The 121,896-nt window shown below is 36.9% G+C and overlaps 10 protein-coding genes and 1 non-coding gene across 18 annotated transcripts; 4 read left to right on the top strand and 7 right to left on the bottom strand.

Moving 5' to 3' along the window:
- Positions 1–264: 264 nt before the first annotated feature.
- Positions 265–4,496, bottom strand: LOC115954238 (protein QUIRKY). Its single transcript, XM_031072146.1, has 3 exons — positions 2,384–4,496; positions 996–2,117; positions 265–819 (listed from the first exon to the last, which is right to left on the bottom strand). The coding sequence occupies exons 1-3, from the start codon at positions 4,069–4,071 to the stop codon at positions 528–530; spliced, it is 3,102 nt and encodes a 1,033-aa protein (XP_030928006.1). The 5' UTR covers positions 4,072–4,496; the 3' UTR covers positions 265–527.
- A 4,670-nt stretch (positions 4,497–9,166) lies between these two features.
- On the bottom strand, positions 9,167–15,346 carry LOC115953884 (pentatricopeptide repeat-containing protein At1g80150, mitochondrial). Of its 2 annotated transcripts, none has more exons than XM_031071706.1 (4): positions 13,222–15,346; positions 11,623–11,668; positions 11,251–11,355; positions 9,167–9,458 (listed from the first exon to the last, which is right to left on the bottom strand). In XM_031071706.1, the coding sequence occupies exon 1, from the start codon at positions 14,667–14,669 to the stop codon at positions 13,470–13,472; it is 1,200 nt and encodes a 399-aa protein (XP_030927566.1). In that variant the 5' UTR covers positions 14,670–15,346; the 3' UTR covers positions 9,167–9,458; positions 11,251–11,355; positions 11,623–11,668; positions 13,222–13,469. The 2 variants fall into 2 exon arrangements, with proteins under 2 accessions (XP_030927566.1, XP_030927565.1); XM_031071705.1 differs by having other exon boundaries at positions 11,251–11,338.
- Positions 15,347–17,836: 2,490 nt separating this feature from the next.
- LOC115954143 (signal peptidase complex catalytic subunit SEC11A-like) lies at positions 17,837–27,679 on the bottom strand. 2 transcript variants are annotated; one of them, XM_031072045.1, is made up of 8 exons: positions 27,513–27,679; positions 26,038–26,150; positions 25,566–25,637; positions 23,875–23,910; positions 22,467–22,512; positions 22,112–22,199; positions 21,300–21,357; positions 17,837–18,185 (listed from the first exon to the last, which is right to left on the bottom strand). In XM_031072045.1, exons 1-8 carry the CDS (start codon positions 27,589–27,591, stop codon positions 18,135–18,137), a joined length of 543 nt encoding a protein of 180 aa, XP_030927905.1. In that variant the 5' UTR covers positions 27,592–27,679; the 3' UTR covers positions 17,837–18,134. The 2 variants fall into 2 exon arrangements, with proteins under 2 accessions (XP_030927905.1, XP_030927904.1); XM_031072044.1 differs by lacking the exons at positions 21,300–21,357; positions 22,112–22,199; positions 22,467–22,512; positions 23,875–23,910 and adding exons at positions 18,639–18,696; positions 19,184–19,271; positions 19,548–19,593; positions 20,946–20,981 and having other exon boundaries at positions 27,513–27,677.
- Positions 27,680–30,780: 3,101 nt separating this feature from the next.
- LOC115951268 (guanine nucleotide-binding protein-like NSN1) lies at positions 30,781–31,862 on the bottom strand. Its single transcript, XM_031068453.1, has 2 exons — positions 31,591–31,862; positions 30,781–31,104 (listed from the first exon to the last, which is right to left on the bottom strand). Exons 1-2 carry the CDS (start codon positions 31,778–31,780, stop codon positions 30,914–30,916), a joined length of 381 nt encoding a protein of 126 aa, XP_030924313.1. The 5' UTR covers positions 31,781–31,862; the 3' UTR covers positions 30,781–30,913.
- A 335-nt stretch (positions 31,863–32,197) lies between these two features.
- Positions 32,198–33,537, bottom strand: LOC115953965 (NAC domain-containing protein 53-like). Its single transcript, XM_031071803.1, has one exon. The coding sequence runs from the start codon at positions 33,472–33,474 to the stop codon at positions 32,455–32,457; it is 1,020 nt and encodes a 339-aa protein (XP_030927663.1). The 5' UTR covers positions 33,475–33,537; the 3' UTR covers positions 32,198–32,454.
- A 1,454-nt stretch (positions 33,538–34,991) lies between these two features.
- Positions 34,992–44,113, bottom strand: LOC115952916 (phosphatidylinositol N-acetylglucosaminyltransferase subunit Q). 3 transcript variants are annotated; one of them, XM_031070264.1, is made up of 10 exons: positions 43,865–44,113; positions 42,768–42,984; positions 40,963–41,355; positions 40,684–40,824; positions 40,465–40,568; positions 40,148–40,369; positions 39,109–39,603; positions 35,851–36,275; positions 35,495–35,588; positions 34,992–35,388 (listed from the first exon to the last, which is right to left on the bottom strand). In XM_031070264.1, the coding sequence occupies exons 2-10, from the start codon at positions 42,933–42,935 to the stop codon at positions 35,274–35,276; spliced, it is 2,157 nt and encodes a 718-aa protein (XP_030926124.1). In that variant the 5' UTR covers positions 42,936–42,984; positions 43,865–44,113; the 3' UTR covers positions 34,992–35,273. The 3 variants fall into 3 exon arrangements, with proteins under 3 accessions (XP_030926124.1, XP_030926125.1, XP_030926126.1); XM_031070265.1 differs by lacking the exons at positions 42,768–42,984; positions 43,865–44,113 and having other exon boundaries at positions 40,920–41,056; XM_031070266.1 differs by lacking the exons at positions 42,768–42,984; positions 43,865–44,113 and having other exon boundaries at positions 40,959–41,056.
- A 112-nt stretch (positions 44,114–44,225) lies between these two features.
- On the top strand, positions 44,226–44,299 carry TRNAI-AAU. The gene has a single exon. It is a non-coding gene; the product is annotated as a tRNA-Ile (tRNA).
- A 5,035-nt stretch (positions 44,300–49,334) lies between these two features.
- On the top strand, positions 49,335–60,679 carry LOC115953860 (V-type proton ATPase subunit c''2-like). Its single transcript, XM_031071683.1, has 4 exons — positions 49,335–49,897; positions 50,000–50,077; positions 59,958–60,128; positions 60,244–60,679. Exons 1-4 carry the CDS (start codon positions 49,776–49,778, stop codon positions 60,410–60,412), a joined length of 540 nt encoding a protein of 179 aa, XP_030927543.1. The 5' UTR covers positions 49,335–49,775; the 3' UTR covers positions 60,413–60,679.
- A 5,094-nt stretch (positions 60,680–65,773) lies between these two features.
- Positions 65,774–66,700, top strand: LOC115951425 (uncharacterized protein K02A2.6-like). The gene is made up of 2 exons (XM_031068638.1): positions 65,774–66,022; positions 66,254–66,700. The coding sequence occupies exons 1-2, from the start codon at positions 65,774–65,776 to the stop codon at positions 66,698–66,700; spliced, it is 696 nt and encodes a 231-aa protein (XP_030924498.1).
- A 21,967-nt stretch (positions 66,701–88,667) lies between these two features.
- Positions 88,668–90,699, top strand: LOC115953981 (protein EARLY RESPONSIVE TO DEHYDRATION 15). Its single transcript, XM_031071819.1, has 3 exons — positions 88,668–88,748; positions 89,848–90,193; positions 90,310–90,699. Exons 2-3 carry the CDS (start codon positions 89,884–89,886, stop codon positions 90,465–90,467), a joined length of 468 nt encoding a protein of 155 aa, XP_030927679.1. The 5' UTR covers positions 88,668–88,748; positions 89,848–89,883; the 3' UTR covers positions 90,468–90,699.
- Positions 90,700–94,803: 4,104 nt separating this feature from the next.
- On the bottom strand, positions 94,804–99,250 carry LOC115953543 (probable tRNA N6-adenosine threonylcarbamoyltransferase). Of its 4 annotated transcripts, none has more exons than XM_031071264.1 (5): positions 99,109–99,250; positions 98,606–99,002; positions 96,774–97,352; positions 95,797–95,952; positions 94,804–95,521 (listed from the first exon to the last, which is right to left on the bottom strand). In XM_031071264.1, the coding sequence occupies exons 3-5, from the start codon at positions 97,326–97,328 to the stop codon at positions 95,171–95,173; spliced, it is 1,062 nt and encodes a 353-aa protein (XP_030927124.1). In that variant the 5' UTR covers positions 97,329–97,352; positions 98,606–99,002; positions 99,109–99,250; the 3' UTR covers positions 94,804–95,170. The 4 variants fall into 4 exon arrangements, with proteins under 4 accessions (XP_030927124.1, XP_030927126.1, XP_030927127.1 ...); XM_031071266.1 differs by having other exon boundaries at positions 98,606–98,961; XM_031071267.1 differs by having other exon boundaries at positions 98,606–98,931.
- Between the last annotated feature and the right edge of the window lie 22,646 nt (positions 99,251–121,896).

The following is a 121,896-nucleotide window of genomic DNA, read 5'->3' as shown; positions in this document are numbered from 1 at the left end:
AATTCAGAAAAACGAAGAAGAAATTAAAGAGCTCAATTAATTTTTTTTTTACAAAACTACAACAAGATAATTTAGTATAGGGAAAGCCTTGCCTTTCCATTATTATCAAAGAGTAATGATAGTTTACACACTCACCATATACATACTACCACATGAATTGAAATCGTGTTTTAAAACACGATTTCAATTAAAATTGTGAAATTAAAGAGCTCAATTAATTATTTTTTTGACAAAACTACAACTAGATAATTTAGTATAGGGAAATGTGAAAACATGCATGCCTTGCCTTTCCATTATTATCAAAGAGTAATGATAGTTACACACTCACCGTACACATACTACCACATGAATTGAAATCGTGTTTTAAACTCAATTTCAGTTAAAATTATGAAATCATGAAAATACAATTTCGCAATTTTAATTGAAATATTGTTTTAAAAACATGATTTCAAAATGGAGTGTGTACGGAGGTGTAATAGCAAACGTGCAATAAGATTTTTCTGATTATCAAATAAATATCAACTTAGCTACATAATTCGATCAGAAAGCGAAGGAAGCCTCCTGAAAAAATTCAAAGCTGGTGATGGCATCCGATCACGAAATATGGGATGGCGCAAATAATAGAACCCAAACGCCATTGCCACCATCTTCGACGGCACCATATACATTATCATGGCCACCACAAAACACAACCCAACAAATATCCCAGTTGCACGAGGGTCCCTCCATGTCACCAACGCTTGCACACGTTCACCTTGCGAAGCTATATCTCCCAATATCCTCTGTACACGTGCCCCAACCGTGCGTAGCTTATCATACCTGCCACCAATAAGTCTAAGAGTTACAATTTTTTTTTTCCACAAAAATGAGGTAGCTTGAGTTGTAAATGATAGATAATTAAATTTAGAAATGAATCCAAATAAGAATCATTAACGACTCAAAAAATATAGTTATAAATTTGTTATGAAAATATTGTACATGTAGAATTGTTGTACCTCATGCGCACAACCTCATTTGGCCTATTACTTGGCACCATATCGAACTCCTCATCTAGCTCATCACGGTCCACACCATCAACCAGTGAAATCTTAGGATCAAAATGTGGAAGTGGCTCCCTTGACTTAAACCTATAGTTCCAAGCCCCAATTACAAACACATAAAATGCTAATGTGGGCACAATTAGATCAGGGAACCACACCAACATCACAAACAATGCATGTACAAGAATTGTGGCCATCGGACTCCTCCATGTACGAATCTCCTCCACCCATTTGATGATATCCATGAAACCAACAATCACATTGATGATCCTAAAATAGTTTACACGTACTTTTCTCATGCTGAAACCTTGTGAGTCTGCATCCAACATGTAAAGCACAACCTCGCGTTTAACCGGCGGTTCTGATCTTGACAAGTGTACTGCTATGGTCTTAGCTGCAATGTTCCTCAACATCTCTTGCTGAACCATCCCAAGTGGCTTTATATGATGCATCAATGGCAACAAAGGCTGAGAGTACACGTGAAGAATATCCAAATTTGAAGCTGCACGCGTGAACCGAATTGCAATCTCCAACTCTCCCATTTTCTTCATTCCAGAATTGGACAAAACCAGCAATGGATACAAGTTTCTGTACACTTTACCAGTCTGCAATGTAGAAATACGCACTCGAACTTTTCCAATACGAGAATCAGGTTTAGAAGTACTGTCTGTTTCGAATAATATTCCTGAGCTATCATCAAAAACTCCAACACTCAACACAGTGCATGGATCATATACCTTCCATGTGTACTGCTCATTCCACTTGGGTTCCAAGCTGTCGGAAATGGTACGCGTACGTATCCATTTTGATCCGTATTTAGCAACACAATATGCATCTGTAAAGCCTTTACCTTTTCCCATCGTCTTCATCGGTATCAAACTCTTGCATCCAATGATACCAAGCTCGATTGTACCTACAGGGGGCTTCCATAGTTGCCTTGCAGTAGGACGGTAATCGCTGCATAGGTGCGCAGCCTCATCCATCACATGATAGCCACCATCGAAGCACAAGCGGAGATGGATTCTACCTTTGTACATCGCCCTCTTCTCATCGTTGTTTGGGGCCTCTAAGTTGAACCTAATAGTTTGCATAAGCAATATCAGCATCAACATGTTTTTTCTACATAGGTAACACTACATGCAACATTTCAATAATGAAAATAGAAATTTTTTGTCACACACTTATATAGTGTACATCATATCCAAAATTGAATGCTTGATAAGACAATAAACATTAATAAGTGTGTGATAATCACTTGTCGATGAAAATATCCATAACAATAATGTATGTGAAAATAAAAATTCATAAAACTAGTTTATGAGAGCACATAATTCTAACAATACCAGTGGGACGCCACCTTTCGATCGTCCACACGCCTTTCGATGGCCGCATTTGGAATCCTCACAATGCCAATGGTTACCGGTGGTGCTTTACTAGATTGCCGCATTTCAAGGAAAAAGATTAAGTAATCGCTGAATGGCTCGGCAGCTATAAATAGCAAGTCTTCGTTCCACAACGGTGAGCCATCGCGTGTGACAGAGACTTTGGTTTTCAACACTTGGAAAATTCCCAACTGTGCTTTGATTTGGAATGACAAATCTTTCAATGGCAGATCAAGAATGTCTCGAGCTTCTACAACAGTAGCTCTGAGGTACCACAACTTTGGAGATTGGTACACTTTTGCTCTTGAGTTCACATTGTTACGGCAGTCAGTACTCTTTGTTGCATCAGGGAATGCCTCATCAGCTTGCGTGCCAATCCAAGTGGCAAGCATGAGCTCACCTGGATAGTGGGTCTCATTCCCATCCAACCTGTACCACTGTGGAGCCAATGGACTATCCGGTGGGTCCCGCAATGGGATTTCCGTCACATCAAAGCAAATCCCACCTAAGAAAGTGTTGTGTACTGAGTCCCACACGGAGACTTCTAAGGTGGAGGAAGAATCCGGGGAGTTGCGGCCGAAAGCAAATGTGTGATCCCACTCAAAGAAGAAATTAGGACTTTTTCGAGCAGGGTTGGACTGAGCATTGTGTCCTCCCGAGACCCCAATTCTGACAATTGGGTTCACGATGCTGGGGAGTTTCCTTGCCTTCACCACTTGAACGAATAAGTAGTGCATCTTCTCGACGAGATCGAATGAGGACTTCTCTATTGTCATACTTTCTGTTGGATCCAATGGAGTAAAGTTGCTTCCATGTCCTGTAAATGGCCTCTTAATTGGTTGTGGACCTGCGATTCTCACTTCGGGCATTGATTTAGAAACAGATGCTGGCATCATTTCGATGACGGGATCATCTGGAGGCGTGGGCTCTTCCACGCCTCCAACAGTGGAAGAGTCCACCTCTGGAGGCGTGGACTCTTCCACTGTTGGTTGAGGAGGAGGCTGAGATGATTCTGTTGGCTTCTCAGGTTCAGCTTCCGCATTCTCTGGTGGTGGCGCCGCTGCAGCTTCAGCTTCAGCTTCAGCAGCAGCAGCAGGTGGCTCTTCATTAGGCTTCTCTCCATCAGCACCAGGTGGCGCAGGAGCTGGTTCAGGTGGTGGTGGGGCTGCCACAGCTGGCGGTTCTTCTTGCTTTTTTTCAGGCTCTGGAGGTGGCGGTGGTGGGACGACCTCGTTCTCATCATGATCGACATAATAAATCTTGAGACCAATGTCACCTTGAATCCAAGAAAACAAGCTCTTCTTCTGTAAAGGGAAATATATCAAGGCCTCCTCGCCTTTCTTAACGAAAAGCTGTGTGGAATCCAAGCGTATCCAACCGAGAAAGTTGTTCCTCGTTGTTGGTCCATGGTTCTTGTCATGGTAAATGACAACCTCCAACAGGTCTCCCAACACTTGGGCGTCGGAGGGCTTGGCCACGTTAAACTCCAGAACCTCATTCCATGTTGGGTTCAGTTCGCAAATTGCTGTTTTTGTTCGCTTTCGCTGCCCGTAGTAGTCGACCTGGACGTAAGGACTAGACGTGCCGTGACCGTCTTTTGGCATCAGATTCCGGGCATCCACCACTTCAACTATCAGCTTCCGAACCATCTTGATTGAGAGATGTAGTAATATGTGGGAGCTTCAAAGCAAGCCCTGTTGTTGTGTTCTTCTTTGTGTTATTGTGCTACCATTACTCTCGCATGGCATGATCTGGTATGTGAGTTTTGAGAGACTATGAAAAAGAAAAACACAGGGGGTGTGTCCTGGTAGTGTTCAATATTGGAATTCTTTTCTTGGTTTTGGGGTAAGAAATAGTGCAAAAGGTGTGTATAGAATAGATGAGAAAAGAAACAATTAAAGGTGCTAAACTTGGTGTGGAAACAGCTTTAGTCTTTGCTTATTGATTAGGATATTACTTCCTTTTGACACTGAAGATTCTCTCTCGCCTCTCAATTTTTACCTTTTTCTTTTGGCCATCTCTTATAGATATAACCGGTTGGCATCAATTGGTAACTTCAATTCCAACGAGAGATGGACAAATCTGCAAAGCTTTTTTCCAAAGAATGACTAGATTTTGTGTCACCGACTATGGTTTTTGTTATCCAAGACAACATTGCTTTTTAATTTGACAAAAGTTGTCAAGACCCTAGTCAGTAGCCACTAGCTATTTACCACTCTTTTCTCATACTTTAAGAAGAAGAATGCCACCAGAGATGGACAATGTATGAACATGCAAGCTTTTTCCAAAGATAACTTAAGTGTGTCACCGACTATGAGTGCTTTTTAATTTGACAAAAGATCACCCCTTGGTCAGTAGGCACTAGCTACCTGCTTTCACATACTTCAAGAAATCTTGGCCTGATAAGAACAGTAGTGTGTATGCATGTGGGGTTGGCTGCATAAACACTATTTTATTACCAAGTAAGATGGTTGGACTCACGAATAAAACAGAGCATTTTTGCAATCATATTAAGTTTGTTTTGAATTTTATTTTTAATTTTTCAGAAGACATCTTGCTCTATTATGCAAGTGTATTGATGTATTGATTTTTTTTTTTTTTTTTTTGTAGTGGTAAATGATAAAACCCATGCAGGTTTTGTCGTAAAATATAAATATTAGGATGAGTGTATAAATTTCTTAGTAATAAATTGTTAATATTAATCACATGTGTACACATTAAAAGATTGTTTATTGTGTTTGTTTTTTCACTTTAGGCCCTCATCATAATAAAATACCAATAAAGACTTGTGTCTAACCCTGTCCTCTCCACAATTTGCATTTTCTAGTATGCAAATTTGGGTGTTAGGCTGAAAGCAATAATGGTTGTGTATATATATATGCCATGCCAGTTATTGATGCAGATGGCCAAAATTAGTAGTGATCTAAATCATACTCGGTTCCAAAGCCTCCTTCAATTCGGTTATAATTAGTTGACTACCTACTTAAATAATCTCACAGATGTTGTAGAGATGATCCTTTATAAAATTCATTTGCTAGCCTATCATAAAATAATTCTATACATATACCTACACATAAGTATTCAAAATTATCAATATAATATGACCTAAAGGAAAGAAAAGGAGATGTTTTTTTTCTTCTTAAAGCTGCACTTTAGGACACTGTCATGCTTGACTTAATGTATTTGAACTAATAAATTAGCATGGAGTTTGATGCATCAACAATGTCATCCTTCATGGACCTTTGAGAAAAACAAATACAAACCAGATGCATCAGAGGCAATAACAGTTTCTAAGAAACTGGGGGTTTCCTCAACCCATACCTCATAACTAGAAACAAATTTAGCATGCTGTGCCAATAGATGGGCAGGCTTGTTACCTGCCCTTTTTACATGTGAAAAAACATAACTGCGAAAGAATTGAAGATGGAAACGAATGCCTTCCAGAACATTAGCCACAGCAGGTGGTACTACTGTGCTCCCAGCCAAGAAGTTGCAGACTTGCAGCGAGTCCCCCTCAAATGTAATGTCCTGAACACCTAAGTCCCTTGCAAACAGTACAGCAGCCTCCATGGCCTTTGCTTCGGCTTCCAGAGGTCCAAGTGGAGCATGAAAATTCTGGCTCAGAGCTCCAACCACTCGGCCCTTGTCATCCCGAATTAGCACTCCCATGCCAGCGGTAGAAAGAGCATTGAAGACAGCTCCATCTACATCTACATTTGCTCTATTCATCCAAAAATGCATGCAGACCAGCAAGTAATCAAGATAAATAGATAATGGAAGTCCAAAGATATAGATCATGCCCTACTTCCTCACAAAAGAAAGAAACAGCAACCTACTAACTAGACCACGAACTACATTTGGATACATGAAACGTAGTGAAACAGAGAAGGAACCTAGTGTGCAGCTATGCACATACAAACATATAAAAGTCCTTATGCCTACATACACATAGGACAATTAGGTTGGTCAGACTGGGTCTAGATTTTACCTCGAATGACCCCATTTTCGACTGGATTGATTGATTACTAATACCAAATCAAATGGGCAGATTGGAATTTCTTGATAATCAACCAGGCCAGGCTTTCCCATGTCTTAATATGTATGACTTAGCTTTTATGACCCAGACTGGCCAATTTTCCTGTTATTGCTCCATTTAATTAACAATAATTACATAATAAAAGAATAAAATTTGCAATCTTCTGGAATGTTTGCTGATATGGGCAGAATATTTACAGCTGCTGCACTTAGAAAAGGTTCAGGAGAACCCCATTCTCCATGATCAAATGAGCCGCAGTTAAACTATCTTGGCAAAGTGAAAGCAGCTTCAACCATTCTGCCCATTAATTAAGTGCCTATCTAAAGAAACAAGATCACTAAGTTCAACTCTGGCATCAATTGATTAACATAGCCATGAAGGCAATCACCATCAAATTCTCAACCCAATAGAGATGGAAGGTTTAACAATTAGCCAGGAGCATAGTGATCCACAAAAACACTTATTAAAACACAGGAAGAAATCAAGGCATTGCAGATTAACTTGGAAAATTTAAGGCGGTCCAGAACACAAGAACTCAACTCATTAGCTACTCCTCTAAAACAACCACTTCCTTGTAGGTCCTGATCTGTTCATCCTACATCAATTAATCATGTAGAATTAGAAAATAAGATAAGAAAACCAGAGGAAATAAATTAAATGTTCCATAAGAAAAATTGTAAAATAGCACAAAAAATTAGGGGAGAAAAAGTGAAAACAGATTATTTTTGGGATTGTTATAAGTGCATGTATGATACAGAAATGGCATAAATTTTGAAAACTCCAACTAATTTGAAAGAAATTTCATAAACTAAATTCTATCTACCATCTAACTTGTCATCATCTTGTGATAGGCCATTATTCACTAACACTTAAGGTGGAATGTCTTCGGTTCCATAGGTCATTCCATATAAGTTTCTTTGGAGTATGATAACCCTCTCTAGAAACTCCATGTTGTTGAACTCCAATAGCAGCAGATGATGGCGACTTTTCATGAGGTTTCCTGAGTTCCATACGGGAGTTCTAAGGGAAAAATACAAGTTAAGACTCTTCTCACTTCTTTCTCTTGTTCTTCCTACAATTTTTTTGGATCCCTCTCTTGTTGTCCTCCTTTGCCTTTTATAGCCATCTTCCTCCTCCTCCAGCTGTCTTGCTCTTAGTTGGATTTAGTAGGATACTTGTCTCATCAGTACCTTCTCTTGCCATTTCTTAATTATGAAGATAGGCTTTTGGAGGTGCTTCTACTATTCAGGCCAATCATCTAGCATTTAATGTGGTCGACATTAGGTAGGGAGAGTTCATTAAGGTGACTGTTACGTTGGGCTCTGCATTTTCTTCTACGTGTTTCTTGAGAAAGGTAGGCAAAAGGATATCATCATCAGCTAAGCACACGACCACTTCTCGATTGAGTTATGTTTTAAGGCGGATTTCTCGAATTACCTTAGTAGTGGGCCTAGATGGTCTCTTCTCGACGAGGGGCTCGGTCATCTCACACTAGCACATGGGCCGAGCCTATTCTGCAGATAGGGTTTCTTGGACCATTCTCTTCAGGTTTAGGTCTTTGAGGCAGATTCAATCCACTCCCCCACAGTTGTTTTAGAATTATTTGCATTTTTCTTTTGAAATGAAAATATTGTAGCTATATTTTCCAATCAAATATAAGTCATATTTTATAATCTAATTATATGTGAAATATTATTGAACTAAAAAACTAATTAACATTGCCAAGGAAATTAAAAAATTAAAAAAAAAAAAAAAAAAAAAATGAACCACACTTCTAACTTTAAGTCTTAGACAACAAATAACCAAAGGCAACTTAACAACTCAAGCCATTTGCATAAAAAAAAGGCTAAACAATCAATAAATATGTTTTGAAGTTTACCAAAAAAAAAAAAAAAAAATACACACTAGTACACAATCCATGTGGATACACTCGATCACATAGTGCAGGTCACAAGGAATGAAATGCCTATAGTGTTTATTGGCTTTTGTGACCAATTTTAATTTTTAGGGAGGCTAAGTATAAATATTTTTTATTTTAAATTTTCATTCTTATATATATATATATATATATATATATATTTATTTATTTACTAAAATTAAAATTTCAGGGAGTCCAGCATAGTTCCATCCTTGTAAATTTACATAATTATACACTTGTGAGTCATTTTTAGGCAAAAATGTGTAAATTTTACACATTTTTTTATTATTCAAACATTTGAGTGCTCTTGTCTTGTGGCTTCTAAAGAAGGAGAGCCATCCAAGCTGAATCACGCTAAGACCAAATGGAGCTTATCCAGTTGCTCTGTAAATGCGACCTTGTTGAAACTTCTCAAGCATAGTGTTGAGATCTTAGAATATTACAATTGATCTCTCTCTCTTCACAAAGGCACAAACACTTGGCAAAGAACTGGTCAAACACTAGATTATATGATGACATGATATTGCAATCTGCTCTGAAGATTTCCACGTTAATATCATCGGTTTATTTCCCATCAACAACACTTCTGTTATCAACAATTGAATAGTTGATGTAAAGGTTTTCATTTCATCCAAATAGTGAAGCTTCAATGAGTCTAAGAAAGAGTTTTGAACAGAATCATACCGATAATGGGTTGTCCATTTCCCCTCGTATATGACAAAGAACAATGGAAACAAGACCAATATTTTACACGTTTTTTCACTAAACTGTAACACATTGCATCCATGCCTGGCCCCCAAGAAAATGTTATTAAATTAGACAGGAAAAAAAATACAATAAACAAGTGCTACATCTTTGGTAGAGAGTTATATAAAGATAACAAAATTTTTATCAATTATTCTGATTTCATTTATCATTAAAATTTAACTTGTCCAATGTACAAGGGATGGGAGAAATGGCACATGAGATATGGCAGCTGCAAAACCGTACATATTGGAGATCAACCACAGCATGAATTCACTTTGTTCTTCAATCTTTTCTGAAGTTATAACGAGCAACCCCAACGCACCAATAAGAATATACTGCAAGAGAGGAATGGCACATGTTACTTTCTGTATAAATTTAATAGCTTTGCATTTTTGGGATTCTTAAGTTCAACCAATTATTACATGTTATTTGAAAAAAATTCAATACTTCAAACAGATTTTGAATTTTGGGATTCCAAACTTGAACTCGTAGATACCACAATAAGCATTTACAAACAAACTTCAATCAGATGCTGACCAAAGAGAGGACAATTTGTATACATGTAACAAAATCTAAGTGCTAATATTATTAAGAATTTGATGTTGAAAGTAGCAATAAAATGGTTACTTCAGGAATTATCAAATAAAATTTTAAAGAAAACAATTTTTTTTTTTCAAGTTCTTTCGGTCAAACACAAACCTTGTTAATTGGTTATTCAGTCATATGAAAATTGTCACCCAGCCAACATAAGATAGGAATCTGCCAGTGACAGAAATGCAAGCAATATGAATGGTTATTTTTCAAATTCAAGAAGTGACCCATTGTGCATGCTATGTTTATCAGAAAAATAAGAACATGGACGAAGAAAACTGGTGGTGACCTCTTGTGCTTGTCATACTCTAAATTTGGTTTCAAGTCTTTTCAGGATCTTGTACACCATCTTCACAAATCCTACTCATCATTAACCAATAAGGTACCATACTAAGCCAGCATTGCAAAATAGTTGGTGATGATAGGAATATCACCAGAAGGTTTACAATATGGTCCATTGGGTTCCCAACCCTATATAAAACTCTGTAAGTGTTGTTCATAGCATTTAACTAAGGCCAAATTGCAAAAAGACCCCTTACGGTTTGGGTCAATTTCAAACAGACCCCCTCTACTTTCAATTTTGTGCAGGTTTTTTTTTCTTTTTTCAATTTTGTGTTATTGACCCATGAACTATGAAAATGACAAAATTGACCCCTTCATCTCATTCAATCATGCGCACTGCACGTGACACTTCGTTATAAATTTTTTTTAGTAGAACTTAATTAAAAAACACAATTTTAATATCATTCTAAAACAAAAATGTAATGAAATACTCATGAGAATTATAATTTAATAAAACTTCTCTTGAAAATAAATTTTAAAATAAAATATAAAAAAAGGAGCTTGGTTAATAAGAAAATGAAATAAAATTAAAGGAATATAATTTTGAATCAAATTACAATCTTTTTTGCTAAGATCTACCATTGAATCATGATAAAAATGTTGATTACAAAAGCTAAAACTGCCACCTCAATCCCCCTCCTCCCCCCCCCCTCTCTCTCTCTCTCTCTCTCTCTCTCTCTCTCTCTCTCTCTCTCTCTCTCTCTCTCTTTGATCTGCTTGAAATTGACCCAAAACTAAGGGGGTCTTTTAGCACTTTGGCCTTCAATAAATTCCTTTCAATTGCACTGATATGATCAATTATGGTTAATCAAACAATGATATCTCATATATTTACCATCGGATTTGGTATCAAATCTATTTTTTGTTATCTATTTCAAAGGAAGGGATCATGGCTTAACTAATATAGATAACGATATAAAGCAAAGCAAAACAAACAAACAATCAATTAATCTAAGTGACGACTCCAGAACCATGGGATATGAAACTGCACTTGAAATTTACCACTCATGTGCATGTGTGTTTGCACATGTCTCTGCGTAAATCATGCCAAAAACAATGCATATGCATACGGTGTTGACAATGAAGCTGCACAAAACGATGACTCCTCCATGCCAACATGGCGCACGTAAAACCAAAAAATTTACAAATAAAATTATAAAATCAAAGAGGAAGGCTATTTGCTAGAGTTTTTACCCTATGGCTCTGCCCATTATGTGGTGCCGCAGAAGCAAGAGCTGACCAAGAGCATACAGAAGTCTGTCATCCACATAATTATTATCTCCTGGCAGAGAAAACAATCTATAGAAAGGGAGAATATTAGGTTAACAAGATGACCCACCCAAAAAATAAATACAGCATTAATATCATCAACTAACATTTAAACTGCAGCAGATGTAGTAAGGGGAAAGCAAGAACATGAACTATGATGCTAACACCAGCCCAATGTATAATGCTACCAAACCACCTCCAGAAAAAACTTTCATTTAGGAAACTGGGGAGTGGGGATTACATAACTAACTCAATTAATTCCAAACTAAATGTTTAATTTTCCAAAAAAGTTGGTACCTTTACTGAGGGCATCAACCTCTCTAGTATCTTGTCGTTCATGGACCTGCAAACACATTAAACTATTAAAACTCACTAAACAACACAGAATGAAAGCTAACACTTTCTAATGAAAAAGCCATAGGTTCAGTGATAAGTGAAGTATGCAAAAGGTAAACACTTTAAAGTATTCTGTCAGTTCTTCATACTGTTTTTTCTGGCTTTTGGCATTGAATGATAAAATGCCTCAATTTAACTCTCAAAAACCAAAATGCAGTCCCAATTACTCCCTTCATGTGACACAACTTATTTCACAAGCCAAGAAAAGTTCTGGCAAAGGCAACTTTCTGCTTGCTTTATCTCAAGGCATCTATTTCTATAACCATTCTTGTGTATAAACATTTTTTATATATATATATATATATATATGTATGTATGTATATATATATATAGGTAATAGAAGTTTTATTGAAAAGAAAAGTACAATGTGTTTACGATAATAAAATTATTGTGTATGAACTTACTGTATTAATCTAGAACATCTTTCATGACCATCATATGCAAAAATACTATCACAGAGTAGGTGCCCTCTGTTTGATGCATGGAGTTACAGTAAGTGTATCTTTCCATTTAATAATGCTTTCAGTAATCTTAATGACATCTACAGAAAACAGGTATTAGTCACGATAAATTTAAAGATGACAGCCACACAGCAGCATAAAGATTAAAGAGAAGACTAGCTCTTCAGGCCATTCTTCTAAGTGCCAGCCCTGCATAAGGACAGGATCGGTACTAACCATGTATTCACAAACCAAAGATTAGAATCCATGAAGTAGACAAAGTCATATATATATATATATATATATATATAATCAGAACAAAGTCAACCAGAATTAAGGCTATATTTTCACTTGAACCAAGGGCTAGAGATGGTAACAAGGTTTTTTTGATTAATCTACAGTTGGATTACATTGCATCTTTATATTCTACATGTTTATAAAATATCAAGATGATAAGAGATCAATAACTATCCAATCAATAAAATATTTAAATTTCAAGTTCAATGAATTTTAATTACAGACAACATGAATTATTTATCAAAAAATGAAAAAAAAAATAAAATAAATCAGATTGACACAGAATTTGGCATGTATTAAGAACAAAAAGAATGTGTAATTGACCGGTGGCATTTTCAAAAAATTAACCCAATAAAATTTATTAAGTGATGTAGCATTAACCAAGAGTTAGATCAAATGTATGGAAGGCTTAGCTTTCCTTAAATTGAAAAAAAATAGTTTCAACCAAAAGAATGGAATTCTGGTTTCAACCAAGATAAATTGTAACATTTATGAATTTATGGCTTTTTGAAATAGAAATTAAGAGTAGTTCACTATGGTCAATGTAGACACACATGAACTCAAGTAAACTTGCTGCTTATAATACAAAGAATGGCATTGCATTTGCAGAAAAGGGAAAAGTGAAAAGAAGAGACTAAAATTGAAAAAGGAATGGCATTGCACAATCAACTATAAGAACTGAGTGGAAACATTCAATGTATGCCCATGACACATTTACACATGCACGAGAGAGAGAAAGAGAGTCATTGCACAAAGAACTTACAAGAATTTTGGGTGAACTCCATCCATTTAGAACTCTCAATTCATCACGATCTTTATTCAAGTGTTACAACGAATTAACTGAAGTAAAGTGGATCTGCCTTTGGTATGAAGTAAAGCCATGAAAAAGCCGTATCCAATTAGTTTCCCAAATTTACAAATGAATTGAGTAAAAAGAATACCAGCTTCTGCTGAGTTGTGTCATGTTACATTAATCAAACAATTACTGGTTCACCAGTTCATCATTTTATACTAACTCCTGGACAATATGGACCTCAAAGCACCCAATTGGCTTGAAGAAAAAGGAGGTACTCTACTCTGAGCCAATGTCAGGATCAGCTTGGCCTTACCAAACTGCCCATTCTTCTTAAGGCCTTCAAGCAACGTATGAATGGTATCCACATTTGGAAACCAATTTTTTCTCATGCAATCTTTACACATTGTATATGCTAAATCAAAATCCCTTCCCTTACAGAGATAATGAATCATGGTCTGGTAAATCTTAACATTGGGTTTGTGCCCCTTGGCATGAAAAGCAGAATAGACCCTTTTGGCCATTTCAAGATACCCAGCCTGGCAGAACCCTTTGATTACCAGATTATAGGTAACCTCATCAGGTGCAATACCAAGCTTCTGCATCATATCCATCAAACTATTAGCTTGCCATGCTCGTCTCCTATTAACCAAATATTGAATCCTAACATTAAAAGTCGCCAGATTCGGTATACACCCCTTTAGCACCATTAGATTCCACAACCCATTGCCAATCTCACACCTGTTTTCCTTATAAAATGCTGAAATAAGTGTTGTGTATGTAACCACATCTGGCTTTATTCCTAACTTTTCCATCCCTACCATGATTAAATATGCTTTATCCAAAACACCCATTTCACAGAAAGCCTTAATAACAATATTAACTGAAAATACGTCCAGTTCAACACCAAACATCACAGGTACATCATTAAGAAATTCCTCAACTGCATGTAAATCACGTGTCTGTGTCAAAACCTTAAGTGCAGCATTGAAAGATTTAACAGTCCTTCGACACCCATACAGATGCATATTAGAAAAAGTATCAAGAGCATGTTTAGTCATCCCAGCCTTACCATACAACATTATAATCCTCAAAATAAACCCTTCACGCCGACCCTGGGGAAGCGTCTTCTGATGCTCAAGCAAATGCTCGATGTAATCAAAGCGCCCTGCACCAGCTAGCCTAGACACCGTGTCTTCAAATGCAAAACGGTTTTCAATGACAAGCCGATTGTGTGCATTGGCCTTAAATAAATGGAACAACTTCTCAGGGTCCCGCTCGTTCTTAAGTTTCACAAGAGCAGGTTCTTCTAATGGCTTTGGATTCCGAATGTAATTGGATACAGCTGCAGGGCTTTCAGTTGATGAAACGGCAGCAACAACATGATAGAATCTGCGAACATATCGCAGAGAGAGCATGTTCTAGAAACCGCCTCAGATTGAAAGATACACATCCATCAAAATCTAGACTTCATTCAATATTCTCAGGAAATATCCAATACCCTCAAAACAAATTGGAAATCCCAAAAATATTTAACACTCAAAATCAAGATTCTAATGCAATATCCAATACCAACATTAGAACTTGCAGCCTCCAGAAACACTAACACCCAAAAAAATAAATCAACTTCTCTGATTTTGCTCAAAACGAAACACACCCAGATGCTGAAATCAACATTCAAGACACTAACTTGAGAAAATACTCAATACCCATGTAAGAAATTGAAGAACCCAGAAGCATAAACACTCAAATACGAAAGAATATGAAGCCAAAATAGGATTTTGCTCAAATTGAAACACACCCAGATGGTGAAATCAACATTCTAGGCAAAGCCTAGTTGGTAGAGAGAGCAAGGTGTGATCGAATCCTCACCTGGAATGGGGCGGCCGCCTCTTTAGCTGGATGGAGGAGTAAGAGAGATAGAGAGATAGAGAGGGCGGCTTGTGGGTTTAGTTGCCCGTGAAATTATTTATTGGTGCATTCGTTTTTTGAGTAGGAGCTGTGAACCGAGAAGGTGGAGCTCATGCTCCGAGTAATGGGGTTTTGGGGGGTTTAGGTTTTTGGGTTTTGGTATTCACTATTCTGGGAAAATAAAATTAAAAATAATAATAATTAAAAAAAAAAAAAACGATGTGTTAAAATGTTGTTGAAAGTCTTGAACTTGATTGGTGGATGAAGGGTTTTGGGTTCACTCCAGGGCTTTTGTGCATTGCGGCATCATGGACCCAAGTACAACAAGTTCCGCTACAAAATCTACCAGTTTTGTTATAACTTGCTAACGTTATCAGTTGTAACTTCTTCTTCTTCTTCTTCTTTTTCTTTTTCTTTTTCTTTCTTTTTTTTTTTTTTTTTTTTTTTTTTTTTTTTTTTTTTTTTTTTTTTTTGAGAATCTTATGAGTTGTAACTTACCATATGAAAATATCATAAAAATGCTAGTATCACAACAAAATCCACAATTTTTGTCACAACTTGCTTACTTGGTAAATTGTGAGTAATGCAATAAAAGTTGTAAGTTCACAATTCCATAACTCACAGCTTGCCACATGGACAAATTGTGGGAAAATTTGTGGATTTTGTTATGGTAATAGCACGTGCAATGCACATGACTCATTTGGCTGGTTCCATTAAGTGAGTAATGACACTACATATAACAAGTACAAATGTCATCTTTCTATTGATGGTTGGAATCAAACTCTGTCATATTTTAAAATGATTTCGTGTAGGTCATATATCATGCCAGGGAAGAGTCCTGTATCCTTTAGAATGGTCTCAAGATGTGGGTTACAAGTTTTGAATTCAAAATCTCATAAATTTCATGAGGTTGAGGAAACTATAAAGTTATCCCCTTAAAATAAATGATTTGTTCTTATGTCTAAAGGATATGCAAAGTAACTAGTCATATTTTTGTGACAACAATACACCTTGAAAAGGAAAAAGCTTCACCAAAATAAAATAATTTTGATCTTTTAATTACTTTGTAGAGTTATTTAATTTGTTCAAATTTTTCATTAAAAAAAAAAAAAAAAAAACATAAATCAAGTTATTTAGCTGGAACTTGAGTCTGAATAGAAAATGGGAACAAGAAACCATTGCTGTCAAATTGGACGTTTTGTGATAATAATTTAAACCCAACAATGTGTTAGGCTGCTAACATTAGAATAAGTAGCCACCCAATTAATCTTACCTCAATCAGTCGACTTCACGCTATTTTCAAAAATGGGTTAGTAACATAGGTTAATGCGACATTCTAAAAAGGAGGGTTTTTTTTTTTTTTTTTTTTGGGAGAGGGGGGGGGGGGGGGTGGTGGAAATGGATAGAATTGTTGTACACTACTGTTCGACTAACCACCCCCACCAACAGATTGGACTAACCGGTAAAAGAGAGCCCATTTATCGTTAGGGAGCTGCACATCAATAAATCATCAAATGCTAACATCCTTAACATTGAAAATAGGGCTCTACCACCGAACACCTTAGCATGATGTGACTACTTGTGAGGTAGAAGTGTTTGTGAGGTATTTTTTGGAAGTGTGGCTTAAGTTTTTAAGAGAGAACTTCAAACACATACACTTAGATTAAGACTGAAGTAGAATTTTATCTCAAATTTTTTTTTAAAAAAAAAAAAAAAAAAGGTTCTAAACAAGCCAAGCTTTGTCGATTATTAAATGTTCAAGCTCAGCTCAATAACAAATATAAAGTGTTCAAGCTTGACTTGAGATATAACCAACCTTACAAACTATGTTTGAGCTTAAACTTGTCAGATAGTCCAAAAGCTTGAACTCGACTTAATCCAAACTTATGAAATAAATCAAGTCGAGCTCAAGTTCAAGCTCAAGCTTAATGTCAAGCTTTTGTACTCAATACAATACAAGAACATATTATGCCCATATTTAACATATTTTCAAGCTCATTTGATTTACACATGTAGTTCCAAATCTGAATTAATTGACGGCTTAATAAGATATTAGTTTATTTTTTAAGTCCATATCAATCTTATTACCTGGCTCATAAACCAACCTAAGCTCAGCTTGTTTTTCATTGAGCACTATTGTTCACAAAGTTTTTTTTTTTTTTTTTTTTTTCATCCTCCCTCCTCTAAAAAAAAAAAAAAAAAAAAAAGTCAATCTTCCCTCTCCGAGTGTGCTAATCTCACATGGTGTTTTTTTGCTAATCTCACGTGACTTTTTTTAAAAATGGAAATCTGAAATCTCACATGGTTATTGGACCTACATATGAGTGACAATGCATTTATCAGATGTATAAGATAATAAATGCATCCAAAATTCACCCTTTAGTCTCTCATGTAGAGACCAGAAAATCTCTAACTTCACAAGTACTTGCAAAGAACTTATCAAATGCTACAGATTTTAAGATGACATGATATTGCAATCTGTCCTGAAGGTTTCCACATCAACACTCAAAACCCGTGCAATCTGCAAAGGTTCTCTTTCTATCAAAATCTGCAAAGGTTCAGTCCATATATACAGTTACGCTTAAATGATTCAATGAGATAACGCTTGGTATGGATAGCCAATTAAGGGTTTCCATTCTCCCTGTTGTGTATGTATGACAGAGCAGTGGTAACAAGCTCAATACTTCACACATGATATTTTCCTTAATTGTCACAAAACGCATCCTTGCCTGGCCCCCAAGAAAAGGGTTATCAAATTTGACAAAAAGCATTAATCAACTGAACGAGTGCAACATTAGTTAAAAGATCTAGATAAAGGTGACAAAATTTTAACCAACTATTCTGATTTAATTTATCATTAAAATTTAACTTATCCAATGTACAAAGGATGGGAGAAATGAGACATCTAAGAGATGGCGGTTGCTAACATGTTTGTATCGGAGATCAAACACAACTTGAATTCGCTTCATTCTTCAATCTTTTGATGTTATAACCAGCAACCCCAATGCACCAATAAGAATATACTGCAAGAGAGAAATGACCAATGTTACTTTCTGTGTAAATTTAATAGCTTTGCAGTTTTTGGAATTCTAAAGTTAAATTGATTATTACATCTCATGAAAAAAATTCTAGTACTTCAAACAGAGTTCCAATTTAAGATTCTAAAGTGGAACTCATAGATGCCACAAAGACATTTATGAACAAACTTCGATCAGATGCTGACCAAAGAGAGGAAAAAATTTCAACATGTAATGAAATCTAAGCAATAATATTATTAAGAATCAGAAATAGACTAGCAAAAAAACATTTAATTTCAGAAATTACCAAATAAAATTCTAGAGAACAATTTTTTTTTTCTTTGTTCTTCTCAATAACTTCTTTTTTTATATATATAACAAAAAATTTATTAGAAAAGGAAAAGAGAATGACACATAATAAGATGTGCACAAGAAGTTCTTTTGGTCAGAGACACAAACCTTGATAATTGGCTTTTCAGTCATGATAATTGTTACCCAGCCAACATAAGGTAGGAACCTGCCAGCAACAGAAATTTAAGCAACATGAAGATTTATTTTCAAATTCAAGAAATAAAGGTGCAGTTACCCTTGGATATGCTATTTTTAAAAGAAGAATATGAAAATCAATGAAGGAAACTGGTGGCAATCTATTGTGCTTGTCAAACACAAAACTTGGTTAAAAGTATTTTCAAGATCATCTACACCATCTTCACAAAACCACTCATCACTAACTTGTAAGGCACCCTACTCGTCCAGCATTGCAAAATAGTTGGTGATTTGTCAGAAGGTTCAGAACATACAGGGCATTGGACATGCATGTGTGTGGGTGTCTTTATGTATGTAAATTGCTAATAAAATGCGTCCATGCAAAACACATTGTCCTCACCAAGGCTGCACCAAATGATGACTCCTCCATGCTAACATGGTGCAATTAACCCAAAAAATAATAATAATGAAAATAAATGAATAATATCAAGTAAGAAGACTATTGCTAGAATTTTTACCCAACAGCTCTGCCCATTATGTGGTGCCGTTGCAGCCAGAGCTGACCGTGAGCATACAGAAGTCTGTCATCCCCATAATTATTATCTCCTGAGATAGACAGCAACATATGGAAAGGGAGAATGTCAGGATAACAGCAGATGACCCACCGATTTTTTTTTTTTAAATACAATATTAATATCATTAAGTAACATATTAAAACTGACATATTAAAACTGCAGCAGGTATAGTAAGGAGAAAGCAAGAAGATGAATTATGATGCTAAGACCCGCCCATGTATAATGATAACGACCTCCAAAAATAACAATCATGGATTACATCTAAATAAATTCCAATCAAAAAGTTCAATTTTCCAAAAGCCAGAACCTTTTGTGAGTACATCAACCTCTCCAGTATCTTGCCGTTCATGGACCTGCAAAAAGAATTAACTATTAAGACTCACTAAACAACACAGTATTAATGTTTTCTAATGAAAAGGCATAAGCTCTGACATATACGCAAAAGGTAAACACTTCAAAGTATTCTGTCAGTTCTTCAAACAATTCTTTCTGGCTTTTGGCATCAAAAGTTAAAAATGCCACAACTCAACTCTCAGAAATCAAAATGCTGTCACATGTTCACCTGTCATGTGACAACTTATTTCACAAGCCAAGAAATTTCTGGCAAATGAAGCTCTTTGCTTGCTCTATCTTAAGGCATCTTTTTTTTTATAACCATTATAGATTATGAACTTTTTGTATTAATCTAGAACTTCTCTCATAACCATTGTATGCAAACATACTATCACATAATAGGTGCCATCTGTTTGATGCATTAGAGTTACAACAATTATATCTTTCAATTTTAACAATGTGGTCAATAATCTTAATGACATCTACAGAAAACAGGTATCAGTTACAATACATCTACAGATGCCAACCATACAGCATTCTCATCATAGCCTGCCCTGTATAAGGACATATTCAGTACCCACTGTTTGGCAACATAGTATTTGTTCAAAGCACTGCAACTTTACTCTACTCAACTAAGCCTTAGTCCTATCTAAATAAGTCAGCTTTCTTCCCAGCAACTCAACCCCAATTAATTTGGAAAAGAATCCATGTAGCCAACAAAGTCATTTTGAATTAAGGCTTAATTGAGTTGAGTTGAGCATCTGCCATGCAAGCAAAGGGGGTTAGGGTGGGGAGAGTCTTCAGATAATTGAGAGAACTTCCCAGGTTACTCAAAATTAACATGACCAAAAAGTTAATCTATTATCACTTGAAACAAGGGCAAGAGATGGTAACAAGGCAGACATTACATGGCACCTGACCTATGGGCAAACGAACTGAAAATTCTGGGGTTTGATCTAATGCCTAAAATGGTAATAAAAACATTTGCAATTTACCTTCATTGGTCAAGTAAAAATATCCTTAATAAAACTTAGCACAACATACCATGTCCTCCTTAAGCATCAACATCTATGAGGTCAGGTGTAGACATATCAATGCAAGCATCCAATTGAGCGCCTCTATTGCCCAGTGTCTAATCTAATCTTATACTCTTAAAAGTGAATAGGATGAATTATGCTGCATGTTAGAACCCAACTTTATGTGAGTCCAGTCATTTACTCGAATGGGGGAAAACTCAGATAAAAACATAAGAGCTTTAGCAGCATAATCATAGTGCATTACTGCATATTGATATAGCTTCCACCAAGGTAACAAAAGCACCAGTATTCTATGGAAATCAACGTGTAGTATAAGGTCAGTATGATGTGTTTACCTTAATGACACGATGGACAATAGGAATCTCGCGACCCTGAACAAATACATACATGAAAAAGAAAAATATTAGCATTGGGGAAAAAAAAAAAAAAAAAAACTGACCAAAGAGAGGAAAAAATTTCAACATGTAATGAAATCTAAGCAAAAATATTATTAAGAATCAGAAATTGACTAGCAAAAAAACATTTAATTTCAGAAATTACCAAACAAAATTCTAGAGAACTTTTTTTTTTCTTTGTTCTTTTCAATAACTTCTTTTTTATATATATAATAAAAATTTTATTAGAAAAGGAAAAGAGAATGACACATAATAAGATGTGCACAAGAAGTTCTTTTGGTCAGAGACACAAACCTTGATAATTGGCTTTTCAGTCATGATAATTGTCACCCAGCCAACATAAGGTAGGAACCTACCAGCAACAGAAATGTAAGCAACATGAAGATCTATTTTTCAAATTCAAGAAATAAAGGTGCAGTTACCCTTGGATATGCTATTTTTAAAAGATGAATATGAAAATGGATGAAGAAAACTGGTGGCAATCTATTGTGCTTGTCAAACACAAAACTTGGTTAAAAGTATTTTCAAGATCATCTACACCATCTTCACAAAATCACTCATCACTAACTTGTAAGGCACCCTACTCATCCAGCATTGCAAAATAGTTGGTGATTTGTCAGAAGGTTCAGAACATACAGGGCTTTGGACTTCCCAATATATTATCCATTAGTCCATTTCGCCTAGAATTTAATAAATTTCCTTTCAATTGCATTGATAGGATCACTGTTAATCAAACAATGACGTTTCTAATACCAGCTTTAAAAAAATGAAGTTTCTATTATTGATCATCAGATTTGGTGAGAAATCTATTTTCAAAAGATGGGATCATGCCTTAATTGCTATAGATGATGATATGCGCAAAACAAAACAAAACAAACAAGAAAACAACTAGTCTCAATGATGATTCCATAACCATGAGACATCAAACTGCCACAGAAATGCACCCCTATTGTGTGTAAGTGCACATGCAAGGCGTGGTCTCTTTATGTATGAAAATTGCTAATAAAATGCGTCCATGCAAAACACATTGTTCTCAGCAAGGCTGCACCAAATGATGAAAATAAATGAATAAGATCAAGTAAGAAGACTATTGCTAGAATTTTTACCCAACGGCTCTGCCCATTATGTGGTGCCGTTGAAGCCAGAGCTGACCATGAGCATACAGAAGTCTGTCATCCCCATAATTATTATCTCCTGAGATAGACAGCAACATATGGAAAGGGAGAATGTCAGGATAACAGCAGATGACCCACCAATTTTTTTTTTTTTTTTTAAATACAGTATTAATATCATTAAGTAACATATTAAAACTGTAGCAGGTATAGTAAGGAGAAAGCAAGAAGATGAATTATGATGCTAAGACCCGCCCATGTATAATGATAACCACCTCCAGAAATAACAATCATGGATTACATCTCAATAAATTCCAATCAAAAAGTTCATTTTTCCAAAAGCCAGCACCTTTTGTGAGTACATCAACCTCTCCAGTATCTTGCCGTTCATGGACCTGCAAAAAGAACTAACTATTAAGACTCACTAAACAACACAGTATTAATGTTTACTAATAAAAAAGCATAAGCTCTGACATATATGCAAAAGGTAAACACTTCAAAGTATTCTGTCAGTTCTTCAAACAATTCTTTCTGGCCTTTGGCATCAAAAGCTAAAATGCCACAACTCAACTCTCAGAAATCAAAATGCTGTCACATGTTCACCTGTCATGTGACAACTGATTTCAGAAGCCAAGAAATTTCTGGCAAAGGAAGCTCTTTGCTTGATCTATCTTAAGGCATCTTTTTTTTTATAACCATTATAGATTATGAACTTTTTGTATAAATCTAGAACATCTCTCATAACCATTGTATGCAAACATACTATCACAGAATAGGTGCCATCTGTTTGATGCATTAGAGTTACAACAATTATATCTTTCAATTTTAACAATGTGGCCAATAATCTTAATGACATCTACAGAAAACAGGTATCAGTTACAATACATCTACATAAAGAGATGACTAGCTCTTCAGACCAAACAGCATTCTCATCATAGCCTGCCCTGTATACGGACATATTTGGTACCCACTGTTTGGCAACATAGTATTTGTTCAAAGCACTGCAACTTAACTCTACTCAACTAATTAAGCCTTAGTCCTATCTAATTAAGTCAGCTTTCTTCCAAGCAACTCAACCCCAATTAATTTGGAAAAGACTCCATGTAGCCAATAAAGTCATTTTGAATTAAGGCTTAATTGAGTTGAGTTGAGTTGAGCATCTGCCATGCAAGCAAAGGGGGTTGGGGTGGGGAGAGTTTCAGATAATTGAGAGAACTTCCCAGGTTACTCAAAATTAACATGACCAAAAAGTTAATCTATTATCACTTGAACCAAGGGCAAGAGATGGTAACAAGGCAGACTTTACAGGGCACCTGACCTATGGGCAAACGAACTGAACATTCTGGGTTTTAATCTAATGCCTAAAATGGTAATAAAACATTTGAAATTTACCTTCATTGGTCAAGTCAAAATATCCTTAATAAAACTAAGCACAACATACCATGTCCTCCTTAAGCATCAACAAACTATGGGGTCAGGTGTAGACATATCAATACAAGCATCCAATTGAGCACCTCTATTGCCCAGTGTCTAATCTAATCTAATACTCTTAAAAGTGAATAGGACGAATTATGCTGCATGTTAGGAACCCAACTTTATGTGAGTCCAGTCATTTACTCAAATAGGGGCAAACTCAGATAAAAACATAAGAGCTTTAGCAGCATAATCATAGTGCATATAGCTTCCACCAAGGTAACAAAGGCACCAGTATTCTATGGAAATCAATGTGAAGTATAAGGTCAGGATGATGTGTTTACCTTGATGACACGATGGACAATAGGAATCTCGCGACCCTGAACAAATACATACATGAAAAAGAAAAATATTAGCATTGAAAAAAAAAAAAAAAAAAAAAGAGGGCGGGAGGTGGAGAAGTTGAAGAATAAGAGAGCAGCAGATCTCAAGAGAGAGAACAAGAACTCTTTTTTAAGTTAAACGAGCATACATGCACGACAACACAATGCAGAATAGTACAAAAATATAAATAGCATTAGTTATCTGAACCTCAACACATTACATAAAACAAAAGGTTTCTAAAAAATTGTGTTAATATTATGAAAATTCATAGTCACTAGTCAAGTTTTCTTGTCCAGTTTCCTTTTCATGTAAATTGTATTCATTATTTAATATTTGCTTATCCTAATGCAGTTGCTCACTATTTTTTTTTTAGAAGTTCAAACTACACCTGGTCAAACTTTTTTCAATTTCACATCACTTAATAACTTTATACTAGATGTAATTTTTGATAAATTATCTATTGGATTACATTGTATCTTAAATCCTACACAATTATGAAATACCAAGATGATCAAAAGAAAAAAAATTATCTCATCTATAAAATATATAAATTTCTAGTTTCTTGAATTTTTAAATTATACACAAAACAAGAACTATGGATCAAAATTCAAATAGTCAATTAAATCTGACTGACACAATTTGGTGTGCATTAAGAACAAATAGAACCTATAATCCAATGGTGAAAGACACAAGTTGCCATGTGTTAAGAACAAAGAGAACCTATAATCCAATGGTAGGATTTTCAAAATATCAATATGATAGAGAGTTATTACGTGGTGTAAATTACATCATATATAACTTGATCATGACCCTATATAAAGAAGGTTTACCTTTCTCTAAACTAAAAAAATATAGTTACAGCCAAAAGTTCCTTTTTTTTTTTTTTTTTGCCATTAACAAGTAACTAATAAAATTGCTACAGTGGTGATAGGATCAATTTCAAAGTCTCAGCATAAAAATTCATCTATCTACATATTTACAAATTATTTGATCCCTTGAATAATTTCTATGGCTCATTAATTGAAAGGATATGTGGATTAGAAAATGAAGGGTGCTAGTCCTGTTGACATTAAGTATTACTAGGTTGGAATGGAAAACTGATCAAAGAAATCCTCCCCCATCTTCTGATCAAACAAAAAAAATTATTAAAAAAATCCCCCTTCTTCCCTTTTTTTTTTGTTTTGGGGGGGGGGGGGGGGGCTTTTGTGAATTAATTCAAAAATTAATTAAACCTCTTCTTTATTTTTTTTCACAAAATTTTCATAAGATACATCAATTACTTCTTTCTAACTACTGTCCATCTCAAGCCAAATGCTTTTCTTTTCTTTTTTTTCCTTTTTTTTGTATTCTAAAAATAAAAATTTATTTTGATAAGAACTTTATTTTTTAGGCTAATTTGTGTTCATTGCTGTGTGCATGTAGTCTATTCACTTAATTTTTTTTTTACTTATAAAATAAAATTTTAAAAAAGCACTGTCAAATTGATATACACAAAAACAATGCGTTTAAGGACAGATACAAAAAGTATTCTAAAGACATTTTAAAAACCCAGTGAGTTTACTAGAAAAATCTTATCAGAAATGATAAATACAACATCAACATCATAATGAACACAAGCAGAATAAAAAATAACACTTTAGAAGAAACTTACATCGACATTAAAGACAACAATTTCCCCAGCACGAATAGGTTCTTTGCTCATGTGTAAGAACAAGATGTCCCCCTGCATTATGATATGAAAGGTTATCATTTGTTAAGCAGCATGAGAACAAGATTGACATGGTGAAATCAAACATGTGCAGCAGAAATATTTAAAATAAAATTTCTTGGAGGCACAATTGCACTTTCTCCATGGAAAAAACATCCTGAGAAGACACTTTGCAGAAAAAAGAACCAGTCATTGCTCCCTAAAGATAGAAACAAGGATAGAAGAGATATATCTTCTCTTCTTTACTTATGAATATGAAAGGGTGTGCAGTTTTCCTCTATGCTAACCGAGGTGGTTTCATAAATGAAATAATAGTTTCAAACTTGAAATTCCAAGTCACACTGAAAACAACTCCATGATGAACCAATTTTGATTAAAAAACATGTTGAAGCATTCACAAATTAGGTTGACTTACCCTCTTGAAACCTGGTTCCATGCTACCAGAAAGCACAACAACAACAGGAGACTCACTGCCAGTAATGCACATCAATGCCTTCCATATTATTAGTGCAGATGTAACAATCATCCCTGGGATAAAATCATAACATTTAAGTGAACAAATGTGGTGCAAAAAGGTTAGTAAACCACAACATGATAACAGTAATTTACAAACAGATTTCAACTTCAAAGTGAAACATCTGTAACAAAATATTCAAATTTGTTTTCATTTCAACAAAACAGTTTTTTGCACTATTGTTATAGCAGAGGCAAGATAGCAAATGGTCAAAATTTCAAAAGAGAACCCCCTCCATTTCAAAAGCAACCACCCTTTCAGTATCAAAAACTTACAATCTCAGAGGTTCTGAAAATTAGCAAACTATCTTATAATGGGATAATAAAAATGAATAACCTTGCAGCCATATCTGCTCGTACAGAGTGTGAGTTTGAATTAGCTTTTTTGCATCAGCAAGTTTGCTTAAGCCTCACTTTTTCAACGTACAATTGTACTTTGGGCAATTTTCAGCAAAAAGCTCATCCAAAAATAACACATTAACCATGAAAAAAAAGACGTCAGACCATAATTTATGCCTTTTGCAAATCATTTATCAAAAAAAAATCATGTTTTATTGCAAATCAACCACTTTTTGGAGGGTTTATAAGATTTCAAACTCCACAAAATCTGAAACATTCTGACTTAAAATAATGCTCGATTTTTAATATGTTGGATTGTGATGCTTCTTCTTATGAACACAATTTCGAAAAATCTAAATTTGAGTAATTACCATATGTTGACCTACAATTGTAAAAATGTCAAAAATCAAGATCCAGGAGTAAACAGTAGCCAAGAAGAAGGGGAAGGGGAGATTCGAGCTAGTAACTTCCATGGCCCCTAACCCATTGTGCTATGCTACCCCTTGAGGTTAACAACATACAATTAAAAATTATTACTAAGACAATCCAAAGTTAAAACTTATATCACAAATTTATTTATTAAAAAAAAAATACAAGATTCCTATCTTTTTTATAAAAAAGAAAAAGAAAAAAAAATCACCCTTTTTATGTATTTATTCGCATTGTCTTAGCATTCAAAAATAAAAAAGCAAACTCATAACTTTATTTTGTGGGCATGAATTATCACCTAACCCTCCATATAAACCATGATTATGAATGTGAAATTTGATTTTGCTTCTGTTTCCTAGAAAATAAAACTTGGAAATCCCAATTCAAATGAGCCAAATAGAATCTCATCAGCCTCAACAAACAATTGGGTTTTGTTCTCTTAAGTCTCAAAAGAAAACCCCCAAAAAAAAAAATCGATAAAGATTCAATTTTTAATGCATACCCACAATTTATTATCACCCCAAGACAGCAAAAAACACATAGAATTCCAATTCCAAACACGAATCAATGAAATGAAACAAAAAAAAGATTGAAAAATTGGAAGCGAACCAAGACTGACGGCCTGTGTGAGGACCTGTCGGATCTGAAGGGATTTGATGGAGTCCATTGTCTCACCGATCCAACCCATTCTCACAGTCTCTCTCTCTCTCTCTCTCTCTCTCTGAGTCTCAGTTACAAAAATCAAAGCAAACCCACGTTTTATTTTATTGCTTATGTTTGTGTGTGCTACTGTAAAGGGCCGTTTTATTTATTTTTATTTTTATATCTTCTATTTTTCAAGTTTTTATTTTTTTAATTTTAATTTTAGAATTATATTTTTTGGGCTAAAATATATTTTATTTCTTTTAATGTTAGTGATAGTGTCATTTTGATCAATCAAAAGTTCCAAAACTTGTAACTCATCCCCTCAACTTTCAAATTGATGTCTTTTTTTTTTTTTTTTTGGATGTGAAATTGATGTCATTTTGATATTTGAAGTTTCAAAATTTTCTTCTATAAGTGACCCCTTCTCGATTATTTTCTAAAGTTTTTTATGGAAACTTTTTAAAAAAAAGTATTGGCAGGTTGTAGACAAAATTTTCCAAACAGTATAATATTGGGAAAATTTTAGGCGGATGGCATGCGTTCAAAGTTTATTAGTTAGTCGGACTGTTTTTTGGAAATCGAGTACAGCAAAATCGACTTCCAGCCAAAATCCCAGCCAAAATCGAGTTTGCTATACTCGACTTCCTTTTTTATTCATGTTACAGCTAATTTTCGGTAGGAAGTCGAGTAAATTAAACTCGATTTTGGCTGAAAGTCAATTTTGCTGTACTCGACTTCCAAAAAAGAGTCCAACTAATTAATAAACTTTGAATGTGTGCCATCCGCCTAAAATTTTTTCAGAATTATACTGTTTGGCAAATTTTGCCCAGGTTGTATGGTTATAATAAGAAATAAGTAATAAGTAATAACTAGAATTGTGTCATTTGTGTTGAGATCAGGCCACATGTTGCCCACTATTTTCTATTTTCTATTTTCTATTTTATTATAATTCCATAGTTATAGTGATATACAAGCAAAGGAGAAGTAATTTAAATCCTAGATGTTTTGAAAATACTAAGATATGCCAAGTTGCCAACTATTAACCTTACACATATTTCCCTTATCCACAAATATTTCACTTATACTAACTTTGAAGGTGTTAGTTAATAGATTGAAAATTGTGTTGGTTATATTGGTGTTTTTAATGAAAACATTCAGTATTTTAATTCCTCATTGCATTGTAATTATAGAATTATTTAAATAATAATAATAAATAATACTTTAAAAAATAAAAACTTTGATAATGTTTTACTTGCCCTTTAGATGCTACATTCGATCAGTAGAAAGAAAAATGGAAAGGTTGGTCGGCACTAAATAATTTAGATATGAATAAGCCTACAATATTATTGAATGGAAAGTTTTGGAAGCTCTCATAGCTAGGTTTAGGTTTTTTCAAAATACTGTTAAATAAAAGTTTTAGAGTTCAATCCTCGCCTATACCAAAAATCAATTAGTGTCTTGGATAAGACTAAATGCAAAATAGGCCTAAAGTTTACATCAGTCTTAAAAAGCACTTGCATTAGTGCATGTCTGTTCAAGTGTAAAGACATATTTTATTCATTCTCAATTCACTTTTTCAGGTGGTGTGTGTCTGTGTGTGAGTGATGTGAGTGTTTAAAAAAAATGGTATGTGAACGAAGAACAAATATTTTATTGAAATAGCATTTAGAATAGATATTCTCAATTAGAGATTTTTGAAAAATAGTTGTGTAAGATAGAAAAAATAAGTATTTATGTTAAAATAAACAAGAATTTTTACGCATGATAAAATAAATGCTCTCTAATCATGATGCGTTTGTCTTCTACCTCCCACTCAGTGTGGTTGAACAGTGGAACTTGTGGATTATTTTCGAGTAATCCAAGGCATACGTCAAGGTGATCCTTGCCACCTTATTTGTTTATCCTTTATGTTGAATGTCTTCCATGTTAAGAGTTAAGACAGGCTGAGATGGAAGGAGATGTAAGAGGGATTGCTACTAGCAGGGAGTCCAAGCCCATCCAAGTTTTTCTTGCTGATAATTCACTGTCATTTTGTCAAGCAACAGCCCAAAATTGTGAGAAGTTGGTGGAGACATTGAGTAAATAATATGAAAGAGCGCTAAGACAACCATTTTCCTCTCTCAAAATACGATTGTCCAACAAATTTGGGGGGTTCTTGAGATTAAGATCATGAGAAATATGTTTGGCTACTGTCTTTTGCAGAGAGCTTAAAAAGTTACTCTTCTAATTTGATAAAAGGAACATGTTTGGACACAAAAAACCATTGGCTACATTGGTCTACCCTGTGTCAACCAAAACATGCAGGCAAGCTAGGTCTTAGGGACATAGAATTGTTTAATAGGACTATTCTAGCCAAGTAGGGGTGGCATCTCCTCCAAAAATTCTCACTCTTTATTTAATAGCAAACATTGCTCAAATAATAACATTTCTTTGTATAATGAAATTATTTGGAATTAGCAACAAGTATAATGTCAAATGACCACAATTCATATGGATATAGGTTAATGTTCAAATTACATGTATTGATCTTGTTTCAATTATTCTTCAGCATTTGTTATTGAGAGAAAATTAGAAAGAACACTCATTATTTTCATTGTTTGGTTTGCTATAGAAAAAGGGTGGTGCAAGTGTTTTTCACCTGAGCTTATCAAAATTTAATCTCCCCAAACCGAGGAGAAAATAGGGATAAAACCCGGGCTTAAAATGAAAAGGCAATTCTCATCCTTCATTATAAGATTCACTTACCAAGTTACCACTACCAGCCACCAACTCATCGTTTTTGTCCAATCCAAATTTCTTCTTTTTTTTCTTTTTCTTTTTTCAAATTTTCCTCCTATCTAAATTGTAGGTAGCTACCAACACTTTTTTCTTCCTTCTCTTTTATATATTTCATTATCTAAAATCTGATTTTTTTTCCCATTTTTTTATATTTCATTTTAACCATAATCACAACATTATTATTATTATTATATATGGATAGAAAAAGATCTTGGCCTCTGAAGGCTCTCCTTGATTCCTAATTGGGGGCATAGTGTTATATGGAATCTTACATACAGAAAGATCAAATTATTAACTTACTTTTTTTTATAAGTATAGAAAAAGATCTTGGCCTCTGAAGGCTCTCCTTGATTCCTAATTGGGGGCATAGTGTTATATGGAATCTTACCAACAGAAAGATCAAATTATTAACTTACTTTTTTTTATAAGTAAAACAATAGATAATTAAGGGCATTCTGAGAATCAAACTCAACACCTCTAACACCCAAATTATTAACATCACTTTGCATCTTTATATATTACAATTTGCTTTTCTTGTTATCCCTTTGTTTGTTTGCATATTCTCAGGGCACATAAACCATAAATGCCTAACACATACCCTGATTCCAGTCATGCAGAACAATTCTTTCAGCAGCTTCCACATCCACAACACCACCCTTTTTCAGCTTACCCCTAACAATAGCCACTTCTTGAAGGAAGTCATCGACCGAGTCAAAGCTAGGGAGCTTGTACAAAGTTACCAACATGCTGGGTGGGCAACGCCTTAGAATCTCCTTCACTGCACAGATGGGGCAGGGACAGTATAATATCAAAGTCTGCTGATATGACTTAATATAATAACACAGAATTCACAAAAATTTTACTATCCAAAGGACTTCTTTCTAAAGAAATATGCACCAGAATTTCTAAATAGATAATTTTTTTATTTATTTGTAAATAATTTTGTTTGATAATTCAATAGTTGGGGGTGAGTGTATTTGAACCTGGGTGTCTCTGTTAGAAACACCAGGAGAAGCCAATTGAGCTTAATAGATGGTGGAGAACACATATTATTATTAATAGAATTTGATGTCACTGTAGCTTCTTTAATTAACATTTATTGTCCTTGATTCTATATATGCAATCTCCTTACATACAAAGGCAGTTGGAGGGAGAATGTGAATTAATAAAGGAATAGAATGCTGTATTTCTTTTGCCACATGAAAAGGTACCCAAGCAGAATAGAAAATAAACTAGCACAAGGACAAAGGATGAGTTCACTCACCTGGACCAGTCGGGTCATCCAACTTCTCGATTCTTTTGCAATTACGAAGAGTTATAGATGCATCATTTGCTCCAAATCTAATCATCACAACACCAGGGCAGTCTAACAATTTTACATTCTTGTATAACTGAACCTCTTGCATAGATCTTGTTAAGCGAGGAGTAGAACCAACATTGACAAGTGACAACATGGGATCTCTTTAAGCTATTAATGAGACTACTCTTACCAACATTAGGCAGGCCAATAACACCAACTGTAATTGATTCCTTGATCTGCCATAAATAACAGAGCACAATTGTTAATATGGCTAGCACTATTATTCAAACTCTAAAACCCAAATTCAAAAATACAGCATAACAAGTACCATTCAGTAGTAAAAAAAAATGGTAAAATAATCTTCACCACGGTTCCTAATTGAGAAGCTTTAATATGTGGAATAAAAACACCATTAACACAGGTTTTTAAGGCCATACTTTGAGACCCACTTTGAGAACAAAACTTCCCTAAAAAGAACATTAGGTTTTGGTCAACTAAGCATATATTTGCCTGATGTCCACTAGAACAAAAGAAATAAGTATTGCATAAACAATGATCTAACTGACTCATATCAACTGAATAATCATCAACAGTGTAGTGTTACAAACTAAGAATCAAAGTAGTTGCACAATGTATTTGTTTTTCTGTTGAAACTCAAATCATAACATACACAGAGTAACAGTAAACAGTAACTTTGTTTCAAAATAAAAGAAATAAAGAGAATTGAATTAAAATGAACAAACAAAATTGGTACAAGATACTATCCTATTCTAATGCTTGGACTTGGAGTTGGCAGGAGTTCTGCTCTCCAGTACAAGTAAATCAAAATTATACAATATCAGAAAAGTCACAGCGCATCTTCTTGCTCGGCCGGGCATCCTCTTCTGAATCCAGAAGATTTAGAAAACTCATTGGGTCAAAATCGGGCTCTGTATCATCTGCAAGGTCGAGTAAAAGACCCTCCACCTCAGCTTCATCAAATCCATCAAATCCTTCAACTTCAGAACCCATCTTCTTGGTTAACCCATCTTCTCGTGAATCCAATACTTGGAATTGTGAATGACCATCAATGGCAGCAAATCTGGGACTTCCATCAAATGGGTCTTGATCATCATACGGGTCTTGACCCCCCATGCCCGTGTCATCAAAGAAATCCACCTGATCAAAAACACTCTTTGGAGAACCCAAAATACCAAAATCAAAAACTGGGTCTTGATCATCATATGGGTCTTGACCCCCCATGTCCGTGTCATCAATTCCGTCAAAGAAATCCACCTGATCAAAAACACTCTTTGGAGAACCCAAAATCCCAGAATCGACAACAACAGAGGGTGGTCTTTCCAAAGCCAAAGCCCAAGCCCTCTCCTCCTTCTTCTTATTCTTTTTGTAAATTACACAGAGAACCAAGTCGGAGCCCTTTTCAGCAACACTAAACTCATGCATCAACCAATCAGTGGTCTTCATCTCCTTACCCTCACCCTTCACCCTGAAATTCAACAATTTGTTGAACCCAATAATTGTCTTCCCAGACCCAGAATCATAGATTTTCTTGGTGGAACTTTCATGCCAAGTCCCATATGAACCAACAGAACGAAGCACGCGATTCTTCCCCCTCTTTAACAGAGTGAAGAAATAATGCTTCTCATCATCCAACACCACCGTCGAGTCCGTACAGAAATCCCATGGGGGTTTATCATATACTTCATCAGAAAATCCGATGACGTCCCAAGCCAAAACCTCGTTTCGAATCTTCGGAGAAAGGTAACTCGAAATAAGCACTGCATCGGAGGGCTCAAACCTCGCCCCCATTGGCAGAGGCAGAGGAAGCCTCCGCCGGAGAAAACTCATCGCTTCTGGGTATCTCAGAGAGAGAGAAAGAGTGAATACAGAGAGAGTGAGTTTAGAGAGAGAGAGAGAATGAGAATTTTGATGGAAAGAATGACGATGATGCCTTATATAATAGTCGGCGCAAGGGGGTGAGCCCAACGGCTATTTTTTTATAATTATTTTGAAAATTAATTTTTATATTTTTTTTTTTGAGAATTAATTTTTATATTAAATTCTCATAAAAAAAATTATATTAAATCAGCAAGGAAATTCAGGTCTACGTGGATAAGTATTCGAATCCTCTGCTCTCAGATCTTGTAATATGATAATATGATTTGAACAATTTTATTTAATAAATTATAATTATTAAAATATTATTAATTAAAAAAAAAATAACCGTTAGGCTCACAGCCTTGCACCTAAAGCACCATCGTTGATCAAAATTCTCACTCTTTCTCTAAACTCACTCTCTCTGAGATTATTAGGCAAATTAATTAAAGCGTCCTGACGTCACTGTTTAGAAATTTATAAGCAGGGTAAGGCATAAGATAAAATTAATAAAAAAAAAATTAAATATTTCCACAGTTTTGCTGGTATTGTTTTTTTTTTTTTTTTTTTCCATCTGATATATGAATTTGTAGATGCAGAGGAAAATCTGACATATGGAGCGTCCGGAGGATGGTCAAGTGGAGGCCTTGCAAGTGGTGGCTACAAGGACACCTGAGTGGTAAGTGGAGCTTCAAGTTTGAATTTCTCTGTCTTTGACAAAAATTTGTGGATCTATGGGATACATATAGGATTTAGGAGATAGCCTACAGATGAATTTTTCGGTATATAATAATTGTTTGCCAAATATGGAGCATAGTCATTTAAAATTGAAGAGGAAGGAAAGCAATTTACATGGAGAGAAAAATTATTATATTCTGAGTCACTGCAAAATCAAAGAATTTGAAATCTGTAATCATGTTTGGGAAGGAGAGAAAAATTATGGTTGGTATAGGGTTTCCATTTGGTTTGTGATATTCTGAGTCAGTCTTAATTGAAAGTGTTCTTCCATCCTTGCTGGAACATCATTGTATTTCAATTACACCAGCAATGAGCCAAAGAAGAGATAGGTATTGCCTTGTAGTTCTATATTTCTTGCTTAGTGATGACACTGGAACCATATTGTCGTGACTGAGAAATTCATCCCACTCGGAGAAGGTTGATTAATGAGATGTATAATGGCCAGCAGTTTTATGATATAGAGTTGTACTGTCAAATGCAATTTGTGGTTTGGTTTCAACATGTTAATTTGAGGCGCTGGCCACATATCTTAGATTGGGTCTTGTGGATATACCCGTTTCATATTTTATGAAACTTTCATTTAGTGCTGAGAAAGATAAGGTGATTTGAGGGAGGGACACTATTGTTATTCAATCACCAGAGGCACTTGAACACTATTGTTATTCAATCAGTTATAAATCATTTGCAGTTGCTTGGTTATGAAGTCATGATCAGTTGTGAAGAAGCAGTACATGTTGTCTGTAAGTACAAAATTTGATCAATAAATTTCAAATTAAGGAACCAGTGCATACAAAAAAACCATGCATAGATCCTAAATAAACCAGAAGGCTTCAATAAACACAAAACCAACCTAGAAAGGAACCAATATACTTAAATCAACTCATTCCTACAACAATCCAAGAATTGAATCCGGATGGACAATCATGTGATGAATAGCCCGCAAAATTCTAAATGCAACTGATGAGCAGCATGAAATGGTTGCAGGGGAGAATATGTCAGTCAAAAAGTGGAAGAATCATTGAATATGAAGACAGTCACGATCTGCAGCAGGCAAGAATTGAATCATAGCAGAGATACCAATACTCTTTGTAGGGGATGGACATCCATGGCAATGGTGAAGGAAGAGCAGTACCCAATGTAGAAGCTACCCTGAACATATAAAAATGTGATAGATAAGAGGAACTAAGTTTGAATTTCAGTAACTACGAAACAATAGAGCAGCAAGAAGAAAACTAAATAGGCAAAGAAGACACACCTTTTCCCCGTGAGGACACCATGAGTAAATTTAGCAAAAAAAGAACTAAAAACCCCAGAAAAGACATTTCTATAATGAGGCACAACTAGCTCTCCTGAAATATAATTTCTAGAGTTGGTTAGCAAAAAAAACACCACATACATTGAAAGTCAAAGATAGATGTGACATGGTAAAATATAAACATAGATATATGTGTGTGTGTGTGTGTGTGTGTGTGTGTGTGTGTGTGTGAGAGAGAGAGAGAGAGAGAGAGAGCTAGTTGAGTCCTGAAATGAGAGGCTTTGTTAAGACTCATCCCTACAGAAACATCACTAAATAATATCACAAATGATAATATAGCTAGAGGCCTCCCTCACCTATACTCAAGAAGTTGCTGTGTAGAAATGAAACCAGAATACCAGATTTCCCTCCATTTTGAGTACAATGCAAATTATCTGATGAAGAATCAAATTTATCAGGACTACAAATCGCAGTATCATCAATCAGATTACTCCGACAAGATACAATTTCAAACCATATCCCAGAAGGAAATCTTCTTTGTCTTGCCAACCAAAGGAATATTTTGATATAAGGTGTCGCATGAATAACAGAGATAGCGACTTCAATCAGTATACATATAAGGCTGATGGTTGTGTTCACAATGCTAAAGAAGGTATAGAAAATAGAAGTAGTCGGTAAGAGAAGTAAGAGTGGTGTAAACAGAAGAGATCCAACGACATGTTGCTTCACAGTGTAGTCGTAGCTATCTAATCTCTGACGAAGAGGATTCCATTTTCGACCACTGCCAAAGAAGTAACAGAGAAAGAAAAGATATGAACTCTGAAATAAGACATGATATTATCAAGAAGTAAGGAAAAAGATATTTTACAACTTGAAGTTCTGTCTTGCAAAGAATATTGAATCTAGCAAAGTGCACAAGCTGATCTCTTTTAGAGAATAGAATTTCTCATCAACCAAATAAAGAGGAATCCTTCTTAAATGTCAACAAAAATTTAACCTATTTTGCATAGGAAGCCTCCCAAAATTTAAAATTAGTTCCTTCAAAAGTAACACTTCTAACTTTCTAAGATATAAGAATATCATTCTTCCATTAAATGTTCACAGTAAAAGCATCTCTCTAGGAATATGGCAAAGAAGGGCCCTAGCCACAAGAGCAACTAGAGCCACATATCTCTAAAGAGCACCTGGACATCCACAATCTATCAACCGCTCAAGTGATATGGGGACCAAAAATTACATCATTTGGGAGGATATTACCAATTCAAATTAGCACTCATGTTAAAATGTGAACAATCAAAGGTGTCCAAGGTATTTGAGAATATATGAATGAGTAACAAGCATTATTGAATCATGGAAGAAAGACAGGCAAGTTTGGCCAATGTACAAGCTCACAGGTAAAATGGAAATCAATTTCTTATCCCCATTTTTTCCTCTTCTTTAGCATCCTTACACATTTAACATGTCTTTTAGCTCAGGGAATGATACCCTTCAGAAGAAAAAAGCACTCAGAATAGCATCAACCATATAAGAACCAACATCAATTTTTTTTTATCAGTAGAACCAACATCAATTAAGGCAATCAAATATCACCATGACCTCTCATATCTTGATTGAAACAGATAAAGAACAACAAGGTGAGTATAAGTTTACAAAGTCCATAAGCAATGAATTTAAAGTTAAGAATTCTAAGTTTTACATTTAAGATTCATTTCAACATTACCCTGGAAAGAAACTATGAATGAGAACTCAATTGAAACAGATAGATAAAAATAGCAACAGATGTTCAAGAACACATAAAAGATGAAGTTTTCAGCTGATCCAAAGACCATTATCTAGCAATCCAAAAGGCTACATAAAGAGTTAAACATACCAAGGACAAATCATATCTACCAAAAAATCATATATAAACACACACAGAGTTCTGTATAAACTGCTGCAATGGCAATAAATCAGCATGCATGGCACATGCAATTCCCCCATCTCTTATTTTCTCCTCCTCTTTATTATGGTTTTCTTTCTTTTTTTTTTTTTTGATTGGCAAGAATTCAATTTTATTGATAAAGAAACAAAACCTTGTGCTCAAGATAATGAACACAAAGGATCATAAGAACACAAATAAACCAAATTCTAGATCTAAGAGAATCTAAAAACTCATAAATAACAGAACATTGTGAAGAACCCCAAGCCCTGGACCAATCAAAAAGAGTACCCCAAGCCCTTCTTATTATGTATTTTAGCTCCCATCTCTCATTATTCTTTGTATTGCTTCTTTTTCAATCCTTTTCTTTGTTCTTTTTCTTTTTATATTATCTTTTCCCCCTTTTCCCCACTCTAAGGAAGGTCCCATATACTGATTTTGTGTTTTCCTTGACCTCCTGGGATGCCTACGAAGTTACTTATCACAGGGATGAGAAAAAAGGCAATATAGAACTTATAGGATTTCGGACAAGTCAGCTCAGATATTTAAGAAACTATAACGATTCTTGCACTATCAGCAACACCAGGAAGAATCACTCAATGAACCAATATCGCTAATTGTTTCTTAATGATTTTTTTTTTTTTTTTTTGGGTTGATAAGTAATAAGAGTAGTTATATAGATTAAAAATATTAAAAACATTGAGTTCACAATGATGAACACAAAGGAACAAAGAAAGCAAAAGGACAAAAATCAAAAGGTTAGTCTAAGAGAAACAAGGATGTTTCTTAAGGAATTTTCAAAATTAATTATCTCTTTACTCACCTCAAAACTCATAAAAACCACAATTTCTCATAAGATTCTGCCATTTTGCAATGAACTTTCACTCATCTAAATTTCTCATTAGGTTTTTCTCTTTCCTCTTTTTCTTTTGATTGATACATTGCCCTAATGTATGGAGCACGAAGACAGTTATATTTTAATCTAATTTATTTAATTTTAGAAGTCACTTTTATATATTTGGATAAGTAGAAGTCAATTATAATATTAAATTTCCTAGAGTCAAGGTTATTTTCATAATTCAATAATTGGGCTTTGGCCCCAGGTCAATTTGGATTAGAGTTTAACTGCATTATTGTATTCCAACAAAGATAAGTTTACAATTGATGAATACATTTTCTATTGGAATTTTTCCAATGATTTGGTGCTAATTCCTAGGTTTTCTATCCCATTTGGTACAAACTCAAAGCAACCCTAGGTGTTGATTCCTAATTTTGTTTTAATTTTCTAATTGTTTCCCACAAAATCCTTCTTAAAGTTATACGTTCTTAGGGTCTTACCACATCTGGACCCGAGGGTCTTGATGTTATTTGTGCTACATCATACCCAGCACCCAATGAATTTTGAATCCACAACATACGGCTCCTCTCTATTCTTATAAGAGCAGCTTCCCTTATTTTTGTGGAGCTGAAAATGACAAGATTTTAATAATTCATTGCACATGTTAAGCTCCTTATATCAATCACTAGTGCATTGCATGAACTGCATGATATCTTGATTTAAATGGTAGAGTTTTTTTTTACATTTTAATGCTTATGATTGTTTTGATAAAAGTGACTACCATGACAGCCAGGTGGAATTTTGACCGTTTTAAAAGTTGTAAAAACTAAACCAAGAAATGGAATCACAAAGTGTTACCTGAAAAGGCGCCACAAATCTGCTAATGCCTGTGTCTGTGTTGAATATACAAGTGAGACCAGCCAATGAAGAGTTGAGATATGCAGAGTTGCTAGTAAAAAAAAGTCTATGATCAAAGCAGCTGGTATTGTCATCCCAAATAGAATCCCTGATATTGCAAGCCCTTTAATAATATAGATGGAAAGGAAACCAAGAAAGACTGAGAGGGTAGACCATATTTGGATCGCATTAAGAGAAACCATGCCAAGAACGCCTGCCAATTCCGTGTTTAACTTGAAACCTGCAGGGGCTCCCATCAACCAAGCACAACTTGACCGCATCGATTTGTATGTAATTTCACCAGTAAAGTTCATAACCCACCAGCAAGCAGATTCTGCATTGTATAACAGTGCCCAACCAATCAAGTTTCCCAAGAGAACATCAAGAGCCAAGCTTGACCACATGGAATGCCTGCGTAATGCAGCTTTCTCCGCATATTCAACGCATGATAGAGACCTTCAAAAAAGAATAAAAAATGCAGTTGATGAGTTGAGAAAAATAGGAACCTACTGCAAACGATGAATTCAGCCAATAAATAATAAAAACGGTAGCCAATTTAAGTGATTCATTCTAGGTATTGTAGACCTACAATAACACCCTGATTAGATGTGATTGGGCCATCATCCCCACACCCCCCCCCCCCAGAAACCCAACTTTTTTTGTTCCTCCCTTCCCTGCAGATAGACTACAGATGTTTATTTATTGAGTTTATACTCAAATTGAATATCAACTTCAACCCTAGAATTACATGAAATGAGCTTCTTCTTCTTCTTTTTTGGTAAGGGGGGATTCAGTAGGATAGAAAATCTAATTAAAATGCTTAGATCTAAAAAAAGGAAAAGGCAGAAAACAATTGAAAATCATAGTGGCTTTAAACCTAACTTGAGGCACAAATCTGATGTAAAACCTGATGTATAAATTAAAGACTGAAGCCTCGTATTAATTAGCATTTAAAACCTGATGTATAAATAAAAAGTATTCTTCAGAAACCTCATCTTACCTCAGGCCATTATCTTGAAGGAAGATTGGCCAATACAAGATCTGACAGCAGCGGATTCGAATACTTATCCATGTAGACCTGAATATCCTTGCTGATTTAATATATATCCACGATTGTGATCCAAAACTCAAAAGGATATGGAGAAGCTGAAGAATGAAGTAGAATAAAGTTGATAATGAAGCCATGGACATTGCAAATAGTTGCCAGATGAAGGTAAGAAACCTGAAAGCCAAAACATAGGCCATCAAATATTGCAGACCAAGGTGTGAGGGAAGAAGGAAGGTGGGATGCAAGACTAGAGTCTTCAAGAGAGATACCTGCAAACAATAAAAAACTGAACAATGGGCCTCCTAGGAGCCACATGTCTCTCGAAAAATATTTTAGCAGAAGCAGCACTGTTAATTGCCAAAATTACTGTATCCTGTACTTTTAAAAAAAAAAATTGAAAAGGCATTTTAATAAGCAGCCAAAATGTCTAAATGCACCAAAAAAATATAAAATAGACAACAAATCAAAAAACTTGCAAACTCTGGTACCAAGTCAACTAGTGGCTGCTTTTGGTGAAGTTCATCAACCCACTTGGGTTTCTTGAAATCAGCTTTCACTTGCTCAGATGAATTCCACAAGTGCAACGAGAAATGGTGACCACCATATGAGGGAGTATCATAAAGTATTACCTTCATTGTTCAAATAAACAAGAGGAGATTAATTACAACTAACAAATATAGCTTCAAGGAGCCACAAGCATGGAGTAGAAGCCATCATGACTTACGATTATCAAAAAAGAAAAAAAGTAGCCATCATGTCTTACATACGTGGACATCACACTGAAACACTATTTGCCCATTCCAATGAAAGTGATGCAATTTAGGAATCCGATAAATTTCTCCACCACACTGTTCAGGAAAATCATTTAGCAGCAGGATCCAATTACTGCTTCCAATAGAAGCTTGTGTACATTGTCCTAATAATCCATCATATTTGCGGCACCCGCAAGTCCAATGTCCATGGTTTTCTCTAAATGTATCTCTATTTTTCTGCACGCAAGCATTGCCACAAATTGAGGAATTTCTTTGATCTTCTTTTGTTCCAGAGCTTAACAACAGGCCATTACTGTTAAGATCTACACCATGCTGTCCCAGTATAGAGAGCTTTGATTTATCCTGAAGAAATTTGGGCATGTTCCCATTTGCATCATGAAGTGTCCCCTGATAAAAAGCAGTAGTTCAGACAGAAATTTACTTACCATATCAAAACACCTTCAGGTAGCCAACCAAGAAAAAAATATTCTAAAGGTCATTATGGTTCCCATAACAAGAGCAAACTTCATTCTGGAGTTGTTGCATAGCTTAACATTTACCCAACCAAATATTTTCCTAATTACCCAGGTGCTCCTTAGGAAATCTCAGTATAAAATTCTCTCTCTTAGCTTCTTGTAGAGACGTCAAAAATTAAAAATGACCAAGTTAAGGGCTACCATAATAAAATAAAAGTGACCACTAGCATACTGCCCCTATACAACAAATTCTTAATTGGTAAGTTACAGGTGCACCCAATGGGTCTTGAACCCACGACCTCACCCTCCATCTAGAACTTAAGTGCTAGAGCTCAAATGGTGCTAGAGCTCCTATACAACAAAACCATAACAGATAATTGGATAGAAGAACAATAGAGGTACATTTAGAGAAATGCACATTAGCCAAGAATCAATAATTCGATACACTAATCCAACTTGAGCCTATATGACATGACCAATCAATCAATATGCTTCAACACTTGACCTTCGTCATGTATTCCATACATCACATTAGATATATATTACATAAAGAATTGCACTTTAGTTAGACAGTGGGAAATGACACCAGAAAACAAAGCAAAAAAGAAGTTCAGTTTTGATCCATTCAGGGTGGAAAGCGAAAACTAGCAAGTGGTCATTGATGAAAAAAATAAATAAAATAAAATAAAAAATTGTGGATATAATATTCTAATATGCTACTGTTATGCCTAATGTGGAGTTGTGGACCATACAGTGTGAATGTAATCGGAGGAAATATGACAAAATAAAGCTTCCTCTAATAGGCTTATCTTAAGTATAGGTATCAGGGGATGTCTACTGAAGGCAGTTGGTTATCACTTTTTCGGTAAACTTGCATACTTTTTATGTGCATTTGTAACTCTTGGGGTTCCATAGTAAACTACTTGTATTGTGTACTTTAGTTTCCTCTTTTCTAGTAAATTTTTTTTTATGACTTATCAAAAAATAAAAATTCCAATGTATACCTGTTAAGTTATGAATTAAAAAGAGGGAACATGAATTCTACAGTTAAGCCAAACCCCAAATACTAAAGCAAGCATAAACGTGTATTAGAATAAAAACAACAAGCATGACACTGAGAACACCTCTCTACCTCACCCAGATGGTGGAAAAATGAGAAATCGCTCTTAACATAATCTGGTATTTTACGACCAACATTTAACATATTAGTGTTTCTTTAAGTCATACTTTTACAATATTAGAAATTAAAAAAGGAGGGTGCAACCAATTACTAATGCTAAGAGTATTTGGCCCCATTTTCCATAAGTGTATACAGGCATTCTTCAAAAATTACAGGTGCTATACCTCAAGGCCAGACTGGTTATGCAAAAGAGAGCCTTCACAACACCCAAAAGCTACCACTATGTCAAGAGAAACTGAGGAAGACACAAACCACCCAAATAAAAAATTGGAGGATAATGGTTCACTCAATGCCAGCTCCTTCGGCCACCAGATCCTACACTTTCTTCTCATTTTCACCTCATGATTGTGCCTCTTTATCCATTTAATGGTCCCCTAAATCCTGTAACGGAGTAAAGCAGCCATTTATATAATCTTATACATTGAGCATAGTAACTCAAAAAATTGCGAATATTATTGAATTTGCATAGAACACTTAAAATAATTTTCAAACAATGAACTATAACTCAATTGGCCCTACCTCCTTCCACAATAATGGTTCAAGAGTGACGTTGTGGATTCAAAACCTACTAAGCACGTGTGTGTTACTTACTAATAAAAATAAAATAAGAAACAACAACAACATCCAAGCTTAATCCCAATTTTTTTAGGGTTGGCTATGAATTCTTAACATATTAGTTAGATTCGGCCACATGTATTCTTTTGTGCCATTCTATTATATCCAAAGTCATAATCTATGTTATTTCCTTAATTGACATGTCATATTTTACTACTTCTACTAATGTTAATTTTGGTCTTCATCTACCTTTTTTATTCCATCAATTTGAATCAACTCACTTTTTCTCTCACTGGTGCATTTTAATCACTCTGCGCTAAACATGACCAAACCATTTCAAACAACAACAACTACTCTCTCTCTCTCTCTCTCTCTCTCTCTCTCTCTCTCTCTCTCCTCTTTTCATTTTCCCCATTTCAAATACTATCTTTTGGGTATTTCCACTTAACCATCTTTAACAATTATGAAAATTTTACACATTATTTAAAAAAAAAAATAGAAAATTCAAACTTTATCATAACACTCATAAAATAAAATCAAAAAAAAAAAAAAGAACAAAAATTAAACCAACTATAAAATGAAAATCTTACACAGTATATAACACTGAAAAAAAAAATTAGAAAAATTAAAAACTCTATAATAACACTAAATTAACATAAATGAAATCAAATGCATTCATATTTGATGTCAACTAAAAAACAAAAACCTCGATTTTAGTGGAGTTTTGAGTCTGTCTGCGGCTTCTTTTCCTGCAAATTCTCGGCATCCAAACAGTGATTTAGCTGAGAAATCTATGGCCTTGAAGCAACTCTGATTGTAACAGTGAAGCTAATTCCTCAAACCCGAATCAGGCGCTGCTGCGAAGGGGAAGCGAATATTGAGAGAGAGAGAGAGAGAAGCAAATGGGAAGAGAAGGCTGCAATTACGAGAAATCTGGGAAATTACTACTTTTGGAATTTGGAGCAGTGAAAAAAAAAAAAAAAAAGCAGCGAAGGTTTGATTGTAAAGGTGCGCTTTTGGACTTACAGTAACGTTATATAAAGAGTTCTAGTATTTCAGCATCAAATGGCCTATTAGCTCAGTTGGTTAGAGCGTCGTGCTAATAACGCGAAGGTCGCAGGTTCGAAACCTGCATGGGCCATTAATAAGCTTTTTTATTATTATCAATTTTCCAGTTTTTATCAAACATTTTTTTAACAATTTTGAATTTTCCCATTTTTTAACAAACCAATAACTACTAATTTTTTACCATTTTTTGGTTTTTTCCATTTTTCAACAAACATTTTCTTATAGTTTTTCCCATTTTTAACAAACATTTTTTATTTTTAGTTTTTCCCATTTTTTAACAAACATTTTTCGTTTTTTGTTTTGTTTTTGACAATTTTCCCATTTTTTAACAAACTTTTTTTAACAATTTTCCCATTTTTTAACAAACAAATAACTACTAATTTTTTACCATTTTTTGGTTTTTTCCATTTTTAACAAACATTTTTTTTATATAGTTTTTCCCATTTTTAACAAACAATTTTTTTTTTATTTTATAGTTTTTCCCCTTTGTCAACAAACATTTTTGTTTTTTGTTTTGTTTTTGATTACTTATTTTATATACTCGCTTTCAATTAAGAGAACATGTTAATGTCAATAGCTTTATAACTCAACCAAAATCTCTTGGTATTTCCAATGGAAACGTAAAAAAATCCACAATTTTTATTGAGGAGGATGGTTCAAAGATAAAGATGAACAAATTTTATCGGTGATTTCTAGCGTGAAGTGACAGAAGGCATGCCATGTGAGGCGGTGTGTGGTGGTCGGGATCCCCTCTCCTCTAGTAGCGTGAAATGAACTGAATTGCCCTTTTTAAGTACAAACGGTGTTAAAATGAATAATTTAGCTAGGGCTTAGGGGTTTAATTATTATTTCAATAAGTTCAGGGCTTAGGATTTATAATGATAAGTAAGACATGCAATCCGCTGTAGCACATTGGCAATTCTATTGTTCAAAGTGATTGAATATTGAATCTGGGTTTGAATCCCGGCAGCGGAAAATTCTTTTTGGCTATTTTTTTATTGGGTATGTGCATGAGAATTAAGATCTTCTCATTAGGATCACACTTCTTACAGAACCCAATACGAATGGCCCACTTTATTTTGTATTTTTATTCTTTTAAAAAAATATGTTCATAAATAAAATATCATTTGCTAATCAGAGTTATCAAACACACCCAATATGCTCACTCTCAGCGTTTGTTTGTTTGATTCTTTTTTTATTATTATTTATTTTATATACTCACTTTCAATTAAGAGAACATGTCAGTGTTAATAGTTATATAACTCAACCAATATCTCTAGGTATTTTCAATGGAGACATATAAAAAAAAATCCCACAATTTTTATTGAGGAGAATGGTTCAAACACAAAGATGAACAAATTTTACCAATGGTTTCCGGTATGAAGTGACAGAAGGCGTGCCATGTGAGACAATGTGTGATGAACAAATTTTAACAAACATTTTTTTTAACAATTTTCCCATTTTTTAACAAACCAATAACTACTAATTTTTTTACCATTTTTTGGTTTTTCCCATTTTTTAACAATTTTTTTTTCTTTTTAATAGTTTTTCCCATATTTTTAACAATTTTTCCATTTTTTAACAAATTTTTTTTTAATAGTTTTTCCCATTTTTTAACAAACATTTTTTAATTTTAGTTTTTCCCATTTTTAAACAATTTTTTTTTTAACAATTTTCAAAATATGCAGCATAGATTGACAAATAAGATTGCACGACGTGGCTTGAGAGGAAAATAAAATTGAACAAGAAGAACCAGGGGCTAACGAGTAACGACAACTATCTTTTTTATAGTTTTTTAATTGATCTTTTGATCACCCATGTTTTAACAAATTTCTAAAACATGCAGTAGAGATAGTTTTTCTAATAACATTTTTTTTTTTTTACTTTTTTAACAAATTCACATAGTGATTCGATCTTTTGATGGCCCAATTTTGGAAAACCATTTGTGGGGGCAACTATTTTAACAAATTTCTAAAATATGCAATTGAAATAGTTTTTCTAATAACTTTTTTTTAATACTTTTTTTAACAAATTTTTAAATATGTAGCATAGACAAATAAGATTGCACCACATGGCTTGAGAGTTAAAAGAATAATTTTTTATTTTTTAAAATGGGATGAAAAAAAAGAAGATTTGAACAAAAATAACCAAGAGATTCAAGGCTCGGATTTCATTTCTTCTTCTTCCTTTTTAATGGAAGCAAAAAGAATATTTGAACAATAACCAAGAAATACAAGACTCCAAATAGAAGTGCAAAAAGAAGAAGGCTCCAAATAGGACCTCCAGTTTTATGTTTTTTTTTTTTTTTTTTTTTTTGAGAATGCAGTTTTATGTAATTATTTATGGGCAAAACTTAGATACAGTATTTAGATAATATTTCTTAGGTTTCTTTTTTAAGATTCTGTAATGTAGATTTTTTTCTCATGGGATAGAAGTGTTTTATTTTTTATTTTTAATTAAGTAGCCACATTACTGAATCTTAAAATGAAAACTTTAAAAATAACACCTAAGATACTGTACATAAATTTTGTCTATTATTTATTAATTTTGATTCATAGACAATATCTGCATCCAATTAGGTTGATACAATAATGCCAACACTGAGTTTAATAAAAAATCATTTGTGTAAATTAATCATTTTCAACCCTCCTAATTTTACTATTGAATAGTTGAAGAGTACAACATTTTTTTTTTTTGGGATACTAGTACAACATTTATTTTAATCTATACAGTATGATATATATTATTTTTTTTAATGAGGACAGTATAATATATACATTAAAATAAAATAAATTATTGAGTAAGTGTCGAAAATGGTGCCACTTGGATTCCACAATTTGGTTTTAAACTTTATAATATATGATTATGATAACAAGTTATGATTAAGAATGTGGGTCTTTTGCTAGGTAGGATAAAGTGGTATCATTCTCATTACCAAAATTTTAATCAGAACTACCAACAAGCCATGTGAAAATACTTAAGTTATGTTTAGTAACAGTTTTTGTTTTCTATTTTCAAAAACTCGTATTTAGGAATATAATGAAAAAACAATTTTCTTGTATTTTTGAAATCAAAAACATGTTTGGTTAGTTGAAATTAAAAAGACAGTTTTTTGAAAAAAATAGAAAATACTAAAATATGTTGTTACTAGGATTTGAACTCCAATGCTAACTCATTAAATTAGATAAATTTATTAAATTAAATTTTTATTTTCATTGACTTTTAAAAATTAGAAATTGAAAATAGCATTTTGCATGTTTTGGTAACAGTTTTTGTTTTTTATCCAGTTTGGGTTGCCAAATAAGTTTTTTAGTCTCAAAAATAGAAAATTGTTTTTGAAAATAGAAACTAAGAAGAAAAAACAGTTACCAAACATACTCGTATTTTCCAAAAAAAAAAAAAACGCGCATAATCGGGTATTGATTGTTTCTCAAAAAAAAAAAAAAAAAAAAAATCAGGTATTGATTACCTAAATTGGTCCCACCATACAAAAATTGTAAAAAATCTATTTGGCAAAATCGCATTGGCCTTTGATAAGATAAATCTTTTTTTTTTGGTTCACATCAGTGGATTAGGTACTCTTCAGTTTTCTCTTTGCAGAAAGTCAATATTAGTTCACATGCATGAGGCCCACACGATTTTGAGTTTTAACTAGTTAATCATGGATAGGGATGGCAATTTTTTCCCGCCCCGTTTAATCCGCCCCTCCCTGCTTCACCCTGTGCAGGTTTTTCCCGCCCCGCAAAAGTGGTGGGGTGGGGATAGGATAAGATTTTAGCCCCACATCACGGGACGGGGGAGGGATGGATTTAGACCTTTTTAGACCCATCAGCCCTGCCCCTTCCCGTCCCTACCCCGTCCTGCATTGCTAAAGGTTATAATTGTAAATTTTTTATACTCTAAAACCCTACTAAATATATCAATATTAGCTTATTTTATTTTACCTAATGTGGTTCTTTACTTTTATTTTGTTATGTATTATACTATGAGTTTTTATTTTTATTTTTTATGATTGTCTTGTTAAACACTTGGATACATTATTCAATTTCTTCTAAAAATTGATTTGATTTGATGGGATAGATTTAGTTGTAATTTCAAGTTTATTTTGATCAATGAAATAAGTTTCATTGAAAAAAATTGTACTGTAGGGAAAATTAACAAAAAGTAGAGTTTTACGGGGTGGGGGGGGCTTCGCGAGGCCCTAAGGGGCAGGGATGGGGTGAGAAAGTTTTTCCCGTCATGCGGAGAAGGGTGGGGTAAGACAAAACCATACAGGACGGAGACGAAGACCCAATACTTCGACGTCACCCCGCCCCATTGCCATCCCTAATCATAGACTTATAGGTTTCCCAAAAAAAAAAAAAAAAAAAAAAAAGTTTCGAAAGACAGACAACTATCAATTTTATTGAGTAATTTTTAGTATAAAATATTTATAAATTGATGTAATAATAATTGTGACCGGTCTCATTTTAATAATATAATATTTTTTTTATTATTAGACTTTTGTATTTAAAATTTGATATATTAGTTTGTAAAGTTTATATTATAAAATTGGTGGAACTCTTAACTTTATTCTTTGTTCGATTACTTTACCACATCAACTTTAACCGAAGGTTTTTTGAGTTTTTAATTGGTAAGTAAAAGTAATATGATATACGCTTACGTTTTAATTGGACGCACTCCTTAAACAATGCAATTTTGGATAATAATAAAATTTTACAAGAGTGACACATTCTTTGTTCTTTTTTTAAAGAAAGATTAATTATTGTACAATTTTTTTACTAATATATTGATTTAATAATTTATACTCAAATTCTATATGTACTAATATTATGAGTGGTTAACTTGTAGGTCAAACTCACTCATTCAACTCGACTCAACCAACCAAAAACAGAGTGATGGGGAGGGAGGTTCGAGAAAGAATGGAGGATTCTGTAGTATGTAAAAGGACAGTGGTCTAACATGAAAACGGTAAAAAAAAAAAAAAAAAAAAAAAATTCCAATGTTAAAGAAAAGTTTAGCAACATGAGCTTGTCTCAATGAGGACCTCGACAAAGATGATGAATCATGGCCATGGAAGACCAAATTGAGCTTTCATCTGCCTTGATGACGACAATGCTTGGCTCCTTGGCTTAGGCATGCATCTATAGCTATTTTTAAATACTAAAAAATATATTTAAAAAAGATTTTTCAAAAATATAAGAAAAACATAGTAAAATTTAGTTGAAATCCTGATTTTTTGTCTCCTTTGTACACATTTCCATTTCATTTCTCTCTCTTTTTAATAAGCTCAACCCCAAAACATAAAGCGGATCTCTCAGAAGAAAAAAAAAAGCCCAAAGCAAAGGACCAAAGGTCCACCAAATCTAATCGCACATTCGCACACACTGCGTAGCGTAACTATCAAGCGAGCCACTGTGAGCGAAAGAGAGAGAAGGAGCGAGCACCGAACGGTTTTCACAGAAAAAAGAAAAGAAGAAATCAGCAGAAGAGCATTGAGAGATTCAGAAATCAAAATCACATTTGCGAGCAGATTGGACCGGATCGGAATGTCAAGCACAGGAGCATATCCGGGCACGTGGGCCCACGCCCTCGTAAAGGTGTCCCCCTACACCTTCTCCGCCATCGGTATCGCCATCGCCATCGGCGTCTCCGTCCTCGGCGCTGCCTGGTCTCTCTCAATTCTCTACTCTCTAATATCTTTCTTTTTTTTTTTTTTTAATGAAAATTTGTGAAAATCCTAATGTTGTAATTATGTGGTTGTTGGTGATAGGGGTATTTACATAACCGGAAGCAGTTTGATCGGCGCTGCGATCAAAGCTCCCCGTATTACTTCCAAAAATCTTATTAGGTATTCATTCTATCATTTCTTCATGTTTTAGTCGAAACAAACAAAATCAGTCTTATTTCTTGATATGAATTTTAAATCTAATTAGCCATTGATTGATTCAACTTCACGGTTTGTTGGTTTACGTATCTTTTGAGTTTCAGTTAAATTTGAATTGAACTTGATAACAAACTCACACTTGCTTGGTGTTTTCTATAATTGAAATGCTGCAATAAGCCCTATGATCAATTCAGTAAGCTTTTTCGTTCTCGTTTTATATAATTATTATTAAGAGATCCTTCCCTTCCCTTCCCTATGTTACATCGCTCTGTCAGTAGGTTTTAGTATATAATAGTATAATACATAACTATGCAGTTGATAAACTATGCACTGCACAAGTCACTGAAGAAGTTGTGATTATCACATAGAAAATATGATATGATTTTCCTCAAGTCTTTTAAAGTTCAGGATACAATATGACATGAATACTTTAATTAATTTATATATATAATTCAATATCTTTAAGTGCATATTATGTAAATTTTATTTTTAATAGATAACTAAGAAATGTTAGGAAGCCTAAAATGCATGTGCGTTTGAGAGTGAGGGAGAGAAAAATAAAATTAAAGAAGTATGCCACTGTGTCCATGAGTATCCGGATTGGATACAGATACGACTTCTACTGTGTAGTATATACATGCTTCCTAGACTACAATGGTGGAATTGAAATCTGTAAGTAAATGTGCATTGCATTTGTGTATTATGCAGAACATGAACTCACTCCTTAGCCTAGTATTCAGTGGTTTGGTGACGTAGGACAAATTGTGGAAACCTATCTAGCTTGCTTGTGGTGGGTTTAGAGTTATGAAAAATTGTGGACTTGGGATTCGTGGTTTAAGAAGAAGGGGTTTGGGCGATAAGATGCGAAAAAAGGACAATATACTATTTCTTGAAACAAACAAGTTGTTAGAAAATAATGGTTACAGTTTTGTTTAGAAATCAAAGGTTGGTTTGATGATTATTTGATAGAAATAGTATGTGGGGTCTTAGAGTTCTAATAGGTAACAGGAAGGCTAGATTGGAAGTTTTAACGAAGAGGGAAAACAGAGAAATTAGTGGTTTCAGGTGCTGTTTGAGCTAGATATCATTGTTGTATTTAGGGGAATCATATTTTGTGGAGATAGGTGTTTGTTTCACTAAATTCCTTATTCTGTGAATTTACTTTCCCAATTCAGCATCCTCATTAATAGGATTAACTTAAAAATCGACAAAACCTCATGGGAAACAGGAGGAAAGGTTAAAGATGATATGGAAGATTACTTAAGAAAGAGGAACATGTGTAAGAATAGTTAGGAGTCACTGGATCGCCTGCTCCTGCACTGTTCTTATGCATATAATTTATGGACATTTGTGTTTAGCTTGTTTGGTGTTTCATGGGTGATGCCTAAGCAAGTGGTGAACTTGCCAGCTTGTTGGAATAGGGCTGTTTGTCGGTGTCAAATAGCAGTTGTTTGGGGGGTGATTCTGTTGTGTCTCATGGGGACTATTTGGAGAGAATAGAACCATCCTTGAGTTGAAACAATTCTTTTTACTTTCTTTGTTTGATTGGATTATTCTTTCACTTTTGGATTTTTTAGATTTGTGTACTTTTGCTTAGTTTTTTGTATTCCCTCAATACACAACTTGTGTACCCATGGGAGCATTTTGTACTTTTTCTATTTTCTTTTAATAAAGTTCTCTTTACCTATAAACAACAAATAAAGCCTTAGTCCCAAAATTTTGGGGTCGGCTATGGATTCTCAATAGGATAGTATCCTCCGTTCTACTCTATCTATAGTCATACTCTCTGTTACTCCCTTAATTGTCATATCATTTTTTTTTTTTTTTTTTTACTTCTACTAATGTGATTTTTGGTCTTCCTGTCCTTTTTTCCATTCCTCCAACTTTGATCAACTTGTTCTTTCTCATTGTTGCCTAAGTCGACTCTCCCTCATCTTTTCATCAATAGGGGCTACCCTTATCTTTAAGAAAATTTCTTCATTTCGAACTCTATCTTTCTATGTATTTCCACTTATCTATTTTAACACTCATTTCAACCATACTCATTTTATGGATATGCTACTTCTTAGATACCCAACATTCGTTATCATAGAGCATAGCTGGTCATATAGTAGTCTTATAAAATTTTTCCTATAACTTAATAGATATTCTAGTATTCTATGATTGCACAACACTCTTGATGCGCTTCTCCACATCATCCACCCTACTCTTATCCTATGATTCACGTCCTCTTCAATCTCTCCATCTTTATGAATTATTGATCTAAGATATTGAAAGTTTTCACTTTAGTATCCCTTGACCATCAAGTCTTACCACCCCTTCGTTTGTGTTTCTTTTTTTACTAAATTTACATTCCATGTACTCTGTTCTGGTCCTACTTAATTGAAAGCCTTTTGATTCTAGAGCATCTGGTCAAATTTTTCTAACTTGGCATTAAGCAAATCAATCAAGACGATTTCGTAAAAATTATGATGAGAATGATGTTATCTCTCTCTTGGATAGTTCCAGTGATCAGATGCTTGCTTCTTTTAGTGGAACACTTTTTGATTGGTCTCGGGCGTGGGGACTCACGTCTAGTGATTCCCTCCCTTCTTTTCTTTGCTCCTTTTCTCTTTTGTAATTTTTCTATTGTTTGGTTTTCATTTTTATTTTTCTCTGTTTTCCTTTTCTTGTATTTTCTAGGTTTGCTCTATGTTCTTCATGCATAGAGTAGCCTTTCGTATATATATCATTTTTACTTATCAAAAAAAAGAATATGGGTCGCTTGAGGTGTATTTGCTTATAATTTTGGGTTTTGGGGGTGTTTTTGGGGGTGGGGGTGTTTACTTGCCATGATGATTTTTAAGCCTAGGAGGTAGATTGTCTCATATCCTTCAAAATAATCTTTATACATCTAGGTGTAGTAGTAGATCTATTATTTGGAAGGAGGAATTGGTTAGCACTCGTCTGATATATGGAATTTGTCACCGTTGTGTTTGATGTGAAGCATTTTAAGAGAGTGTTATAATCACACATTTGAGGATGAGGAGGGTTTGGGGAATCAGCTTCTTGCTTCATTTATGGACTCTTTGTTTGATTGGTCTTGGGCTTGGGGACTCACATCTAGTGGCTCCCTTCCAATAACATTTTTTTAGTTGTTTTGTTCTTCTTTGTACTTCTTGGCTGCCTTGTGATCTTTTCTCATGAAGTAGTCTTGTTTTAGTAGATCTTTTCTTACTTATCAAAAAAAAAAAAAAAATTATTACCCAAAAAAGAAGAAATAGCATTGTTTCGACATCAAACTTGAAATTGTGAAAAAGTAGTTGGAGCACTAATATTTCTAGCGTTTGGTTTTAATTTAGAGATATAGCATTCTTTCAAACTATGATAGAAAACAATTCTCACTTACATTGTCTTCAAGCATATACAATGTACAAGCTACTATATATTATATAGACTTCTTTGGCTCATCATGAGTTGGATTTGATGAATGCCTTAAATATTTTTTTGTACAAGCAAGCTTGGAGATATATATATATATATATATATATATATATATAAAATAACTAATAGTCGAAACGTTTGACTTTTTGTTGACCACGTCTCATTGCCCCACGTGGCTATATAAATTTATGCCACATTTACCTTTTAAAAAAAAAGGAAAAATTGTGCCTTTTCGCTAAAGCCATTAAAGTAACCATGTACAACGTTTGGTTTTTGGGTAATTAACCATGCATCTATGGCTTTCAAAAAATCACTGACAATCCCAAGGCCAGTTGACTATCCTAACAACAGACACAAAGTTTTGTCCAGTGGGCAGTTACAAATTTTGCCCATTACATATTCCTTTCTTCTCTCAGTCTCTGTATTTTATCCCCCTCTCCCACGCTCTGTACTTTCTTGCAACACAATTTTTTCCCTATTTGCAAGCAAAGCCTCAAAGCAAAACATTCATAAGGCACTTTGAGAAGAAATAGAGAGCCAGAGAGAGAAGTCTGAGGGCTGCCAACATTGTCAAGCCAACACCCACCTTCAGTCAGCATCCCACCACCGTAATACTGCCATCACCACAACGGTAAATGTATTTTCTTACGCACAAAAAAATTGATATGGACTGCGTAGTTTTGATTAAGGTTTAAAATTTGGAATTGGTTTGAGGGAGTTAGAAAGAAGAGAAAAAGAATGGTATGATTGGAGGACTCTGAAACATGTTGCATGTGATGTGTTTGAGGAAATTTCTCTTAGACAGGTGATACATAATCCTTTGATTCAATCTTTTCTAGTCCCTATCTTGACATAAATTTTGGCCTTTTGTTGGATTCACAAAATCCAATTGATCACAAGTGTTTAATTTTTGTGTGTAAGGTTTTAGTTGTAATTGATTTCTTGGCTTAGTTGGTTTGCACAGAAGTTTTTCTGCTTTTGGGAAATTCTTAGATTCCAACATAATCAAACAAGGCAATATGTGGCACTGGTATGAAAACCATGAATATTGGCACACCTTTGGGGTTTGTAAGTTGGAAAATAGGATTACAAACCATGTGCATGTTACAGTAGTTTTTAGCAGCCCCTAAAAAGAAGAGATAGGTTATTCTTATTCTTGATTTAATTTGTGTAAACTACATATCTAGCTGACTGTTTTTGCAGCAGAATGCAATTTTGGGTGTTGGCCCATTTCTTGAAGACAAGGTTGTCTTGATCTAACTCATTGTAAAGGTCAGAACCTTAAGTTCATGAATTACATTTAATAAGTTGCCAAAAACAAAATTTATTTTTAACATTGTCCTGGAACTGACTCATTCATGACCGATTATAATTTAAAATGCAGTTTCCTTCATACTGATGATCCATTATCAATCACATGACCATATATAAATGGCTGTGGAACTTGATGAATTGATAATGAATGTGTCTTTCTAATTATTTTTACAATAAGCTTTTGATACCATTTTTAGATATTTTGTTGTGTAATGATTGGACTAATTGTTATACTAATAGTTGGTACATGTTAACAATTAACTGATTAGCTTTCTATAACATGTGAGAGTTGGTAATGGTATTATTAGAAGGGAAACAATTTTAAAAGGTAGAACATATAAAGTATGATTGACAGATTTGCTTGAAAACATTAATTCTTTGTAGTTGTAGTTCTTTTATTGACAAGCTTTGGTTTCAAATTAAAAATTCAGTTTTGAATAGATTAAGGCAAAGAGGAAGATGTCGTTTTTAATAGTAGGTCATTTACCTTGAATTCTAGACAATTGTTAAAAACACATACCTTTCTAAATTAGAAAAACCTGGAACTTACATTCAACAAAAAAGAAATTGCAAAACTTCTCAAATTTTATTTTCATTGGGGTGAATAAGGTGAATTAGATTTGGTTACATGTATTTGGAAGTTTACTAAAAATATGCTAAATGATTTAATTCTTATATCATTTTCATTCATTCTTGCATAACATTTTTCTTTCTTATTTATTTATTGGTGACTTTAGGGGTCCAAAATTGAGGTAGATTTCATGTATAGGTTCTAGTTTTGATATAAGGCTCACAAGGTATGCTTACTGCATACAAAGGTTTTTGAGTTTTCAATTCATTTTATGACATGAGAAAATCAGATCTGTATTCTTGATTGGGCAGTGAAGACCCTTTCTGCATTTGATGTTAAAAAGATTGCATCTTAATTTATTGAAAGCCATGACGTTTTTGTTTATGTGCACAAATACTAAATTTACCGTCTCATAACAATATGATAGTGTTCGCTTCTTAGCTTTTTATGTTTTTGCTTAACAAATTCAATAGTTTGAGAAGTGAAAGTTTCTTCATATGACATATGTCCTAATTGTTCTAGTTCATCAAACAGTTCTTGGCTTTCTCAAAAGTGGGTTTGTATTTTCAGTTTTGTGGTTTTTGTCATTTTTTTTTTAATACAACATTTTTTATTTAGTGTTTTTATAATTGCGTGGGTTTGAACATGAGAAATAAGATTATTGTAATTGTATATTATTTAAATATGTATCATAATATAATATATCTTTTGCAAGATAGTGAGTGATTTCGTTTTGTTCATCAAGATTTTATTTATTTTTGTACGTTTAATAGTTTTGAAAGGCTCAAAGTTTTAATATTTTAGTAAAAAATTTGTATATGTCAAGCCATTAGAGCAACTGATTAGTACCAAACTATTCATAGTTTGTTCCTATGTTCCATGAAGCTAAAGAATGATATTACTGTTAACCAAAGTGAGAATTTTTATTCCTCTCTTTATTTGTTTGCATTGATTGAAAATTTCTGGAATTTTTAGCATAAAATTTTTTGGAACACATTGGAATTTCAATCTCTATCTCTCTTCTTCTAATTTTTAGATTCTCCTTCCTGGCCTCAATATTAGACCGTTCTTTTTCAATAATTGGGTGAGATTACCTGCAAATCTGAATTAGGTTTATAATTTTTCCTATTTTTTTCCTTCTTAAAAATTCTTTTCCCTCAAGTTGATTTTTGAGGCAATTTTATATTTGACTTTATAGACTAAGGAGTTTATCATTAGGTTTTAAGCCTCTGTGTTTTTATTTTATTTATTACTGGGATTTGTTAGTTTTGAAAGGATAATTGTAATGTTTTGTTTGATGGGGTTGCAAAAATATTTTAGTGCTCCTATAAGGCCTGCATTTTTGTTCTTCATAAAGAAGTTTATGACTGCACGTGTAGTTCTTTTTCAGTTGCAGTTACATTGAGGTTTATTCAATCTATTCTCTTCTATTAATGTTTCCTGAATGTGGGTTGAAAATTGGATTCTTATTGTTTTGCTTACAGGGATTTGACATTTTATTATCTAGGTTATCTGGAACTGTAGATTCTCTGTATCTGTGTAAAACTCTTAATACGTTACACTAATCCTACTACTTGAACAATTCAGAAACTGCAAGACTAGAATAGCTAGGTATTTACCAGTCTTCTCTTTTATTCTATACGGTTTCTTGCATATTTATTGTTAATATGTTTCTATAAAGAATCTGAAATTGGAATCTGCTTGCATATTTATTGGTTTTGATATAGGAATTTTTTTTTTTTTTTTTTAAGTTGAGGCTGTCTTTCTTTTCATTTGCGGTTGAGATTTTCTACTTCACTCTCCTTACAATTTTGACTTAACAATTGAAGTTTTTCATTGAATTTGATTCTTCTGCTTCACTCCATCTTAGAATTTTGATTATCCTATTGAAGTTGTTAATCGAATTTTGGCTGGTACAAATTTGCATGGATTTAGTATGAAAATTTTAAAGTTGAGATTATCAATGTTTACTTCTTTATGATGTTTTGTATTTTCTGTATTTTTGAATTTTTTTTTAGGTTCCTTCTCAGGTGATTTTTCTAAATTAAATTCTAAATTTCCAATAAATCTCTACCAATTCTGACTTTCTAATGATATCATTCAATTTACCACCTAAGCAAGAGAATGGGTGATGTTGTCCCTTTTATACATCAATCTGTTTAGTCCATAACTTATAGAGTCCCAAAGTTCTCCAAATGGAAAACTGTTGTTTAGAGGGAGTTTTCAAAATATAAAGAACCAATCATGAGAGCAGTGCTGCATTGGCTGCAATTTAGGAATGCTGTGTGATATACTGGACTGAACAGAATTGAACTACTGGTGTGGTTATCAGAGAACTGAGTCTCTATGGTGAGCAGCACCCATTTTGCCACGAGAGTATAATCAAAGGCATGTATGTCTCTGGATGCGTGTGCACCTGTGTGTGGCAAGGGCATGTTGTAAAACACTGGTCAGTCTCAGTCCCTAGCAAAACTCATTTCTATTGTGTATGATACTTGGTTTGGGTTGACACTGTTTAGATACCATAAATATGTAAATGATGGTTCTAGTAAATGACCGTCCCGTGCTCAAATCCTAATAGAGCACAAAATTCATGCACGTTTGATATTTTAACCATAACTGGCCAGCTCTCACAAACCATGATAGTCCCTATTGACTGACGGTGGCAGTTCTGTATCTCTTCTCTTGAGCATCTTACACATGTTTTATGGAGACATATTGTAAACTTCAAGCTTAATGAGTCTCTCTCTCTCTCTCTCTCTCTCTCTGTTAGATGAATAGATTTCATTACACAACAAATACTTAAAACACCTAATAAACAGTACTAAGTTCAATTTTTTCCCTTAAAAAAAATCAACTTTTTTCCTTTCGTATTGACTGAGATGTTGCCTCTTGACTGTTTCTAAAATCATTCTTATCTATATTATTTTCCTTTGTTAGATGAATAAATTTCATTGCACAACATATACCTAATAATAGTAACAAAACTCTTCCACACAAAAAAAAAAAAAAAAAAAAAAAAAAAAGAAAGAAAGAAAAAAAGAGTAAAGAACTAACCATTGAAAATATCAGTATGAATACCCGGCTACTGCATTATCTGAAAAAAGAAAAAAGACTGTTCAGTGCAATGTGCAACTCCTAGGCCTAGTATTCTTTTAGAACTCAGACCATATGAAGAAGTTGTTTACTTAATATTTGAAAACCCATTTAAGTAGGTTGGCAATTATTGTTTCTGCAAGGCTAACAGTAAGTTAAGATTGATGGTGTTCTTGGAAGTTCAGAAAAGAAATCTGATTCTTTACTGAAATAAAGTTTCATTAATTTTTAAAACCAAAATAAAAATTTTTAGGCGTTCAAGTGATAATAGCATTTTTGTGGTACCTTATATTAGATTAAACCCCACACTTCCCTCCCTCATTATCTACCTACCTTAAAAAAAAGGAAAAAAAAAAAAGAAAAAGAAAAAAAAAAAGCAAATGAGCTTAAATATTTTTGTGGTTAATATATTATTTATTTTGTATATATATATATGTATTTATGTACGTATGTGTATGAATCTCAGCGCTTGAGAAAACAAAAAGTTTAGGAATTTTCATCTTGGGTAGACTATCAATTGAAGTTTTTGATTAAGATGATGAGCAATTGAAGTGGAAAGTGAATGTTCCAAATGGACGTACCAAAACATCTGAGGAGAATCCATCAAGAAAAATATATCAACATATTGCAATGTACTACACATGAATAAAGATGTTAGAATGCTTCAATTTGTCTCCCTAGCAAAAGGTGTGATTCACTTTGGAAATTTGATTTTATGCTTTTAATTATTTGTTTTATGAGTTACTACACAAGGCGAAATGTACTATCTACTTCTATCTTTTAATCTATAGACATTTCATATGTTCAATTTATAAAAATTTTGCACAATTGTTAGCAGCCAACTTTGTAATGGTTTCTAAAAAAAAAAAACACTTTATAACAACTAAAACTACTTTACAACAGCTAAAACTACATCATACGTAGAAATGCTTTGGATATGAAATTTTTTATGGTGGCATTTATTGTTGCTAAGAACATGTTCTACTTGAACTTACATGTTTCATATCAAAAGCAACTCAAAGAGATAAACTCATGCATCGCACGGGTTAGCAACTAGTATATTTTAATGGATGAAGTTGCTCAACCCAATTTGTGGTTTTATTTTATAAATGGGTAATTGGGTTTCTGTTTTCAAGTATCATATATTATGCTCCAATCATCCTCACAATGTTAAAATTCAAGGCAAGTTCAAGCTTTAGAGAATTTGATTTAAAAGCACACAATACCATATGGTTGCAAATTATATAATGTCTGGATATGGAAATTGCAATTTTTTACCTTCAATGATACCTTGAATTGAATCTTTTTTTAGCCCATTCAATGGACCACCAAAGCACTTCTTCTAGCTGAACTTCTCATGCACAACTACTTATTATTTTGTGGTATAAACCTATGATACCTCTTTATGTGATGATGGCTCCGGTTCTTTTGTTATATCAGTGTTATCTTTTGTGAAGCTGTTGCTATTTATGGTGTCATTGTGGCAATTATTCTACAAACAAAGCTAGAGAGTGTTCCACAATCACAGATCTATGAACCCGAGTCTCTTAGAGCAGGATATGCAATCTTCGCGTCTGGGATTATCGTGGGCTTTGCAAACTTTGTCTGCGGGTCAAATCTCCTCTCTTTTACTCTTACATACTACATTGGAATTCTCCTAATCAAAACTCAGAAATATTTTCTTTCCTTGCTCTTACAATCCTTCTGATTCTTCTTTTGACAACAGGTTGTGTGTTGGAATCATTGGAAGCAGCTGTGCTTTATCTGATGCTCAAAACTCCACTCTTTTTGTGAAGATTCTTGTGATCGAAATCTTTGGTAGTGCACTTGGGTTGTTTGGAGTGATTGTGGGAATTATTATGTCAGCTCAAGCCACATGGCCGGCAAAAGCGTAATTTGCTGTTCTCATTGGAACACTATGAAGCAGTTATGACGGAGTGCAGTGTATTATGTATCGTAAATGGACTTTGTATCTTGTTCTTTCAGCCGTTATTAATATGCATCATAAAAGTTGGTGTGGAGATAGAGATTATTCAATCTTAGGTTGCATTTTTGTTGATGGAAATGAATTTGTTTGCATGTTAAGGCTGGTATGGAGATTCATTTGCCTCATTGTAATGTTGGGCTGCATTCCAGCGGAAATAGAAGAAATTTTAGGAATATGTATCATTCTGTAGACTTTTTTTTTATACAAAGTGGTGTCCAACTTTAGTATTTCACTTTGTATGTAGCATAGACAAATAAGATTACACCACATGGCTTGAGAGTAAAAAGAGTATTTTTTTTTTTGGTTAAATGGGAGAAAAGGAAGAAGATTTGAACAAAAATAACCAAAAGATTCAAGGCTCCAAATGGAACTGCAAAAAGAAGAAGGCTCCAAATAGGACCTCTAGTTTTATGTTGTTGTTGTTGTTGATTTTTTTTTTTTTTTTTCTTTTTTGAGAAGGCAGTTTTATGTAGTTATTTATAGGCAAAACTTAGGTACAGTACTTAGGTATTGTTTCTTAGATTTTCCTTTTAAGATTTAGCTATGTGATTATTTAATTAAAAAATACATTTCCATTCTATGAGAAAAAATTCACATGATAGAATTTTAAAAGGGAAACTTAAGAAATAGCACCTAAGGTACTGTACTTAAGCTTTATCCGTTATTTATTAATTTTGATTCATAGACAATACCTGCATCCAATTAGGTTGATACAATAATGCCAACATTGAGTTTAATAAAAAAAATCATTTGTGTAAATAATCATTTTCAACGGCCTCCTAATTTTACTATTGAATAGTTGAAGAGTACAACATTTTTTTTTTTTTTTGGATACTAGTACAACATTTATTTTAATCTATATGATATATATTATTTTTTACGAGGACAGTATAATATATATATTAAAATAAAATAAAATTATTGAGTAAGTATCGAAGATGGCGGCACTTGGATCCCACGATTTGGTTTTAAACTTTATAATATATGATTATGATAACAAGTTATGATTAAGAATGTGTGTCTTTTGCAAGGCAGGATAAAGTGGCATCATTCTCATTACCCAAATTTTAATCAGAACGACCAACAAGCCATGTGAAAATACGCGCATAATCGGGTATTGATTACCTAAACTGGTCCCACCATTCAAAGAGTTACAAATCTACTTGGCAAAATCATATTGGCCTTTGATAAAAATCTTTTTTTTTTTTTTGGTTCACATCAGTGGATTAGGTACTCTTCAGTCTTCTCTTTGCAGAAAGTCAATATTCGTTCACATGCGTGAGGCCCACACGATTTTGAGTTTTTAACTATTTAATCATGGACTTAGGTTTCCCCCAAAAAAAAAAAAAAAAGTTTCCAAAGACAGACACCTATGACTTTTATGGAGTCATTTTTAGTATAAAATATTTATAAATTGATGTAATAATAATTGTGATTGATTTTCTCATAAAAAAAATTGTGATTGATTTTATTTTAATAGTATAATAAATATTTATAAAAAATAATGTAATAATAATAATTATTATTAGTTTTTGTATTTAAAAATTGATATATTACTTTGTAAAGTTTATATTATAAAAGAGTCATGCTAATAGGTGTCCTTAAGGTAATGGTTAACAATCAATTTTAGAAAAGTTTTGATATTACTTTTATAGGAAATGGAAAAAACTATCAAAATATTAATTTTTTTTTCCTTATCCCATTATAACTTTCTTTAAATAGATTATTAATTATTACCCTAAGAGCATCCGTTAACATTTTCTATTATAAAATTGGTGGTACTCTTAACATTATTCTTTGTTCGATTACCTGACCATGTCAACCTTGACCGAAGGTTTTTTGAGTTTTTGGTTTTAAGTTTTTAATTGGTGAGTAAAAGAAAAATGATATACACCTAGGTTTAATTGGATGCATCCCTCAAACAGTGCAATTTTTGATAATAATAAAATTTTACAAGAGTGACACATTACTCTTAACATTATTCTTTGTTCGATTACCTTGCCACGTCAACCTTGATTGAAGGTTTTTTGAGTTTTTGGTTTTAAGTTTATAATTGGTAAGTAAAAGAAAAATGATGTACACTTAGATTTTAATTGGACGCATCCCTCAATCAACGCAATTTTGGATAATAATAAAATTTTACAAGGGTGACACATTCCTTAGTCTCTTTTTAAAGAAAGATTAATTATTGTAAATTTTTTTACTAATATAATGACTTGATAATTTGTACTCAAATTCTATATGTATTAATATTATGAGTGGTTAACAAACTTGTAGGTCAAATCCACTCATTCGATCCGACTCAACCAACCAAAAACAAAGTAATGGGGAAGGACGGTGGAGAAAGAATGGAGGATTCTGTAGTATGTAAAAGGACAGTGGTCTAACATGAAAAGGGTAAAAAAAAAAAAAAAAAAAGATTTTCCAATGTTAAAGAAAAGTTTAGCAACATGACCTTGTCTCAATGAGGACCTCGACAAAGATGATGACTCATGACCATGAAAGACCAAATTGAGCTTTCATCTGCCTTGATGAGGACAATGCATGGCTCCTTAATTGGTTTAGAGTCTTAGACATGTATTTATGGCTATTTTTAAATATTAAAAGATATATTTTTATAAACACTTGATAGTTTTTGCTTTTTGATAAGAGTGAAAAATTGAATATTTAAAAGGAAGTTTGTATAAAATTGTATATATTTTTTGTGGGGTGTTGGGTTTTAATATTTATCATACCTAACGATCCACTTAAAAGTGGGGAGCAAACAGAAATCATTCGATTTTTTGGATGGCATTGGGTGGAATGTCCACCACCCAAATAGATAGTGTGGGGACCGGCCTAGAATAATAAGTTGGCTGGGCCCTAGGCCCATCCGAGGACCAGTTCTTCCTAGGAGACGTCGTGGCCCAGACAATCCTTATTTAGGCCCACTGGGGCAAAGAGAATATGTCCGAGGAGTAATTCCTCCTCGGACACTGTAAAATCCAGATCAAAGGTGCGTCCAAGCCACTGTAGTCCATCCCCCAAATATGTAAAAATGAAGGAAACCCAAAATATCTCAGCAAAGGCTGCCACCACCACATTAAATGCATCACAACTACTCTCCTGGTCGCATTAATGAAGAGAAGACCCCTGAATAATGCTACCTTGGCCACTGCAACTCACAAAGAATTGATAAGGGTGTCTGATGGGACAGATGCTCAAGTAGGGATTTGGATGATCAACAAGTGTAAAGCCCAGATGATAGGAGAGGGCCTATATAATATGTAAAAGTCCCCCAAGAGAGAGGGACAAAAAAAAAAAGGAGAGGAGGAACACAGAAGAGAAATTTTACTGTATTAATATATGCCTTGGAATGAAGTTTCGAACCTGTATTTTTCGTTCATCTTTTTCGTTCATCTTTCTGTATTTTCTTAACCCATGCAACAAACCGTTTAAGCTAACTGAAACCAAGTTTTTTAGCCCATACTCTACAAAAAATTCATTGTGTGGGATTTTTTGGACCAAGACTTGACCAATAAGGATTGAGCCACTAAAATCGTGTCCCTACAATTGGCGCCGTCTGTGGGAATAACCAAAGTGTCAGTAAGCACAACGGTTGAGTATGGAAGGACTACGTCCACACCAGGAGAATCCTCACCAGGCTAACCCTCAACAGACAGAACCTATTGAGTCTCAGCGGCAAAATGATCCTGCCAACCCAGGCAACAGAAGGAATCATGAGGGGAGCGTATATACTACCCAGACAAGCCAAAGTCATACCCAAATAGGTAGTCACGTATCCTAAAGACGAAACAATCATCAGGCCATGCAGCGAGAGATAGATGACCTGAAAAGAAAGTTGCGATGTGAGCAGCGAAAGCGATCTCCCTCCAGCTCAGACGCATCCTCTAACGAGGAGGACGTGAGTTATCGACAGAGGTCGAGAACACCCCCAAGTGAGACCTTTTCTTACGAGAAGAAGTCTCACCCTGTGCGAAGGTATGAGAGCCCGTCCAGTAAGGGTTTGGGAAATAACGCTATGAACAAGGCATTAGATCAGATCTCCAGATCACCTTTCGCGCATAGAATCGAAGGGGCTAAGTTACCTTGACGCTTTAATCAACCAACGTTTGCCATCTACAACGGCCGAGCGGACCCGGTGGAGCACGTAAGCCAGTTTAACCAAAGAATGGCCATCCACTCCCAAAATGAGGCTCTGATGTGCAAAGTCTTCCCGTCGAGCTTGGGGCCAATGGCGATGAGATGGTTCAACAGCCTAGAGACAAATTCCATAGGCTTCTATAAGCAGCTCACTCAGGCTTTTTGTTCTCGCTTTATTACGAATAGCAGGGTCCCTCGACCCCTAAGTTTGTTATTGTCCTTATCCATGAGCGAAGGAGAGACCCTAAAGGTGTACTCGGATAGATATTGGGAGATGTATAACGAGCTAGATGAGAACTACGATAACGTCGCTATCAACACGTTCAAAAGCGGTCTCCCCACCGAGCATGGCTTAAGAAAATCTCTCACTGGTAAACCCGTTGCCAACGTTCATCAGTTAATGGATAGGATTGACAAGTACAAAAGGGTGGAAGAAGATCAGCTACAAGGAAAGGGAAAGGAGAAGATCGTTCCCCCCAAAGGGAATGATTTCAGGTTGGAACGATATAACCATAACCAGCCGAGGAGAGATTTTTCGAGACAGGCTAGACAAAATAACATGCAAACGGTTAATGCCGTGTTCAGAGAGCCAGTACAACAAGTTTTAGAGAAAGTCAAGAACGAATCCTTCTTCAGATGGCCGGGAAAAATGGCTGGAGACCCTTCGAAACATAACCAGAACCTGTATTGCCACTATCATCAGGACCATGGACATACCACTGAGGATTGCAGGAACCTATGGAATCACCTAGATCAGTTGGTCCGAGAAGGAAAGTTACGTCACCTTTTACACCCCTCAAGCGGTCATCCGGGCCAGGCAATGCAAGAGCCTCGAAAAGATGTATTCTTAAGACCCCCCACAGGAACGATCCATGTCATCCTCGCCGCTCCAGGAAGAACCGGGTCATTTCCTTCCAGGGTGCTGTCTGTGGCTCGGCTCTCTGCCAAGGACAGGGAAAGAGAATTTAAAAGGTCTAAAAAGGGAAACTCTTTGATATTAGGATTCTCGGACGAGGATAAGAGGGGAACTATCCAACCTCACGACGATGCCTTAGTGGTTACGCTGAGAATCAGAGGCTTCGATGTGAGAAGGGTGCTGGTAGACCCGGGTAGCGCAGTAGAGGTAATGTACCCTGATCTATACAAGGGGCTGAACCTGAGGCTGGAGGATTTGACGGCTTATGACTCTCCCCTTATCAGCTTCGAAGGGAAGACTGTTATGCCAAAAGGGCAGATTAGACTACCCATACAAACTGGGTCAGAGGTGGTGGAGGTGAACTTTATCGTGGTCGATGCCTACTCGCCCTACACAGCGATAGTAGCCAGGCCATGGATCCATGCCCTAGAAGCTGTATCTTCCACACTTCATCAAAAGGTAAAATACCCATCCAGAGGCCAAGTAGAAGAGATTCGTGGAGATCAGGCCATGGCCAGGCAGTGTATGGTGGCCGCCATCTCACGTCGGTCCAATGCCGAGTCCTCGGCCTCTGAGAACTTATAGCAACCAACCACCTCGGTAGGGCAAGTCAATGAGCCAGCCGATGAGATAAGGTGTGAAAGTTTGAAAAGTTTTATCGTTGACAATGACCCAGAGAGATTTTTCCAGGTCGGCTCTGAGTTGCCTTCTCAAGAAAAAGCGGAACTGGTCGGGTTTCTGAGAAGAAATGTCGATGTGTTTGCATGGGACGCTTACGATGCCTCGGGGGTTGACCCTAGCCTTATTTGTCACCACCTGAATGTTAACCCATCTTCCATTCCAAAGAAGCAACCACCCCGACATCCCTCAAAGGAACATGCCAGTGCTGTTAGAGACGAAGTGACAAAACTGAAAAAGGCAGGGGCTATCAAAGAAGTCTTTTACCCCAAATGGCTGGCAAATACGGTGGTAGTAAGAAAGAAAACGGGGAAGTGGCGAGTCTGCGTAGACTTCACAGACTTGAACAAGGCATGCCCGAAAGACCCGTTCCCGTTACCTCGAATAGACCAACTGGTAGATGCGACTGTAGGCCACCCTCGAATGAGCTTTCTGGATGCCTTCCAGGGCTATCATTAGATACCTCTGGCATTAGAGGATCAGGAGAAAACGGCGTTCATGACACCCGTCGGAAACTACCACTATAAGGTGATGCCTTTCGGACTAAAGAACGCAGGGTCAACGTACCAAAGGATGATGACCAGAATGTTTGAACCGTAACTAGGAAAAGTTATTGAAATCTACATAGACGATATGGTGGTGGAAAGCAAGGTGGTGTCCGAGCACGTGAAAGACCTAGAGATCATTTTTGGCATCTTAAGGGAGCACAAGTTGCGGCTCAATGCTTCCAAGTGTTCATTCGGGGTCGGATCTAGGAAATTCCTAGGTTATATGGTAACCCACAGAGGGATAGAGGTAAGCCCAGATCAAATCAAAGCGATTAATAGCCTACAGGCTCCTCAGAATCCGAAAGAAGTGCAGAAACTCACTGGCATGGTTGCGGCATTGAACAGGTTCATATCACGATCTACAGACCGATGCCGACCTTTCTACCTTTTAATGAATAAGTGGAAATGGTTTGAGTGGTCGGAGGATTGTGTCCTGGCCTTCCAGCAACTCAAAGAATACTTGTCGTGACTACCCATTATGTCTAGCCCTGAGGCAGACGAGGTACTGTTTGCATACATAGCGGTAGCCCCTCATGCTGTAAGCCTGGTACTGTTACGGGATGATAATGGAGTACATCGACCAGTGTATTACGTAAGTAAATCGTTACATGAGGTTGAAGTGCGTTACTTACCACTGGAGAAGGCAATTCTAGTAGTGGTGCACGTCACGCGAAAACTCCCCCATTACTTTCAGGCACACATGGTCATCGTTCTAATCCAGCTTCCCCTTCGATCGGTGCTTCGAAGCGCCGACTACACAGGAAGAATCGCCATGTGGAGTGCACTTTTGGGGGCCTTTGATATTAAATATATGCCTAAGTCCTCTGTCAAGGGTCAAGTCCTTGCGGACTTAGTCGCAGAATTCGCTGAACCCTCTATAGAAACAATAACCGAGAAGGAAAACATGGATGGAAAATCGGTTGGCACAATCTCAGCACTGGAGACCTTGCGCTGGAAAGTCTACGTGGATGGCGCGGCCAACCAAAGAGGATCTGGAATTGGGCTAGTTTTAATATTGCCCGAAGGTATTGCCATTGAGAAATCGCTAAGACTCAGGTTCTTGGCCACAAACAACGAGGCCGAGTACGAAACCTTACTTCAAGGAATGATGATGGTTCAAAAATTGGGCGGAAGGGCAATGGAAGCGTTCTCGGACTCCAAATTGGTCATTGGCCAAGTGATGGGTGAGTTAGAAGCTAGAGATGCTAGAATGCAAGAGTATCTCGAACGAGTCAAACGCCCGCAGTCGGACTTTGAATCCTTCAATCTGACACATGTTTCCAGAAGTAGGAACACACATGTAGATTCGCTGGCCACTCTTGCCACGTCCTCGACGCATGACCTGCCGCGAATGATCCCTGTTGAGGATCTAGTCCAAGTAAGTTCAATTAGAAGAGACCCAGCTCAGGTCCATCAGGTTAGAAAGAGTCCCAGCTGGATGGATCCTATAATAAACTTCCTCAAAGATGATACATTACCAGAGGGAAAACTAGAGGCCGAGAAGATACGAAGGAATGCTCCTCGGTTTTGGTTGTCGGAAGACCACAAGTTATACCGGCATTCTTATTCTGGGCCGTACCTATTGTGTATACACCCAGAGGGGTTCGAGTCCCTGCTTGAAGAGCTACATGAGGGAATTTGTGGGAGTCACATAGGAGGAAGATCGCTGGCGCACAGGGCACTCACCTAGGGATACTGGTGGCCCAATATGCAGAGAGAGGCCCAAGAATATACGAAGAAGTGTGATCAATGCCAGAGATTCGCCCCAAATATCCACTAACCTGGAGGAATCCTTAACCCCCTATCCAGCCCTTGGCTGTTTGCTCAATGGGGTCTTGATATTGTCGGTCCTTTCCCTAAAGCAGCAGGGAATAATCGATACATAATAGTCGGCACCGACTATTTCACCAAGTGGGTAGAAGCTGAACCTTTGGCCAACATCAAGGACGTGGATGCCAAGAAATTCATTTGGAAAAACATTATTACGCACTTCGAAACTCTTCACACCCTTATCTCGGACAACGGTCTTCAATTTGATAGTAAGAACTTCAGGGAATATTGCAACGAGTTTGGCATCACCAACCGATATTCCACTCCTGCCTACCTCCAAGGAAATGGGCAAGCTGAGGCCGTGAACAAAGTCATAGTAAGCGGTCTGAAAAAGAGATTGGATGATGCAAAGGGGAGATGGGTGGAAGAGCTCCTGCATGTTTTATGGACCTATCGAACGACGCCGCGACGGTCAACAAGCGAAACTCCCTTTTCAATGACTTATGGGGCCGAAGCTGTACTCTCAATCGAGAACAGCTTCCCCACATTGAGGTCTAGCACTTTTACCCCAGAAAACAATGATGAGTTACAGGGTAGAAGTCTAGACTTAGCTGAGGAAAAAAGGGAAAAAGCGATGATCCATATGGCCTATTATCATTAGAAACTAAAGCGGGGATATGATGCTAATGTAAAGCTGCGACCTTTAGGTCTAGGCGACCTCGTAATGAGGAAGATTCTCGACAGCGCTAAGAACCCTTCCTGGGGCAAGCTGGGACCCAACTGGGAGGGATCGTATCGCATCACATCTGTGGCCGGAATAGGTGCTCATTACCTAGAAGACTTAGATGAAAAAACTGTGCCTCGCTTGTGGAATGTAAATAATCTAAGAAGATATTATTATTAATGAAAACAGCTCTGCCTATGTTTTGTTCCATGATCATCGCATACCCATTGGTCCATTTCCATCTATCCAAGTTTTAAACAGAACCTAAGTCCTACATGGCTCCTCGGACCACAGGCTTAGGGGAAATTAATAACTTATGGCATCTATCCAAGTTTTAAACAGAACCTAAGTCCTGCATGGCTCCTCGGACCATAGGCTCAGGGGAAATTAATAACTTATGACATCTATCTAAGTTTTAAACAGAACCTAAGTCCTGCATGGCTCCTCGGACCACAGGCTTAGGGGAAATTAATAACTTATGGCATCTATCCAAGTTTTAAACAGAACCTAAGTCCTGCATGGCTCCTCGAACCACAGGCTTAGGGGAAATTAATAACTTATGGCATCTATCCAAGTTTTAAACAGAACCTAAGTCCTGCATGGCTCCTCGGACCACAGGCTTAAGGGAAATTAATAACTTATGGCATCTATACAAGTTTTAAACAGAACCTAAGTGCTGCATGGCTCCTCGGACCACAGGCTTAGGGGAAATTAATAACTTATGGCATCTATCCAAGTTTTAAATAGAACCTAAGTTGTGCATGGCTCCTCGAACCACAGGCTTAGAGGAAATTAATAACTTATGGCATCTATCCAAGTTTTAACCAGAACCTAAGCCCTGCATGGCTCCTTGGACCACAGGCTTAGGGGAAATTAATAACTTGTGACGTCTATACAAGTTTTAGACAGAACTAAAGTACAACATAGCTCCTCAAACCACGGACTTACGGCAAATTAACAAATTGGGATGCTTGTGTGATTTTAAGGTACGTGTGTAGTTTAGTATAAGGGCATCTATCGTTCTAAGTTCGCCGCACGGCATTGCCTTTTCTCATTCGTTTATATTTGTTCATATTGTTGCAAACATTAAATAGAGGAACTGTATTAGCTTTGAACAAAAATGGAATTATATCAACATCAATCATAAGTACCAAAAGAGAATGGAAAAAAGAACATTCTATATCAATAAGTCGAAGTCCATACAAAGAGAGGTCTTTACAAAAGAACAAAAAATAAGACAACTCCCGTTCTAAAAAAAAAGAAAAAGAAAATGAGATGAAATACAGTAATTAAAAACCCTGCGGGCTAAGCTTCAGCAGGAGGATTCTCTTTCTGCTCTGGTTGAGGAGGAGGAACCACTTTGGCTTGGGAATCTGCCCCAAGAACCTCGGAGACGGACTCCTTGGCAGGATCCTTAGCCTTATCAAGAAAAGGGATGGCATCAGGAATAGCCATGGCCTACTCAGAAGTTTCAGGAGCGTCGTCAGGAATCTCTCGGATCTCCGGTGGGTAGAAGACCTTCTCAGACAACCTCAGCGCCGAGTCTGCAGGAATCCCTGCAGTATCAAGAGCGTGAGCCCATGAGATGCTGCAGTAATCCCTGCATACCTCTGGAATCTCCTCGGAGAGCCTGGCTTCAGTCTCCTCCACCCCAAGCTGATAAGAGGCCTTCTTTTCAGCCTCAGCCGCTTCCCGAACTAGCTGAGCCTCCTCTTTAGCCAGCCGGATCTCCTCCTCAACTTTCTGTAGTGCGGCCTTGAGATCCAACACCGTTTGCCTCTCAGTGGCAAGGCTGGTCTCGGTCACGAACAGTTTTTGGCACTGGTCCTCGGCTTGGGTTTCAGCATTCTTTAGCCCGGCCAGGGCGCTCTTGCGGGCTTTCTCCGACTCCTTGAACTTCTCCGAGAGCTCAGAATTCTCCTGCTTGAGAGACCCTATAGATTTCTCAACCTCAGCGCGAGACTGAGCCTCAGCTTCAGCTAAGTTGCGGTTGTTGCGGCAGTACTCCTCGGCCACAAACACCTACTGAGTGATCTGCCCACAAAACAAGAAGACAATGTCTTAGAATGCAACAAGGTCTAATGATTTAATGAAAGGACAAAAGACTCACTTACCATTGCAAGGTCCCTCTTGAGGGATAGAAAGAGCTCGGGCTGGGAGAACCGCCTGTAGGCCTCCATGTCTCGAGGAAGGAGCACTGGCTACTTTAGGGCCTCAGCTATGTATCCTGACCGGCCCCTGTTGTATTCTTGGACTGAGGCAGTATAGGGAATAGCGACCCCGTCTAGCTCCAGCTTCGGGCTCTAAGTGCGCGGATTAACACGCGCTTCGGCCCGGTTCTCTTCCTCCCGGCTTTCTACGGAGGAAGCCCTTTTATTCTTCTGCCCTCGGGTGGTTTTTTGTTGCTTGACCGTGCAGGGGACCACCTCCTCAGGAGTGTCAACCGGCCTTTTCTTCTTTAGGTCCGGGTTAACCTTAAGGTCGAGATCAGACGGAAGCTGAGGAACGACCAGAGGAAGAACAGGGGTCTGCGACTGAGCTGGTGCCTTGGACGATTGACCCTTGCCTCGGGTGGCCATCAACTCTTTAAGGCTTTTCCCTTTGCCGGAGGCCATGTTATCTACCTCTTCGTCTGAGGAGTCGTCCGAGCAGGCTATAACAATTGGCGCGCCGACCATTGAATTTCGGTCCTGCTCTTCCTCGGGATCAGAAAGCTCAATTAGAGGAGTTTTGGGAATATCTTCTTCGAAGTAGAATTCGTCTATCTCCTCCTCTAGAGAAAGACGAGATGATTCAGCTTCTTCTTCAGGTTGTGCAGCAACCTCAAGATTGTCTGGTGGAGGCAATTGTGCAACTAGTGGAGGATTCCGAACGCCAGGTAACACGACAGGCTTGAGATCTTGTCGGGCCAAAAACTTGGGCTTGGATACGTCAATCTTAGCCAACCTTGGACTACCAGCTCTTATGGCGTGGCCAATGGCTTGGAAGGAACAGATTAGGGGTTGGTAGCCCAAAACCAAATGAGCCGCGCGTAGCTGCCCATCCTCGGTGACGTAGATTTCCGACCTCAACAGATAGTTCAAAGCCGGAACGTTTACGTGGCTCAGCTTAGGAGCAACTTGAGCTCTATCTGCAAAATAGCCGAGAAAGAGATTAGAGTTAAGTTATAAAATTTTTCTATTCTTAAGCAAAAAAAAAAAGGAATGAATCCAAAGAGCTAAGCCCCCTCCCTAAAGGATTGGCTCTAAAGGCGCTGCACTTGGAATTCCTGCCCGAGTTGGACAATGAAAACCATCGCTCCATTCTGCTGAGGCAATGAGGAAATCATCCTTCATAGTCTTATTGGATATGGGGAGGCAGGAGATTAGCCTAACAACCTCGGATCGAGATTTAAGGTAATACCCTCCCTTCTCGACGTAGTGACACTCGTACAGGTGAACCACATCATGCCAGGTCAGGCCTAGACCCATCCGCTCGTTCAAGACATCTATGCAGCCTAATACCCTAAACATGTTTGAAGTGCACTGATGCGGTGTCAACCTATAGTGGAACAAATAGTCCCGGGTAATCCTACGCATGGGGAGTGCCATTCCTCATTCTATAAAGGCAATCATAGGAATGACAACTTCACCCACGTCTCTATCTGTCAATACTCCTTCTGGGGGACAGTACCGCAGAACCACCCCCTGCGGGATGTGGTATTTTGCCCTAAAAGCCTCCATGGCAGCCGGAGTGTCTACTAGATCCTTGAATCTACCCATCTAAGTTGAACTAGAGGGACGAGAATAAAAACCGAGGAGAAAATTGAAATCCGAGGAGAAATTCGAAGCAATGAAGCGCACGGAACTTACGAGTATCTTCACAAACGATCAGTAGGATGCTTGGAAATCTCTTCGAGGAAGGATGCTTTGCAGAAACGACTATGGAAATTTGAAGAACGGGAGTGTTCGTAGATCTCTGGGCGCTAGAGTTCTCTGGAGTTCTCTGGAGTTCTCTGGACTTCTGATATTCAGATAAAAAAGAAAAAATGAGCCTCTCTAGGGCTTTATATAGCAAGAGGGAAAAAAGAAAATCACTCCCGCTCAAGAATTCAAGGGAGAACGCTAGCTGTCGGATCTACGCCTCGCCGTTGGATAAGGGAGACACAAAGCCACCTGGAGTAAATAGCCGCGCCTCGTAAATTGCACTTCAAAAGTGATTGCCCACAAGCGCGAACCAAGATCTAATTAATTCCGTCCTTTATAATGTCAAAACCCCGCTTTTCTCCTAGGAAGGAGATCAAAAACCGAAGTTTTGAGGGGCTATTGTGGGGACCGGCCCAGAATAATAAGTTGGCTAGGCCCTAGGCCCATCCGAGGACCAGTTCTTTCGAGGAGACGTTGTGGCCCAGGCAATCTTTATTTAGGCCCATTGGGGCAAAGAGAATATGTCCGAGGAGTAATTCCTCCTCGGACACTGCAAAATCCAGATTAAAGGTGCGTCCAAGCCACTGTAGTCCATCCTCCAAATACGTAAAAAGGAAGGAAACCCAAAATATCTCAGCAAAGGCTGCCACCACCACATTAAATGCATCACAACTACTCTCCTGGCCGCATTAATGAAGAGAAGACCCCTGAACAGTGCTACCTTGGCCACTGCAACTCACAAAGAATTGATAAGGGTGTCTGATGGGACAGGTGCTCAAGTAGGAGTTTGGATGATCAACAAGTGTAAAGCCCAGATGATAGGAGAGGGTCTATATAATATGTAAAAGTCCCCCAAGAGAGAGGGACGAAAAAAAAAGGAGAGGAGGAACACAGAAGAAAAATTTTACTGTATTAATATATGCCTTGGAATGAAGTTTCGAACCTGATCACTTAAGAGGGATCTCTCTTCATGTTCATCTTTTTCGTTCTTCTTTCTGTATTTTCTTAACCCATGCAACAAACCGTTTAAGCTAACTAAAACCAAGTTCTTTAGTCCATACTCTACAAAAAATTCATTGTTTGGGACTTTTTGGACCAAGACTTGACCAACAAGGATTGAGCCACTAAAATCGTGTCCCTACAGATAGCATTGGGTGAAGAGCTGAATCCCAATCCAAACTTAACCAAGCTATGATCACACCTAATAACCAACCTATGATCATACATAATTGATACGTGACCAAATAAATTTAAAGAGATGCAATTTGCTTAACTTACACATTTAAGTTTGACAATACATCATGAGAAAAAAAAATTAAACTATGTTCTAACTCTTGAGGATCTAAAATAACACAGTAGAAAATTTAACTTTTATCACTTAATTTATGAACCAAAATACTAGTATGGTAATATAAAATGAAAAGTTAAGCATTTTTTGGAATTTGTTCAAATGCAAATTTGGTATTAATAGGAAAAATAAATAAATCCCTTACGAAAAGGTAAAATTAGACATTATTTTTCTTCTTAAACTTGACTATTATATAATACAAGAAACTTAAATAATTTATACTTATTCCATCTCTTATTATTGGTCCATATTCAATTTAGAATACCCCAAATTATGTTTTTTAAAATTTATAATTTGCTACTTACAATAATGGGAAATAGGGGAGTCAAACCATGGTTCTAATAAAAGAGATCAAGTTATACAGTTATACCACAAAACTACAAAACTCTCTACTGAAATATAATCATTTTTTGTGGGTTCTAATTAACTCAGCTGGTAAAGTCTCTGATGGTTGTATAAGAGATTTGGGATTCAATCCCCGCTTACACCAAAAACTGATTGGTGTCTTGGTCTGATAATAAAGAGTTATTATCAGGAACGGACGCCATAAGTTGAAACACTCTCAAAAAAGAAGAAGAAATATAATCATTTTTGAAATGACAATAGACACAACATTAATAACATTTTTCAATTTACCATTTACTTCATTTGAAAGGTTAATGTAGTTGCACGATTTTCCTGGCCCAAATTCGATTGATCAGGCCCTGGCCCAAAGCGCAACCCACAATAAATATTTGTAGAGGATGGGTCAAAGAACTTGGCCTCAGCGAGTCTATTCAGTCTGATGCATGGGCAATATGGTTGCAAAAAATAAAGACACGAAAATGGATATCTCACGTGTAAGTTTATTTCTTTAGTTCCTCATACAGAATTTTTCGTCCCCCTCTCTAAGGGACTCCACTACATTATATAGTTCCCTTCTCTCATCTCAACCCTACACTTGTTGACTATCTAAGCATCTACTTGAGTGGCTGTCCCATCAGACGCCTTCATCTCTCCCCATGTGAGTTGCAGAGGCCAAGGCGGTACTGTTCAGGGGTCATTTCCTCATTAATGCGGCCAAGAGGGTGGTTGGGGCGCAATTAATGTGGTGGTAGCTCTCCATGGGATATTTTGGATTTTATTCATTTTATATGTTGGGAGGATGAACTGAAGTGGCTGGGGAGAGCTCCTTGTATGGGCTTCGTGAGGTCCGAGGAGGAGTTACTCCTCGGACAGGTTTCCTTGGCGTTTATTGGGATTGAGTAATGCTTCATACGTGGTTTCTCTTCGGACAGGACGCTCCTCGGACGGGCCTGAATTTGGAATAGCCCATCATTTCTGGGCCGAGCTCCACATTAGCCCCTCAAAACTCCGGTTTCTATCTCCCTCCGAGGAGGAAAAGACGGGGTTTTGATATTTGGGAGAGGGTGGAAATAAGGAGAGCGTGTGGCGCGCGTGCGGACCGTTACTTCTGACGCGCTGCAATTTACGAGGCGCGGCCAATAACTTCTGGAGGCGTTATGTTCCCTCATCCAACGGTGTGGCGTAGATCGAACGGCTATCGTTTTTTCCGTATTTTTAGGCAGGAGCGATCTTTTCTCTCTCTTCTTGGCTATATAAGACGTCATAGGGGTTCAGTTTCTTCTTTTATCTGCATTTCACAAACCTTAGAGGCTTCCAGAGAACTCCATCAAACCCCAGAGATACACGAACACTCGCGACCGTTACGCCATCGTGGCCGTTTTTTGTGAAGCGTTTCGTCCACGAGAGATTCCCAGGCGCTTCATTGAACGTTTTGTGAAGGTACCAGTACATTTCGTCCATCTTGCTGTTTCAATTTCCTCCTCGGACTCTGCTTTTTTTTTCTGAGTCTTTACTTTTGTTCCCCGGTTCAGTCCAGATGGGTAGATTTGAGAAATTAGTTAACACCCCCGCCGCTATGGAGGCCTTTAGGGCTAAATATCACATTCCCCCGGGGGTTGGGTTGCGGTACTGTCCTCTTGAAGGAATATTGACAGATAGGCGTGCGGGAGAAGTCGTTATCCCCATGATTGCCTTTATAGAGGGAGGGATGACACTTCCCATGCGTAGGATTACAAGGGAGTACTTGTTCAACCATAGGTTGACGCCGTACCAGTGTGCCCCGAATATGTTCAAGATACTAGGCTGTGTAGATGTCTTAAACGAGCGGATGAATCTAGGCCTTACTTGGCACGATGTGGCTTATCTGTACGAATGTCATCGCCTCGGGGATGAGGGGTATTATCTTAAATCCCGGAACGAGGACGTTAGGTTGATCTCTTGTCTCCCAATATCCAATAAGACAGTGAAGAATGATTTCCTTATTGCTTCTGGGGAGTGGTTCGACGGTATTCATTGTCCAACTCGGGCAGGAAACCCAAGTGCGGCGTCTCTAGGATCGGTCCCTTTTGGGATAGGATTTAGCATTGAGGGGTTACACTTTTACTTTCTTTATAATTGGAAGATTTCGTGGACTAATCCCCTTTTCCTTGATTGTTTGCAGATAAAATTCACGTCGCCCCTCGGCTAAACTTTGTGAACGTGCCAGCGCTGAACTACCTTCTTAGGTCGGAGATCTACGTTTCCGAGGACGGGCAGTTGCGTGCTGCCCATCTGGTTCTGGGTTATCAACCCCTGAGCAGCTCTTACCAGGCTATCGGTCACGCCATAAGGGCTGGTAGTCCGAGGTTGGCTAGGATTGACGTGTCCAGGGACGGGCTCCTAGCTGAACACGATCTGCCACCAGTCGTGTTGCCCGGTGTTAGAGATCCCTACTTGGCAGAGCAGCTACCTCCGCCAAACGAGCCTGGTGCTGCCGCTCAGGTTGAAGAGGAAGCTGAATCATCTCGTCTTTCCCTTGAGGCAGAAATAGACGAGTTTTATTTTGAGGAGGAAGTTCAACAAACCCCCCTGGTGGAATTTTCTGATCCCGAAGGAGAGCGGGACCGACATTCTGCAGTTGGTATTCCTTCCATCGTTCTCTGCTCGGACGATACTTCGGACGAGGAGATAGAGCCTATGGCAGAAAAAGGAAAAACTCTAAAGGAGCTGATGGCCTCCCGAGGGAAAGGCCGGTTGCCGAAAGGACAGTCCTCGAAGGCGCCAACTCCACCACAGGGCAAGACCCTCCCTCCTGTGGCTCCTACGGACACCTCAGACCTTGGCCTTAAGGTTAATCCGGACTTAAAGAAGAAAAGGCCGGCCGACACTCCTGAGGAGGGCGAGGTGGTTGCCCAACCAACCAAGCAGCAAAAAACCACTCGCGCGCCAAGGAGCAGAAGGGGCAACTCCTCGGAGAGTCGAGACGAGGAGACTCTTGCGGATGTACGTGCTACTCCGCGTGTATGGGGCCCCAGATTGGAACTGGATGGGGTGGCCATTCCCTACAATGCTTCGATCCGAGAGTACAATCGAGGCTGGGCGGGCTACGTGGCCGAGGCCTTAGAGCAGCCCCTACTCCTTCCTCGGGATATGGAGGCTTATAGGCGGTTCTCTCAGCCCGAGATCTTCCTATCCCTTAAAAGGGATCTCGCGATGGTAAGTAATCCTTTTACTGTTTCATTAATTTATTTGACCTTAGATTACAGCAATCTTGTTTCGTTTGTAGATTACCCAGCAGGTGTTCGTGGCTGAGGAATTTTGCCGTGGCAACAGTAGTCGGGCTGAGGTCGAGAACCAGGCGCGAGCGGAGGTGGAGAAAACCTTGGGGTCCCTCCAGCACGATTACACTGAACTTATGGACAAGTTCAAGGAGTCGGAGAACCGGCGCAAGTCTGCAGAGGCTGGTTTGAAGAGTGCTGAGGCCCAGGTGGAGGACCAGCGCAAGGAGCTGTTCTCGACCCAGATTAACCTTGCCACCGAGAAACAGGCAGTGCAGGATCTCAAGACCTCTCTGCAAAGGGTCGAGGATGAGCTGCGACGGGCCAAAGAGGAGGCCCAACTGATCCGAGAGGCCACAGAGGCTGAGAAGAGTGCCGCACGCCAGCTCGGGGCCGAAGAGACGGAGGCCAGGCTATCCGAGGAAATCCCCGAGGTATGCCGGGAGTATTGCGATATCTCATGGTCTCGTGCCCTCGACGTTGCAGGAGTTCCTGCTGACTCGGCGTTGAGACTGCCCGAGAGCATCTTCTATCCTAAAGAGATCCGAGCGCATCCTGATGGTGTCCAAGCTGCCTCTGAGCAGGATCTGGCGACGCCTGATGCTGTCCTTGCGCCCGATATGGCGAATGATCCCGTCGTAGACTCTACCATCGAGGTTCCGCCTCCTCAGCCCGAGCAGAAAGGAGATCCTCCTGCTGAGGCTTAGCCTTCTAGGCTTTTGATCTTTGTACTTTTTCCTTTTTTGACCGAGAGTCGTCCAATTTTCCCGCTCTTTTGTAAGGACCTCTCTTTCTAATGTACTTGGAATGTTAATATAAAATGTTCGTTTTGCTTACTATGGATGCACGTCAGTAGCGCTCTTCTTTGAACATTTGCAACTATGTAGATACAGATAAACAGTCAAGATAAAAATGGGTTTTTGGGCTGCGCATCTGAGGGTTGCGATGGTGCCAGACTACGCGCACGTATTAAAATGGTTTCCTTTAAGTAATGATCTCCCAATCTACCATAAGCAATAATTTCCCCCAAGCCTGTGGCCCGAGGAGCCATGCAGGACTTAGGTTCTGTTTAAAGCTATGAATAGTTGCCTTAAGTATTAATTTCCCCTTAGTCTGTGGTCCGTGGAGCCATGCAGGACTAGGTTCTGTTTAAAACTTATATTAGTAATAATTTCCCCCAAGTCTGTGGTCCGAGGAGCCATGCAGGACTTGGGTTCTGTTTAAAACTATGAATAGTTGCCTTAAGTATTAATTTCCCCTTAGTCTGTGGTCCGTGGAGCCATGCAGGACTAGGTTCTGTTTAAAACTTATATGAGTAATAATTTCCCCCAAGTCTGTGGTCCGAGGAGCCATGCAGGACTTGGGTTCTGTTTAAAACTATGAATAGTTGCCTTAAGTATTAATTTCCCCTTAGTCTGTGGTCCGTGGAGCCATGCAGGACTAGGTTCTGTTTAAAACTTATATGAGTAATAATTTCCCCCAAGTCTGTGGTCCGAGGAGCCATGCAGGACTTGAGTTCTGTTTAAAACTATGAATAGTTGCCTTAAGTATTAATTTCCCCTTAGTCTGTGGTCCGTGGAGCCATGCAGGACTAGGTTCTGTTTAAAACTTATATTAGTAATAATTTCCCCCAAGTCTGTGGTCCGAGGAGCCATGCAGGACTTGGGTTCTGTTTAAAACTATGAATAGTTGCCTTAAGTATTAATTTCCCCTTAGTCTGTGGTCCGTGGAGCCATGCAGGACTAGGTTCTGTTTAAAACTTATATTAGTAATAATTTCCCCCAAGTCTGTGGTCCGAGGAGTCATGCAGGACTTGGGTTCTGTTTAAAACTATGAATAGTGGTCAGTAGCCCAGCAAGCAGCGGATAATCATGAAAGAAAACGTGTGCTAAGTCATTCTCATTAATAATAATATCTTCTGAGGTTATTTACATTCCATGGTCGAGGTATAGCTTTTTCATCTAAATCTTCTAGGTAGTAGGCACCTATTCCGGCCACGGACGTGACACGGTATGGTCCCTCCCAATTGGGCCCCAACTTGCCCCAAGAGGGGTTCTTTGCGCTGCCAAGAATCTTCCTCATTACGAGATCACCTGGCCCCAGAGGCCGTGGTTTGACGTTAGCATCATACCCTTGTCTCAGCTTCTGGTGATAATAGGCCATATGAATCATCGCTTTTTCCCTTCTTTCTTCAGCTAGGTCCAGACTCCGTTCCAATAACTCGTCGTTATCGCTTGGGGTAAACGATCTAGACCTCAGTGTGGGAAAGTTGTTCTCAATCGGGAGCACGGCCTCAGCCCCGTAAGTCATCGAGAAGGGGGTCTCACCAGTCGATCGTCGCGGCGTCGTCCGATAAGTCCATAAGACATGGGGGAGTTCTTCTACCCATCTCCCCTTCGCCTCGTCCAACCTCTTCTTCAGTCCGTTCACTATGACCTTGTTCACGGCTTCGACCTGTCCATTTCCCTGAGGGTAGGCGGGGGTGGAATATCGGTTGATGATTCCAAACTCGCGGCAATACTCCCTAAAGTTTTTACTGTCGAACTGCAGACCATTGTTGGAAATGAGTGTACGCGGGGTCCCGAAGCGGGTGATGATGTTCTTCCAGATGAATTTTTGGGCGTCCACGTCCCTAATGTTGGCCAATGGTTCAGCCTCCACCCATTTAGTGAAGTAGTCCGTTCCGACTATTATGTATCGCTTGTTCCCTGCGGCCTTGGGGAAGGGTCCAACTAGATCAAGGCCCCATTGTGCGAACGGCCATGGACTCGAGAGGGGGTTGAGAACTCCTCCGGGTTGGTGGATATTCGGGGCAAATCTTTGGCACTGATCGCACTTCTTAGCGTATTCTTGGGCCTCTCTCTGCATGTTCGACCACCAGTACCCCTGGGTAAGTGCCCTGTGTGCCAGCGATCTCCCTCCGGTATGACTTCCACAAATCCCCTCGTGTAACTCCTCAAGCAGAGATTCGGATTCTTCTGGGTGTACGCAGAGTAGGTACGGTCCAGAATAGGAGCGCCGATATAGTTTGTGGTCCTCTGACAGCCAAAACCGAGGAGCATTCCTTCGTATCTTCTCGGCTTCCAATTTTTCTTCCGGCAAGACGTCGTTTTGCAGGAAGTTCTTTATGGGATCCATCCAGCTGTGACTCTTTCTGATCTGGTGGACTCTGGCAGGGCCTCTACTGATGGGACTTGCCTGGGCTAGATCTTCAACCAGGATCACTCGCGGCAGATTATGTGCCGAGGACGTGGCGAGAGTGGCCAGCGAGTCCGCATGGGTGTTGCCACTCCTGGAAATGTGTGTCAGATTGAAGGACTCAAAATTCGTCTGCAGCCGCTTGACTTGTCCCAGATACTCTTGCATCCTAGTATCTCGGGCTTCCAGCTCACCCATCACCTGTCCGACTACCAGTCTGGAGTCCGAGAACGCTTCTAACATTTTTCCGCCCAACCTTTGAACCATCGTCATCCCTTGAAGTAAGGCTTCGTATTCGGCTTCATTGTTCGTAGCCGAGAATCCGAGCCTTAATGATTTTTCAATGGCAGCACCGTCCGGGGATATTAAAACTATCCCAACTCCTGACCCTCTCTGGTTGGCTGCGCCATCTACGTAGACCTTCCAATGCGTGTTCCTCCCTGTTGAGATCGCACCAACCGACTTCCCATCCATGTCCCTCTTCTCGGCTATTGTTTCTATGGAGGGCTCAGCAAACTCCGCTACCAAGTCTGCGAGGACCTGCCCTTTGATGGAGGATCTGGGCATATATTTTATATCAAAGGCTCCCAAGAGCGCACTCCACATGGCGATCCTTCCTGTATAGTCAGCGCTTCGAAGCACTGCTCGGAGGGGAAGCTGAGTCAGAACGATGACCGTGTGCGCCTGAAAGTAATGAGGAAGTTTTCGGGTTGCATGCACTATTGCCAGAATTGCCTTTTCTAAAGGTAGGTATCGCACCTCGGCCTCATGTAGTGATTTGCTCACATAGTACACCGGTCGCTGCACCCATTATCATCCCGTATCAGTACCAGGCTTACAGCGTGGGGAGCTACGGCGATGTAGGCAAACAGCACCTCATCCGCCTCAGGGCTGGACATGATGGGTGGTCGGGACAGGTAGTCTTTAAGTTGCTGGAAAGCCTGAACGCAATCCTCTGACCATGCAAACTCTTTCCACTTGTTTATCAGGAGGTAGAAAGGCCGGCATCGATCCGCCGATCTCGATATGAACCGGTTCAATGCCGCAATCATGCCAGTGAGCTTCTGTACTTCCTTCGGATTCCGAGGAGCCTGTAGGCTGTTAATGGCTTTGATCTGATCGGGACTTACTTCTATTCCCCTGTGGGTGACCATATACCCTAGGAATTTCCCAGACCCGACCCCGAATGAACATTTGGAGGCATTCAGCCGCAACCGGTGCTCCCTTAATATGGTGAAGATTGTTCCGAGGTCCTTCACGTGCTCGGACGCCCTTCTACTCTTGACGACCATATCATCTATATAAACCTCAATGATCTTGCCCAGTTGTGGTTCAAACATCCGAGTCATCATTCTTTGGTAGGTTGAGCCTGCGTTCTTTAGCCCAAACGGCATCACCTTGTAATGATAGTTTCCGATGGGCGTCATGAAAGCCGTTTTCTCCTGGTCCTCTAGCGCAAGGGGTATCTGATGATAGCCTTGGAAGGCGTCCAGGAAGCTCATTCGAGGGTGCCCCACGGTTGCATCCACCAATCGATCAATTCGGGGTAGGGGGAATGGGTCCTTTGGGCATGCCTTGTTCAGGTCCGTGAAGTCTACGCAGACCCTCCATTTCCCTGTCTTCTTCTTTACCACCACCGTGTTTGCCAGCCACTCTGGGTAAAAGACCTCTTTGATAGCCCCCGCTCTTTTTAGCTTTGCCACTTCGTCTTTTACGGCACTAGCATGTTCCTTTGAAGGGCGTCGGGGTGGCTGCTTCTTCGGAGTGGAAGAGGGGTTGACGTTCAGGTGGTGACAAATAAGGCTGGGATCGACGCCCGGGGCGTCGTAGGCTTCCCATGCGAACACGTCGACATTTTCTCTAAGAAATCCGACCAGTTCCTCCTTTTCTTGAGAGGGCAATTCCGAGCCGACCAGAAAGAACTTCTCCGGGTCGTCGTTGACAGCGATTTTATCTAAACTTTCACACCCTATCTCCTCGGCCAGTCCGTCGTCTTGCTCTGCCGAGGCGGCTGATTGCTATAAACTTTCAGGGGCCGAGGACTCGGCATGGGGCCGATGTAAGACGGCGGCCACCATACACTGCCTGGATACGGCCTGATCTCCTCGGATCTCTTCCACTTGTCCTTTGGATGGGTATTTCACCTTCTGATGAAGTGTGGAGGTTACGGCTTCCAGGGCGTGGATCCATGGCCTGGCGACTATCGCGGTGTAGGGTGAGTAAACGTCGACGACGATAAAATTCACTTCCACCACCTCCGTCCCAGTCTGTATGGGTAGTCGGATTTGTCCTTTTGGCGTAACCATTCTTCCCTCGAAGCTAAGAAGGGGGGAGTCATAAACTGCCAAATCTTCTGGCTTCAGGTTCAGCCCCTTGTATAGATCAGGGTACATTATCTCTACTGCACTTCCCGAATCCACCAACACCCTTTTCACGTCAAAGCCCCCAATCCTCAGAGTGACCACCAAGGCATCATCGTGAGGTTGAATAGTTCCTCTCTTATCCTCATCCGAGAACCCCAGTATCAAAGAGCTTCCCTTTTTTGACCTTTTGTGTTCCCTCTGCCTGCTCCCGGAGGGGAGCCGATCAACAGCTAACACCCTGGGGATGGGTGGTCCCGTTCTTCCTGGTGCAGCGAAGATGACATGTATCGTCCCGGTGGGTGGTCTTAAGGTCACGTCCTTTCGAGGCTCTTGTGTTGCTTGGCCGGTGTGGCCACTCGACGGGTGCAGCAGGTGACGTAACTTTCCTTCTCGGACCAACTGATCCAGATGATTCCACAGATTCCTGCAGTCCTCAGTAGTGTGCCCATGGTCTTGATGATAGTGGCAGTACAGGTTCTGGTTACGTTTGGAAGGTTCTCCAGCCATCTTTCCCGGCCACCTGAAATAGGGTTCATCTCTTACTTTCTCCAGTACCTGTTGTACGGGCTCCCTGAATATGGCATTCACTGTTTACGGGTTACTCTGCCCAGCCTGTCGCGAAAAATCTCTCCTCGACTGACCATGATTGTGCCGTTCCGACCTGAAATCATTTGCTTTGGGGTGGATAACCTTCTCCTTCCCCCTCCCTTGCAGCTGATCTTCCTCCACTCTTTTGTACTTGTCTATCCTATCCCTCAACTGATCAACGTTGGCAACCGGTTTGCCAGTGAGGGATTTCCTTAAGCCATGGTCGGTGGGGAGGCCGCTTTTGAACGTGCTGATAGCGACAGCATCGTGATTATCATCCAGGTCATTATATACTTCCCAGTATCTATCGGAGTATGCTTTTAGAGTCTCTCCCTCGTGCATGGACAAGGACAATAGCGAACCGAGGGGCCTGGGGACTCTGGTGTTGGTGATAAAGCGAGAGCAGAAATCCCGAGTGAGCTGCTTGTAAGAGCTTATGGAATTTGTCTTCAGGCCGTTGAACCATCTCATCGCCATTGATCCCAAGCTGGACGGGAAGATTTTACACATAAGGGCCTCATTTTGCGAGTAGATCGCCATCTTTTGGTTAAATTGACTCACATGCTCTACCGGGTCTGATCGACCGCTATAGATGGCGAACGCCGGTTGGTTGAACCGTCGAGGCAGCTCAGCCCCTTCAATTCTATACATGAAGGGGGACCTTGAATCCTGATCCAACGCCCTTTTCATGGCGTCGTTTCCCGAACCCTTACTAGATGGGCTCTCATACTTCCGCACAGGGCGTAGTTCCTTTTCGTAGGTAAATGTTTCACTTGGGGGGGTCCTTGACCTCCGTCGGTAACTCACATCCTCCGCATTAGAGGACTTGTCTGAGTCTGAAGGAGATCGCCTTCGCTGTGCTCGTCGTAGCTTCCTCTTCAGATCATCTATCTCTCGCTGCATGGCCTGGTGACTATTTCGCTTCTGGGACACGTGACTACCTATCTGAGTGTGACTCTGGCTTGTCCGGATAGTATGCACACTTCCCTCACGATTTCCCCTGTGGCCTGGGTTGACGGGGTTATTTTGCCTCTGGGACTCGGCGGGTTGTGTCTGTTGGGAGTTAGCCTGGTGAGGATTCTCCTGGTGCGGACCTAGTTCTGCCATGCTTGACCGTTGTGCTAGCTGATGCTCTAGTTCTTCCCACAGACGGCGCCAATTGTAGTTGCACGATTTTCCTGGCCCAAATTCGATTGATCAGGTCCTGGCCCAAAGCGCAACCCACAATAAATATTTGTAGAGGATGGGTCAAAGAACTTGGCCTCAGCGTGTCTATTCAGTCTGATGCATGGGCAATATGGTTGCAGAAAATAAAGACACGAAAATGGATCTCTCACGTATAAGTTTATTTCTTTAGTTCCTCATACAGAAATTTTTTCCCCCTCTCTAAGGGACTCCACTACATTATATAGTTCCCTTCTCTCATCTCAACCCTACACTTGTTGACTATCTAAGCACCTACTTGAGTGGCTGTCCCATCAGACGCCTTCATCTCTCCCCATGTGAGTTGCAGAGGCCAAGGCGGTACTGTTCAGGGGTCATTTCCTCATTAATGCGGCCAAGAGGGTGGTTGGGGCGCAATTAATGTGGTGGTAGCTCTCCATGGGATATTTTGGATTTTATTCATTTTATATGTTGGGAGGATGAACTGAAGTGGCTGGGAAGAGCCCCTCGTATGGGCTTCGTGAGGTCCGAGGAGGAGTTACTCCTCGGACAGGTTTCCTTGGCGTTTATTGGGATTGAGTAATGCTTCATACGTGGTTTCTCTTCGGACAGGACGCTCCTCGGACGGGCCTGAATTTGGAATAGCCCATCATTTCTGGGCCGGGCCCCACAGTTAACATCTCATTTTTATTAATATTAATTTTATCTAAATTTAAATTACCTTTTTCTTCAATTGTATTGCATTGAAGAAAATCTTTTGAACAAGCTTAATTTTCTACAAACGGTTGAAGTGCATAAAAAAATTTAAAGAAAAATAAAGAGAAATGCTATATATGCAAAATCAATTCACAATTATCTTGTTATAAGTTGTGATTTGTGTAGCATTATTTTGATATAAGCTTACTACTGGCTACAGTTGGTTTGTTATTAATATCACTTTGGTAGTATCACCAAGTAATTGACATCAGGGTAATTTTGTGTGATAAGGAATTTTACCATGGAAACAACTTAAATAAAGTTTCTTAGGTGCTATATATTTGGTTTCCCAATTAAATTCAAACACAAGGTTGCATTGTCCAATAAAGCACATACAATATATATATATATATTTTAAGAATAATTAAATCTAAGGGTAACACTTAAATACATTATTTTAGGTGCAATGCATTAGATTATCCAATTCAATCAACATACATAGCTACATTGAATTAAATTGTCCTTAAAAATGATAATATTGCTTATATTTATTGGTCAATGAAATTGAATGTTTCAAAAACCTAATATAGTGACATAAGATATTTATATCTTACTTTTACCCTAAATTTTTTTTTAAAAATGATGTAAGGGTTTGTTTGGTACCGCTTATTGCTGAAAACATTGTAACGAAATAATTTTAAAATGTGTGAATAATGCTGTGGGACCTTATTTTAAAGTTAGATTTGCGTTTTTCCGTACTTGCAGGTCCCGTAAACAGTGCAATAGGACTCTCAAAAAAAGCCAAACGCAGCTGAGTTTGGATATCAGTGCTATCCAAACTCACACTAAATAAGTTATACCCTTTCATCATTATAAATCTCCAAAGAGATGAAAGTCAATAAACAACAAACAATAAGTTTAGAGACACACATTTTCAAAAAATATTTTACAATTGTCAAAGTGGTAAGTTGTGAATTGTAAATGATAAAGTGACATTAATATTTAATAGTGTACCAAAATGAGAATCAATAAAATCTTACTAATTCAATTATTATGAAAAATGTTGCGAAAATGATAGTGTTTTTTCCTTTTTTTTTTTGAGCAAAAATATTATTTTCTTTCTTAAAGTATGTAAAATTGTTATTATTTTTTTTTCCAATAAACTATCAAAAAAATGTTTCACTTGTCCTTAAACTTTAAAAAAAAATGTTTATCTCTAAATTATTTTTTATATAAGCTTACTACTGCCAACAGTTGGTTCGATATTAACATCACTTTGGTAGTATCACCAAATAATTGACATTAGGGTAATTTTGTGTAATAAGGAATTTTACCACGGAAATAACTTAAATAAAGTTCCTTAGGTGTTATATATTTGGTTTTCCAATTAAATTCAAACACAAGATTGCATTGTCCAATAAAGCACGCATAATATTATATATATATATATATATATATATTAAAATAATTAAATCTGAGGGAAACACTTAAATAAATTATTTTAGGTGCAATGCATTAGGTTATCCAATTCAATCAATACACATAGCTACATTGAATTCAATTGTCCTTAAAAATGATAATATTGCTTATATTTATTGGTCAATGGAACTAAAAGTATTAAAAACCTGATATAGTGACGTAAGATATTACTATATCTTAATTTTACCCTAATTTTTTTAAATAAAAAAACCATACATTTGATTTTTTTTTTTTAATGATGTAAATAAGATCTCCAAAGAGATGAAAGTCAATAAACAAAAAACAATAAATTTAGAGTCACGCTAGTTTTCAAAAAATATTTTACAATTGTCAAAGTCGTAAGTTATAAATTGTAGATGATAAAGTGACATTAATATTTAATACTATGCCAAAATGAGAATCAATAAAATCTTATTAATTCAATTGTTATTCCAAGATTAAATTACGGAGGCAAAATTGAATGTCTACATTATGAAAAATGTTGCGAAAATGATAGTGTTTTTTTCTTTTTTTGAGCAAAAATATTATTTTCTTTCCTAAAGTGTAAAAATTTTTTTTTTCCAATAAACCATTAAAAAATATTTCACTTCTTGAACTTAAAAAAAAATTTATCTTTAAATTATTGAATATAAAACTCTTTTTTCTATCCCAACTATGACCTCAAAATAAAAAATAATTTTTTTTTACAATGGATAGAAATGAAAAAAGAAATTTTTTTAAATTTAGAGATAAAAAGTAAAAACTCTAGGAGGACGATAATATTTTAAGCTTAAAAAGAAAAAAAAAAAGATTGTGTTTGTACTTTGTAGGGATGGGTGAACAAGAAAGACACGTCCACCGTCCATAAAATTACCCAGAAGGGATAGCGACGACTATCCGCTGACTAGGCAGCCCCGTACAGTACACTTCTCATTCATTCGTTCAAACCGTTCATACTATACTGGACAGGTTCGGTTCACCCGAACCTCATACCGCGTACTCCAAACCACCTAGGCTCGGACTGCCCGCCCTATAAATATCCCACCTCTCTATCTCATTTTCTCACGCGTTTCACGCTCTCTCTTCTCTTTGCCCAAACACTCCGAACCTAAAGCTTCGTCAAAGATATTTTCGCTCAAAAAAGGTAATATTATTTTGAGATCTAGAAACGAATTTGCGATCTGTTTGTGTGATTTAAATTTGAAAGGAATTGTTTGGAATTTTTGAATGTCTGTTTGGTTGCTGAGAAAGTGAAAGGGAATGAAATGATTTAAGAATTCGTTGAATTAGGTTGATATGTTTTGTGAATTTTGACTTTTTTTTTTAATTCATTTTTTTGAAATTTTATTTTGATGATCGTGAAGATCCTTTTCTTTGTTGTCATTACTTTGTGAATTTCGACACTTTTTGATCGTTGATCAATTTTTGAATTTTTATTTTGATGATCGTGAAGAAACTTTTTTTGATATCCTTGCTTTGTGATCTACAAGTAAATAAAGTTTTTTTTTTTTTTTTAATTTTTTTAATAATTTTTTATTGTGAGGATAATCATATCCGATTTATTATAATTTTTTTTGATCTATTTGTTGCTCTTGCTATAAAATTTGAATGTGTGTTTTATAATTTTGTGATTTTAATTGTATTGGAAACGATTAAGAATGCGATGAATTGTTGGTACCAAAAGAATGGGTGAAGAGTGAGATCTACGGATCGGAATACATGTGACCGACCTTGATTAGTTTGTTTAGAATAATTTTAAAATTTTGAGATAAGGGTTTGCTATTGTTTTAGACATTCAAAATTTTGAGAAAAGGTTTTGTTGTTGTTGTATCATTGACCTTGACTAGTCTCTTATAATCTGTAGTTGCGTCTCAAAATTTTGGGAATAACAGGTGTTGAGAGTCTTGATTTGGAGTTTGAGATGTGCTATTTTATGTTAAGTTTGGCTTTAGCTTGACAACAACCACATTAGTCATGAATATTAATCTGAGTCTTGGTTGTATTTCGTAGAAACAACTGATTTAGTGCAAAAAGAATCAATCTATGTATCGTTGGTTGGATCAAAGCCTGTTTTTTGTTTATCAGTGAAGTAGTTACAAAATCTATGCAAATGGGTGGAGAGGGAAGTTGTGGATTTAAAAGTTAAAACCCATTGGGTGTGTGCATATCTTACCAATGAGAAAGATAGGAAAGCTTGAAAATATTGTATGAGTTCTTATCGTGTTCTTCTGACTTGATCAACAGATAAAAAGTACAAAGTTAGATTTGATCGGGAAGGATGGCTCTGGTTTCAGGAGGAAGGTCGACTCTAAACCCCAATGCCCCACTTTTCATTCCTGCTGCTTTCCGCCGAGTGGAGGATTTCTCTCCAGAATGGTGGCAATTGATTACCACCTCAACATGGTACCGTGACTACTGGCTAAGCCAGCATCAAGGCGAGGATGGTTTCTATGACAATGCTGAGGTTGACTTTAATAGTGTCAATGTTGCTGATTTACTGCCAGAGAGCTTTGATTTTGATGACGATGACGATTTTTCAAGTATGGAAGCTCAGTTTGAGGAGTTCATCCAATCTTCCGAAACTGAAGGTGGGCATAATAAATTGTAATGGCAGTGATTTGTATTTCTTGTCCTTGTATTATTCAAAAACCCCTTTAGACAATTGGACTTAATTGCTATACCTTATCTTGATTTGGGATGATAGGCTTTGGAGTGAATGCTGCTGAGGCAGTGATGAAGAATTTGAAGTCTTTGGAGGAAAGAAGTCCCAAGGCTCCAGTGCAACCAGCAAAGTATGCAGAAAAGGCAACTAAGGGCTTGAGTGCAAAATGCAGCCCCCGACGCATCCAGCAGCCCCGTTAAACAAGAACAAGAGCTTGCCGTGACTTTAGTTTGTAGTTTATCCAGCACTTGAACAAAGTAATGTGTAGCTTTTGCATTCTGTAACTTTCTGTATAGAGCAAGGTTGCAACTCTTGTATCCACCCTTGTTCATTCTTAGTGTCTTTTGTTCAGTTTACAGTCAGCGTACCAACAAAACCTCCATGAAAATGTAAAACTAAAAAAATGTAAAATTTTAACAAAGAAAAAAAAAAGAAGATTCTGTTTCCTACACTATTGTGTTCTGTTTAATTCTCAGGTTTTTTGTTCAAAATTGGTAGAGGACAAGCAAAATGTCTTTCCAATGTGTTAAAGAGCATTCCCATCAAGGGTGTCAAATGCCAAATATTTGGCATTTGATACACCAAACTCTAAAAAATCACTTCCATCAAGGGTTGTAAATGCCATAATATTTGGCATTGATAAACAGTGCAATCTCAAATTTGAGACTATACTGTTCATTAATTGTAAAACCTATAATATTTTTTTATTTAGTGTGACTAGCTTTCTTTTCTTCTTATTTTTTTCTTTCTCATTTCCTTGTTTTATTCCGTCTCTCATTCTTGCTCTGAGAGCCATAGATACCTAACACTCCAGCCATAGAATGGAATACAACCATTTCTCTGCTCTTTCTCTCTCTCTCTCCCTCTACTCGTTGTCTCTGCCTCCCTTTCCGTTTCTGCAGTGGTTATGTGGGTTATGGATTTGGCATTTTGGATTTGACCGGCGTGGGTTCATGAGTCTCTGACTGGCGTGTGGGTTCATGAGTCTCTGACCGGCATGGGCAACGGCGTTGAGGGTAGATCGGCGTGGGTCATCGGTTGAGAGTTTGACGTGGGTCTCTGATCGGTGGGTCTTTGATTGCGTGGTCTCTCTTGGTGGTTGTTTTTTTTTTTCTTTTTTCTTTTTCGATTGTTGGTGGTGATGAGGTTGTGGGTTTGTGATTTGGTTGTGATTTTGGAGGATTGTTTTTCTTTTTCTTTTTCCGGTTGTTGGTGGTGAATGTTGTTGAGGTTGTGGGTCTGGTTATGATTTTGGTGGTTGGTGGTCATGGTTGTGGGTGGTGGTGATAATGGCAGTTGTTGTAGCTGTGGTGGTGCAGGCGGGTGGTTTTATTTATTTTTTGTTTTTGGTGGTGGTGGCCGGCAGCGGCTAGCCGTGGGTGTCGGTTTGCAAATAAAGCGGTGGTTTTCAGGGAAAGGGAGAGACAGAGAGAAAGAAACAGAGAACAAAAAAACAATATTTAAATGAAATGCTAAAAAAATTAAAATATTTGATGTATGATGTATTATAAAGTGAGATATTAAAAACTGAAATTTTGGGTTTTAAGGTGGTATATGCTAAAAATTTTACTTCTCTTGATGGGAATGCTCTTACATTTTCTCTCTCTTTTCACGGATTAAACATTGAAGACCTAAAAATCAAATTGCAACTGCTTCCATATTCAATTATTCATCCATAGACTAGGGTGGTTGAAATGACGCAGATGACTGATATTCAATGTTTGCAACTCTTTTGCTTGTGAAGACTTTGGAGCATTCCAAAAGTCCATAGTAAGCCTGTGAGTTACGGTCATATTCATATACTTTTTTTTTTTGCTGAATAATCATATTCATATACTTGTCTTCATTCAAACACGCATGAATTATACCATTATAGTCAAATTTGAATTTACTTGAGAGGAAGTTGTGAAGAAACTTCCAATTTGGCAAGCCTTGGATCCAGCAATTCAGCTAGTTTTAGCCAGAAATAATGATGCTGTGCATGAAAAGGAGGAAAAGGGACTAAAGAGACTTCCAACCAAAGCATATTATCCAGCATTCAAGATTGGATCCCCTTTTGGAGATACTGAAGGCACTTGAAAGCAACCTGAGCTCTTCAATTTTTGATGGGTGCAAGGGACTCTTTTAGGCTTGTTAATTCTGACAATTGACCAACCATACTGAATTTACACGCATCATAATACTGCAGATACCATTGTTTGGCTGCTTCTCCAATTATGATAACTAGATATCCTTTGCTTTGGATGTATATTTTATAGGTGGGCTGGTATAACTTGCATGTCAAAATGCTTAGCTTGAAATAGAAATTATTTCTTTTGTTACACTGAGTACTATGAAAATATGGATTACGATTTGCCCAAATGGGTGCTCAAGCTCAACTGACAAATCTTACTCATCTGTTGTACCGCAATACCTGTATATTTATTATTCTCTTTCGTAGGTTGATTGATAAGGACTAAAACAACATTTTCAAAAGATTAAAAAAAAGGGGACTAATACAGCTGTTGTCTTTGTCTTGTACGATGAAATTAAATTGGCACAAATCATTCCTTAAAATTTAAGTATGTTTTGAGAAAGAATTCAACCGTTATCTTAGCTAAAAACCTTGTACTTCAACTGATCTTAGTGTTTCCAACAGCCGCTCATGGTTTAAGTCACTCTTCCCTCACTGTTGTAAATTTGAAGTAGATTGGTGCTACTTTACCAAAGACTATATATAGTTATACTTTCTTTAATTTTTGGTGACCTTTTGTTTCATCAACTCACTGAGTTTGAATGTCTTCAAAAAGTAAAAGTAAAAGTAAAAAAAAAAAAGGGGGGGGGGGGGGGGGTTGGTTTTGACTAAGATGTTTGTGTACTGAGAAACACAGGAACCATGGGAAAACCCTGAAAGAAAGAAAGAGGTATGAATTGCTTGTTAATACCAACAGATTCCAGTTCTATATGAGAGCCTAATCCAGCAGTTAGACTACACTTTGAAAATCCATCTCATTATATATTCTCTTTCATTCATTTAAAGTTCATTTTCTCCATTATTAATGATAGAATTGCTGCTTCGTAGAGTTTGTGAAACGCTCACTTGGAATTAGTGCAGGGAAGAATGTGCTCAAAACGTCTCATTGGTCATTTAGATTCTTTTAGGAAGAAAAAGTTACCCATATTCTCTAGAAGATTTTAAAAAACAAATGCTACTAGATTAAAACACCATCAGGATTCAGGAGTGGTGCAGAACTACCATTTAAACTTCAGACCAGAATGCCTAAAAGTTATGTTACCAACAATCTTACAGGAATAACTCAACAAATAATGTTTTACAATTTTTCCATTTCAAAAGGAAAATAATTATCGGTTGAAGAGGGATAAGAAGATTGTATTTTAGAAATATTTGTACCTTGAATAATAGTCATTGTTGAAACAGAACAAGTGTTGTTGACAAATTAATTTCAGATTAACTTTGTAACCTCACAAATATGAATATTTTATTTACATAACATCTCCTGCCAATTCATCACAAGAGCAAATAAAAAACACAAGTTACAGCAACACAATAAAAAAAGGCTTATGGTGGTTCATGTTACAGCTTAACAGATGATGTTGGTGGGTGATGTGAGTCTACAACTGCAGCAGTGGCTAATAAAGGTGGGAACTGCCGACAATGCTGAAAATCATAACTTGGTTTTATGCAATGAATAAGAATGATAGTGTTTCAGTCGAGAGTCTGATTGTAATCGAGTCCAATGGTTGTAGTGGTAGCTAAAGGATTGCAAATATAGTAACATTTGTGTCTCTGACTCAATTCAATCTGAGCCAGATCATTTTTTGAAAAGTATTCTGCACCAAATTTTACAAAAGATAATGTGAAATGAAACCATTTTCTCCTATTTTTCTTCCTTTGTATTATCAATTTTCACTAATCGTAAGTGGCTCTGTTTTATAGATGCACATCCCACTTGGAAAATGAATTCATTTATGATAATGACACAGTAAATAAAATAACTGTTGGTGATAGTGTGTTTGATATTAATATTATTGGTCCACATTCTTAAAGTATAAAAGCCCCTTAAATTTAGGATTTCATACATGGTATTAGGTACTTGATTCAATTCTTGTAGACCCCAAGTTGTACTAGAAGCGGGCCAACAATAAATATCAAGTATATGAGTACCTACCCCCATCTGCAAACCTGCCCAACTACCTTAATGGAATGCGACCTAGCACATGCAGAACAGAAAAATTCACTGAATCTAGGTGGTCACAAAGACTTGGATCAGAGACATTAAGAACAAAGAGGCTGTTAACTTAGTTCCCTTTAATTCGAGTGGGTCATTTTTGAGTCTCAAGAAAATAAAAGCACAAAGAGGTAGTTGGCCTGGATTTTCTTAATTTGCAAAATCCATTAACTATCAGAATTTAGAGAATCATCCATTCTGTTTCCCCAAAACTCAGGCAGGTTGGCAAGTTCTTAACCAACTATATTCTCTCCAAATAATTACCATGGTAAAATCTTTCACCATAATACATGATTCCATAATATAATTAGTCAAATAGCTCCATCCTGAAAGGTTAGGAACCAAATTCCAAGCCCTATAACCATAATCACTGGTAAAATATATCCAATCAAAATTTGTGTGTACCAGCCCACAGCAAAATGTCCTCAGAATAACCCATACAATAACTGTAAACTAACATATAGCTACTCAATAAGTAATACATTTAGTACAATTCGTGAATGTATGTTTCTTGATTGGTACCAAATACTATTTTAAATTCCATGGCAGCATAGCTAAGTCAGTTTCTCCTTTGAATATTGTAACATTTTCATACTAATATTTAAATAAGGAATTCATTATTGATCTTAATTCTCGCAAGCATTAGAAAGACCATACCACTAGATCTTCTAGATTTAGCTACTTTCCTGCATGAGGCCATTCATGTTAGAAGGCTCCTTTTTCTGTCTCCAGATTGCATGTACTTCATCAGTACGGAACCGCTGGGTGAAAGTCGATTCCTCCAGTGGAGTTACCGTGCCATGAGCATAAGCAAGGAGACCAGTGTATGCAATCATTGCTCCGTTATCAATGCAATACCTGTCATCAGTAGCAAACAACTTTCCACCACGCTCTGAGCACATTGTTCTCATCATCTCCTGCAAACGCTCATTGCAACCAACACCACCAACAATAAGAACATCTTTCGTGTCACAGTGTGCCATTGCCCGTTCTGTAATCTCCACAAGCATGGCAAACACAGTTTCCTGCAACATATTACATATCAAAATATTACACATAATATATGTCAGAATAATATAAATAAAGTTCTTTTTGGGTGTATAAGTAAAATAAAAGAGAGAAAACCGTATGGCCTAGTATATGGAACTTTAGAAAAGTCCCTCCCACAGAGGGTGAGTTAGCTTTTGAGAGGAAGAGAATTAAGGCAAAGAACCAACAAACATGATGATACAACATCTAATGATTGAGATATGATGAATAGCTTAGTTCAAATACAAAATAATTTACGACTACAGTTTACCTGCAAGGAGTAACACAAGTCTGCAGGGGTGCACTCATTATTTTTTAGCTTCTCCACAGCAGTGGCTTCAATATAGCTCAATATTCCACTAAAAGATACATCCATCCCTTTTACAACATAAGGAAGGTCTATAAATTGTTCTCCTTTCTTTGCAAGCTGGTAAAGAAAAAAATAAAATAATATCAGGCATGTCAACCCCATTTTTAAAAAGCTGAAAATAAACTGTAACAAATGAGCGCAGTTAAGCATTTAGAATGAATCAACAACCAAAGCACAGAGGCTCTAAAAAAATAGGATGTGATAGAATATAACATGAAACAGCATAGCAAACCCAACAGCAATCTAAACTTTTCTGAACTTTAAAGTTTAAATCTAAACTAAGCCACCCTAAAGCTTTAAAAAAACCTGCTGTCAGAGTTTCTAACATCTTGCTTTAAAAAAAAAAAAAAAAAAAATCCCAATTTCCTGTAACTTTTAAGCTGTCAGGGATCAATCTTTTGTAACCTGATTTCAACCACAAATCCTCTAATTTCGCATTTTACGTTGTATGATCAACTAAAGCAAATAAGGATATAAATATGTGTCTACACATTCAACAAGCATACATTTTTTTTAATACCAAGTTACATATGCACACGGTGGATCTTAAATCCATGGCCTAACCATTCACCTTGCTTTTATAAGGGAAAGGAGCTGCCATTTGGGCTAGAGCTTATTGGCCACATTCCACACACTTACATGTATATTGATCTTAATAGTCCTCATAGTGAAAACGATTTTGTCTTTAGTTATATTTAACAAATAAATTAATTATCAATATATTCAATAAATATATTAACGAAAGCAAATCTCTATATAAACAAAAAATAAAATAAAAAAAGAAACCCAAAAAGGAACCAGATGAAGAAGCATTGAAAATATTTATATGCAGGGTCAGCTATATAAAGTGAAAACTCCATCCATGTTTAGATACATACCTGCTCAATGTTATATCCAGGGTTTGGATCATTGGAGAGTGTTAACACCCTAGCAAATCGATCCAAGCAATTTCCAACTGCAATATCAATGGTCTCCCCAAAAATCTGGTACCGCCCTTCACTATATGCTATTACCTGTGTATTCCCACCACTAACATACAATACAACAGGATCATCTGCCCCAGTCACAATCCTCCCCATCTCAATATGTGCCACACAGTGGTTAACTGCAACAATGGGCTTCTTCCACAGCTGTGAAAGAATCCGAACAACAACAGCAGCAACTTGTAGTGGTGCTCCCATGCCAGGGCCCTTGGTGTAACATAGGCAATCTATTTCATCTGGGGTTATTTGGGCAGTCTTCAAAGCAGATTTGATCAATGGAAGAATGTGTTGGAGATGGTGTTGAGCAGTTTCTCGGGGAAGGAATCCTTGGCCAGGAGGGGTAATGTAGGTATGACGTGGATTTGATAGAATGGTGCCATCTAAAGTTACAACCCCAACACCAATCTTGTTGGCTGAACCCTCAAAGCCTAGGGCTATCATCTTCTTCATTTTAAAATTAATAATAAGAATACCCTGTAAGTCAAGTCCATAAACGAAAAGTTAAGTATCTTCCACTAACTAAAATCTGTAAGAAAAGATGGGTAAACTTACACACAGAGAAGGAAAGATGAAGATAACAAAGAATTTTTATTTTATTTTATTGATAAGTAAAGATAACAAAGAACTCTCTCTAACAATAACATTGAATAAAACTGTACAAAGATCTTTGAAACATTATACTTAGCAAGTCTGTCTAGCTACAATTCAGTTTTAAAAGCGTTTTGAGATTGGGGAAATTAAAAGACAAGCCTAACCCTAACAAGTCCAAAATAATATCATAATCACATTTAGTTAAAAGACGTAGCTCACAGTAACATTTGGTACTTTATATCATCAACATACTAACCATTAACCGCATCAGACTAAAACAATGACCCTAAACTGCTTCAATTATTTCAATGTAAAATGTAGCACATTCCCTCTTTTAGTTCCTCAACTTGTGATTCAGTCAAATAGACAAGAAACTATAAAAAAAAAAAAAAAAAAAAAAAAAAAAAAAAAAAAAAAAAAAAAAAAAAAATCTTTCAAATCCTACTTAACTCTTAACAGTTGTATTACATCCTTTTATCACCCTTGGAGTCATCTTTCCCATGAGCTATCAACACACTAATAGATTTTATTGCAATGAAGCCACCTCAAGAACATTACATAGCAAAAGATAGCCTAAAGAGTATCTATAAAAAAAATTACACGCAAAAAGAAATAAAATTAGCAAATTCTGTTAGGGTACCACTGTCATTGAGACCTATGACTGTGGACCATCCACAGAGTAATCTAAGAAAAGAAAGCTTCAGTGAGCCAAAGCCATGCATTTCCTGTAATTAGAAACGCCCTATTTAAGATGTTTCCTACGAAGTCACCTGATTGTGATGGTTTTCCTGCTTTTTATTTATTTATTCTATAAGTAAGTAGTATTATTTATTAAAATAGAATAGTACTTCATGTTCATGATGATAAACAAAAAGTATCTAACAAAATACAAAATACAAAAAAAAAAAAAAAAAAAACAAAGAATCATAGAGGAAGATTGAAGAGGGTCTGATGTCATTTGAGCTGTGCTGTCAGTGCAGAGTTTGGGGCATATGTTATAGAAAATCAATCATACATTCATATTATTCTCATTCCTAACCCAGAGAATATGGCTTATTTGAGACCAATTTCCTTATGTAATGTTTTATATAAGGCGGTTGCGAAGGTATTGTCTAATAGATTGAAGAGGGTGTTACCTTGGATTATTTCAGACTCACAGAGTGCTTTCGTTCCAGGATGGCTTATAACTGATAATGTTCGCGTTTGAGACACTTCATTTGATGAGTATGAGGAAAAAAAAAAGGAGGAAATGGGCAAATGGCTTTAAGCTTGATATGAGCAAGGTGATTGACAAAGTTGAATGGCCTTCAACTTTCAGCTATGTTGAATTTTTTTGTATGTTCTGTCACTGCTTATCTGGTTTGGAATCAATGAAATAGTATTGTCTTTGAAGGTACAATGATACTGTATGAAGTGGGTCATGGATTTTCAGAAGCAACAACAGCAGGGACATGTTCTTCTACTGCCAGATATTATAACCCAGCATATGTCACTGTGTCAAGAGTCTCAAATTATGTTTTATTATTATCAATCCTACAATAAAAAAAAAATGGAAAATCATAAAGAAAGCTACTTTTATATCTTACAATCCACAATTTTATTGAGGAGGAGGAGGTTTCAAAAGAATAACAGATTTTACCGGTGGTTTCCGGCGTGCGGCGACGGAAGGCGTGCCGCGTGTAGCGCTGTGGGCGGTGAGCGGTGGCGGGGCTCCTCTCTCTCTATCTCTACTGAACTGTACTTTGATTGTTTTTTTGACAGATGTGAGAGAACTGTCCTTTGATTGTTAAGTACAAACGGTGTTATGACAGATAAGGCATGAAATCCGCTGTAGCACATTGGCAACTCATCTTTTAGAAATGAATAATTGAATCCCGGGTTCAAATCCCGGCAGTGGAAAATCTTTTTTGCTGTTTTTTATTGGGTCCTTACATGAGAATTGAGATCTTCTCATTAGGCCTGCCCTTCTTACAAAACCCAAAATGAGCGGCCCCCTTTTTTTCCTTTAAAAAAAAAAAAAAAAAAAAAAAAAAGTTCATGAATAAAAACAGTAAATATGCTCACTTTCAGTGTGTGTGTGTGCTTTTTAAGGGTAAATCGTAAATGACACGATTAGGAATGTTTTTACACTTAAAGTTTTAAAATTTGATTTTTACTCTTGAAGTTTGAGGTGTTTAGATTTTATATTTTAATGTTTTAGAATTTAGATTTTACCCTTAAATTTTGGAAGTATTTGGATTTTACACTCCAAAATTTTGAAACTTTAGGGTGTAAAATTCAAGTATTTCCAAACTTTGGGGAGTAAAATCCAAAAATCTCTAAAAATTAGGAGATAAAATCCAAATTTTGAAAAGTCAGGGTGTAAAATCTAAACACCTCCAAACTTTAGGAGTGTAATTTGCAATGAAGATGGTTTGATTTCATTTGAGCTATGTTGTTAGTGTTGAGTTTAGGGCATATGTTATAGAAAATCAATCATATATTCACATTGTTCTTGTTCCTAAAGTTTGTAACCTAGAGAATATGATTGAGTTCAGACCAATTTCCTTATGTAATGTTTTAAATTAACTTAGGCAAAGATATTGACTAATAGATTGAAGAGAGTGACACCTTGGATTATTTCGGACTCACGTAGTGCTTTTGTTCCAAAATGGCTTATAATTGATCAAGTTCGCATTTGAGATGCTTCATTTGGTGAGTATAAGAAAAAAATGACGAAATGGGAAAATGACTTTAAAAGCTTGATATGAATAAAGCCTATGACAAAGTTGAATCGCCTAAAACTTTCAGGTATGTTGATTTTATTTTTCCTGTTACTGCTTATCTGGTTTGGAATAAGAAATAGTCTTGTCTTTGAAGGTCTCAAGTAAGAAGTAGGTCAGGGATTTTCAGCAACAATAACAACTAGGCCATTTTCTTCTACTGCTAGATAAAATAATCCAGCACATGTCACTGTGTCAAGAGCCTCAAATTGTGTGTGTGTGTGTTTTTATTTATTTATTATTATTATTATTATTTTATCCTATGGTGTTGTTGTGTGTGTGTTCTGTGAAATCATTTGTTGGGTTTTTGATAATTTTAATGAAATTCTACTATTTCTATCCAAAAAAATAAATAAATAAAAAGCCCACTTTTTTATATCTTAAAATGTGTCCTGCCATATGCCCATATTAAAAAATCCACAATTTTTATTGAGGAGAATGGTTTAAAGACAAAGATGAACAAATTTTGCCGGTGGTTTCCGGCGTGAGGTGACAGAAGACATGCCACATGAGGTGGTGTGTCGTGGCTGGGATCCTTAATCTCTCCTCTAGTAGAGTGAACTGAATTATCCTTTATTGTTAAGTACAAACGGTGTTAGAATAATTTGGATGTAGGGCCTAGGGATTTAATTGTTATTTAAAAAAGTTCAGGGTTTAGCTCCTTTACTTGGAATTTTGGGTTTAATAGAATTTATAATGATACGTATGACATGAAATCTGCTGTAACACTTTGGCAATTCATAACGAATATTGAATTTGGATTCAAATCCCAGCACTGGAAAATTCTTTTTAGCTGTTTTTTTATTGGGTCTGCGTGAGAATTGAGATCTTCTCTTTGGGCCCGCTTTTCTTACAAAACCCAATATGAATGGCCCACTTTTAATTTTAGTTTTTTTAAAAATTTGTTCATAAATAAAATAAATTATGCCAATCAGAGTTATCAAACACACCCAATATGCTCACTCTCAACGTTCGTTTTATTTTTATTTTATTTTGTTTTGTTTTTGACTATTTATTTTATATACTCACTTTCAAATTTCAATTAAGAGAACATATTAGTGTTAATAGCCTTATAACTCAACCAAAACCTTTTGGTATTTTCAATGGAGACATATAAAGTTTAAATCCTCTCATTCCAATAACTGAAGAATAAAGCCTGTGTTAGTGGATTTAGGTGTGAGAGGTAGAGGTAGAGGGCTGATTAGGGTATGTGCTACAAAATGCAAACAGTTGTAAGAAACAAAACATGATAAGTGAGTGTTAAACTCGGGATTTTTTGTAAACTTAAAAATGGATAGAATATTTAGATCCAACTCATCAGTTAGCTCCCGATCAAGTATACCTATTGATATCCCTGATATTATCAATGAAGAAAATTATTCTGTTGAAGAAGAAAGCTGCTTAGACTTTAATAAATGGACTATTCCTAAAATTAATGTTAATGCAATTTATAAAACAAGCTGGCTCAATTCTACTTTTAAAACTGAATTTAATGTTAAAGACCATCAAACGGGCTTATGCCATATCTAGAGTTCACAAGAAATGTTGTTTGTTTAACAAGAAATCTATTCATGATTTTCTTACTAAAGGATATAGATTCTTGCATATTGGATTTGTTCAAGTTGCTGTTAAGCCACTAACTCGTAATAGTGTTAATGATTCAGTTAACACTAATAGTGTTAATGATTCAATATTGGATACGTTTACGTGATGCTAGATTTAGAAAATTCGAAACTAGCATACTTGGTATGATTCAGTCATCTTCGTTTAATGGCCCTTTTCATTTTGATTGTTTCTAATTTAAATCTTGCTTTAGATGATCGTCATAGTGCTAAAGCTTTAACTTTAAATATCCTAACTTCTGGTTATGATATGAATGGAGGTCAGAGAGAGAGAGGAGCCATATTTGAGTACAAGCTTTAACTTTACTACACTATATTTAGATATACACAATTCTATTCTCTTTCTCTTCCACATATTTTTTTACAATTTATATCTGTTCTAAGAGAAGGCAATAGAGGGTTGTTCTTGAACCTTTGTGAGTGGAAGTGCATCCATGACAAAGATTGACGTTATAGTCTAATTTTGAGGGGATGTTTGGCCAAGACAACTAGTCGCATAGAGTTTTACTCCGGGTGGCATGAATTAACCTTTAAAGACAATACTTTCGCAGTGTGATTCCTTAACACTGTGAGATTGTTCATATATATATATATATATATATATATATATATTGTTCTTGCTGATTTAAATTCTAGATAAAAATACTTGTGATATTATTTGTTGTATCAAAACTTGTTTATTCACTAAAATATTTCCAACATAACACACAAATGACATGGGTATTTGTATGATACATAAACAGAATATGCATAGATGCAAGTCTTTCTTCCATAAGTAGAGACACAAGTTTTCCTCATTCATGTCAGTAAGTTACATATTTTGAAACTAATGAGTACTCGAGTTTATAAAACTTGAGTTATACGTGGCATTTTATATTTTTTAATTCTAGGTCAGCGAGTGCCACTATGGTAGATTTTTATGGAACTCGATTTTCATAAACTCGTGTTTCCTAAACTTGAGTTTCAAAAAAGTGGTATTGCAAAATATTTTCCAAACAGTGGTAGATTGTTAAATATTTAACTAAATAATAGTATTTGGCCATTTTTGCCTCGAAATCAATGAAATAGTATTGTCTTTGAAGGTACAATGATATTGTATCAAGTGGATTTTGCCAAATAATGGTATTTGGCAATTTTGGCCTTAGAATCAATAAAATAGTATTGTCTTTGAAGGTGCAATGATACTGTATCAAGTGGGAAGTGGGTCGTGGATTTTTAGCAGCAACAACAGTTGGGACATGTTCTTCTTCTGCCAGATATTATAACCTAACATATGTCACTGTGCCAAGAGCCTCAAATTGTGCTTTTTTATTATCAATCCTAGGATGTTGTTGCGTGTGTTCTATGAAATCATTTGTTGGTTTTTTGATAAGTTTAATGCAATTCTACTATTTCTATCAAAAAAGAAAGAAAAACCCATAAAAGCCCACTTTTATATCTTAGGCTATGTTTGTTTTGGCTTCAAATCACTTCTGAAAATGCTTTTCCATAAATGCGGGTGTTTGGGTCATTGGGTGCGCAAGGAAAATTGGGTCAAACGGAAAATCATTTCTGTTGACCGAAAATTATGCCCTCTGACCCTGTAAAACCATTTCCGTTTGTATTTTACCTTTAAATGAATTCCGCCCCAGGAAAATAGAAGAGAGAGAGAGAAACAGCAAGGAGATCGCACCAGAAGCACGGTCTCGTCACACCCAGCACCGGCGAGATTGTGCCGCCTGAAACACAGGCGAGATCGCATCCCAGCACCGGCGACCCATCGGCACCGCCACCCAAGCCCGATCCACCCAAAACCGATCTCGTCCTCGACCCACCCAAGATCGAGCTTGTTCTCGACACATCGGTGAAGCCTAGATTGTCGTCCTCAACCCACAGCCTCGCCGTCGTGCATGCAACCACGATTTAGGTCAGATCATCTACTCACAATCTCGTCGCCAGCACCCATGACTGATCTCGTCATTTTTTCTCTCGATCTCGTCGTCGTCGCCGCCGCCTCTAGATTGACCCACCCATGACCGATCGCCTCTATCTCTTTCTTGATCTGCCTCTCTTTTTTCCTCAACCACTCACTCTTTCTTCCTCCCTCTCTCAGTTTGACCGAGGATATAGTGTTTGATTAATGGTTTTTTGTTTTGAGTTTTGTTTTTTTAAGTTTATATATTGAAATTTTCTATTATAAAATTTGTTTGAGAGCTGAGAAAATGTGAAAAACTTGTAGAAAATAAGCATTTTCAGAATGAAACCAAACTCCTAAAAATATTTTCCAAAGTAATTTTCATAATGCAACCAAATACTTGAAAATATTTTCCTTTCCTGAAAATAGCATTTCCGAAAAATATTTATTTTTCGGAAAATATTTTACATTGAACCAAACACAGCCTTAAAATGTGTCTTGTCGATATGCCCCGTATTACACTCCACAATTTTATTGAGGAGGTTTCAAAAGAATTCAAAGACGAAGATGAAAAGATTTTATCGGTGGTTTCTGGCGTGCCACATGTGGGCAGCGAGCAGTGGCCGGGCTCCCCCTCTTCACCATCTTTACTGTAATAGCATGACCTGAACTGTCCTTTTATTGTTAAGTACACGGTGTTAGAACTTATAATAATTTGGGGGTTAATTGATATTTTAAAAACTTCAGGGCTTAGCTCCTTTACTTGGAAGTTAAGGTTTAATAGAATATTTAATAGTAAATAAGACATGAAATCCGCTATAGCACATTGGTAATTCCATCGAATCAATCGATTGAATCCGAATTAAAATCCTGGCAACAGAAAAATAATTTTTGCTGTTTTTTTTATTGGGTCAATGCATTAGAATTGACATCTTCTCATTGGGCCCACATTTATTAGAAAACCCAATATGAGTTAAAACCTTTCGGTACCATATTGACGCATGCTTTCTTTAGTTGCTTGCCTTTCCTATTTTGTGTTTGTAACATATGGGGGATTGTTGGTGTGGGTGTATGTTCCAAACACTTTATTATTATTATTTATTTTCTGACCATTGGGAATTTTGAGTAAAATAGCCATTGGGCAATAATGGATAATATATCCATTGGGTTTTTATGGGTTATTAGTAACTAATAACTATAGATCCTTATTGTCATGAATAGCCTATATAATACCCATCATCACACCATTTCCTATAAGATATATTTTACTATGCTATATTTAGATATACACAATTCTATTCTCTTTCTCTCCCACATATTTATCTACAATTTATATTTGTTCTAAGGAAAGGTAATAGAGGATAGTTCTTGAACCTTCGTAAGTGGAAGTGCATCCATCACAAAGGTTAACACTATAGTCTAATCCTAGGGGGTTGTTTGGCCAAAAGAACCAGTTGCACCAAATTGTACTCCAGGTGGCATGAATCAACATTTAAAGACAACACTTTCGTAGCATGATCCCATAGCACTGTGAGATTGTTCCTATATTTACATATATATATATATATATATATTGTTCTTGCTGATTTGCATTCTAGATAAAATACTTGATATATTATTTGTTGTATCAAAACTTGTTATTCACTAAAATATTTCCAACATAACACACAAATGACATGGGCATTTATATGGTACATAAACAGAATAGGCACAGATGCAAGTTTTTCTTCCATAAGTAGAGACACAACTTTTCCTCATTCATGTCAGTGAGTTACATATTTTGAAACTAATGAGTACTCGAGTTTATAAAACTTGAGTTATACGTGACATTTTATATTTTTTAATTCTAGGTCAGCGGGTGCCATAGTGGCAGATTTTTACAAAACTTGATTTCATAAACTCGAGTTACGGGTCAAACTTGAGTTTCGAAAAGGTGATAGATTGCTAAATATTTTCTAAATAGTGATAGGTTGTTAAATATTTCACCAAATAATGGTATTTGCCATTTTTGCCTCAGAATCAATGAAATAGTATTGTCTTTGAAGGTACAATGATACTGTATCAAGTAGATTTTGCCAAATAATGGTATTTGGCCATTTTGGCCTCAGAATCAATGAAATAATATTGTCTTTGAAGGTACAATGACACTATATCAAGTGGGAAGTTGGTAATGGATTTTCAGCTGCAACAACAGTTGGGGCATGTTCTTCTTCTGCCAGATATTATAACACATAATATGTCACTGTGTCAAGAGCCTCAAATTGTGTTTTTTTTTTTTATCAATCCTAGGATGTTGTGTGTTTTCTGTGAAATCTTCTATTGGTTTTTTGATAATTTTAATGCAAATATACTATTTCTATAAAAAAAAAAAGGGGAAAAAATCCATAAAAACCCACTTTTATATCTTAAAATGTGTCCAACCCATACGTCCCATATTACAATCCATAATTTTATTGAGGAGGTTTCAAAAGAATTGAAAGACAAATATGAGATTTTTTTACAAGTGGTTTCTGGCGTGCTGTGGTGAAAGGTGTGCTGAGTGTGGATGGTGAGCGGTGGCCGGGCTCCTTTCTTTCTCTATCTCTATTGCAATAGCGTGAACTTAAGAACTTAGAGTAATTTGGCAGTTAATTGATATTTTAAAAAGTTCTGGACGAAGCTCTTTTACTTGGAAGTTGAGGTTTAATAGAATATTTCATGATAAATAAGGCATGAAATTTGCTATTGCACATTGGTAATTCCAATGAATCTCTTGATTGAATCTGGGTTCAAACCCTGGCAGCGGAAAAATCATTTTTGCTGCTTTTTTATTGGTTCTATGCATGAGAATTGACATCTTCTCTTTGGGCTTGCATTTATTAGAAAACCCAATACGAGTTAAAACCTTTTGGTACCATATTGATGCATGCTTTCTTTAGTTACCTACATTTCCTATTTCGTGTTTGTAACATGTGGGGGATTGTTGGTGTGAATGTGTGTTCCAAATGTTTTTTATTATAACCCAGAGAGTATGGCTTATTTCAGACCAATTTTCTTATGTAATGTTTTATATAAGGCGGTTGCGAAGGTTTTGTCTAATAGATTGAAGAGGGTGTTACCTTGGATTATTTCGGACTCACAGAGTGCTTTTGTTCTAGGATGGCTTATAACTGATAATGTTCGCATTTGAGACGCTTCATTTGATGAGTATAAGGAAAAAAGGATGAAATGGGCAAATGGCTTTAAAGCTTGATATCAGAGGTGCATGACAAAGTTGAATGACCTTAAACTTTCAGCTGTATTGATTTTTATTTTCTCTCTTTCTCTGCTTATTTGGTTTGGAATCAATGAAATAGTATTGTCTTTGAAGGTACAATGATATTGTATCAAATGGGTCATGGATTTTCAATAGCAACAACAGCAAGGACGTGTTCTTCTACTGCCAGATATTATAACCCAGCATATGTCACTGTGTCAAGAGCCTCAAATTATGTTTTTTTATTATCAATCCTAGGATGTTGTTGTGTGTGTTCTATGAAATCATCTGTTGGGTTTTTGATATTTTTAATGAAATTCTACTATTTCTATCCAAAAAAAAGGAAAATCATAAAGAAAGCTACTTTTACATCTTAAAATGTGCCCTGCCCATATGTATGCCCATATTACAATCCACAATTTTATTGAGGAGGAGGTTTCAAAAGAATAACAGATTTTCCCGGTGGTTTCTGGCGTGCGGCGACGGAAGGCGTGGCTTCTCTCTCTCTCTCTCTCTCTATCTCTACTGAACTGTCCTTTGATTGTTAAGTAAAAACGGTGGTAGAATAACAGCTTTTGTTAAGTACAAAAGCTGTTAACTGATTGTCCTTTGAACTATCCCAATACTGTTGTGACTCATGCCTTTTTTATCATGGCTTCATCGTCTTCCTCTGCCTCTTCTACTGTTAACACCACTGCTTCTCCTTCTCCCACCACACTTACCACTATCAAATTGACTCGTGACAACTACCTACTGTGGAAAGCACAGATTGTTCCTTATCTCAAGGGGTAGCATCTCCATGGCTATCTCGACGGAACCACACTTGCTCCACCTCGGGTCATCACCGTTACAATTGATGGTGACATTCAAGCTCTTCAAAACCTAGAATTTCAGCATTGGCATTTGTAAGATAAATGAAACTTAGTGCTATTATCTCTTCTCTCTCTGAGAAGATTCTGACTCATGTTGTTGTGTGTGTGTTTTGTGAATTCATCTGTTGGGTTTTTGATAATTTTAAGAAGGTCAGGCTCAAGCTCCTTTACTTTTTTTGAAAATGAACACAACTTCATTTAAACCAGCAGAGAAACAGAGTCCTCAAACAAAGCTCTTTGAGCTGGCAGAGGGGATTCCTCCAGCCAAATACATTCATCACTAATTTGCCTAGTATAACGAGCAAGAGAATGGGCCACCCCATTAGCGAATCACCTAAAACATTTGAATTCCATAAGACGCAGTCTAGCAGCCAAGCAGCGAACATCGTCGTAAATGTTTCCCAACCGTGACCAATCCGACTAGGCAGAGACAATGGACCGCAACACATTTGAGTTATCACCCTCCACAACTAACTCAGCGAAACCAGCATCAATCGCAAACTCCAGGGCAAGACGGCAAGCCAAAACCTCTGCCTCTTCACTATCTGAAACAGCAGGACCCCTTGACGCCAACGCAGCCATCACCTGACCATCACCATTCCGGATAACCACCCCAACACCAGTAGCAGATAACTCGTTGAATACTGCAGCATCAAAATTCATTTTGTATATCAAACCTATAGGAGGTTGCCACTGCTGAGAAGGGCCGTTAAACACATGGGGCACGGGAGAAACCAGTTGAGACCGAGCCTCCAAGTACTCCCCAAGGAGACTGCTAGCACGCTCAACCAAAGTACCAGGTTCTTGCAAAATACTCCCATGCACAACACGGTTCCTACGATGCCAAAGAAGCCAACAAAGCACCAGAAAAAATTCAAGCACATCCGGAGGCAGCTTATGCAGAAGATCCTCAACTAAATTGAACACAGAGGCTTGGACAGTCAGCCCTTTCTGCAGTAAACGATTAGAGCAGCCAGCCCACACATCCTGAGCTGCAGCACACTCCCACAATGCATGGAGAATTGTTTCAAGGGCTTGATTGCAGACAGGGCACAAGTCATTCTCAATAATACGCCGCTGCCTAAGTTTTTCATAAGTTGGAAGAATATCGTGGCAGGCACGCCACACAAAAACTTTGATCTTAGTGGATGTGAAGCCCCCAAACCTTCGCCCAAACGTCGCTGCCAGCCCTTGGGTTAGACCCCTCACCCACTTGTTTTGACTCTCTCGCCAACTTCCTTGCTGTATAATAACCGGACCGCACCGAGTACCGCCCATTTTTTTTATGCAGCCAAACCATCACGTCTGGAACATATCTTTTGCTCAGAGGAATTTGATAAATAGCCTCAGCATCAAACTTGCTAAAAGCCCCGTCAATGAAAGTATGGTCCCATTGGAAATTATTCCAATCAATTAGCTCCGCCACATACCAATCTTCCCCTACTTCAATCGGAGGAGCCAGGATTTTATTTGTTGGGTGGTGAGGCAGCCACTTGTCAGATAACACCCGAATGGAAGAGCCCAAACCAACACGCCAGCAACACCCCTTTCTCAAAATAGGTTGCGTAGCAATTAAGCTTTTCCAAACGAACAAGCTTTTTGGATGATCAACCGCCTCCAAAAAAGTGCACCGAGGGAAGTATTTTGTTTTAAAACAACGATAAAGAAGAGAGTCATGGTTGGTCAACATTCTCCACCCTTGCTTTGCCAACATGGCTAAATTGAAACTCCGGATGTCTCTGAAACCCAAACCTCCCTCCTTTTTTGGCTGGACAAGAGACTCCCAACTCTTCCAGTGTATCTTTTTATCATCCCCACTTTGACCCCACCAGAACCTAGCACACATCATGTTTAATTCGTTACAGAGTTTCACTGGCAGTTGAAATACTCCCATCGTGTATGTAGGGATTGATTGGGCCACCGCTTTTATTAGGACTTCCTTCCCCGCTTTGGATAGCAACTTCCCCTTCCACCCTTGAATCTTCTTCCAAACCCTCTCCTTAAGAAAAGAAAAGGCTTGATATTTTGACCGGCCAATCAGAGTGGGTAGGCCCAGATAGGATTTGAATTTTTCCACTTCCTTCACCCTTAAAGCATTTTTTATCCAATCCCTTTGCACCCTTGAAGTATTGCTGCTGAAGAAGATGGAAGATTTTTCCAAGTTAATACATTGACCGGAGGCCACAACATACAAATCTAAAACATCTGAAACCACTTGCACTTCCTCCTGCTTAGCTTGACAAAACACAAGAGAGTCATCAGCAAAAAGCAAATGGGAGATAGATGGGGCAGACCGACAAATGGGCACTCCATGAAGCCAGCCCACCACCTCCTCCCTAGTCAGCAGAGATGTAAAACCTCAACACAAATCAAAAATAAATAGGGGGAAAGCGGATCTCCTTGACGGAGTCCCCTAGTAGGTCTGAAATTACCATAAGCCTTACCATTGAGGCGGACAGAGAAGGAAGGGGAAGTTACACAACCCATGATCCGGTCAATCCACCCATTCGGAAAACCCAACTTGATCATCATTCCCTTCAAAAACGACCATTCAATCCTGTCGTATGCCTTACTTATGCCCAATTTTAGTGCAATAGCCCCTTTCTTGCCCTTTTTCCGGCCATGCATAGCATGCAGAGTTTCATAGGCCACAAGTACGTTATCAGTAATTAACCGGCTAGGCACAAAAGCGCACTGAGAGGGAGAGATTAATTGGGGCAAAATCAACTTTAATCTATTAGTCAACACTTTAGAAATTATTTTATAAATAACATTACACAAGCTAATAGGTCTAAAGTCGAACATTTTTTCTGGATACTTCACTTTAGGAATGAGAACAATGTGGGTATAATTTAATTTAGGCAACATAAAACCAGAGTTCAAAAAATCTAACACAGCATTAGTTACATCATTGCCTATAATATGCCAAAATTTCTGATAGAAGAAAGCATTCATACCGTTCGGTCCAGGAGCTTTGGTCGGGCCCATCTGAAATAGCATCGTCTTCACCTCATCGGCACTAAACTCTCCCGATAAGATATTTAGCATATTAGAAGACATCCTATGATTGACTGTATTAAGACATTCCTCCACCCGATCACTTCTCCCAGCCGAAAATAAATTTTCAAAATATTGGATTGCCACCCTAGCTACATCCTCAATCCTATCAACCCACACCCACTCAGAATTTTTTATACCCTGTATAAAATTTCTACGACGTCGTTGTGAGGCATTTGAGTGAAAAAAATTTGTGTTTTTGTCCCCAGACTTCAACCAAGCCAGCTGGGACCGTTGAGCCCAATAAAGCTCTTGCTTAAGCAAAAGATCATCAAGCTATTTACTGGCTGCCAAAAACTCAGACCTGGCCGCTTCATTTTGATCACCTTTATGAAGCCTTTCAAGCACTTTTTTCAATCTTTATATTTTCGCCACCTCAGGCTTTGTCCTCGATGAACCCCACACGTCTAAAACAGCTCCACAGTGATTAATTTTAGCATTAACATTGGCCAAAGGAGATTCGGCCCCACCCATCTGAGCCCATGCTTCATCAACCACATTTTCACATTCCTCCTCTAATAGCCACCGTTCTTCAAATTTAAAACCTCTACCTTGGAATCTATTATCCATTCCTGTCTGTAAAATTAGTGGCATATGATCCGAAGCATGTGAAAAATATGAGACACACAACTTACCGGAAACATATCCTGCCACTCCTTGTTTGCGACTGCTCTATCAAGCCTTTCTCTAGTGTTTGCTGCACCAGGCCGTTTGTTGTTCCAAGTGAATTTATATCCACAAAAACCCAAGTCAATCAAATTACACTCCTCCAAGGCAGCTCCAAAATCTTCCATTTGTTTAACCGATGGTGGGTGGGAGCTAAGTTTTTCCGAAGCGTGTAAGAACGCATTAAAATCACCAACACAACACCACGGGCCTTCTATAAACGAAGAAATATGTCTTAAGAGGGCCCATGACTTACGTTTTTGATTTGCTTCCGGCCAGCCATAAAACCCCGTCAAAAACCATTGGAAGCCATTTTCCTCCACTACTTTTGCTAATACATGATTATCAGTGTAATTTATCACCTCCAGCTGGGCCTCTTCTTTCCAAATCAAGGCTAACCTGCCACCGGAATCAGGTTTTTTAACAATCAATTTATTCGGATAAGCTAACTCTCTACAATGATGCATAAAACCCTCTTTATCAAGTCTAGTTTCCATTAGGAAGCAGACAGTGGGAGCTTGATCCCTCACCATATCGTGAAGGCTTCGAACTGTCCAAGGGTTCCCAAGCCCTTGGCAGTTCCAGCTTAATAGCCTCATTGCGCTCGGCAGGGGTGTTCCGACACCCCTGCCGTTGATTGTGGAGCATTATCAGTTTTTAACTTCTTACCTGCTCGCTTTTCCGGACTATCAGCACTTGCCTGCTGCTGTGTTGTGTTCATACGTTTGCCCAATGTTGGTTTTGCATTCTCCTTTAAGTTCTCCATAGGCCCATAATCCATACTGGCACGCCTGGTCCACGTCCATTGCTTATTAACCCCTTGAGACTTGTTTTTTCCACTTTCATTTATAGGTCCATCTGATGCTTTCAGCCCATCCAAAACTGGCCCAACCATCTCATCCAGCGTGTTCTTCTCCATCACATCTTTGGCCGTACCCTGCTCTGCCTGATTCACGGGATACACCAGCGATACTTCCGGACCAGTCCCTTGATTCACGTTAGCTTCATTAAAGCACATGTCTCCTCGTCCCTGATCTCTGACTCATCCTTGCCACCGCCGTTTGCCATCCCAATCATCTCATTCTGGTGTTGCTGCGATGTTCTCCTTTCAGTATTCCCTTGGTCATCTGCCTCACAGGCTTGGTCTCTCCGGTTTGGAGACTGACCACGACTCCCTAAGGCCTTCAACCATTCCCTATACTGGCAAGCAACCTCTCTACTACCCTTTGTTAGCGCGAAATGTTGAGCACAATGTTTGAGGTCGTGGCCAAGCAAACCGCAGTGATGGCAAAACAGAGCAAGCCTTTCATACCTAAATGAAACCCATGTCCTCTGTCCATTTGATCCAGCAACAAAAGCCCCTCTCCAAAGCGGTTTTGATATAGGCAGCGCCACCTTTACTCTCATAAAAAGGCTTGGAGTATCCTGTTTTAGCCTCTTCTCCACTTCTTCAACAACTCCCAACCGGCTACCTATTTCCTCTGCTACTTTTGGAGAGACCATATCAAACGGGGCTCCCCAGATTTGCACCCAAAAGGACGCAGAATCAAACTTGAAATTGCTTGCGGTCATCCCAGCTCTCCATCAGACTAGTAATAAAGCTTGGTTATCAAAAGTCCACGGCCCACTCTTCAAAACCCTTTCCAAATCAAACTCGGTCGAAAACTTGAACTGAAAGAGGTTTGCCCCGACATCCACAATCTGTATTTTATTTTCCAATCCCCACGCTCTCTTCATTGTGCTTAGAGCAGCTCTCTTATTAAACGGTTTGCAGGTGAGGAACTTACCGATTAAACTTAGAGCACACCTCTCAATCTCTTCTTGCCTTCCCTCATCGGAGATAGGTATAACTTCCTCCTCTTCTGTAGTCAGTTTCATACCCTCCAAACTGTGTATCACATCATCTGCCATATCCAAGACTAGCTAAGACAACACCAAAGGAAAGTCAAACCCTTAGTGAGAAACTAAGGGAGAAAGAGACTCGTACCCCAACGAGAGAAAGAGACTCCTACCCTAGAGGAGAGATCCCTAATGTCTCTCAAGCTCCTTTACTTGGACTTTAGAGTTTAATACAATTTTTAATGACTAATATGACAAGAAATCCGCTGTAGCACTTGGGCTAATCAAAAAAATACCGGTTGATTGATAACCAGGGTTCAAATCCCGGCGGCGGAAAATTTCTTTTTTGCTGTTTTTTTTATTGGGTCTATGCATGAGAATTGAGATCTTCTCATTGGGACCGCACTTCTTACAAAACCCATTATGAATGGCACACTTGATTTTTTATTTTTATTTTTAAAAATATATGTTCATAAATAAAATAATCTATGCCAATCAGAGTTATCAAACACATCCAATATGCTCACTCTCAGTGTTTGTTTGTTTGATTTTTTTTTTAATTATTTATTTTATATACTCGCTTTCAATTAAGAGAACATGTTAGCAAGGTCTACCCAACCTAATTTAGGGCCTAAGGTGAAAGATTTATGTGAGACATTTTATATATAAATATTAATTAAATAAAATTATTTAATATTAATCAAATTGAGGTTAATTTGATGTGTTAAATACATAATTTAATGAATAATGGTATAATACTAACTAAAACTAAGGCTAATTTCATATAGAGAATTGAATATCATAGTTGAAAAATAAAATTATCAAGAAGAAAAATATATATTATTTTTTAAAAAGAAAATTAATTGATGTGTGGCTTTGTAGTAGATTAGTTTACAAATATTAAAGTTTCAAATTATTAAGGGAGATTAATTATCATTGATGATCTAACATATTTGCAATTTTTTTTAAAGCCTTGCTAGAAATAAAAAAAGGAAAATGTTAAAGGTACTACAAAATGTTCACAATATAATATGACAATAACAGTGATTGGTGAGCTTCAATAATGTAATTAATGAATATTTAAAATGCTTTTTTGTGATTGGTAACATGTCAATTTGTAAATCTATAGTAAAATTTTTTGATATCCCTAATATCACTAATAATAAAAAGTGCACAACCATTTGAAAAATTCATATTTTTTATAATTTTTTTTTGCTTTTTACAATGGAATGGGGGCCTTTTTTGTAATGGGTAAATATTTTTTTTGTGTTGGGGGCCTTAGGCCTAGGACTAAGTTGCCTAGGCCTTGCATGTTAGTGCTAATAAGAAAACAAACTTTCTACCTTAGAATTAACTAAAGAGAGGTTTTTAATTTGTAAAAAATGTGCTTAAGTGCTGTGTATGAGTTTTAGAAAAGAAAATTAGGGTTTTAAAGAAGATGGGGGCCAAAAAATAACTCTCTCTAGTTAGCCTATTGATTAGAGACATTAGATGAGTATTTATAAGTTAAAATTAGGATTTTTGGGGCATTTTAATGGTCTTTGGATGTTCCCAAGGATCTAGGTGCCAGCCCATATTAAAGAATGATGTTTTGGGCCCTTAAAATGAAATTTTAAAACTCAGAAAATTGGCTTGTGTACGCATGGTCAGGGCATGCGTACGCATACCTTAATTCCTAATAGCTTTGATGGTCCGAATTTAAAAGGTCATAACTCACTCAATATAAATCCAAATTAGGCAAAATTTGCGTTCAAATTGAAGCCTAGGATGTCTAATTTCCAATGAAACAAACATCACTAAAAATTTATTTGTGGATCAAAAGTTATGGTAAAAAAAATGAGCAAATGTTATTTTTCAGAATTGTTTTCAACGCGATTTGAGCACTTTTGAGTTATGATTATTTCTAAACTATTGTGAACTCTTTAATTACTCTTAGTTGACATATGTCAAGCTCATCATTGGGGTCGGAGACTTAAATTTATTAACGGGGTACAAAATGAGGAGTCTACAATAAAGAAGAAGAGATCTCTTCCACGTCTCCTACTGCTTCTGATTTTGCTACCCCCATCATTCATAGCCAATTAACTGTCATAAACACAACATTTAATCTCAATTTAGTTGCCTTACATGATGAATATAAATTTGCAAAAAATAAAGAGAAAAGAAAATGGTACCATGCTGCTTTTGATGGAAACGAAAGGTCCTATATAAAAAGAAAGTGGAAAGAAATGATGCATAATTTACAAAAACACATTTTATTTTTTGACTTTGTTGAAAACCACTATATTTCAAAAAACAGTCTGAATATGGTAAAAAAAAATCCAATTTTCTTAAAGAAGACAAAACTATTGTTAGAGCTAGCCACCCACCTCAAGAACATTACATAGCAGAAGATAGCCTAAAGAGTATCTATAAAAAAATTACACGCAAAAAGAAAAAAAATTAGCTAATTCTGTTTAGGGTACCACTGTCACATTGAGACCTATAACTGTGGGCAATCCAAAGTGTAATCCAAGAAAAGAAAGCTTCAGTGATCCAAAACCATGTATTTCTTGTGATTAGAAACGCCCTATTTGAGTAGTTTCCTACGAAAGTGATAGTATTTATTCAAATAGAATAGTACTTCATGTTCACAGCGATGAACACAGAGTATCTAACAAAAGACAAAACCCAAAAAGAAAAAAAAAAACATAGAGGAAGATTAAAGAGGGTCTGATGTCATTTGAGCTGTGCTGTCAGTGTTGAGTTTGGGGCATATGTTATAGAAAATCAATCATATGTTCATATTGTTCTCATTCCTAACTCAGAGAATATGGCTGACTTCAGACCAATTTCCTTATGTAATGTTTTATATTAAGGTAGTTGCAAAGGTATTGACTAATAGATTGAAGAGGGTGCTATACCTTGGATTATTTTGGACAGACTGCTTTTGTTCTGGGATGGCTTATAACTGATAATGTTTGTGTTTGAGATGCTTAATTTGATGAGTATGAGGAAAAAAAAAGGACAAAATGGGCAAATGGCTTTAAAGTTTGATATGAGCAAGGTGTATGACAAAGTTGAATGGCCTAAAACTTTCAGCTATGTTGAATTTTTTTGTTTTGTTTTGTTTTGTTTTCTGTCACTGCTTATCTGGTTTCGAATCAATGAAATAGTATTCTCTTTGAAGCTACAATGATACTGTATCAAGTGGGTCATGGATTTTCAGTAGCAACAACAGTTGGGACATGTTCTTCTACTGCCAGATATTATAACCCAGCATATGTCAGTGTGTCAAGAGCCTCAAATTATGTTTTTTTATTATCAATCCTAGGATGTTGTTGTGTGTGTTATGTGAAATAAACTGTTGGGTTTTTTATAATTTTAATGTAATTCTCCTATTTCTATCCAAAAAAAGAAGAAGGGAAAAGCCATAAAAACCCACTTTTATATCTTAAAATGTGTCCTGCCCATATACCCCATATTACAATCCACAATTTTATGGAGAAGGTTTCAAAAGAATTCAAAGACAAAGATAAACAAAATTTTACCTGTGGTTTCCAATATGTGGTGACGGAAGCATGCCATGTGTGGGTGGAGTGCGGTGGCTGGGCTCCTCTCTCTCTCTATCTCTACTGAACTGTCCTTAGAATAATTTGGCTAGGGGGTTAATTGATATTTTAAAAAGTCCAGGGTCTAGCTCCTTTACTTAGAATTTATGGTTTAATACAATTCTTAATGATAAATAGGACATGAAATCCGCTGTAGCACAGTGGCAATTCAAAATGGATGTTGAATCCGGGTTATATCCCGGCAGCAGAAAAATCATTTTTGCTGTCTTTTTATTGGGTCTGTGCATGAGAAAGATCTTCTCATTGGGCCCGTATTTATTAGAAAACCCAATATGAGTGGCCTCTAAAAAAAAAAAAAAAAAAAAAAAAAAAATCTGTTCATAATAAAGTAACCTATGCTGATCAAAGTTATCAAACACGCCCAATATGGCAATATGATCACTTTTAGTGTTTTTTTTTTTATGGGGATCACTTTTAGTGTTTGTTTGTTAATCATTACTTTCAATTTAGAGAATATGTTAGTGCCACACACACATACATACATACATATACATATATATATATATATATATATAGTGATGCGCAGTGCATTTTTCGAAAATGTGCAAGAAATTATCCTAGAACTTATTTGGTTCATCAATACTATTATTGTTAGTCATAACTAAGTTACAAAGATTGCTAGTAAAACTAAATTCAAACTAAACCCTAGCCCCTACCCATTTTTTCAATTTCAAAGTTGGGTATCCTTTGTCATGTAGTGTTTTGTCATGAATTGTAAGAAGAGAAATAAGACAAATACATATTACAGTGTTTAGAAATCATAGACCTCAATATAAAAGAAAAAAAAGTACTACCATCCACGCTGATGTTTAATATAAAAAAGTACCCTTCACAAATCTTTCAAATCTTCGTCATACATGCATAGAACATATTATAAATTACATTGCAAACTGCCAAGTACATGAGAGCTATAAACAAAATATGTACTACTTCATCAATAATTATAAAATTAACACCAAAGACAAAGAACAACATAAAAAACTATATGTGATAGGAGGCTATGTAATCAATGATTTATTTTCCGCTTAGTGAGAGATAGATTACCAATAAGTTATTAAAAAAAACAATCAACATTTAGAGAAGGAGACAACTGAAAGAAGAAGAAGATGAACCATGGGGTTGGGTAGCTGTAGTTGACAGATTGAAACTAAAGGACATCCTTCTTGGTTTGGATAATTTCATGTGTATTGAGATGGAATGGCATGAATGGCTATGACCATGTGTATACAAAGAATGAGAAGTGTGAGAGGATAAAACCCAAATAATCTTGTGAGAAAAGAGAGGAAAATTATTGAAACAATGAAGCAAAGAAAACAAAGAGACGTTATCTTTTAATTGGTGTCTAGTCCATGGTTGTCAAAATCGCGATCCGGATTGTAAGATCGCCCGATTTTATGATCTCATCTCACCAAAACGTTTAGAATTGCACAAGAATTGTAAAAATTGTAGGATCGTATGGGATCCTACTAATCCTACCAAAACATAAAAATCAGTTTTTATTTATTTATTAAGTTCATCTACATAAGTTGTAATTTGTAATCTCAAGACTAAGACATTATACTTCATAAATGTATCAACTAAGTAGTGGGACTCATATGGAGATGACTTTTTTGAATTGAAAATTTTTGCTATAAGAATATTGAGCTTAACATATAGCTCCTCAAGTTGTGAAAGTAATTGGAGTACATTTGGAATAGTAAGACCAAATGACTTTGATATAGTATCCCCTCGTTGAGAATTCTCTATTAAAATTGGTACAACTTTAAGTACACTCAAAAAAGAGAAAATTGTTTAAACCAAAAAAAAAAAAAATGAATGAGTTGGTATTTGTTATGTAAAACTTGAAGGTAAAAGATAAAATACCTAAACCATCAAGTGCAAAAGAAGAAATTGGTTTGAAGAACTTGCCTCGGATGATGAGTGGTTAGCAAAAGGTGTCAACCAAAAAATGATGATACAGATTTTGATGAAGATAATGAAGTAACAATTCTAAAGTCTTCCTTTATAGATTTTAAAATAATAATAATAATAAAAGTTACATGTGTATAGTGTGAATGTGTGATCACTATTGTATCATTTGGTTATCAATATTAGATGATGATGAGAGTTCAAGAGCTACTACCGAAGGAATAAGTGCACTAGTATTTTGGTACTTGGTTGGTTTCTAATTAAACATTCACTAAACTTTTTAAATACATTGTATCAAAATCTTTATTTTTTTTATGAAAGAGTTCATAATTTACGTGATTATACAATATATAAAGTCACTATCAATCTTTTTTATGCTTTAAATATGAAAATAGATAAGATCTTACAATTCACGATCCGATCCTACGATCCTATGATCTTACCTACCTCCTGCGATCACGTCGGATCCCAATTTTGACCACCTTGGTTTAGTCTTGAAAAAATGAATAAAAGGAAACAAAGAGTTATTATCTTTTAATTGGTGTCTATTTCTATATATAAAAAGCACGAATGCGTAAAAGTTACAGTGTTTTTTGGTTTGTTCAATATTTACTGTTCAGTGGCCTTTTTTTCTTTTTTCCTTTTTTTTTTCGATAATATTGCTGGGTCAACTCTTTTTTTTTTTTTTTTTTTTTTTCTATGAGACCCTATTTATATATATATATATATATATATATATAATAACAATAATAATAATATATTAACACAACAAATTGTCACAATATTTTAACAATTATTGAGATTTTAATTCCTTATAAGTCAATATAAAATATCATATTGAAACCAACCACAACTTAAAATAAAGATATTGTGAAAAAAGAAGTACTACATAACATTTCTCATAGAAGGTAAATTGTTATTGGTTCTAATTCAAACTTACCAATGAAATTACTTTTTTGCCTACTAATAACAACTCGTAACAACCTACTACTTATAATTTGTTATAAAAATGTTATAGACATAATATTTTCTTGTGAAAATGTTAAGACATTTTGTTGTTGTTATAATATATTCACAATTAATGAAGTGTCAATTCTTTACAAGTCAAAATAAAATATAACGAAACTATTAACGTATTATGAAAATGTTGTACCATTCTATTATGTTTCTAGAAAATTTTTTTTGGTTTGGTTAACTTTATTGAGTCAAAATCTACTGTTTCACATACAATTTTCTTAGGTTGACTTTTTGTATTTTTTATTGTATTTTTATCTTTACGTACCATTTAAGTGAAAATACATAGTTTTACAAAAAAAAAAAAAAAAAAAAAAATCAAAACTTAGGATAAAAACACTTTTCATCCTTTATGTTTGAGGTAGTTCACAATTCCTCTTTAAACTTTAAAATCAAGCAATTTTTCCATTAATAATTTGAAAAAAAACAAATATGTCCTATTATTATTCTCTCAGTTTAACATCCCAAAAATTTTCTTTACGTATTTTGAGTTTTAGATGGTAATAATGCTTAGAAAGTTGGAATTGTGATTGTAGGGACACGATTTTTAACGACCCAAGGATGGGCTCGTATGTAAAAGGGGCCCGAACAATACGATTTGTAGAGAGTGGGCTTTGAAAGGCTGGACCTTGGTCGTTGGGCGACGGTTTGGTCGAGATTTTCATGGAAGCCCATACGGAGGTGAGTTTGGCCTGTATGACTGAGCCTTACACGGGTATGGCGTGAAGATCTATCTCCTCGGAATTAGTCCGAGGAGAGTCTCGTCCTAGCCATCCTTCTTTTTTATGAGTTCGTTCTCCTCCCTTTTTTCTGGTTTTCCGGGGCCTCTCTTCGTCAATGCAACGAGCTTCCCTTTTATACTAATATTTCCTTCCCATTCTTCACCTACGTGTCCGTTTCTCCTTGTTCGGGGTGGTTACTTGTCTTGTCAATCCTCACATCAGATTGGTTGGGAAAAGCTGGACAGCATGGTATGAGTATAGGTTTGTCAGGCGATGGGCTCCACATTAAGGCGTCGGCAGCCTTCTTCCTTGTACTGCTCTCGTACTGAATTTGTCCTTTTCCTCAGGCCTTTTTGTGAGATGTTGGGCATAAAGTCGTCCTCGGCCACATCCTTGGACCTTTCAAGGAGTTTTCATTGCGCGTTCTTAGCAGTAGGGCTCCTCGGCCTGGGCTTTGGGCTTTTAACACAAAGTGGGTTGGGACCTAGATTTCGGGCCCCACAATAGCCCCTCAAAATCCTGCTGCCCGACTTTTTAGTTGGGGAGGAGGGTTTTGGTGACGTTAGGCCCACATTATGGCTTGCTCAAATCCAGTACTCCATTATTACTTGCATTTTTTCATTTACATGGGAGGCGTGTCAAGATAAGGGCCACTCCTTTATTTTTCGCTCACGCGAGGTCCTCTGACATTTCGGTACTCGAGGCGCGCCTTCACGAGGATCTTCAGATCCTACGGCTGAGGATGAGGTTGGAAATTGAGCTGAGTCTGCTTTGTTCGTAGCATCCCTTGGAAATTTGCATGCATTAAATGCCACCGGTTTACTTCTGTGTATAAATAGGGCAGGGGGTCACTCCATCTGCACATGAACTCTCCTGTTTTCTTCAGAATCATACTTCTTCTTTCATATTCGTGATCTTCATTTCTAGTGCCACTCTGCCTCAAAGCAAGATGTTCGAGGCGTGGATGGAGATGAAAGGTCTCCGCACGCTTCAGAGGCACCGAATCCTCAAGGTGATATGGTACGGACAAGGATGGCACAGATTCAAGCCAGTCCCCCGTTTTGACAGGGGGAAGATGGTATTCCTCCCTCTTTTAGTCAAAATCCGAAGCAGGTTCTGGTCATGCCAGATTTTTGGTATGTCAGAAGAAGGAATTTCTGCCATCAGCGCCGTCTGCTATATTGCAGGCGTGGTTCCGTGGAGGCCCATCAACTTCCGGCTGCCT

This window comes from Quercus lobata, chromosome 7, assembly GCF_001633185.2.
Source record: "Quercus lobata isolate SW786 chromosome 7, ValleyOak3.0 Primary Assembly, whole genome shotgun sequence".
NCBI lineage: Eukaryota > Viridiplantae > Streptophyta > Magnoliopsida > Fagales > Fagaceae > Quercus > Quercus lobata.
Note: the sequence above shows the minus strand (reverse complement) of the source record. Positions and strands in the feature narration are given on the sequence as shown.

Bases quoted from the DNA above. Each gene is read 5' to 3' on its own strand.
- LOC115953965 (XM_031071803.1), bottom strand. From the start codon at position 33,474: ATGAGTTTTCTCCGGCGGAGGCTTCCTCTGCCTCTGCCAATGGGGGCG.
- LOC115952916 (XM_031070264.1), bottom strand. From the start codon at position 42,935: ATGAGAAGAAAGTGTAGGATCTGGTGGCCGAAGGAGCTGGCATTGAGT. The intron at 40,825-40,962 runs GTATGTAAGACA...TGAACAATGAAG, and splicing joins TGTTTCAGTGTGATGTCCAC to GTAATACTTTATGATACTCC. The intron at 36,276-39,108 runs GTAACACTTTGT...CTTCTTTGGCAG, and splicing joins GATTTGTGGCGCCTTTTCAG to TGGTCGAAAATGGAATCCTC.
- LOC115951268 (XM_031068453.1), bottom strand. From the start codon at position 31,780: ATGTTGTCACTTGTCAATGTTGGTTCTACTCCTCGCTTAACAAGATCT. The intron at 31,105-31,590 runs GTGAGTGAACTC...CCATCTGTGCAG, and splicing joins GGATGACCCGACTGGTCCAG to TGAAGGAGATTCTAAGGCGT.
- LOC115953884 (XM_031071706.1), bottom strand. From the start codon at position 14,669: ATGCTCTCTCTGCGATATGTTCGCAGATTCTATCATGTTGTTGCTGCC.
- LOC115953981 (XM_031071819.1), top strand. From the start codon at position 89,884: ATGGCTCTGGTTTCAGGAGGAAGGTCGACTCTAAACCCCAATGCCCCA. The intron at 90,194-90,309 runs GTGGGCATAATA...TTGGGATGATAG, and splicing joins CCAATCTTCCGAAACTGAAG to GCTTTGGAGTGAATGCTGCT.
- LOC115951425 (XM_031068638.1), top strand. From the start codon at position 65,774: ATGTACCCTGATCTATACAAGGGGCTGAACCTGAGGCTGGAGGATTTG. The intron at 66,023-66,253 runs GTAAAATACCCA...AGATTTTTCCAG, and splicing joins CTTCCACACTTCATCAAAAG to GTCGGCTCTGAGTTGCCTTC.
- LOC115954238 (XM_031072146.1), bottom strand. From the start codon at position 4,071: ATGGTTCGGAAGCTGATAGTTGAAGTGGTGGATGCCCGGAATCTGATG. The intron at 2,118-2,383 runs GTATTGTTAGAA...GCAAACTATTAG, and splicing joins CGAAAGGTGGCGTCCCACTG to GTTCAACTTAGAGGCCCCAA. The intron at 820-995 runs GTACAACAATTC...TATTGGTGGCAG, and splicing joins AATGAGGTTGTGCGCATGAG to GTATGATAAGCTACGCACGG.
- LOC115953543 (XM_031071264.1), bottom strand. From the start codon at position 97,328: ATGAAGAAGATGATAGCCCTAGGCTTTGAGGGTTCAGCCAACAAGATT. The intron at 95,953-96,773 runs GTATGTATCTAA...TTTCTTTACCAG, and splicing joins CTGGATATAACATTGAGCAG to CTTGCAAAGAAAGGAGAACA. The intron at 95,522-95,796 runs GTAAACTGTAGT...AATATGTTGCAG, and splicing joins ACTTGTGTTACTCCTTGCAG to GAAACTGTGTTTGCCATGCT.
- LOC115954143 (XM_031072045.1), bottom strand. From the start codon at position 27,591: ATGGGTTGGATCGGTGAGACAATGGACTCCATCAAATCCCTTCAGATC. The intron at 23,911-25,565 runs GTAAGTTTCTTC...GTATTTGTTCAG, and splicing joins TTGTTGTCTTTAATGTCGAT to GGTCGCGAGATTCCTATTGT. The intron at 22,200-22,466 runs GTGCTGGCTTTT...TGTCTATCTCAG, and splicing joins GGTTGATGTACTCACAAAAG to GAGATAATAATTATGGGGAT.
- LOC115953860 (XM_031071683.1), top strand. From the start codon at position 49,776: ATGTCAAGCACAGGAGCATATCCGGGCACGTGGGCCCACGCCCTCGTA. The intron at 49,898-49,999 runs GTCTCTCTCAAT...TGTTGGTGATAG, and splicing joins TCCGTCCTCGGCGCTGCCTG to GGGTATTTACATAACCGGAA. The intron at 50,078-59,957 runs GTATTCATTCTA...TTGTTATATCAG, and splicing joins ACTTCCAAAAATCTTATTAG to TGTTATCTTTTGTGAAGCTG.